Genomic DNA, 116,998 nt, shown 5'->3' with positions numbered 1-116,998 from the left:
CCATTTTGGCAAAATGGTAGAAAACCTATAATGGGCCAATAAAGAGAATATTATATTCAAATAAATGCCTAAAAGTTAAATAAACAAGTAAGGAGAAAAGAAGAAAATTAATTACTAAACCGACTTGATTCAGGAATTACATGCAAGTTATTGAACCTGGTGGTACCAGCATTTTGAGAAAAAGAATACTATTAATTTATTTTAATATTTCAATATTTTTTAACTTGTTTAACTTTTGACATCTGTCTACTGTTTGTTTGGCGCCACACCATTTTGCCAAAATTGTTCTGGGCCAATTGGTTTTATAGCGGTACACTATGGCAAAATGGTATAACCAGAAACCGGCATTTTGAGAAAAGGAAATTATTAATTTATCAATGTTGTGCTAAATGTGTTTTTTCATTCGTTTAACATAGCATTGGACACTATTGGTAAAACAAAGACTAGCCTTCACAGTTGGCGTATCTCAACATATGCATGCAATGACAAACCGGTGAACGTTTGAGCTCAATCGGTCATCGAACTTGCGAGATAATAATAACAGAAGAAAAAAAAACTTGTCACACGAAGTTGTGTGCGTTAGGATGGTTGATTTCGAGACCTCAAGTTCTAAAATTGATGTCTCGAAATCAAATTCGTGGAAAATTACTTCTTTCTCTAAAACTATGGCATTCCAGAGGTAGCCGTTTCTCAGAATGTTTTATGCCATCAACCTCTCCCTTTACTGATCCCAAAGAAAGGTTTTACGCTAATAATTATTATGAGTAACTACCAATAGTATCCACTGCCTTTAAAATGTTGTTTTATTTCATATATTCGTTACTTCTGTATTCTTAATATGGACACAGCTACACTTTATTGTAATGTACTTTTTTATTGCAAAGTAACATTTAAAAAATAAATGTATGATATATTATTTCCATTTTTATTGTGTTTATCGAAACTGACGAGTTAAAATGCTGGTTGAATTTTCGTCCGATAATGAAAGTTTTACTTTCTGACATCTGTCAATACAATGGTCGTCTCAATGGTCTCAGCCAGCAAACCAGACGAGTCGTAAGAGTGAGTTCGGAAGAGGCTTTTTGAAGTCTGGCAAATTGACGTCTGAAACGACATACTCGTGTTGAATTCCACCAGGATGCCATACCACTGGACCTTCTAATTTCAATCCAAGATGGCGCAGGTTAGAGCTTTAATAGTAGGCATATAGATGATACTGCGTTCTTGTACCGTTCTTCATCACACCTCTATGCATGCTATGATGCGTATCAAAGCGATCAGTATGTTTTCCTGCAAGGTGTGTGAAGCATACATATTCCTATGTATAGCACCATTAACCTTATAGGATGACCAGTGGCGCAATATTCTGCCGATTAGACCAAATCCTTCTAAATGTCCAAAAGTAAAGAATTCAGAGGAATTGAGCCACTAGGCAAATAAAACATCAATGGCCTGGGCTTAATAATTTCGAGCTGCTTACGCAAAAAAATACTGCTTCAAAAACCCATGCTTAGCAATAATGAGTATTTGTTTCCATATCAATATTTCCTTGAGTTCGTTCAATTCTATTCCCGATCCTGAGTTTTACATGTAAAGCACGCACGTCTCAACGTCAAAGACAACAACCCAATGACAGCTGAAATAACTCCCATCGTGCCGAAAACAACGCCATAATCAACAGTCATGTCATATATCCAACCTGTAGAAATATTTGAACAAATAAAAACCAAGAAATATTAGTAGTAACGGAAATCGGGGTTACTAATTATCACGGTGTGGGCATCTTGGTGTGGGCATATTTCTTTATTCTTGATTTCATATTTGACATGTCAACAAACAAAAAAATTTAAACCTGCCTCCCTCCCCCATCCGCAAAAAAGGACATCTTTCTAACCATAAGCATTTTATAACAAACGAATAATTATAATACTTTTTATAGACCAACACATCCGATCCAAGGCAACGTGTTCCGTTAATCTTTGGTTTTGAAGATGTACAACATGTATTGTAAATGTTCCTACACTTACCGAACAGGAAACCTCCTGCTGACAAACCGCAACCAGAGAATAAAAACATCCAGGCTATGGCAGACACTCTTCTCTTGTCGGGAAAATTAACTGACAAGACGATCATCAATGGAAAGAGTACTCCAAAGCCAAAGCCGCCAAGAGTAGCGAGGGTAGCAACAGCCTCATAGGATGATGCCGCGATAGGGTCAAGAAGAAACACCACGGCTAGCAGGAAAGCCGACCCAGCGAAGAGATCATGTGCTTGCACCAGTCCATAGTTGATTACAAAACCTGACGAGATGCGCCCAAACACCGCTCCAAAACCACCGAAAGTGGCTAGAAATGACGACCTCGTCTCATTAAATCCCTGAGCATTACCGTTTGGGATAAGATATATATGCCAACCAAAGTATATGACCCCCACTAGGACGTTCACAATCTGGATGGTGACGAATCCAGGTTCATCAACGAACATTTGTAGGTCAATTTTCTCACACATTGCTCCGAACCTTTGTCTCCAGTTGTCCAAAGGTGACTCGTTGGAAGTTGGATTCGCTGTAGAGTTCGGCTCTTCATCAGCTATCGGTGTGTAGGGGTTTCTGGTTCGCAGAGGTCTGACCAGAGCGGCTAAGACGCAATAATTTGCCGTCAGGGCACCGAGAAGAACCAGAGCACCTCGCCAACCATACAGCTGGATCAGTTGCTGTACAACGGGAGGGAGGATCATCATACCCAGGGGGCCTCCTGTCAAGCTGACCCCATTCGCCACAGCGAAATTATCTGGGAAATACTGCAGCAAAACTGCGACTGAAACTGTTTGCATCACGGAATATCCAAAACCTATACAAATTGAATCAAAAATTGATGTTAATTTTTGTTTAATGTAAACAAAGTTGTGAGCCCAGCCGATGATTTGGCAGTAAAGCATTTATTTGGGCTAAAAAGTGTATGAAAGTTTGATAGTTTTTCTTCAATTTATAAGTCATTGAATACAGTTGATGTTGTTGCCGAGGCATTCATTTTGAATGACGTGTGAATACATTGCCGTTGCTGTTGATGCTGCTGTTGCTGTTGATGTTGCTGTTGTTGTCATACAACGTGCTGCTTCCATTCGTATGAGGCATTATAAGGTTAATCCTTGAAACCCACTGCCGGTGTCAGATGCAATTGTGTCCGCCATGCAATACTGTCCGCTCGTGACATTTTTGCACATGCAATCGTGTCCGGGGCTATGCAAAAACTGTCCAGTGGACATGTACATGAATATTCACCTATTTTATGATTGCATCGAACGACCGAACGTTTCCCATGTCATCATGACATGCACTTCAAGGGCGGACACAAGTGAATATGCAAACCCGTCCGACGGACATTATTGCATATGCAATATTGTCTTCCGGATAGTATTGCATAGATGACATAATTACATGCGACAACGGCGGACAGAATAACTTAATAAGAGACAGTTTAATTTAGGAGATACTGTCTCGGGGGACACTGAACCCTAGCTCGGCAACGTTACCTGGGGACAGAACTATCCGTCCACACCGGGTTCATTTTGACGAGAAAATATTCATGTCGCTTCTTTGGCCTTATCGTACATTGTAGACTGAGAAGTTTTAAGCCCGTGCGGGGTTATTTTTCTCCAATTCAAGTATTCGTTCAAAAATTGAGCACGTAAACTACTCACGGTTTCAATTGTTTTGTTAATAAATACACATGTACAGTGAAATTCACTTTGGTTTGCGAGTCTAAAAATATTTAAAATAACAACCACAAAAAAACTTTAAACCACAAAGGCATACAATAACAAATAAATAAACAATATTATACGCACATTATGCAAAGAGACAACATGTAAAAATTGAAAACCCCCGAAAACAAATTTAAAGAAGTAACGTGGGATAAAAACTATAATAGCGAGTACGGTTGGAGTCGGCTCTGATCGCTCTTTCAGCATTTGAAGGCTGGGTCGGATTCCGATTATCCCTCTGTGGTATAATTGTAGCGGCGGTGCCGATCAACCGGTTGGGGGCGCCAGCACGACTCCCCTTCGGAGCACTGCTGTTGGCCCAAGCCGGTCGATTTGTGAGTCTGCTCGCCAGAGAGGGCGCTCTCTGGCTTAGGTTTCTGCTTCGTGTAATTTTATGACTTGTTGTGTTACTTGTGTGTGAATAAACCTCCAAAGAAACGGACAGAAAAGGCAGTTAATATTGTACCTTCAATTGTGTCATTCAACTGTGTACAGCGCAATCCACGGTCGACGCTATAATATCATTCTCCAGCGGTGCACGAATTTCCCATTGGAGATAACAAAGTGAATTGAATTGAATTAAATTGAATGGCAGTCGGGACACATCAGACCGCCACACACGATGGTCCCTTCTCGGTTTTATGCACTCACTGACTGAAAATTGAAATGCTTTTGACTATATGTGAACCTTGTTTACAATAAGTGTGACCTGTACATTCTTTGAGTATTCTGGCAGGCACCAGGTCACCATAGGAAAGTTGACATTGTGTGTCATAATTTCCGCTTATTAGATCCAAATGAAAGGAAAAGCTGGACAAGTTTTGAGATGTGCCCCCTCTTCATCATATCCAAAGTTGATAAGAATTAGACAGTGCAATCTCCATATAAGATTTTGCCAGTTAAAATCCTGCCTGCGAAGGAGGCTCGTACTGTGGCTCTTTTGTGAACATCTGACATCACAGGTCAGTAGGTCCATACTCTATGGTAGGTCACATCATCTATAAACGTACAATAGCAAGGCCCGAGCGCTGTCGTGCATCCATTGTAAACGCTGTACACAAGCAAATGAAAAAAAAAACTGCTTTTGTAATGAGGTTTTCAAGGCGACTGTAAACACCCCTATGTGGAAGGACACTTCACAACGTGGTTGTGATTGTGGATAACAAAATTATTGCATTTGTGAAAATTCATGGACGGAATTATTTAAGATTTAGCAAAAAACTAACGAAAACTTTTGTGGCCCAGTGTAGGGATGGGAACGGGACTCTAATGAAAAATGCCGTTATTAGCTGGAAAATTTGGAGTTAATACGAATGATTACTTACTGAATACGATAAAACAGAGAGCAATGTGAACCAGTGATGTTGATACCATGCCGGCTGTGATGAGAGATGCAGCCGTTACGGCACCACTTACGATCATCAGCGGTCTGGTTCCTAGAGCTCTCAGTAACACTCCAGTCAGGATCCCTTTAAAGGCAAAATCATTGTGTTAAGGGCACTGGATGGACACGTTTTGTAATTGTCATAAAGACCAGTTTTCACTTGGTGTATCCCAATTAATGCATGCAATAATTAAAGAAATACCTGGGAAAATTTGAGCTCATTAATTGATGAGCAAAGCGTCGCCACTCGTCAGGAGAGGTCCGTCGTACCAGCCTGTGAGCTAATTATTGGTCATCGAATTTGCAAGAGAAAAATGGAAAGAAAAAAGACACCCTTGTTGCATTGCTTTGTTGGCTTTCAGATGCACAACAAAAGGCTTCAGCTGATTAGTATTTTATTATTAAGTGAGAAATTACCTCCTTTTCAAAAACTTTACTTCAAAGAATGTTTCATGATTTTAAAAATGGTGGATTCTTCTTTTAAATTGTTTGAAACTTCCACAAGTTCACATGAATACGATGACATGGATGGAGATTTACCTGTTAGACTACCAACGGTGAATGGAAGGCTAACGACAATACCTGCTGCACGTGTGGTACATTCAAAGTACTCCACAAACTCATCTAATAACACCCCCATGGATTTGAAGATACCGTAGGCCAGGAAACATACACCAGCCCTTACGAGTAGAATCACCCAGCGCCAAGGACCTGGTGTGCCCATCGTGGTTATGTACCATGCCCCGGATGAGGAATAGGATGCTTCGTTCTACTCGATGTATATTAATGCTATGGTGTATATGTTTTGTCGTGTGTGTGGTAGAGGTCTGTCGTACCAGTGAGCAAACGTCGTGCGTGTGGAGATCGGCCTGTCGTGCCTGTGAGCAAAGCGTCGCCACTCGTCAGGAGAGGTCCGTCGTACCAGACTGTGAGACAATCGTCGCCATGCGTGTGGGGAGGTCCGTCGTAAGTGAATAAACGTCGTGCGTGTGGAGAGTTCCGTCGTGCTAGCCTAGCCTACCCGTGAGCAAAGCGTCGCCTCGCGTGTGAGAGATCCGTCGTGCCTAGCCTGTGAGCAAAGCTTCGACGTGCGTGTGGGGAGGTCCGTCGTACCTGTGAATTACTGTTGTGCGTGTGGGGAGGTCCGTCGTGCCTAGCCTGTGAGCAAAGCGTCGCCGTTCGTGTGGGGAGGCCCGTCGTACCTGTGAGTAAACGTCGTGCGTGTGGAGAGGTCCGTCGTGCCTAGCCTGTGATCAAAGTGTCGCCGCGCTTGAGGAGCATATTGGTCCAGAACTCGGTTAGGAAACGAAGAAACAGAGACTGCGCTGTGGTCCAGAACGTATGTAGAAAAACAAGAAAAAGAGACTTGAGTATACTCCTCTCAAGAAGTCACAACTCATGATAGGTACATACTGAATTGCATTTACCATAGAGAATGTTTAACAATAACATGGAAGTGACTGCATCCAGTTATGTTCAAACGCGTAGACTCATCTCAAGAAGTCACAACTCATGATAGGTACATACTGTATGGCATTTACCAAAGAGAATATTTAACAATAACATGGAAGCGACTGCATCCAGTTATATTCAAATGAAGAGAACGTGGCTAATTAATGAAGATTTTTAATTTTGTTTACATTTAGAGTAAAGCTTATGTTCTAAGCTTCAATTTGGTATATGATTTCACTCTTTTGAAGTTATGGTCTAGGAGATTAGGTTTAAAGAAAAAAACGTGTGCAATTGCTATGGGTTTTAGGCAGAAACAAAGAATAAGAAAAAAAAAAAAAAATCTCGACAGAAACAATACCTGTTCCGATAGTAGGCCGAAACAGCTAATAAATGCCTAAAAGTTAAATAAATAAGTAAGGAGAAAAGAAGAAAATTAATTACTAAACCGACTTGATTAAGGAATTACATGCAAGTTATTGAACCTGGTGGTACCAGCTTTTTGAGAAAAAGAATACTATTAATTTATTTTTATATTTCAATATTTTTTAACTTGTTTAACTTTCTGACATCTGTCTACTGTTTGTTTGGCGCCACACCATTTTGGCAAAATGGTGTAGAAAACTTGTTCTGGGCCAATTGGTTTTATAGCGGTACACTATGGCAAAATGGTATAACCAAAAACCGGCATTTTGAGAAAAGAAAATTATTAATTTATTAATGTTGTGCTAAATGTGTACCTACTCGTGTTTTTTCATTCGTTTTACATAACATTTAAAGGCAGTGGACACTATTGGTAACAAAGACTAGCCTTCACAGTTGGCGTATCTCAACATATGCATACAATGACAAACTGGTGAACGTTTGAGCTCAATCGGTCATCGAACTTGCGAGATAATAATAAAAGAAGAAAAAAACCTTGTCACACGAAGTTGTGTGCGTTAGGATGGTTGATTTCGAGACCTCAAGTTCTAAATCTGAGGTCTCGAAATCAATTCGTGGAAAATTACTCCTTTCTCGAAAACTATGGCACTCAGAGGGAGCCGTTTCTCATATTATGATTTATACCACCAACCTCTCCCATTACTGATCACCAAGAAAGATTTTACGCTAATAACTATTTTGAGTAACTACCAATAGTATCCCCTGCCTTTAAAATGTTTTATTTCATGTATTCGTTTTTTCTGTATTCTTAATATGGACACAGCTACACTTTATTGTAATGTACTTTTTTATTGCAAAGTAATTTCATTTAAAAAATAAGTTTATGATATATTATTTCCATTTTTTTGTGTGTTTATCGAAACTGACGAGTTAAAATCCCGGTTGAATTTTCGTCCGATAATGAAAGTTTTACTTTCTGACATCTTTCAATACAATGGTCGTCTCAATGGTCTCAGCAAGCAAACCAGACGAGTCGTAAGAGTGAGTTCGGAAGAGGCTTTTTTAAGTCTGGCAAATTGACGTCTGAGACGACATACTCGTGTTGAATTCCACCAGGATGCCATACCACTGGACCTTCTAATTTCAATCCAAGATGGCGCAGGTTAGAGCTTTAATAGTAGGCCTATATAGATGATACTGCGTTCTTGTACCGTTCTTCATCACACCTCTATGCATGCTATGATGCGTATCAAAGCGATCAGTATGTTTTCCTGCAAGGTGTGTGAAGCATAGTTTTGAAGTTTGAAACATATTCCTATGTAAATGTTGGTTGGAGAATTAGCCGACTTCAACTTCACAATAAAGTACAGACCAGGCAGGGAGAATGGTGATGCTGATGCTCTTTCACGCATGCCACTTGAGCCCAAAAGGTTTGAAGACCTTTGCACAGAAGAAATCTCCCCCACGATGATGGCAGCGACTGTACATGGCATTCAAATTCAACAGAGACCAGACTTTGCACTGCTAAATTCACTGGCTGTTAACTGCAATATAGTGGACAACCATGATGACCAACCTGAACGAATCAAGACTACTCAACCGTCCTCTAAGCTGGACATCAAAGTAGCCCAACAAGAGGATCCAGCAATTGCACGATTCCTACGGTATAAATCGAAAGGTCGATGGCCAACACGAGCTGAACGAAGAGGAGAAGTATCAGACACAACTTCGATGATGCACGAATGGAAGAAAATGGAGATTGATGCCGATGGAATTCTGCAACGGAAAACCAAGACGAAAACACAACTGGTTGTTCCTCAGAAATGGAGGTCAGTGTTTTGTAGAGAACTACATGACAACATGGGTCATCTAGCCACTGATAGGGTTCTTCATCTTGCACGTGAACGTTGCTATTGGCCACACATGGAAACCTTCATTGAAAACTATGTCACCAAGCAATGCCATTGTATCCGACAGAAGAAGCCCCCCAAACCAGTCCGAGCACCAATGATGAGTATCGTCACCACAGAGCCATTTGAACTCGTCAGTATTGACTTTCTACATCTAGAACGCAGTACTGGAGGCTTTGAGTATATTCTGGTGGTCATAGATCACTTCACACGTTTTGCTCAAGCCTACCCAACTACCAACAAATCAGGACGTACTGCAGCCGACAAGATCTATAATGACTTCATCCTTCGATTTGGGTACCCTAAACGTCTACATCATGATCAAGGGCGTGAATTTGAAAATCATTTGTTTCGGAGATTGGGAAAATTGTCAGCAGTTGATGGTTCACACACTACCCCATACCACCCGCAAGGAAATGGCCAAGTAGAAAGGTTCAACCGAACGCTTTTATCAATGCTGCGGACACTAACAGAAAACCAAAAACACGAGTGGAAACACCATCTGAACAAGGTAGTGCATGCCTACAACAACACCCAACATGAAACCACTGGATTCTCACCACACTATCTTCTCTTCGGACGATCACCACGTCTTCCTGTGGACTTAGCATTTGGACTGTCTCCCGGCCAATCGGACTCCACAAATAACCGAGACGATTATGTAGACAAGTGGAAGGATCGCATGAAAGAGGCCTACGAATTAGCTCGGAAGAGTGCGGAAAAATCAGCAACCAAAGGAAAGGTGTATTATGACAGAAAAGCGATGAATACATCACTGGTTCCAGGTGACCGAGTACTCCTGAAAAACTGTGTTCCACCAGGTGGCCCAGGGAAACTTCAGTCCTACTATGAGGATAAGATACATGTCGTAGTATCCAAGAAAGGTGACTTACCAGTGTACGAGCTTTCCCCAGAGGATGGAATCGGTAGGGTAAGAACACTGCACAGGAATCTCCTTCTCCCATGCGATTTCCTGTCAGTCCATGAACCTCCAGCTGAGGCTGACAAGAAGAGTACTACCAACAGAACTACACGGAGAAAGACAGCACATCCAAAGGACAAAGCGAGAAATCTTCGCCTGCCCCCAGATGTCTGTTCAGAAGATAGTTCTGATGAGGAGGATGATTATCTTCAGGAGTATTATAGAGTATTGGCATCGAAGGAACCCCAAGCGACCCAAGATCAACTGGATCACTCTTCGTCATCAGATGAAAATGAACTGCACCAAGATCATGCTGTGATCGAACCCTTCAGTGACCACTCTACTAAGGGCAATGACGATGATCCGACAGGTAGTCATACTAGTGATGATGGAAAAGTTCTCTCTTCACAACCGACAGCATCTGATGTACATCATGACCCAACCCCAGCAGTCTCTCCTTCACATCACGACTCTGATGCCACTGGTGTGGTGTCTGCTAACCCTTTTGTATACCCACAGATTGCTGAACAAGCAACAGCTGACATGGAGGATGGAAATCAGACTGAGCGACGCTCGATGAGGCAAAGACACCAACCCAACACTTTCACCTATCAACACCTGGGATCACCAGACGCCAGTTGTATGCCCGTGAGTACTGGACATTGGAATCAATCATCAATGGTACCGGTAAGTCAGTTTAACCCACAATCCTTACCACAGCCGAATCCAATGGGCTTTGGAGCTGTCCAGCCAATACCGCAGCAGATGGATGTTTCACAACTGCTTCGGTACCAACAACCACTCCACCATTTCTATCGATGGCCATGTGATGTATCGGGACAACCCCTCCCTACCACTCCAGGATATGCTGCGGATAATCGATTACCGGGACACAGATGGATGTAGAGTACTGAACATTTGAACTAAGATATTCGAGAGATACCAAGTTAAGGCATAATAAAATCGCAGTGATTTCGGACAGTGCTTTTCTTGCTATAACGATTTTTGATTGATAAAGTGCGAAATCAATGGAACAGCATAAAGGATGGACTGGATTGCTGCAGCGGGGACAATGACGAGACTGTGGAGTGTCCCTCCAGTTAAGAGTTAGAATTGCTGAGAACAATATGCACTATATGGAACTACTGTACCACTACACAGGAATGTGTAAGGTCTACCCATTGTTTTGATGTGTGTTGATTGACACAAAAGACTGAAATGATGCAGGTAACGCGCGCAACCTGTTAACCACTTCGGACTCTCTGTCATTGGGACTAGGAAACAGTTCGCAAATAATGGTTAGGGTAATCACTCTAGTAATGGGTTGAATAAAAGTTTCCAGTGGATGAACAGTTTTAATTGTGTTTTAATTGTCAGGGACAACATTTGTTTATGAGGGGGAGTGTGTTACCACCCTTCCAATGTATTGCTTTTGTGTATGTAAACAATAGCCCCAAACAAAACTTTTTAATCCTGTGGCCTGCAGAGAGTGGGCACTACGAGGGCGCTGTCTAAGGTCAATGTACTTTTACTAATAAATGCATTGTTTTAACAGAAAGACAGAAATTGACTCAACATATTGCCTTCATATTTCCTTGCCACAGGTATGTTGAAAACTTTTTATTATAATTACTATTATTGTTTAGGTATAAAGATTACTTATAAGGCTGAATTGAGGTATTTAGACTGAGGATGTTTAGGATGAAGATGGATTTTAAAGTGAACTTTCTCTTTTGTCCCAAGTTGTACAAATGGGTATAGGGAAAGTGTGCACAAGATTTACCTCATGTTAATGAAGAGTTGAGGTTTTGCAAAAGGATTATTATCACAAAGGTAAAAACTACCAATTGTGAAGATGCATGGATTCTATAGAGGAAAGTCCTCTCAGGATTTATGGCTATGAGTAGTGATTTGTTAGTATCATAAAAGAGATTTGAGAGATATTTCAAACTAGTTTTGACTTGAGCAAGGCTATGAGCTTACGGCAATCTGCAGTGAGGAGACAAAACTGAGGCTTGGTTGTTTTAGTATAACATGAGATTTGCAGACAAGTGCATGAGTCTTATAAATTCATAGTTCAGGAGTAATTACAATTGTATTCCTTTAAAACAATGGAAGGTTTAATTTCATAGATTGGATCATTGAATATCAAAGAGAGTTGATCAGTCATGTAACGTGAAAATAGAGAAGTACGTGAAAACAGTACCTGGTTCAAACTTCTGTCAAGTGCTAGAAATAGAACAGTTAGAATGCATTTTAGATGGTTGCAATTAGAGATTTGGATGTTCAAGACACTCAAATAAAACCCTTGTTGTTCATGCAGTAAACAATTTATAAAGAAAGATTTGTGTATGCCATACTGTAGTAGAAAGGCCACACAAGTTTAAAGTTATGTTTCTCATGTGCTGTTAGTAGTTAAATACATATTTTCCGAGTTTGATTGTTAATGTTAAGTAAAGGTTGAACACTAGTGAAATATTACTGTCTGCATAGTAATTTGAAGTATTCCTAAACTGTATACGTAGTTTCATTCATAAATATGATTATCAAAATGATAATTGACTGTGGATAGATGCGATAGCTCCATAGGTTAAGGAAAGCAGAATGTTCAACTTATATAAATAATGCTAGTTTTCTCTAATAGTTAAGCGTTTGTATTGATGTACTTTTACTAATAAATGCATTGTTTTAACAGAAAGACAGAAATTGACTCAACATATTGCCTTCATATTTCCTTGCCACAGGTTTACCTCGAGACCCTGGTTACATAAAGCACCATTAACCTTATAGGATGACCAGTGGCGCAATATTCTGCCGATTAGACCAAATCCTTCTAAATGTCCAAAAGTAAAGAATTCAGAGGACTTGAGCCACTAGGCAAATAAAACATCAGTGGCATGGGCATACTAATTTCGAGCTGCTTAAGCAAAAAAATACTGCTTCAAAAACCCATGCTTAGCATTAATGATTATTTGTGTCCATGTCAATATTTCCTTGAGTTCGTTCAACTCTAATCCCGATCCTGAGTTTTACATGTAAAGCCCGCACGTTTCAACGTCAAAGACAACAGCCCAATGACAGCTGAAATTACTCCCATCGTGCCGAAAACAACGCCATAATCAACAGTCATGTCATATATCCAACCTGTAGAAATATTTGAAGAAATAAAAACAAATTAAACCAAGATATATTAGTAGTAACGGAAATCGGGGTTACTAATTATCACGGTGTGGGCATCTTGGTGTGGGCATATTTCTTTATTCTTGATTTCATGTTTGGCATGTCAACAAAACTTTTTTTTTAAACCTGCCTCCCTCCCCATCCGCAAAAAAGGACATCTTTCTAACCATAAGCATTTTATAACAAACGAATAATTGTAATACTTTTTATAGACCAACACATCCGATCCAAGGCAAGGTGTTCCATTTTTCTTTGGTTTTGAAGATGTACAACATGTATTGTAAATGTTCTTACACTTACCGAACAGGAAACCTCCTGCTGACATACCGCAACCAGAGAATAAAAACATCCAGGCTATGGCAGACACTCTTCTCTTGTCGGGAAAATTAACTGACAAGACGATCATCATTGGAAAGAGTATTCCAAACCCAAAGCCGCCAAGAATAGCGAGGGTAGCAACAGCCTCATAGGATGATGCCGCAACAGGGTCAAGAAGAAGCACCACGGCTAGCAGGAAAGCCGACCCAGCGAAGAGATCATGTGCTTGCGCCAGTCCATAGTTGATTACAAAACCTGACGAGAGGCGCCCAAACACCGCTCCAAAACCACCGAAAGTGGCTAGAAATGACGACCTCGTCTCATTAAATCCCAGAGCATTACCGTTTGGGATAAGATATATATGCCAACCAAAGTATGTGACCCCCACTAGGACGTTCACAATCTGGGTGGTGACGAATCCAGGTTCATTAACGAACATTTGTAGGTCAATTTTCTCAAACATTGCTCCGAACCTTTGTCTCCAGTTGTCCAAAGGTGACTCGTTGGAAGTTGGATTCGCTGTAGAGTTCGGCTCTTCATCAGCTATCGGTGTGTAGGGGTTTCTGGTTCGAAGAGGTCTGATCAGAGCGGCTAAGACGCAATAATTCGCCGTCAGGGCACCGAGAAGAACCAGAGCACCTCGCAAACCATACAGCTGGATCAGTTGCTGCACCACGGGAGGGAGGATCATCATACCCAGGGGGCCTCCTGTCAAGCTGACCCCATTCGCCACAGCGAAATTATCTGGGAAATACTGCAGCAAAACTGCGACTGAAACTGTTTGCACCACGGAATATCCAAAACCTATACAAATTGAATCAAAAATTGATGTTAAGTTTTTTTTTTAATGTAAACAAAGTTGTGAGCCCAGCCGATGATTTGGCAGTAAAGCATTTATTTGGTCTAAAAAGTGTATGAAAGTTTGATAGTTTTTCTTCAATTCATAAGTCATTGAATACAGTTGATGTTGTTGCCGAGGCATTCATTTTGAATGACGTGTGAATACATTGCCGTTGCCGTTGATGTTGCTGTTGCTGTTGATGTTGCTGTTGTTGTCATACAACTGCTTCCATTCGTATGAGGCATTATAATCCTTGAAACCCACTGCCGGTGTCAGATGCAATTGTGTCCGCCATGCAATACTGTCCGCTCCGGACATTTTTGCATATGCAATCGTGTCCGGGGCTATGCAAAAACCGTCCAGTGGACATGTACATGAATATTCACCTATTTTATGATTGCATCGAACGACCGAACATTTCCCATTTCAAGGGCGTTTAATTTACTGCAAGGACGGTTTTGCACGGGGCGGACACAACTGCATATGCAAATGTGTCCGGGCGGACACAATAATGCATTATGCATCAGCGTCAGTAGGTCCATACTCTATGGTAGGTCACATCATCTATAAACGTACATAATAGCAAGGCCCGAGCGCTGTCGTGCATCCATTGTAAACGCTGTACACAAGCAAATGAAAAAAAAAACACTGCTTTTGTAATGAGGTTTTCAAGGCGACTGTAAACACCCCTATGTGGAAGGACACTTCGCAACGTGGGTGTGATTGTGGATAACAAAATTATTGAATTTGTGAAAATTCATGGACGGAATTATTTAAGATTTAGCAAACAACTAACGAAAACTTTTGTGGCCCAGTGTAGGGATGGGAACGTGTGATAACCTGTAGTTGATTATTGTGTTAGCGCCCTCTATTGACTGGTTGGAGAAAAGGTGTTTTGTAGTTGTGTTGGCATCCATCTTGGGGTCAAGTGTATTGGGGCAATAATAATTGTACGGAATTCGGGCTTTCCCTTTCCCTTTTGTTTAAATCCTCTAATAAGGTCAAATGTATGAGGGCAATATTAATTATTGTACGGAATTCGGGCTTTCTTTCCCTTTTTTAAATAATCCTCTATTGGGGTCAAGTGTATTAGGGCAATATTAATTATTGTACGGAATTCGGGCTTTCTTTGCCTTTTTTAAATAATCCTCTAATGGGGTCAAGTGTATTTGGGCATTATATTTATTATTGGATTATTATTGGAAATAATCCTCTTTTTGGGTAATATGTAGTACGGCAATATTAATAGTTATTAATTATTTGTACGGAGTTCCCATAATTATTGAAATAATCATCTAATGGTCTTGTGAGTTATCGTATAAAATAAATTGACAAAACAGCTGCGCATTAGCTGAGCGCAATTGTGTATTTTGGAGCCTAATGAGGGCGCTGTTGTGCATCTTTCAGAGTGCCCCCTAGGTTGCCAAATATTTATAGTTAAGCAACAGAGCACGACCTCAACTCCAGTGTACTGTGTACGTATGAACGTCACCGCGACTCCGTCTCCGCGGAGGCGCAGTGGAAGCTTCGAAGTGTACCTGCATTCTATAGTTGTGCCGATATAAGTTTAACACGCATTCAGCAACAAGGAGAGACAACTGCAGAATTTGTTGCTGAATTACGCCGTCTCGCACGACACTGTGAGTATGGGTCTACACTAGAGGATGTTGCGTGATCGCTTAGTATGTGGCTTAAAGGATGAGCGAGTGCAACGAAGGCTGTTATCAGAGCCCGCCCTTAAATTCAAGAAAGCGTTGGAAATTTCACAAGCCATGGAGCTAGCCATGAAGAATGCCAAAGACCTTCAAAGAAACCTCGAGTCTTTGCCCGTACCAGTGGCCGCTGGACCCCTGCAGCAAGCCAATAAAGTTGCTAGTAGTACCAGCGCCAGGGGGCCTAACCAAACAAGGCCATATCCACAACAAGCACAGCCCCACAAACAAGGTACACACTTCACTAAATATTATCGATATGGACGCACGGATCACTCTGCAAATGATTGCAGAGTACGTTCGTATATTTGTCATAACTGTGGAAAACAGGGACATCTAGCCAAAGTTTGTCGGGGTGGTAAATCGTCTTCCACCCCAGTAGAGTTAAAAGTCCACAAGGATAAAGCGTACTGCATGGAACCTGACTTCGAAAACCCTGTGAATGCAGAAGCTAACTATACAATGTATAAAACCTCGGCACAAAACAAAGAGCCACCGCTTATCGCAAATGTACTGATAAACAAAATGTAAGGTCTCAATGGAAATTGACACTGGTGCTTCTGTCTCCATCATGAGTGAGACCACTTAGGGACCATGGATAAACTAAGAACGCGGCCGCCCGCGGTCAGACTCGTTCTAGAACGAGTCCGTCCCAAAATTGTCACGCGCCCGTCCCAAGATGGATTAAGCGCTTCACTGATTTTTAAGGTCCCTCATTATCGAACTCTATTGTTGGTGCCTTTTGTTGTTCAGATTACATGGACAAGGCAGCTCACAAGTAAGCCACGAAAGGGTGAAGGATTAGTGTTTGCGGTCTAGCTCAGGTATACACCAGACAATGGATTGGAGATGTCCATGTACAGCCAACCCTCGAGTTTACCAAAGCCAATACAATAATATGCTACTGCCATAACAAGTTGAAGTGGTGACTATTATTCTTAAATTTGAAATCATCGCCAACTTATTTTGTATCTACATCTAATTATAACATTAGGACCCGTGTTTACAGAGATGATTACACTTACACGATTTGTTCATAAAGGTACCGCGAAATCATGCTGACCGGCTCGCAATCACACAAAACACAACGCAAAATTACATCGTAGTACTCAAACACACTATATCCAGCGACACACTCACACACACTGTTTTCAATATACCGGCCTAGTAGTCTTGTTACTTTGCGTGCAACGCACTATAATGCAAGAAACATTGAACGCTAGAGGGCTTTCCTTAACAATGTGATAGCGGGAGAGCCGCCCTCCGTTGGAAAAATGCGCAACAGTTTACGAAATTAGTTACAACCGCCTTGAGATTGAGACTTTCGGGAGAATCTGGTGTCCGAAAATTGCAATACTAACCAGCGTAGAACTTTGGCGCCGTTGCTGGTACCTTGGGCATGTCAACAACGTGGTGAATTTTCAGCAGTTCTTGAGAATATTTAGCGTGTTTAAGAAAAACTACATAACGTGTTGGCTTCATTGTTCAAAAATGAAACATTTTGGATACCTTGGATGTAAAAAAAAAAAGGTATAGTTTTACTGTTTAATGTAAGATGTTTTTCTTATTGATTTTGTTTTATTCTGTTGTATTTTGGGGGATTATTTTGCATGGCGGTCGTGCAAAGATGCAATATTATTAACTAAACTAGTCAAAATATAAACTAGACCGGAGACACAGTTATTATAATTAACATGGATCTTTGGTTGTTGTTTATTTATTGAAACGACAGTTTACGTAAATTGCAGTGGAAACAACTTGGGTTTATATCTACCCAGATAAGCCGATTATAACTACACAGTGGTTTTCGGCCTCACCATTGTTCCTTTGTTATACAGTGGGTCTTCCTCAAGACTCGGTGGTTGAGAAGAACGCGTTCCACTCCGTAGATTTTCTTTTGTTCAATTTGTCACGCGAAGGAACGCGTCGCGACGCGGTCGTTCCCGTGACATAGTTTATCCATGGTCCCTTATGATTCCATATTTAAGCACAAGAAACCTTCACTTCGTACCGGGGAACACGTCGAGTTACGAACTTATACAGGCCAGAAAATACCTGCGGTTGGTACGTGTTCAGTCACAGTAGAACACAACGATCAGAAGACTCAACTCTCACTTCTCATTGTGTCGGGTCAAGGACCAAATCTTCTCGGACGAGATTGGCTGTGCCATCTTAAGTTAGCGTGGCAAGAAATTCACCATGTCAGGCACACTGATTCCACTGCTGAGATTATGAATCATTATGAAGAGTTATTTCGGGATGACTTGGGTAAACTAAAAGGACAACTTGTAAAAATAAATATCAAAACAGATGCAAAGCCCAAGTTCTGTAAGGCGAGAACCGTGCCCTTCTCCATGAAAAAACAAGTGGAAGATGAACTCGATAGGCTCCAAAAGAGTGGTGTCATTGAACCAGTAACATTCTCGCGTTGGGCAGCACCCATTGTTCCAGTGATTAAAGAAAATGGGCAAATCAGAATCTGTGGAGATTACAAGGCCACAGTAAATCAGGCTGCTAATGTTGACTCATACCCCCTTCCTCGAGTGGAGGAATTGTTCGCTGCAATGTCTGGTGGTCAGACATTTAGCAAGCTCGATCTCAGTCATGCTTACTTGCAACTTGTGCTCGATGAACCATCGCGTGAACTTGCGACAATTAACACTCACCGTGGACTGTTCCAGTATACGAGAATGCCTTTTGGAATTTCAGCTGCACCCGCCATTTTCCAACGGACCATTGAAAGTTTGTTAGCTGACATTCCCCAAGCAGTGGCATTTCTCGATGATATCCTCGTTACAGGTAAATCTGAATCAGAGCACATTGCTAATCTTGATCGAGTACTTACCAGACTACAAAGTGCAGGCCTCCGACTGAAACAAGAGAAATGTAAGTTCTTCGCACCAGAGGTAGTTTACCTCGGACATCGCATAAATGCGACAGGCTTGCATCCCACAACGGAGAAGGTGCAAGCGATAAAGGATGCGCCAGTCCCCCGTAATGTAACTGAGTTAAAGTCCTACCTGGGTATTCTCAACTACTACGCAAAGTTTTTGCCCAACTTGTCGTCGCTCATAGCCCCTTTGCACTGTTTGTTGAGGAAGGACACTCGCTGGTCATGGGACACAGCCCAGGATAAAGCCTTCCGTGAATCTAAGGAATTGTTAGTTTCAGCTCAAGTTCTGGTGCATTACAACCCAGAGAAGGAGTTAGTGCTATCATGTGATGCCAGTCCATATGATGTGGGCGCAGTGCTGGCCAACCGAATGTCCGATGGAACAGAACATCCAATTGCGTACGCATCACGTTCCCTGTCTCCACCAGAGCGTAATTATTCGCAACTAGACAAGGAAGGATTAGCAATGGTCTTTGGAGTAAAAAAGTTCCATCAGTATGTGTACGGTAGGAAGTTTGAGATATCTACTGATCATAAGCCGTTGCTCGGTTTATTAGGTGAAGGGCGAATGATACCCCCCATGGCATCATCCATAATTCAGCGGTGGGCACTTACACTTTCCGCTTATGATTACCAGTTGGTCTACAAACCAGGGTCATTAAATGGTAATGCCGATGCACTGAGCAGATTACCATTACCCCATACACCTTCGCATGTACCAGTTCCAGCGGATTATGTCATGGTCATGGATCACATGGAGTCAACACCAGTCAGCCCAGAGAAAATTCACCTCTGGACAGGCCGAGACCCGGTACTGTCACAGGTGCGATCATTTGTCATGAATGGTTGGCCAGCAGAATGTGCAAATTCAGCATTGCAGCCATACATATGTCGTAAAACAGAATTAAGCATCCAAGACGGCTGCATAATGTGGGGGTCACGTGTTGTCATCCCCCACAGGGTCGCCAGCGTCTTGTGGAGGAGTTACATGAATCGCACCCTGGAGTGTCGCGCATGAAATCGTTGGGTCGCAGTTATGTATGGTGGCCCTGCATGGACAAAGACATTGAGAGTAAAGTCAAACAGTGTTCGCCATGCCAAACCTCACGTCAATCGCCACCAGTTGCACCACTGCACCCATGGGAGTGGCCCCAGCGTCCATGGTCACGCCTTCACGTGGATTATGCAGGTCCGTTTATGGGACGAATGTTTCTCATAATTGTTGATGCACATAGCAAATGGCTAGATATACATGCTATGCATAGTGCAACGTCACTGGCTACAGTAGAGAAGCTGCGTCAGACCTTCGAGACACATGGATTGCCAGATATTATTGTTTCCGATAATGGCAGTAATTTCACCAGTGCAGAGTTTCAGGAATTCTTGAGAAGGAATGGCAATAAACATGTCCGGTCCGCGCCATTCCACCCATCATCAAACAGGTTGGCTGAGCGTGCAGTTCAGTCTTTTAAGGCCGCGATGAGACGTATAAATGAGGGTACTGTTGAGACAAAGTTGTCACGATTCTTGTTCACATATCGCACCACGCCACATGCCACGACAGGAATTTCCCCAGCTCAGTTGTTGATGAATCGTCGACCGCAGACAAGACTTGATTTGGTCCGTCCGGATCTACGACGTCGAGTAACCAACAAGCAATGTGCACAGAAGGAACATCATGATAAACACGCAAAACCTCGCTCGTTTAATGTGAACGACACCGTTTATGTGCATAATTATGCGCCTGGCCCTAGATGGATGGCAGGGCGTGTAGTATTATTGTGTGGCCATCTTATGTACACAGTCCTACTTGAGGATGGTCGTGTGTGGAGACGCCATGTTGATCAAATGCGTTTCCGATATGTGTCAACCACACCCAGTTTGGAGCCAAATTGGCCCATTCCTTCATCGGAGAGGGAGGAAATGGTTGGTGAACAACCACTTGTACAGATTGACAGTACACCATCAGTGGAAGAGCCAAGTCCAATGCCAGCAGAGCAGACAGGCTCACAGAACACAGAACCAGACATTGAACTTCGCAGATCCACACGCGTTCGCACCATACCTGAACTCTATGGATTTCCAGATCTGTGACTCTAAAAAACACAGTTCTTCTTTTGTTATCATGGAAACAGTTGTTGATTAATAATAGTTCCTCATGTAACAATGGAACCAGCCAATAGGTTAATGTATGTTTTCCTACAGACCCGTGGAAGTTGGTTCTGAAACTAATTCTCTTGGATTTAATGTTCTAGTGTTCAAGTTGTTTCCTTAAAGTTGTTGTGTTAAGTATTATCTAAAGGAGGAGGAGTTGTGATAACCTGTAGTTGATTATTGTGTTAGCGCCCTCTATTGACTGGTTGGAGAAAAGGTGTTTTGTAGTTGTGTTGGCATCCATCTTGTTGTTTATTAAAGTCATGTACACATGGTTTCGTTAACCTAATCCAGTGAGTTAAGTCAGTAATTGAAGTTACTACAGAACGGGACTCAAAAGAAAAATGCCGTTAATAGCTGGAAATTTGTAGTTAATAAGAATGATTACTTACTGAATACGATGAAACAGACAGCAATGTGAACCAGTGATGTTGATACCATTGCGGCTGTGATGAGAGATGCAGCCATTACGGCACCACTTATGATCATCAGCGGTCTGGTTCCTAGAGCTCCCAGTAACACTCCAGTCAGGATCCCTTTTAAGTAAAATCATTGCGTTAAGGGCACTGGATGGACACGTTTTGTAATTGTCATAAAGACCAGTTTTCACTTGGTGTATCCCAATTAATGCATGCAATAATTAAACAAATACCTGGGAAAATTTGAGCTCATTAATTGATGAGCAAAGCGTCGCCACTCGTCAGGAGAGGTCCGTCGTACCAGCCTGTGAGCTAATTATTGGTCATCGAATTTGCAAGAGAAAAATGGAAAGAAAAAAAACACCCTTGTTGCATTGCTTTGTTGGCTTTCAGATGCACAATAAAAGGCTTCAGCTGATTAGTATTTAATTATTAAGAGTCAGTTCAGGTAAGTAATTGACATAGTTGCGCACGGTCAAAAAATGAATTTTTTTTATACTTTGTTGGTGGAAGGGCCTTGGGGTGCAAGTTAACAAAATTGCATTTTAAATTCTATATATAGCCCGTTGCCATGGTTACGGCTCATTTTGTTTTTTGGCCATTTTAGGCCGATTTGGGGGTTTGAAAAACTGGTTTTTAGCTCATATTTACAACTCCACCCCTCCAAAATGCAAATTTATTTCAAAAAACCTTTTATATTACTACAAAGTATCATCCCTGGCCTTCCTTGAGAAAAAATATTATGGCTTTAAATATCACCCTTGTTTTTTTTTAAAGTATGTTTTTAGAACTTGCAAAATCGACATTTTTACCCTATTTTTGGACCCCAAAAAGTCAATTTGCCAGGGGTCTCAGAAAATTTTCCTTTCGGCTGTGATTAGGGCCAACATTGGTCTTTTCATATCTGGTGTCAAAAAATTGGGCAATTGTATCCTGTTGTGACAGTACTGCCTCAAAACTAGACTTTTTCCCCAAAACGTGAAAAATGCCTTTTTAAGAGTCTTTTCACATAATATCGACATACGTGTCCACGGTAAAAAAAAAGGAATATTTTTCTTATACTTTGTGGATGGTAGGGACTTGGGGTCCAAATAAACAACATTTACATTTCAAATCATAATATAACACGTTGCCATGGTAACGGTTCATTTGTGTTTAGGCCACTTTAGGCCGATTTTGGGGGGCTGAAAAACTGTTTTTTGAGTTAATATTTACAACTCCACCCCACAGAAAAACAAAAATATTTCATAAAACCTTTTACATCACTACAAAGTATCATCCTTGGCTTTACTTGAGACAAAAAAATATTGCTTTTTAATGTTAGAAATTCAATATGAAGAAAAAACAATTCAAAATGCATTTTTCTGTATGGGGAAAAAAAGTCTATTTTTGAGACAGTACTGTTAACATCAGGATACACTTGCTGAAGTTTTTCTTACCAGAAATAAAAAGACTCATTTTGGCCCTGATCAAAACCGAAAGGAAAATATTCTGAGACCCCTGAAAAAATGAACGTTCTTAAAATAGCACAAGGGTGAAATTTATAGCAATATTTTTTTGTCTCAAGTAAAGCCAAGGATGATAATTTGTAGTGATGGAAAAGGTTTTATGAAATATTACTGTTTTTTCGTGGGGTGGAGTTGTAAATATTAACAAAAAAAAAGTTTTTTTCAGACCCCAAAATCGGCCTAAAGTGGCCTAAACACAAATGAACTGTTACCATGGCAACGTGTTATATTATTATTTGAAATGTAAATGTTGTTTATTTGGACCCAAAGTCCCTACCATTCACAAAGTATAAGAAAAATATTCCTTTTTTTTTTTTTACCGTGGACACGTATGTCGATATTATGTGAAAAGACCCTTAAAAAGGCATTTTCACGTTTTTGGGAAAAAGTCTAGTTTTGAGGCAGTACTGTCACAACAGGATACAATTGCCCAAGTTTTTGACACCAGATATGAAAAGACCAATGTTGGCCATAATCACAGCCGAAAGGAAAATTTCTGAGACCCCTGGCAAGTTGACATTTTGGGGTCCAAAAATAGGGTAAAAATGTCGATTTTGCAAGTTCTAAAAACATACTGTAATGCATGATGCAAAAATAGCACAAGAGTGATATTTAAAGCAATAAAATTTTTTCTCAAGGAAGGCCAAGGATGATGCTTTGTAGTGATATAAAAGGTTTTTTGAAATAATTTTGCATCTTGGTGGGGTGGAGTTGTAAATATGAGCTAAAAACCAGTTTTTCAAACCCCAATATCGGCCTAAAATGGCCAAAAAACAAAATGAGCCGTAACCATGGCAACGTGCTATATATAGAATTGAAAATGCAATTTTTTTAACTTGCACCCCAAGGCCCTTCCATCCACAAAGTATAAAAAAAAATCATTTTTTGACCGTGAGCAACTATGTCAATTATTTACCTGAACTGACTCTTAAGTGAGAAATTACCTCCTGTTCAAAAACTTTACTTCAAAGAATGTTTCATGATTTTAAAAATGGTGGATTCTTCTCTTAAATTGTTTGAAACTTCCACAAGTGACACATGAAAACAATGACATGGATGGAGATTTACCTGTTAGACTACCAACGGTGAATGGAAGGCTAACGACAATACCTGCTGCACGTGTGGTACATTCAAAGTACTCCACAAACTCATCTAAAAACACCCCCATGGATTTGAAGATACCGTAGGCCAGGAAACATACACCAGCCCTTACGAGTAGAATCACCCAGCGCCAAGGACCTGGTGTGCCCATCGTGGTTATGTACCATGCCCCGGATGAGGAATAGGATGCTTCGTTCTACTTGATGTATATTATGCTATGGTGTATATGTTTTGTCGTTTGGTGGTAGAGGTCTGTCGTACCTGTGAGCAAACGTCGTGCGTGTGGAGATCGGCCTGTCGTGCCTGTGAGCAAAGCGTCGCCACTCGTCAGGAGAGGTCCGTCGTACCAGCATGTGAGCAAAGCGTCGCCGTACGTGCGGGAAGGTCCGTTGTAAGTGAATAAACGTCGTGCGTGTGGAGAGGTCCGTCGTGCTAGCCTAGCCTGTGAGCAAAGCGTCGCCGTGCGTGAGGAGAAATACCAGCCTGCGAGCAAAGCGTTGCCGTGCATGTAGGGAGGTCTGTCGTACCAGTGATCATTCGTTTTACACGTTCAAAGCACCGTAGCACGTCCAGATCTTGCCAATTCCCAATTACAAGATGGATACTGAAGGCTCCACCCTACTCGGACCGTTGTCTTTGTTAAACGCTATATTTATTCATGTTAGTCAATAGAGCAGGAGAGCAGGAGGCCTTTGAAAGCCACAGGAAAATTCTCTTATTGTCTGCTCCTTGTAAAGCATGCAGGCAGCGGACAATCTCACAAGACAGTGTAGTGTTAGCATTCACTATAGAGGAAAGATTTACTGAGAATTGCTGTTGTCCAATAGTGCCCAGCCAAAATTTAACCAAAGGAAAAAGCGAAAAGGGGAACATTTTGTAATTATTTTTAAGTACCCTCTTACACTTTCTTTTGCAAAGAAATGTATAATAATAAGGGGCTTGGTGAAGCATGTTGGGTGTCGCTGTGGCCGAATAACATAAGGATTTATTTATAACTATTAAAGGAACACGTTGCCTTGGATCGGTCGAGTTGGTCTTTGAAAAGCGTTTATGACCGTTTTTTATAAAATGCATATGGGTAGAAAGATGTTGTAAAAGTAATATACAATGATCCACACAAACATGCCTCGAAATTGCGTGGTGTTCCTTTTACCTCGTCGACTAACACGTCCGCCATTTGAATGTGAACATCAGACCCGAATATCATCACAGATGAACGTAATCTTATTTGAATGTGAACAGCAGACTTTCTCTTCACAAGTTGAGCACACCTACATTGTTAGATTCCAACTGCACAACCAAAGGGACCTCCACATGTTGGATTGAGCTTACAAGTAGTGGTATTATACTGTAAACACCCTGCTTGCTTAGTAAATCTTTCCTCTGTAGTGAATGCTAACACTACACCGCATGTCTTGTGAGTGATTGTCCGCTACCTGCATGCTTTACAAGATGCAGACAATGAGAGAATATTCCTCGGGCTCTATTGAACATAACATGAATATGTATAGCATTTCGCAAAGACAACGGTCCGAGTAGGGTGGAGCCTTCAGTATCCAGTTTGTAATTGGGAATTGGCAAGATCTGGACGTGCTACGGTGCTCTTTGAACGTGTAAAACGAATGATCACTACCTCCCCAAAACGCACGACGTTTGCTCATTACCTGTGAGCAAACGTCGTGCGTGTGGGGGAGGTCCGTCGTTCGTCGTACCAGCCTGTGAGCAAAGCGTCGCCATACGTGAGGAGAGGTCGTACCAGCCTGTGAGGGTGTGAGCAAAGCGTCGCCGTGCGTGTGGGGAGGTCCGTCGTGTCGAGCCTGTGACCAAAGCGTCGCCGTGCGTGTGGGGAGATCCGTCGTACCTGTGAGTAAACGTCGTGCGTGAGGTCCGTCGTGCCTAGCCTGTGAGCAAAGCGTTGCCGTGCGTGATGAGAGGTCCGTCGTACCAGCCTGTGAGAGTGTGAGCAAGCGTCGCCGTGCGTTTGGAGAGGTTCGTCGTGCCTAGCCTGTGAGCAAAGCGTCGCCGTGTGTGTGGTGAGGTCCGTCGTAAGTGAATAAACGTCGTGCATGTGGGGACAGTCGTACCAGCCTGTGAGCAAAGTGTTGCCGTGCGTGTGGAGACGTCTGTCGTACCTGTGCATGTGGGGAGGTCCGTCGTACCTGTGAGCAAACCTCGTGCGTGTGGGGAGGTCCGTCGTCCGCCGAACCAGCCTGTGGGCAAGCGTCGCCGCGCGTGTGGAGACGTCTGTCGTACCTGTGAGAAGAGCGTCGCCGTGCATGTGGAGAGGTCCGTCGTACATGTGAGCAAACGTCGTGCGTGTGGAGACGTCCGTCATACCTAGCCTGTGAGCAAAGCGTTGCCGTGCGTGTGGAGACGTCTGTCGTACCTGTGCATGTGGGGAGGTCCGTCGTACCTGTGAGCAAACCTCGTGCGTGTGGGGAGGTCCGTCGTCCGCCGAACCAGCCTGTGGGCAAGCGTCGCCGCGCGTGTGGAGACGTCTGTCGTACCTGTGAGAAGAGCGTCGCCGTGCATGTGGAGAGGTCCGTCGTACATGTGAGCAAACGTCGTGCGTGTGGAGACGTCCGTCATACCTAGCCTGTGAGCAAAGCGTCGCCGCGCGTGTGGAGAGGTCCGTCGTACATGTGAGCAAACGTCGTGCGTGTGGAGACGTCCGTCGTATCTAGCCTGTGAGCAAAGCGTCGCCGCGCGTGTGGAGACGTCTGTCGTACCTCCTGTGGGCAAACGTCGCGCGCGTGGTAGAGGTCCGTCGTGCCCGTAGAGCCGTGCTCCTTTTTTGAAGGTTGTGGATTAAGTATGTGTTCCTAGAATGTGTGTAATGGTTTTAAAAATTGAGCAAATCTGTTGACTAGCTAGTCGGAAATTTACGTATTTGACCATTTCGCCCGGTACGATTCGAATTTGGATCATAACCCTCCGACTCCGCCGTAAGGACGAGGGTTACGTTATTGCAACTAGAGATGGGGGATCGTGTTCCTCAATAGGCATATCTCAGGGTGGGTTTTGATCTTTGACGTTTGTTGTTGCAGTTATCACCTGAAGTTGAGGAACAGAAAGATTTGGGTATCAAAGTTTGCAGTACCCTGTCCCCTACAAAGCACAACCAAGATATTGCGAAAAAGGATCGGCAGAGGATTGACATGTCCAGAAGATATGCTTTACCGGATTTGACGAGGAGAAATTCACCATCGTTTATAAGTCTTTCATCCAACCGGCTGGAGTCTGCTTCGCTTGCCTGGAGCCAAAATTATTATGAAATTGCAAGAGAAGGTGCAGAACAGTTGCCTACGCCTGTGCAACGATAAGACATTAAGCTTGAATCTTTGCAAGAAAGTCCAATTCCCTTTTGTTTGTTTGTGTACGTTTTCGTGTAAATAATGCCTTGTCTTTTGGGAAGAGGAAAACAAGTTTTTGCTTCTTTTTTCCCTACACATGTTAATGTCAAACTGTTGTCTATTCATTGTTCATTAACTGGATTGAGTTTTCCGTAAGTATACAAGTTGTTATAAGCTTTCTGAACGATGTTGCTACTTGATTGATGTTGACATGATATGAAATAAATGTATCTGAAATGTCAAATTTAATGAAAGTATTGTGTTTGTGAATGTTTCTAAGCTAATCATCGTAAAAACAATTAGGTTTCAATTGTGTGGAAATGATTCGAATATCCGATGTTGTATTTGTGCTTAGTTGTTTTGTTTGATTCTTATAGCTTTAGATAAGTAGAGGTACATTAGTTTTCAAGATTGTGCTGAAAGTGTTCAGGTGATGGACCAGTTAGCTCACCAGAACCAAAAGTACTGGTGATAGCGCCCTCTAGTGATATTGTTTACATTCACTGTATGTTGCCATCGTGCGCCTGTCACATTATTCGTGGTTTTTCAACATTCCTGGCTAAATGGCCTGCCGTGCATGCTGCTGTACTCTGCACTGAGTTGGTAAGAAATCTTATTATATAAAATAATGTTTACTATTCGAAGTACTCTGTCGTTGTTACATGTGCAAATTTGTGACTCTTGATTGACAACGTTTGGCCAGACCATGGCCAGACAGACACTTGCCTTTCATATTCTGCATGATGGGCAATGCAAATGCTGGGCGAGAGTGAGTTGTTATGTTTACGCCATCTCGGCATCTCGACACTTTCAAGTAAGTGCATGTGTGTTGGTCAACTCGACTGTTAATGTTAGTGTTACTCTAGTCTAATCTCATTGCATTTACGGTTTATATCAAGTAATGAAGGTACAAGTATTAACACCTACTCCCAAAACTATGAGGGTTTTTTGCCACTAATCTTCTCCTGAGAGTCTAGCCCCACTTGTGTTGTGTGGCCAAGGATAGCTGAATCCTTACGTTCACACGAGTTCACACAATTTCCTCCCCATGCAGCTAAGAAAAAATCAATTCTGGCGCCTTATCTATGAGCCACTTGGCAGTATAAACCGGCAGAATGTGTTCACCTTACTAACTCTTAGCTTGCTTTGTGTGTATTGAAAAGTGAAACAAATCAAATTTTAAAAAGAAATTTTTAACGATAACTTTGCTACCATTCGCCGACTCTAATTTTATCGTTTCGTACACGGCACAGCCATCTTGGAATATGCGAAACAATATGACGTCATCGGGCTGCCGAGTTGTGAGGGCGCGAATACAAATCAACGGTTGTTTTATGTGAATTAAGCTTGTGTACTTTTTACGCACACATCCTACGTAGTTCACGAACAAGTACACCCGTAAGCTTAATTGTTTACATAAAACAGCCGCTGATTTGTATTCGAGTCTTTGAAACGACACCAATCATTTTTTTTTCGTGGTGAAGGGCACCCTATCCTATGATGAAATTGCAAATTTGTACTGGAGCATTTCAAGGGCACCAAGGCAATGACTACGGGACACGGAGGCAATCGCCTTCTTGACTCTGTGAAGTATCAGGCCTTGTCTTGGCCTAAAGTTCCCATTGTCTAAGATTTTCCAATGGAAGTGCCCTTTGTAAAATGAAAGTGTCCTTGTCTTTTCAATATTTTAAAGATGAAACTCCAGCTGTCGATTTCATCAAACTCTTCCTAACTTATGATTAATCTTAGGACTTAGGACTAGTCCCAGCCCAGCCCTGCACTGTAGCATGTACACACTAAGATTAGTCCTAAGTTAGGAAGAGTTACTGGTCCCAACTCGAGACGGGATTAATCCTAAGCGCTTTGTGAAATCGACGGCAGGCCTGAGAATACATACATTACAGGATTAAAACAATCGAATGGTTCCAAAAACCAAGTGTAACCTTCCCTTCAACCCATCTTTTGCTCGTTTCTTTTTCCCTTATTGTTTTCCTTCCAGGTTGTTGATTCTTTAATACAGATGACCAACGTTTAGTTATAATGGAACAGTATACCATCTTGGGAAGGATTGGAGAGGGCGCTCATGGAATTGTCTTCAAAGCTAGGCACATTGAGGTACAAATGTGAACTGTTTATTTCCTTTTTTGTGAGGACTCATTCAACCACGTGTGAAACTTATTTGTGTTAGTTTCCTTTTAGAGTTGGGTTTGTCCTTGAATAATTTCTCATTGAGAAAGTTTACAATTTCCTAATAAGGTTGCCCTTTACCAAGGAGGAAATGCCTTGGTGCCCTTACCCTTTAAAAGCAGTTGTCTATAAAGATTTTGACATCTTCTGCCTGCTAAACTATTTATCCAATTTACCTGACATCATAATCACAATAATCTTGGATGTGCCATATTGGTGGACAAAGTCACTGCATTATTCAGTGAAGTGTGCTTTTAGGTGACACGGCCTTCACACGTAAACCTATAGACTGTGCAAGTCTCGCGCGGATTTGAACTTCCGGGACCATTGTGGTCCCAACCTAATGGAGATTTACGTTGGGGAGATTTTGTTTCGTCCATTACTTTAGTTTCATGTAGTTTATGACCATAAAAATGACATATGTTGTTAAAAATGTAATACTAATTAACATCATACATAAAAGTAAAAATAAAGTCAACATAATAACGATGAAAAACCGATATTTAAACTTGACCTCAGGTCAGGTTACTTGGTAAAAATTAAGAATTTGTGCCCATCTCCGATCACGAAACTTACGCAGACGCTTGTTTTGGCCGCGCCGGGTGGAAAGCCTTTTCATTGGTCGCTTAGGCGTCGGCTTCCTCTTTAAAATGCGTCGCGCGTTTATCTAACGCCATTGCGACCATCGTGCGTCCGCGTATAAACCAGCTTTGAGTAGTTTCACATTCGGGCGTAGATTTACAAAAGGGGTTTCAAAACATTTCAGATCAAACAAACATCCTTGTCCCAGAGTTTTACTTTTGTCTGTACATAGACTTTAACCGATAATTGTGTACTTGGTAAAAAAAGCTAAACTAATTTAAACAAGCTCTTATGAATATTTTTGTTGTTCAGATTCGGCATTAAGAAAAAATTAAAGCAAAGATTTGATTCATAAAAAAATTAAGTTCTTCAGTTGTCGTGTTTTCTCGCTCCGGTGCGCGCGAGACTTGCACAGTCTATTGACCACCAAAATGGTGAGCCTGCCACAGTCACCTTGTTAGGCGTAAGTGCATGGGGTCAATACCAAAACTGGTGAACCCACAAGCTGTATGACTAAGGCCTATTTTTGTGTAATCTTTGGAAACGAAACAAATTTTCATTGATATGATAGTTGTATGATAATTTTGCTTACCATTTCAGGGTTTGATATTCCGTATTAGATTTTTTTATTTATTTATTTTTTTTTTTGTTTTTGGCGATGACATAAACCCTTTATACTTGCTGTGAATGAAGATTTTTGTAGTATAATTTACCTGTTTAATTTTCATTTTCATTAGTCTTAAAGTTTTTAGACAAAAAGTGAGAGTAATTGAGCAAAGTTTCCAGAAAAGTCGCATTCATACGTTCATAATTATAGTTTCCTGAGGTGAAAATTATTTTTGTGACATTGTTTTACTGATCTTTTCTGGGGTACTTGCTATTCAAATCCACTCTACTATTTTGCTAACCCTGATTATATTATGTTTTTATCTCAGAGTGGTGAAATATGCGCACTGAAGAAAGTTCCCCTGCGCAGGTTGGATGATGGAATACCAAATACAGCTCTAAGGTAAATTTGCACATGTTTCATAGAGCAGTCATTAAAGACACTGGACGCTATTGGTTATTGTTGAAGACCAGCCTTCACAGTTGGTGTATCTCAACATAAAGCATTAAATAACAAACCTGTGAAATTTTGAGCTCAATCGGTCATCGAAGTTGCGAGAAAATAATGAAAGAAAAAAACACCCTTTCCACCGAATTTGAGTGCTTTCAGATGCTTGATTTTGAGAACTCAAATTCTAAATCTGAGGTTTTGAAATCAAATTCGTGGAAAATTACTTCTTTCTTGACAACTACATTACTTCAGAAGGATCCGTTTCTCACAATGTTGTATATACTATCAACCTCTCCCCATTTCTCGTTATCAAGACGCACATGACGCTCGCAGTTTGTACACTCATCAGCAGATTGTGCATTCACATTTGCTGCATTTTTTTGTTCGATGACACATAAAAAAGAACAAACGCAATGTCATGCAAATAGCCGTACAATTGCCGTACAAAATTTCAAGCTTTTGTATTGGTTTGTACATAAACATGGATGCGCCCACACGGCTTCAAAACCTTAGTGCGTGTATAACGGGGTGTTAGCGCTCTAGTCAATATATATAGCTCTATGGGTTAAACTCACTGTAGTCTGCCTATTATTCACAAAGAGTTGTACATGTGTCATAATAATGTGAACATTAATGTGTATGCGTTAACTTAAAGGAACATTACAGAATTGGTTTTGCTAACAAAAAAGTTACTGGCAGTGTATGCGCTTTATGTAATCCACCATATACATAAACAGACAAACCTGTAGAAGTTTGAGATCGATCAGCCATGTTGGTCATGAGAGAATAGTGATAGTGAAAAAAGAGAATTTTGCATTGCACAAATGCCAAAACAAATATAGAATGCTCACTGAGCGATAAACTCCAAGCATTAAAATTAGATTATTTATTTCTCATCAAAACTAATACAAAACTTCAGACAGAAAATTTTCAAGGGATATTTTCTACTGTCATCATCAATAGACCGTGTAAGTATTATGTAAATCTGTGATCTTCAGGATTGTTTTTCTCTTACCAATTCTGTTCCTTGAAAGAGTAGGCCTATACTAAAAAAATAACTTAAACTTTCAATGTTTTTGGCTACTAATTTATTGCTCTCAATAACAATAAGGCCTATGGCAGTGTTGCGGCAAGCTAAAAGAGATCTTGAAGACCTCTCATTACATATAGAGCTATCAGGAACATCAAGCTCAAAACAGTTTTGCTTCTTATACAAAAATATGGCAATTGGCCAATACACATAATGTATGTACAGCCTTTTTAGTTAGATTTTTTCTTAGTTTTACTTCAGATGAAAACTGTCCAGCCAACTTTATTTATTTCTCATCAAATATGACATTTCAGATAGAAATATTTAAAGTAGGGATGTTTTTTCTATCATCATCATCATAGTGTTATGTAAATCTGTGATCTTAGACGATTTGTGTGCTTATGAATTCTGTATTGTTCCTTTAAATATGACACTAAACTGCTTGGGCGTGACATGCCATATTAAAGTCAGTTTAAAATTAAGATGCACTTTTGAAATGTTGAGGTTTTTTTTTTATAGGAAGCTTAGCTGACTATATAATAGAGAGAGAATGCACTTTGAGGTATTCATTTTAGAAGGGCTCTACTTTTGCTGCTAAGCTCAACCTTTGCTGCTAAGCTCTATTGCCTTACAGATTGTATTGATTGTGTAATTGTGTTATTATTTTTATGTTAATTTGCAGGGAAATAAAAGCACTGCAGGAGATTGAGGACAATCAGTATGTAAGTATTTTTGAACATATTATTTAGCGGACCGACTCCACTAGGGTCAAAAACATCTTGCCCCAATTTCACGATAATGGTTCAACCTTTCTCCTGAATACGTGCAGAGGATACTGATCAAAATGTTGAGTCGTTAACCATCGGTTCTTTTCAGAGCCAACACAACTTGAAGGAGATTTTCACACGGTGCTACTGCAAACCTCTCTTAGGCCATTGTCACACGAGGCAACTTTTGCAGGCAACTTGGAGGCAACCAACTGCATTGCATTCTACGTAGCACATGATATTTTTTTCGAACAATGTTTTACGATCACCGAGAATAATATGTGAACATTCAAATGTGAATGGCTTTTTTTCTTTGAGATCGCATGGAACTGGTTGCCTGTAAATTGCCTTGGGTGACATGGCCCTTAGTTGACTGTCCTTTATGTATGACATTTCTTTCTTTGTACGACCATTGGCATAGTCGTGACTAATGAATCATTAGTTGATTTGAGACTACCATTTTTCAACTACTCTGTTAAACGTGCTGCCTCGACTACCACAAAAAATAATCGCAACTACTCCAAAAATAGTCGTGACTACCTGTTAGGTAAACCAATTGTTATAAACCAACTCTTATCATAGTTTACTTACAAAACACAATCAGACATCAGTGACACAATCCTTTCAGCTTGACTGTTACTAAATAGCGTTTGCGGCACACATTGCCACAGTGCATTTTGAGAATTTTAACATGAACCGCAAGCGCCGAAGTCACGACGTCACGTGGGAGTGTTTAAAAGGATTATATAACAACAGCCAGAAGTGTTTAAAATGATCAAGAACCAGGCCTCGGCGGGTTTAAACCACTAGCTTCAAACCTCTACACCACATATTGATTCCCTTAATCATACTAATCCTGCAGGTAGTGAAGCTGAGAGAGGTGTTCCCACACGGTACTGGGTTTGTCTTGGTGTTTGAGTTCATGTTGTCCGACCTGCTGGAGGTGGTCAGGAACTCTGAGGAGCCCCTGACTGAAGCCCAGATCAAGAGCTACATGATGATGCTGCTAAAGGGTATCGCTTACTGCCATGAGAACTCCATCATGCACAGGGTGGGTATGTCCACTAGTCCAGGGCCCAATTTCCTAAAGCTGTTTGGCAGAACATTCTGCTCAGCAAATTCCTTTGCTAAGCAAGAGATAAGTGGTATACAGCAATGGCAAATGTACAGTATTTTGTACGGTAGCTTGGAGTGGGGTAACTTGCAGCACCAGCTGTATACTCCCTAGGGGGCTGAGATGGTTTATATATTTAAGGAATGATTTAAGGCCCAGTGACCAAGGATAATAATGTTTGAAGCGCTTTGAGACGCCCTTCAGGCTGTGGTAAAGCGCTATATAAAATTGACAATTGTTGTTATTTTAGCTGGTAACCTATTTTGGCTAAGCGAGAGTTTTCTGGGCTTTGCATACTTTTGTGCATGCAAGCTTAATTTAGTGAAGTTGGACCCAGAGCACAACCTCTTTTTTTACGGAGGGATATTTCGCTGGGGTCATTCAAGTCTTAATTACAGACTCGGTTGTTATGGAAGGTATTCATATCTTGTATCACATTTTGCATTTGGTTACTTTTGTGTGCATGTAGCCAGCTTTTAATCGTACTGTGTTCTTGACAGTGTTCTGTTCCCCATTGATTGGGGTCAGGGTGTTGAGTTTTAAAAAAAATGTTGTGTAGTTTTCTGTGCATCAATATGTAGTTGGTACATTTTTGTATCTGTAGGCTTTGTTGACAAGTATGTATTTTGATGTAATTTTGTTATTTACGCCTTCAGACATCCTGGGAGGATGGAGGCGCACCAGAAATGTGTACAACAAAAATTATAATTTTTACTAAACCAGCTTTGGAGGACAGGACAGCGCGCAACACGCTCGGCAAACTTATAAAACTGGCCTTCAAGGTTCTGTACTTCGTGCAAGGTGACAGTGGTCATGTCAACGGGTAGTGAGACACACTAGTGGATTTAGCCCTCTATAGGACTCATCCTCTGTGCTGTAAACAGATACAGAGTCCTAAATATTAAGGCCCATTTCTGGGGCGAAAAATATTCAAAGCTTCATAACTCAAATCTTACCTGCAAGAAGCCACTAATTTTAGCAGATTCACGTTCCATGGCGGCATACATTTGTCTGCGGTGGGTTAATTGTCATAATGAAGCTCCGAAAAATAATAAATTCCCATTTTGATCATAATCTCACAGTTGTCTGCTGTGCGTTTGTGTACATTCAGGAATAGCTGTTAGAAATAGCTGCTAAGTTTGTCTCATTTCTGCTAAGTTTCATCAAAGTCAAAGTCAATATAAACCCAGTAATGACGGCATAATGATGGTCACTTTTCTGATTTGTCTATAGGACCTGAAGCCAGCCAATCTTCTGATCAGCGAGACGGGACATCTGAAGATTGCTGACTTCGGTTTGGCAAGAGTTTTCAGCAATGAAGAGGGGAGACAATACAGCCATCAGGTTGCAACAAGGTATGACAAGAGGATCAAATCAAAGAAGAAACAATGACCAGCCCATTTTTAAAAGTAATTTGTATTAATTACATTGTTATAATTGCTTAAAATTACTAGGACATATCAAAGGGGCACCAAGGCATTGACATGTAGGGGCATGGAGGTAATTACCTCTGTTGCCTTGAAAAATGCGAGATAATAAGGAAAGAAAAAAATACCCTTGTCTGAAAAAGTTGTCTGCTTTTAGATGGTTGATTTTGAGACCCCAAATTCTAAATCTGAGGTCTCGAAATCGAATTTGATGAAAATTACTTCTTTCTTGAAACTCTGTCACTTCAGAGGGAGTCGTTTCTCACAATGTTTTATATTATCAACCTCTCCCCAATACTCGTTACCAAATGAGGTTTTATGCTAATAATTATTTCTACGATTTACCAATAGTGTCCACTGCCTTTAATAGCAGCCTATTGAAACCTGCCTGCAGATGTCAATCAATCATTGCAGGATGTTGTGTGGCTGAGCCGATAAGAGCACCGAACTCAAGCTCTGGTGCTTCTGTTTAGCAGAGTGTGGGTTTGAGTCCCGGTCGTGACACTTGTGTCCGTGAGCAAGACCCTGAATTATAATTGCTTCTCTCCACCCAGGGTTAAATAGGTACCTGTGAGGGCAGAGATGGTTCATGTGATTGATTTAGTGGAGTAGAACAAATGTGTTGCACAGGCTGTACATGTATATACTCCCTTGTGAGCTGATCTGGTTTATAGAATGAATTAAGGCCAAGTGACCAGGGGTACTAATATAAGGCGCTTTGAGACACCCTTCGGGTGTGAAAAGCGTTATATAAAAACGGGTTATTATTATTTTATTATTCTGCAATTATTCTTGACTCTTGATAGGTGGTACCGAGCCCCAGAGCTTTTGTACGGAGCGAGGAAGTACGACGAGGGAGTCGATCTCTGGTGAGCTCCTTTCCCTTTTTGTAAGGGCGATGTAATTTCACTGTAAGGCTATCTGATGTCGCACAAACTGGCTCCAGTGAAGAGTACCTGGGTTCAGTTTCATAGAGCTGCTTAATCAGCACTTGTTAGCATGAATGCTTACCAATAAGCAGTGCGATTAAATTGGCCCAGAGCCTAGGGTTGATTTTGTGATTGATTGACTGTTGGTTTGATCCATCCCCTTTTGTGACTTTTTTGAAAACTGCCTACATGTACCTTTTGTTTCTAACAGAAAGCTCATACTGCTTTATTTTCTTAATGCCTGTAATCTCAGCCATTTTGTTGTTATTGAGTGTTGGCTCGATTCACGTTCATGCCTTTCGGGCTTCATGCCTTTCGGGCTACCATTGTGTCTAGCACAACGCTCACACTCCTTTACTTTCCTGTATGGCTGTCATTTCAGGGCGGTAGGTTGCATCTTCGGTGAACTCCTGAACAATTCTCCGCTGTTTCCTGGTGAGAATGACATCGAGCAGCTGTGCTGCGTACTAAGAGTCTTAGGTACCCCTACTGAGAAGACTTGGCCTGTAAGTATAGACCCAAGCAACCTCCAGGACTCAAATTTTACATTGAATCACTGGCCCGAGGCCAGTTAATTCCATGTGAGGCCAGTACATTCAATTAAATTCATTTATTCAATTAAAAAATGGTTTGTTAAAACATGTATCACAGATAAAAACTGAATTGCATATGCAAACATCTGGTAAACTTAAGACAGGACAAGTCTCAGACATGCCAACTAGTACGTTTTTCCCGTTTTTCGTACGGGTTTTTGTAAAAAATACGGGTGTACGGGTTTTGCAAAAAAAATACGGTTTGAGCAATTTTATCCCAGTTGGCCGTCGTGCCCTTTTTTAACTCAAGTTCAATATTTTTTTATTGACACAAATAAGTTTCGGCCGACTACTTACGGCCGATAAGGATTATCCAGTGAACTCTATTATTCCACGGGGGTATTCCTTATTCAACTTTCACCACACATCGAGCGAGCGCAACGGAGATTCCCTCGCATCCATCATTGCACGCACGCTAGTAGCACAAACCTGCATTGCATACTACACGCCAGTTTATCTGACGTCCCGATTTCACAGGGAACCAGTCTAACACAATTCATTGAACAACAGAGGGCGCTGTTGTCAAATACCCTTATATGGTATCGGTCGTTTTGTGAACAGACGAATCGAGTTTGTAAAAGAATTTGTTGCCAAAATAAAGACACAAAAGATATAGAGCGCCTGAAGCGAGATTTTTATAAGATAAATTTAAGAACTATGCCCCCAAATACAATAAACGAAACTTTTTGGGATGATTTGTTTTTTTTTGTCTTCTTCATTGAAATTAAATTGGTTTTGTTTTGTACTTGTCTTCTTTTGACAAGGAAAATTATATTAAATTAATTGACAAGGGTTTCTATATGAAATAGGATATGATTAATCAATGTCTTTAAGATATGATTTATCAATATCTTTTTTTTTTCATACAAAACCTGTTCCATTGGCTCAACCACCCGTAGGGAAACCTCTGCCCAATTTTTTAATTTTTTTTGTTATTATTATTATTATTTTTTTTTTTTTTTCTTTTTTTTTTTTCAAGTTTTAATTAACTGGTTTAATTAGGCTGTTTGATAACTTAATGGCCTTCACACCTTCTCTATTTTGCCTGTCTCGGGGCTTAAAACTACGTTTACGCATGTTTAAAAAAAAACATACAGGTTTTTGATGCAAAATACAGGTTTTGGGGTTTCAGAATACAGTTTTGTGATCCCAGAGGTTGGCATGTCTGAAGTCTGGTGATCTTGGTTTTTTCAATTCAGCATCTTTGTCTCAAAAATATTACATTCAAATGTTGAGTGTGAGACTCATAAATATCTTTCAATTCTGCAGAGTATCGTCCATTAAACAGAAGAGATCAATCTTCTTTTAGAAGTTTGTTCAAATGAACCAGTTGTAATTTCTTCGGGCAGTGTGTCCAGCCCGTCTCCATTTAGCTTGTTTTGTTGTCCTTATGATGTCTCTTTAATACGCCAGTTTTCTTTTGTATCTCTGTGCATTTAATCCTGTCTCCTGCTAGATTATAACCCCCCAGTATTGCTTTCAACATGTGGTACATTTTAATTTGGCCTGTGGTCAATCCAGTCTAGGTACACACTCATGGTTACCCGCAAAAAGATGCATCAAGTGAAAGAGCAACTTGACCACTCTTACATCCAGTTTGGACAGGTGCGCCAGAGTTGCACCGAACCAAATAGATTACGAACGACTCTAGGCAACCCAAATAAATTTTGGTTTCAGACAGGCAAACTTAACATAACATTTACATTGGCTCGGCTCATGACAAGTTCAACGTCTGAAACCAAGGCGATCCAGAGTCGTTCCGGACGACTGCAACAGTCGATCTTTCCACTTTTAGTGCGACCAGTCGCTCCTAACGGTTTCAGACGTCTAAATTTTAAAGTACTTAACTCATAATTTGGTTTGGCGCAACTCTAGAGCGCCTGTCTGAAACGGGTGTTATATTCCTCTTTGATCTTGTGACATGTCTGAATCTATCAGTCTAGTCTAGACTGTTTTTAGTTGTGTTAAAATTCCTGCATTGTCAGGGTAAAATTTTTTTAGCCAATGATGCTTCGTTTTGTGAATCGTGAATTTTATAATTTAACTGATTCGTAACCAATTTTATTGTGTATTTTATCGTTGTATATGGGATAATTATTTTGATTACAATGTTTTTAATGTGTTTTTAATGTAATTTAATATATCGTTGTATTAATTGATTACCAGTATCTGTAATAATTATGTAAAAATGCATTGAGATTAATTGTTGATGTAATGTGCTATAAAAGACTTAAATATTATTACTAGTATTATTATCATTATTTTTTTCTATTATAATATTTTATTATTATTAATTTTAGTAATGAATGTTACTTATTATAAAAAAGTGGCCAGACTGATATTGTGCTATACAAGCCAGGGTTGGTTGGGTATTAGACAAAATGAATGCCTTCTTTTAATGGTTTAAATCTGTATTCTGATGAAAAACTTCAGAGCTACAGTTTGTTGCTTTTCACCGTTCATCCTTTTCTTTTTAAATGTTCTATGGTTACTTGGTATTTTATGAGTTTTGTTTTTTTCGATGTGTCAGCTTCTGACTCATAAAATGCTTTTGTTCTTATCGTTACAGGGAATGGAGGAGTTACCAGACTACAACAAGATCACATTTCCAGAGAATCCTCCCATACCATTTGAAGAAGTGGTACCAGACGCATCACCAGAGGTAGAAAACCCTTTAAAGGGCTTGGTTACTTTTCGTACAATACAAAACACAAAGTCCACAGTTTTACATTAAACTTACAAGATTTGAGGATAATGATTATAGAAAGCCTCACTTAAAATATTACTTGATGAGGTGCTGTAGTTTAGAGAAGTGAGTAAAAAAATGTAATTTTTGAGAAAGAAGTAATTTTTCACAAACTTGATTTTGAGACCTCAAGTTTAGAATTTGAGGTCTCGAAATCAAGCATCTAAAAACACATAACTTCCTGTGATAGGGTGTTTTTTTCTTTAATAGTTATCTCGCAACTCCGACAACCTATCAAGCTCAAATTTTCACAGGTTTGTTATTTTATGCATATTGAGACACACCAAGTGAGAAGACTGGTCTTTGACAATTACCAATAGTGTCCAGAGTCTTTAAAGCTCACCTGTTCCAGCAGGCTTACTAACCTTTCAAGTGTTCCTCAGTGCCTTCGAACAAACTTTTGATTTTAGCTCTACAAATGACCTTTGATTGATTGATTGATTGATTGATTGATTGATTGATTGATTGATTGATTGATTGACATGCCACTGAACAATAGAAAATAACAGCATTGTTCTTTTGTTTTCCAGGCACTGGACCTCCTGAAGAAGTTTCTTGTTTACCCCTCAAAGCAGAGAATATCGGCAGCGGAGGTGAGTTGGAAAAATTATCACTTTGTGTAGTTGTTGTTTTCAATGTAAACTTCATAGAATTGTGGCTGGTAATCAGTTTCTGCTAAGCAATATTGTTCTGTGTGTAGCAAGTTGTTTTTGCTTACAAGCTATATGAAGTCGGGGCCTGGGTCCAATTTCATAGAGCTGCTTATTCACAAAATTTTGCTTAAGCGAAAAAATCCTTGCTTAGTAAAATCAGATTACCGGCCTAGACTCCACTCAACTGTAAATGCTAAGTAAACAACAGCTAAATACCAGTCACCAGCAATGTACATGGCATGAAAATTTGGCCAGTAACATGTGTAAAATAAGCAAGCTATTTTCATGCAGCTCTATGAAGATGGCCCCTGGGCTCAATGTTTTAAGGCTGTTTAGCAGAAATACTGCTTGACAAATTTCTCTGCTAAGCACAAAATAAGTGCTGCTGTGAACTTTTTAGAATTTTGGCTGGTAATCCAGTTTCTGCTAAGCATGTTGTTCTGAGTTTGTTGTGCTTACAGGCTTTATGAAATTGGGCACTGGTGGCAAAATTATTTTGTGTAGAGCTACTTTTCATGCTTAAAGGCAGTGGACACTATTGGTAACTGTCAAAGACTAGTCATCACAGTTTGTGTATCTCAACATATGCATAAACTAACAAACCTGTGACAATTTTAGCTCAATTGGTCATCGAACTTGCGAGATAATAATGAACGGAAATTAAAAAAAACCTTCTCACACGAAGTTGTGTGCGCTTAGATGGTTGATTGCGAGACCTCAAGTTCTAAATCTGAGGTCTTGAAATCAAATTCGTGGAAAATTACTTCTTTCTCGAAAACTATGGCACAAACAGAGGGAGTCATTTTTCACCATGTTTTATACCATCAACCTCTCTCCCCATTACTCTTCACCAAGAAAGGTTTCATGCTAATAATTATTTTGAGTAACTACCAATAGACTAGTGTCCACTGCCTTTAAAGCCACTAGACACGTTTGGTAATTGTCAAAGACCAGTCTTCTAACTTGGTGTATCTCAACATATGCATAAAATATAAACCTGTGAACATTTGGGCTCAATTTGTCATCGAAATTGCAAGAGAAAAAACACCCTAGTTACATACTATGTTTGATTTCTTCAGATGCATAATAAAAAGGCTTCAGCTGAAAATGTTTTATTATTTGAGTGAAAAATTACCTCTTTCTCAAAAACTATGTTACTTCAGAGGGAGCCGCTAAACTATCAACAGCACAATAATTTTGATTAATTACCGATAATGTCCAGTGCCTTATTCATTGATGCCTATATTTATGAATATTTTCCTTCATCCAGGTAACTATTACTAACTAATATTGAATTCCTTTTGTGCAATATAGGAATTTATTTATTGTAAACTTGTAACCAAAGCATCGGTTCAAACAGACAGCATTGTGTAGGTCTATTGTGCAATGTGTCTTGTTAGAATTATACAAATACTACATAATGTATCCATGAAGCAAACAATATGTATTGACAGTCTCACGTTTTCGACCCTAGCAGAAGAATAATGACAACTTAGATGAGTGTAGAAAATCATACAGGCCAAAATTAAAAAGTGTTTCTACATTTCGTATGCGCGAGTGATTTTAATAGAAACTTACCATTTTAAGTTTGTGCTAACAGTTTAATTATTTGTAGTATCACTGATAATGTCCAGTGCCTTTCAGTTAATTCATTGATGCATGTATATTTATGAATATTTTCCATCATCCAGGGAACTAGAATATTGAAATAGAAATATTATAATATACTAATTATAGGAATTTATTTAAATGAAACCTACAGCATCTGGTCAAACAGACAGCATTGTGTAGGCTTATTGTGCAATGTGTTCTGTTGTTGGAACCAAAACAAATACTATCATGTTTTGGTTTTGACACATGGTTCACTCAGCTTTTCTGATTCCTTTTTTTTCTTCTTCTTTTTGCCTTAGGCCCTCCTTCATCCGTATTTCTTCACAGAGCCACTGCTAGCTCATCACTCAGAATTGCCGATCCCCAAGCATGGCAAGAAAGTACGACACCGCGGTCAACACCCCAGGGAGTATGATATTGATGTTCCCCTGGAGCAGTCCTTGGTGGACCCAGACCTCATCGCTCCGTTTGTCTGAATCAATGCCCTCTTTTCCTGACTGTCTGTCCGTCTATAGGCTGGGGAACAAAAGCTGTTTTAGGACGTCTTGGCTGAGCGAATAAGAGCACCAAACTCTCCCAAAGGAGTATGATATTGATGGTCCCCTGGAGCAGTCCTTGGTGGACCCAGACCTCATCACTCCATTTGTCTGAATCAATGTCCTCTCTCTTGTCCTGTCTGTCTGTCCATCTATAGGCTGGGGAACAAAAGCTGTTGTTGGGTGTTGTGGCCGAGTGGATAAGAAGCATCGAACTCAAGCTCTGGTGCTTCTGTTCACCGGAGTGTGGGTTTGAATTCAGGTCGTGATACTTGGTCCCTGAGCAAGACACTTAACTATAATTGCTTCTCTCGAAGGGTAAATGGGTACCTGTGAGGGCAGAGATGGTTATTGTGAATGGTTTAGCCGGGTAGCGCATAAAAATGTTGCACAGGCTGTATACTCCCCAGGGAGCTGAGATGGTTTAGGGAATGATTTAAGGCCCAGTGACCAGGGTTAATGATGTTGGAAGTGCTTTGAGACAAAAGCGCGATATAAAAACTGGCTAATGTTATAATTATTCACACCCTGGACCGAGATGCTGCCATTTGTTTAAAGGAACACGTTGCCTTGGATCGAACGAGTTGGACTATAAAAAGCATTTGTAACCGTTTTTTACAAAATGCATATGGTTGGAAAGACGTTTTAAAAGTAGAATACAATGATCCACACACATTTGCCTCGAAATTGTGTGGTTTTCCTTTTACTGAGAGAACTAACACGATCTGGGGCCAATTTCATAGAGCTGCTTAAGCAAAATATTTGCTTAAGCACGAAAATAGCTCGCTTATTTTACACATGTTACTAGCCAAAATTTCCTGCCATGTACATTGCTTTTGACTAGTATTAAGCTGTTGTTTATTTAGAATTGCAATTGAGTGGAGTCTTGGCCGGTAATCTGACTTTACTAAGCAATGAATTTTTTGCTTAAGCAAAAATTTTTGCTTAAGCAGCTCTATGAAATTGGGCCCAGCCATTTAGGGGAGTCAAAAATCCATAAATGGCCGACTGTGTTAGTCAACGGAGTAAAAGGAAAACCATGCATTTTGTGTGGTCCATTGTATTCTACTTTTACAACACCTTTCTAACCAGATGCATTTAATTAAAAAAACCGTTACAATGCTTTTCAAAGACCAACTCGACTGATCCAAGGCAACATGTTCCTTAAAAGTTCTCTTTAAACGTAGGAATAATTTATTGGCAACTTCCCTTAAAACTGAAATGTAAACATGTTATTTCTGTCAATCAACTTGGTTCTTAAAGTCACTGGTTCCTGTAATCACTTAACTTTACTGATCGTGGATTGGCAGGAAGTTGTTCTAAAACTGACCGCAAATAAATCGTCGCCATATTTTCCCCAAAAGGTCCACAAATTGGTTAATACAGGAAGGGGCCTATACCGCAATTTTTGCATTTTGCTTTCACATAGAGCCATCAGCCCCCCCCCCCAAAGATAAATAAAATACATGTACAGAGAGGATTTTGTGAAATGTCTGGTGTTAGAATTGGGATCCACGTATTGCTTGATACTGGTTTCCTCTTTGTTCCAGCATAGAGCAAGGAACCCCCAGCTAGGTAGTTGCTATAGTCTGTTTTTACTCTGTTTATCAGTTGATGTAATCATAATCAACTCGCACATAGTGGCTGCTGCACTATTGGGGTTTTGATGGGCACAGGAACCATAGACAGATTGATACCTGCCAACACAATAAAGCGAGCGGTTATGTATAAATTACTGATCTCTACATTTGCGTCTGTTACTGGAGGAAGGAAAGGAAATCTGCTGTGATGTAACTGGCAACTGGACAAAGTGTACTTTGAGGCAGGAAATAGTATTTTAGACTTCTTATCACAGTCTTGAATGCAGGAAGTTATTTGATATAGACTGTATTGAATAACTCGCTATGAAATTCACCATCTTGTAGGTCCAACTGTATGTGGTTTACATGCCTACATCAAAGAAGCACGCAGCGTTCCAGGTTTGATTTCTATGGCAAAAGCATGCACACACACACATGCTTGCAGACGCAATGTATGGCAAATATTTGAACGGTGGCGTCATATTCAATACTGGTCTGTTGCATAAATTTGCTTGCCTGCTCCTGGATTACAAGAGTTCTCATTGATACGTGAAGAGTGCCTTACCATCATATGTGATTGTAATTATAAGTTCTCAAGACGGCCTTCTGTGTTGTAAATAAAATATTTTGCTCTGGATTTTCTTTAGAAGACAAAGAGAAGGTCCGACTTTCCCTAGGTTGTGGGGAGGGTGGGCAGGAAGGGGGGAAGGTTCTGAGGAGAGGTGGGGAGCTCTAGAGCCTGTTTATGTGTGTTGAGTTTCATTTAGACATTGAGAAAATCTGCTTGATGGGTTGAAATACCAGGCCATTTACTATTTTTTTATATGTGGATTTGTGGATTTGTCAACTGTATTTGTGTGATATTTGTTGAGTATCATGTACATTACATTTCTTGTTCTGTAAATAAACAAAACAAAGTATTTTTCTGTCCTTAGTCAGTGCCATCACCACCCCCCCCCCCCCCCCCCCTTTTAAAAATTTATTACTGACTTAATATATTGCTGTCAATTAATGTACTGAATGGGTATGTTAAAGGCAGTGGACACTATTGGTAATTACTCAAAATAATATTAAAAAACCTCGCTTGGTAACGAGTAATAGGAAGAGGTTGATGGTATAAAACATGTGAGAAACGGCTCCCTCTGAAGTGCCATAGTTTCCGAGAAAGAAATTTTTACCACAAACTTGATTTCAAGACCTCAGATTTAGAACTTGAGGTCTTGAAATCAACCATCTAAATCACACAACTTCGTGTTTAAAGGGTGTTTTTTCCTTTCATTGTTATCTCACAACTTCGATGACCGATTGAGCTCTAATTTTCACAGGTTTGTTACTGTATGCATATGTTGAGATACACCAACTGTGAAGGCTAGTCTTTGACAATTACCAATAGTGTCCACTGCCTTTAATTAAATTTGTGGATGAACAATGACAAGTGTGCAGCAACAGGATTCGAACCTGTTACCTCTGGATTAACATGCCGGTATCTACCAATTGAAATATTTAGCCCCATTGGGGGGGGGGGGTATGCAAACTGGGAGTGGCAGTAAGGGGGATACCAAGAATTGAATCTTTATTTCAGAAATCTGGTAACAGGCCACCACAGGGAAACTGACTGTGTTGCGATATTTTTCTAACCTTAAATGAAACCTTTTGACATGTGAACCCCGCAGGAAGTAGGGCAAGGGTCGTAATTTTCACTCGAGACAAAGGTGATCTCGAAAGAAAATTGAGTCGGTCTGCATGGGCACATCTAATACAGGATAAGTAGAGCAAACAAAACAGGAAGTTTTCATATCTTGTGTTATCAATCTCATAACAAACCTGTGACTAATTTGGGCTCAATCCGTTGGGCGAGTCGGGAGAAAATAATGAAACATAGATTATGCATTTGATTTTGGTTGTATTAATAGAAACCAACTGTTGCAGTTGGGTTTTTTTCTTTGGGGGGGGGGTTACATGATATTAAAGTGTTCTTGTTTATATGAATTCATTTCAAGGGGAAATATCAGTAAAGAATAGTTCTAATATGAACTTCATTATCAATAAACTTTCAGACTGATGTTTGTTATTCCAATTCTGTGTAAAGTTCTTGCACCTTGTCGAGGTTCGGATATTATTTTGCAACAATACATTAAAAGGTTGGGAAAATTGGGAAATGGTAGCTGGACACAATAAGTGTTCTGGGTTCTAGCATGTGCTACCAATTATAATAACAATACTAATAAAAGAAAACTACTACACACAACAATTTTTGCCTTTTTAAACAATTTATTAATTAGAAAGTGGAAAAATAAATAAGTCTTGACATTGCATGCAACTACTTTTATAAAATGCCACCCACTTACACACAACACATGCACTCTGTACTATGAACAGGGGTCGATTTCACAAAGAACTTGCTAGTCCTATGGGATATTAAAAACTTAAGGATAGTCCTAAGTTAGGATGAGTAACTCGTCCTAACTCCAGATAAGACTAGTCTTAACTCTTTGTGAAATCCACCCCAGTTGGAATATACATATAGCTTACACTGCACTTGAGTTAAACCTTATGCCAGCTTTAAACATGAAGTTACCAAAGTTTATCAAAAACCTGCAGTAAGATAAATCTTGAATAATTGACAGTATGCTCTATACTTGTGTTCCGGAGAGTAGTGTTAGGCTACTCTATTCCCATTACAGACCATGAACAAAATGTGATTAATCTTAGTGTGATATAAAATCAGACCCTGAGCCCAATAGACCGAACCATTAGGCTCTGCCCACGACGCACATGTGAGCATGAACAGTGGGCATCTCTAATGCCTTTCTGCACAACTCTACCGCGACGACAAGCATACGGCACGCATGTCGGACTTTATGTCGGAACTTCATTGCGTTGTGATTGGTCAATTTACGCAATGGGCGGAGCTTAATGGATCGGTCTATTTCACATCACTGCGCAGAAAACAGTGATGAACAATTTTCTGCTTATCACAAAAATGAGCAGGATACCGGTTACAGGTGGTACATGTACATGTTAATGGTATTTTGGCTGGTAACACATTATGGTAAGCATATTTCTGTTGTGCTTACAATGTAGCTCATTTTTGTGCTTAAAGCAGCTCTGTAAAATAGAGCCCAGATGTAAAAGACTCAAAAGTAGCGTGAAATTCAGTAACACTAACAATACTAATGTAAATGTATTTGGCAAACAAAATAATGGCTTCACTAAAGGTTGAACCCAGACTGGTTGACCATTGGTTGACTGACTTCTATGGGGTTTTCCCTGGTCCCAATAGCTGGGGAACCAGTGACAATATAGCTAAAGGCAGAAGGCAATGAAAGTGTTGAATACAGTACGTTGTAGCCGCGTCCTTCGCAATTCAGCTCTTAGCTGCGAGTAAGGACGATTAGCCTCCCAAATTATTATTATTATTATTATGGTTGACTAGAAGTTTCCCAACGAGTCGTTTGAGTGAGTACGTCACTGCGCATTCGTTGCTAGTCAGTGGTCAATCACAAGTTAACTTAAAAGTGCACACTAAAACCTGCTCAAATCATGCAAGGAATTAGATCAAACTCCCGTTTGATAATGCTCGTTGTGAGTGTGTTAAACTATCATTGCCTGAATACCATGGTTGACTTAACACCGTGGCGTCAAGTGGGAACTATCTACTCTAAATGCCAAGTTGCTGACCGGTACATGTTGTTTTCATTATTGGGTTTCTAACTGTTTCTCATGTTACGCACACAAAAATGCCACACTCACAAACTACATGTAATTAAGGCATTTACACAGTGTTTTCAAACATGTCCATTTTCCCCATCAAGTTGAAAGTACAAAAAAGTACCAAACTAAACCAACCAACCAAAAAGAGCTTCTTTAATGCAGGCCATCAAACATGACAATATAACTACAATATAGCCCTAACTACAATAAGCTTCTGACAAAGCGTTAAATGCATTTAACTATGTTTATATAATTTAATGTATACTTCAGTCCTTGGCGTACCAAAAAATAGAAATGTCACACCCAAATGGTGCAATTTTGTATTTACATGAAAGTTTTCACATTACCCTAAAATATTAAACATGTATTTCAAAAGGCAAAATTTGCCATGATGGTTAATAATTTCATTAACATGACTACGGACCTTGTTCAAAATCAAGAGCCTCATACAGTAGTCTCTGCAACATGGCTCTCTTACAGAAAACTTCTAGCCTACAAGATCAGGAGTTGTACTAGAGCCAACGGACAAAAAAAAACATTTTTTTGAGCAGCTGACGCAGAGAAAATCAAACCAAAAACTGACAATCTCAGGCTTGAAACAAAGTCTATCACGGTTCAAATGAAAAAGCAGTACATAGTGTCAAGTCCGTGCAAATGCTTTATTTTATCACCGGCATGACTGGACAACCCCAAAGTTTCCCTCCAAATGCAGAGCCTGGAATTTCTCGCAGGCCACGTAGACAATGGTCTCCATTGCCCTTGTCTTGGCCTTGGTGCCCTTTCAAAAATTCCCATAGACTTTAAGATTTGTCAATGGAAGTGCCCTTTTCAAAATGAAAATGGCCTTGCCCTCTCAAAGATGAAATTCCAGGCCTGCAAATGTATACATTAGCCGAGAGAGAACAAAACAAAAAACAAATTAACAACTATGACCGGTTTTAACTTGAAAATTGTGTTATAAGTTGAGACCATGTCCATGACCAACTACCCCGAGAGCCATGTACGTCAGTGCAACTGAAATGCTTTGAAAATCAATTCGAAAACATCAATGGACTAGTCTTCTTCTAGGCCCCCCCAAGGAGTGACCTGTTTTGGCCTTGCGGTTGCCAATTTCCCAAGTCGTATATTTTTTATTTATTTATAAACACTTTATGAACAGGCTTATAGGCACTGGACACGTTTTGTAGTTGTCAAAGACCAGTATTCTCACCCAACAAATGCATAAAACCTGTGAACATTAGTGTTTCTCAAATTTAAATTTTGAAAAAATCTAAAATGATATCCTGTACCATAACCACATCACTTGTGAAATAATTCTTCAATTACTTAAAATTAACGAAAGCTGACTTCTTCTAACAAAGTAAATTTGTATTGCCACTAAATTAAGGAGCGATAACCAAATGTTTACCTTCCCTTTAATCAAACGACTATCTCCTACGAATCATTATTTCATTTTACTTTGAGGTAACTCCATTGAGGGGCTGCTCAGCGATGGTCGGTTTTTCTTTTGGTTTCGGTCGTCCGTATATGAAGATGGCCAGTATGACTAAGCCAGCGCCAACACAGAATTGGATGTTGATTTTGAAGTGGAAAATGTACACGGCCGCAATAGTGGATATGATAATGCTAAATGATGTGGCAAACCCTTTGAGGATGTTGTCGGCATACTTGACCACTACCGCTACTAAGAGGCCGCCAAACGCTTGGAGACATATCACTCCCACAACGAACGGCGTGAATCCAAAGAACATTCCCTTGGCCGCAATGTCCTGTCCATCTTTCAGAGCCATGGTTATCAAGCCGATGACCGACCCGAACATTCCCAGCTGGATGTTGCGGAGCCATATCGACGTCTTGGATCCTTTTAAGATTTTTTCAAAGTAGACACCGGCGAAACCGGAGAAGCTGCATGCTATGATGACGGCGATCAGGCCGTGCATGGGATTCTGTTCTGTGTGGGTCACTTCGGCAGCTCTCTTGGTCGGATCTGTGGGCTGGATTTGCACAATGGCCACACCCACAAACAGGAGGAGGAGAGCCACCCACTGGAAGGAAGCGAGACTCCTGCGCAGCATGACGACAGTGAAGAGGGCCGTTGTGAGGATCTTTAGTTGGTATGTCACCTGAAACCACGGCAATGTAAACCAAACAAATTATCCATTAAGGCAAAATCAGCAAATTATACAATCAGGCCTTGAACTACGCTCTTTAAGGGTCACAGAAATTTCCCTTGTAAGCGGCACCGCTATGAGAACAATGTTAATTTGTATTGGAACTTTGCAAAGGGCACAATAGGCAAAATGGCACCACTGCCATTGCTATGGGTGTCATTGGTTATTTTCGAGGCATGTTATGCATCGCCATATTGTTTTTACTGATGATGAAACCACAGGAACCTCAAAAGTGCCTCGCACTTTAACCCATAAGTCTGAAGATACCTGTGAAGGTTGCTGAAGAAGATGCCCCCAAAAAGGTCAGTTCTAGGTTTGTGTGTGAAAAAAAAAACTACAGGAAAACCGTTTAACCATGTAGGGACGGAAAACCCAACCTACATGCACCCCTATATACATGTACAGCTCTGGGCCGATATGAGATCCAACCGTGCTCCAAAAGTGTAGCTGGGGAAAGAGAAATAAACCACCCTGATACATTATGAGAAATTTCATGTTAAGTGTAAGGCATTATGGTAAGGTAACATGCTTGTGAAAAAATATTACAAGCATGTTACATGTACTTGGTGGGATTCGAACCCTTGCAATTCTAGAGCAGTGCCTTACCAACTAGACTATATAAACAACAACCATTCAAAAACTAGACAGTTATCCCAGGCCCCCAAGTGTTTATACCTGAAATGTAGCAGCGCTCAAGTTGGAGACAGCAACAAAGAGTAAGTTGTTCTGTATGGTATAGATGAATGCTGGCACCGATACCTTCAACGTATCCCAGGGCTGGAGGACAATGTTCCCCCATAGGACCCTGCCCAACTCAACCACATTGCCACGGCTCTGGAACAGCAGAATGAACAGGCACGTGATGAGCTTCACCACCTCGGTAACGACCACTGCGACCGTGGAGAAGTACATGTTACCAGGGAGATTGCGCGTGTAGCGCATGGTGAGGATGAGCACGGCATTCTGAAGGACAAGGCACAGCAGACTGAAATACTTCAGGTTCAGATGCGTTGAAGAACCTGTTATATCACACAGACAGAAAGGCAATTTGTTATTTTGACATCCAACTTTTATTAATCAATCTACTAAACTTTGTTGACTTTGTTCAATTTGTAACCATTCAAATTACGATGGGTTTTCAATGTCTCAGTAGAGATTTGTATCACACTGTGACACCATTTTGCTTTAAAACAAGCAGCAATTTCATGCAAAGTTTTGTTGGTTTTACCTGATTCAGTCACGGTTTAGTTGTGGGAACGATTTACAAAATCAATGATTGGATCTATAGCAAATGCTACAATTATTGCGTTTTTCTTTAAGTTTTTTAATTCAAGCCGCCCCTGCTTGTGCCGACTAAAAAAAACAGTCAGCATTGCGCAATAGGAAACGTCTAGACCCTAAGTAGTAGAAATCAGTATAATAATACACAGTTCTTTTATCCTTTGAACTATAAGTTCTTATAGCCTTGAACACCAAGCAGGGTGGATATGTGCGCATTTACAAGTCTTTACTATTATTATAATTATGTAAGTATGTGTAGCGATTTATTTTTTATCACGCCCAAGGGCATCTTCTTTTAAGAAGATAAAGCTCTCATTACTTTTGTTCTACATGTACATGGTATGCTGTGATGTTCCAAACATAAGACCTACATGTAAGTGTAATATTTAAATAGTTAGCACTACATGTACATGTTAAAACAGTCTGCAAGGTGCTGGCTAGTCTTGAAATAATTATGAGCAGGGTACTGCAAAATGAATGATACAACAGATTGAAGCGTAACGTTTGCAAAGCTTGTGATTACTGTCATGTTCCTGCCCAAACTGTTCCGGTTCATCACCTGAATCTTTGCCCCCCCCCCCCCATTGAGCGTGTTGTTTTTAAACACAATATTGGAACTCACATACAAGCCTGGAAAATCATCTTTGAGTGAGAGGGCAAGGTCATCATTTTCAATTTGAAAAGTGCACTTCCACTTGACAATCTTAAGAGTCTAGGGAAACTTTTGAAGGCCAAGACCAAGGCAACGGAGGCCCTGGCAACGGAGACCATGGCAACAGAGACCATGGCAACAGAGACCATGGCAACAGAGACCATGGCAACAGAGACCATGGCAACAGAGACCAGGGCAACTGTGGCCTCTGTGAAATTCCAGGCCTGCACGTGAATGTTGAACATGAACATGGGATGAAAAGAAGACATTTTATTTTTTGTTCCAATTTGTGTTTGTGTTCATGTTTTAGAAGATAGTCCAAAGTTCACACAGCCTGTTGCCAACCAACTACCCTGAAAAACAAATGTGCCATACGAATGCCAGTGGTTCATAAAACACTACGAGATGCTGTTGAGGAAATTACTCTATTACTCTATATTGTCTAAAGTATGAATCACCAGGCCTTACTTGATTTCTTAAACACCATGACATTGCTTTGTTTACATGCGCTCCTTATCAAATAATCTGTCACAACTCACAGTCACAAATCCCCATAATAAGATTGTAGTTACATAGCTGTTTAAAACTTTTGCCCACCAGAAGTCTAATTCTGTGGTTCTTTCATTAAAACATGCGACTTGTTGAAATCTGGCTTTTTCATTTCACGCGGTTTAACTTTGTGAAACAGACTTTATTGTCCAGATTTCACCTCACTGGTTCTATCATGGAGCTATAATAGCTCCATGGTTCTATGTCTCTCCATAGCAATAACAACCTACAGAATTAGTCTCCAACACTAGTTCACTCATCTGTATCCGATATTCGTATCAACAACACATATTGAGTTCATATGGGACTCAAAAAAGTGAGTTGTATATTTTTCTGTTTTCCACAAATGTTTGCCCTTGTGGGTAAGACTAACATTTTAAAAACAATAAAGAAATGCATGAATGTTACCAATAGATTGTTCCAAATGTGACGTCATGATGGTGGCAACAAGTTATCTCCAGATCAGGAACGTCCTGAACAGTTGGTACACATACGTGGCCCCCGGATGAGTAATAAATAAGTCTAGAACTTGAGTAGCTTACAATGCACAACCATTAAGGTAGAAACAGATGGCACAACCTGTTGCAGATAATGTTGAACTACATGTACTACCATAGCTCTATGGTACTACACACTAAAATGCATAATAGAATGCTCACTGTGCATGTGTGATAGACCAAGAGGGAGATACAGCCCATACAGAGGACACTATTGGCCTATACATAACCAGTATGTATGTCACTTTCCTTCCTCCATGGTACAACTTTGCCAATATAAACTTTGCTCATTAGCCTACATACCGCATTACATTAACACAAGCAATGCACTGGACACCACAGCTTGTGGGAGAGCAAGGGAGGAAACAATCAACCATACAGCTCAGAGACACATGTCACATGTGTACACACAGTGTGTGTGTTTATTTTTAGTGTTGACTAATTGAGTAACTGTCTTATCTGCCTATTATTCCAGTGCACTACCCCCCCCCCCCCCCCCCCCCCCCCGTGAAGTTTGACCCTTTCACATAAAATCAATCTTTTCTACCTCCATGATATTGAGTAAGGAAAGAGCTACTCTATGAGGTTGCTAGCGTTACCAGTGGGTGCATCATGGAAGTATCCTTCATGGTGCATCTTAAGGAACCTTCGCTCTCCTTCTTCTTCATGAGTACCGCTGGCCTTTTCCCTATTTAAGATAATAATGTTCTGGGAAAACATTGATCTTGTCATATTGAGAATTAACGCCAAATTTGAATTTCCCATGATTGATCTCTTCCAAAGATGTAGAAAATACAGTTTCGACACATATTTTGTGACTATTGGAGCAACTTGCTAAATGAAAAACTGCCTTGCAGACTTTCATATTTGTCCATATAAATAAACAAGTTTCAGAAAAACCTAATGCAACAACCTGCAGCTATAGCTCCTGCAGCAGTTTATTTAATTGAAGACATTGTTAACCATGATGTAACGCAACAAGCTGTACTCCTATATTGCTCATATGCTCATCCTCATAGTATCTACCCCCTTTACATACAAAGCCCTTAAGCCAGGTAAGGGTGCTGTACAAAACAAACAATTACCCCCTACTGAGTCTCACCATGGTCTCACCATAGAGTGGTCTCACCATGGTCTCACTTGACATGTACCCAGCAAGAAGTACTACACCCATGCTGCACCAACACATTGACAACCCTTCCCCTAATGTACCTTGCCACCTGTGCCCCTCTCCCCCTTGCAGCAAGAGTTTTGCAATTGAAATCAACAAATAATAATAATATTGTAGTCTTATAGGCCTTATAGCGCACGTATCAACTAAACAAGGTACTCAAGGCGCTGAGTATATGATACAAACTTCAGAAAGATTATTGCAGTGATGAATTCTGAGACCCTATTATTTAGCACCTTGTATGTATTAAGGGTTTACAAGGTGCTACGGCGCATACAGCAGCCACAGCCAGGAACACCGGGGCGAACCCCTTCTCTTTTCAATAAGTGTACTGGGTTCTTTTACACGAGTTATACAACACATGGGACCAACGGCTTTACATCCCATCCGAAGGACTAAACAATGGCTGTGTCTTGCTCAAAGGAACCCACACTCTGCTGATCAGAAACACCAGTTTGAATTCAGTGTTCTTAACCGCTCGGCCACGACACTTCCACATGTTTACCCCTCCACTGATGTTCCATACCCACTGTGTCCCTGCTCCCTTTATCTAGAAACAACAAATTTGTTTATACTACAATTAGTATCATAAGCCTTTTTGAGGTATGGCGAACGTGATGAGCGCGTCACACACGGTGACTGATGCCACGCTCACCATGACGTTGGTGGTCAATAGGTTTACGTGTAAATGCAAAAAATGCGCACTTCACTGGATAACACACGTTCTATTTTTATGGTCAATACGCACAAATTTACCCAAACCTGATATGGTTTTGAATTCTAACCATCCCATGTTACAAAGTTTGCAAATATTAGACAGTAACAGAGGACAAATGGAGCTGTTTGAATGTTTGAATGTTGACATCCCACCTGACATTGTATTTTAAAGACACTGGACACTATTTTGTAATTGTCAAAGACCAGTCTTCTCATTTGGTGTATCACAACATATGCATGAAACATGCAAACCTTTGAAAACTTGAGCTCAGTCGGTCGTCGAAGTTGCGAGGTAATAATGAAAGAAAAAACACTCTTATCACACGAAGCTGTGTGCGTTCAGATGGTTGATTTCGAGACCTCAAATTCTAAATCTAAAGTCTCAAAATCAAATTCGTGGAAAAATACTTCTTTCTCGAAAAGTACGTTACTTCAGAGGGAGCCTTTTTATTACAATGTTTTACATACTATCAACCTCTCCCCATTACTCGTAATCAAGAAAGGTTTTGTGCTATAATTATTTTAAGTAATTACCAATAGTGTCCACTGCCTTTAATTAAAATTCCTTTATAGGCTTGAAATGACAAAAAATGGGTTACGTACACTTACAGTGTCCGTGATACTTAATTTAATAAGCGGATACGCATTGTGCTAAGGCAAGTCACTGAATATTATTCATTTTCTCATTTAAAGGCACTGGACACCCTTGGTAATTGTCAAAGACAATTATTCTCACTTGTTGTGAATAAAATAAAAAATCTGTGAAAATTTGGCCATCGAGGTTGCATGACAAATATTAAAGCAAAAAGCATTGTTGTTGCGCATTGCACAATGTGTGTGCTTCCAGATGCAAGGCTTCAGGCCTGAAGGAGAAATTACCTCTTTCTCATAAACTACGTTACTTCAGAGGGAGCCGTTTACCACAATGTTTTATTAGCCTACTATCAACATCTCTCTATTGCTCTTTACTAATAAATAATAATAATAATAATAAATAATATTTATAGAGCGCCTTTTACTAAGTAAGTTTTTATGACTTTCACAACGTAGACGACCAATCGAGCTCAAATTTTCACAGGTTTGTTATTTTATGCATATTAATGTTGAGACACCAAGTGAGAAGACTGGTCTTTTAATAAATAAATAAAAAATATCAGATCCAGATGGGTTTCTGTTCCATGCAAGGGAAAGACTCTGCTAGTATCGAAAACGTGAGACAATCAATAATTTGTGTTTGCTTTGTGTATGTACTATAGTATTTGTTTGGTTCCAACAACAAAACACATTGCACAATAGACCTACACAATGCTGTCTGTTTGACCAGATGCTGTGGCTACAAGTTTCTTATAAATAAATTCTTTTATTGATTATTGTATGCATCAAGGAATTATGATTTAAAGACACTGGACACTATTGGTAATTACTAAATAAAAATAATAATTCAATTGTTAGCATAAACTTACTTGGTAAGTTTCTATATAAATCACTCATGAATGCATATATGAAATGTAGAAACATTTTTAGTTTTGGCCTGTATAATTTTGTACACTTAAGTTGTCATTAATCTTTGAAGTTTTGATCAGAGATTAAAGAGTCATAAGCCTTTTATAATATCATGTCATTGTGCGGTTCACAATGATATTTAAAGTATTTATTTTACATCACTGATGCATGCAATTAAAAATAAAATTAAAATAAACATACAATAATAAGCTAACTCATTCACTTCCGACTTATTATTTATAGATGTCCAAATTTGTATTTAATTACATACGAGTACAGCTGTCTGCCCACAGCTGTGGGATGGGAAAAGGAAAACAGCGCCCCCAGTATTGTGCCAGTAAAAAACTGGGAAGAATTTGTTAAGCGTCGTTCGCGTAAATTAGCAGTCAGGTTTGTCAGTATAATTTACTTCTTCTTAATTCCTCATCACAGTCCCATGGCATGGTGCGTGCCAAATAAATGCTGATTTTAATTTTCTTTTTACCTAAAATTATACAAAGTAATTGTCATTGAAAATAATAACAACATACATTGACCATTTTGACACCGAGTGATAGTTTTTAAAGGATTATACACAATGTGTACACAATGTCCACAGATTTACATTAAATTTACTCTGTTTGAAGATATTGATAGTAGAAAGCGTACCTCAAAATACTAGTTGCTGAGGTGCTGTAGTTTTCAAGAAATGAGCACTATAACAATTAGTTGCGATAACGTAACCCTCCTGTCGACGGCGTAGCCTCCGGCAGGAGGGTTACGTTATCGCAACTATGTAACAATGTAATGAAAACACGTTTTTAGTTTACATGCTAAACAAATAATTTTCGTCTCATGATCTAGATCTCTGACCTCAGCTCAGCAAATTATTTTTTCAGGGAAGCTTTCTACCATCAATATCTTCAAACAAACTGTGTATAGTCATAGAGTATAGTTAAGCTTAGACCCAGTAACTGGGGCGCTGTACTCCTTTTCAACAATTTTTGACTTTATCTGTCGTACTAGTACGACAGATAAAGTCAAAAATTGTTGAAAAGGAGTACAGCGCCCCAGTTACTGGGTCTAAGTTAAGCTAATGTTAATTTGTGGACATGTGTTTTTTTTTTTTTTCCTACAAAAAGAACATAATATTAATTTACATTATAATAGAAATATATTTATAGAACCTTCAATTTAAAAAAACTTCTTACAAAAAAAGGAGGCATCGACTAAATTTATAAGAAATTGGAACCTGAGATATTATTTATAAAGAAGAAGTGGTTATAACATGGAGCAATAAACTAAATTGCTTCATGGTTCTAATAAGGAACAAGAAATTAAAAGAGCATCCGAGTGAGTGACATGATCTACACGTTAATGTTATAAAAATCTAAGAGTAAGGCAAACAATTCTACCTCCATGGGCAAACTAAGTGACGTGGCTCACTTTCTTCACCACTGAAATAAAATGTAAACAAAACTGACAACGTGTGTTTATCCTGCAAAGTTGGTAGATAACCAAGGATAATTCTTCTAAAATTAATTTACAGACTATTATATTCATACCAGTCATACTGCCAGGCTGTTGGTTGCTTCCAACTTCGTGCTCTTTTATATTCACGGCAAATCCCCTCACTTTCTCCTTTGCTCCTGCCATGTCTGTTTGGTTGGAACATGGAGCAATGACCTTGTGGAATTGAACTCTTGACCCCCACATCCTCGTTCAATAGTATTCCAAAATGCCTCCGTAACAAAAATAGTTAAATTTTCAGGACAAAATTATATACGTACTTTAATGTGTAACATTTTATTTTCACATTAAAATAAATGACAAATTTATATCAATTACGTTTTTATTTTCAATTAGAAGGAACCGTCCACCCACTTGGGAAAAAGGCAACTGTTCATAAACTTGACTAAGTCCTTTTGTTGTAATCAGAGTCGTGCGGTAAATCAACTTTATTTTTTGTATGACGGAGTGTGGTGACCCGAATGTCCAATGCTAACTCGGGCCGCAATTACATTTCTCTAGACACCCCATAATGAGAACCGAGGAGGGTTTTCTCAATTCCATTAGAGAGAACAGAGGGCGGCGTCGGTCTTTTAGACACAAAGAAAGAGGATACAGTGTAAAAAAAAAAAAGTTTCCAAAAATACGGTGACAGGGGGTGAGTTGGGGAGGGGGGGGGTGACTTCGTTTCCTGCGACATAGACTCATCTTTCGAAATGCAACAAACTCAGTGAATAAAGTTTCACTTGGATGAGAAGCCCTGCATGAATGGGCCCCTGTTTGCTGCTGAGGAGAGATGTGTGTAGTTTTTCAAGATTGATGCTAGCTCGACGTGAAATGTTTTTTCTTTGGAGGGAGAATAGAACGGCAACAGGTCCTAGCCCTACGGCACACACCGTCCCCCATAATCATGGAGCAAAGATAAAAGTTCACTAGTCAAATAAAATTTTAACAAAAGGAGTACTATGGTAACTATAGAATACAGGGCCACACTCGGTGACAGCCCTACCCTAACCTAACCCTGATGGGGTGGCCATGTATTCTATCTGTGAGACTTTTTAGTGTCGGATACATAAGAGTTTTCGCGAATAGTGCGCCATAGTGGTGCCGCTCTTATACCCGGAAGAGCATACGCCCGTGTGGGTACATGATGGACCAGTAACACGGGTAGCCGTATCACGTTAGAGGACTTCAAAGTAAAATAAAACACCGCCAAAAGAGGACGAACAAACACATTTTTTATCTGATGATTTTAGTTTTACTTTCTACCATGCCTCCAAGGAGGATTCGTTCATGCTTATACATATAGGCCTACCCCCATCTACTCACCCATTTCGATGAAAGATTTATAGTGTCCTTTACAGTCATAGCTGGGCTACATCTTCATGATCATCGCACACACTGAACTTGAAGGTATTTCCTTAAAGGCAGTGGACACTATTGATAATTGTCAAAAACAAGTCTTCTCACTTGGTGTATCTCAACATATGCATAAAGTAACAAACCTGTGAAAATTTGAGCTCAATCAGTCATTGAACTTGCGAGATATGAAAAAATGGAAGAGTGTTGACTGTTTATGGTTATACGCCACTAAGCGGTATGCCCTTTGAAGGTCAGTGGCATGGTACTTTATCCTCCACGTTCGCAGTTTCCTTGCTCTATGGTTGAATGCACATGCACATCTCTGTCAACAGGCTGCGGTCTCCCTCAGCTGGGACGGGACACTAATTTGTTGCCCGATAGTATAGTGATATACCATAGTACATAAGAGCACTTGGTTCCTTGCTCATGGAGGAAGAATTTAAAATTAGATTTCTTCTCAGTTTTCTTCCTCCATGTTCTCTATGGATATACAATAGATAACGCAGTCACCCTCTCACAAGTTTCTCTCTTGCTGATAATATTGGTAGTGTGCTGCGGGGCTATAGCTCATGATGAGAAATACGGATAACACAATCACAACATGATGTGTCAGACCATGGTCTGGCCTACACAATGATTGTTTGCATGTTTCATGCATGAATGAGACATTTTAGACCTCTAAATTCAGTCCTTTTGTTATGTCTACCAGCCTTGACTAAAATGCCTCCATTCCAACGAATTATGCAGTCAAAACTGCTCTGGGAACTCGTACAAAAAAGGAGCGCTACCGTCCTTAACCATCCTACACAACGCAAAAATAATTTTCAGCCAGGGACTTTCGCGAACAAAGAACATCCGACGGACTGTATGAAGTTTAATTTTGTACACACACGTGTGTATTACATGTAAGTACTACTTTTAGTGTTACATCACACACCACACAAAACCGCCGGCGAACGGAGAAAGATGGTGGCGGTTGTACACTAACTAATGGAACTAAGTACGGTACGATTGAAGTTTTAAAAAGATGTCATATTGTAAGGAGGAAGGTAAGAATGCATAGCTTGTGTCTATAATTACATGTAGAGGACAATTTTTGATTGTACATGAACTAAGTTTGAAGTTATGAAGAATGAAAAGAGCTTCGTCATTAATCAAGTTATATGTCTGGTGTTTATTTTGATTTTGAGTGTCAGACCATGGTCAGACCAACTCGTCCGTTCGGTCGAGTTGTCCGAACGGTCGAGTTGTCTGAACCGTCGAGCTGTCCGAACGGACAAGTTGTCCGACGGATGAGTTATCGGAAAAGTTTCCGTATGGCGCCACCACTTTTTCATTCGATATGAAATAATATAGGAACTTGTTTACCTGATTGATATCCCTTTTTGTAAAAATGAGTGAAAAAGTGGTGGCGCCGCTATGGATAACTTTCCGTATGGCGCCACCACTTTTTCACTAATTTTTACAAAAAGGGATATCTCATTGAGGTAAATTAGATGCTGTATTACTTCATATCGAATGAAAAAGTGGTGGCGCCATACGGAAATTTTTCCGAGTCCTTTTGCAATTTAATTCTTTCATTGTGAAAAGAGAAACAAGAAAAAAAACATCACTATTGACCCGTTGTCATTCAGAATAATCTTGTATGCGCCATACTGGTGGGCAATGTCACTGTGTGTTATTCAGTAAAGTGCGCAACATTTTAGGTGACGCAGCATTTACACGTAAACCTATTGACCACCAAAACATGCAAAATGGTGAGCGTGGCACAGTCGCCGCGTCTGACCTGTGTGCATGGGGTCAATATATTTCATAAATTAATAATTGTGGCTTCTTGCATAGCGCACATGTCCGTCACTCAGTGACGCTCCTGGCGCTGTAACATACAGTATTTCCTGCAAGATGTGGGACAACGTTTTTTAATTTGGTTTGCAGTAACTGACACAATGTGAACTTACTTGCAAGGTAGAGTTTGTTTCTTAGAGAACTGTCTTGCTATATTCATCTCCCTAGTCCCGGCACGAATCTGGAGTAACATTGGTGTGCTACATGTAACTCGACATCCAGCATCGATTGGTTAAGGACGTAATGACTTTCATTTATCAAGTTGTTGTTAATTTATCCAACAATTTTCAAAGCAATGGGACAGTTTACCTTAAACATCTTCACTCTATTTGTTTAACTAGTTGACTCTGAGTCTCATAAATATGTTTTTACTCATAAAACAAATGTTCTCTTTGTGAAATTTTACCAAACATTTTAGTCTTGCTAGATGTTGTTCGCCATATACATCTACCTGTATTCGCCTGTATGTATCCCAAACAAGCTTTTGATTTTGGACTCACTTAAGAAACATTTTTTTCTGAGTTTGTCATGTGTCGCAGCAAGTTATTTATGCTGGCACTTTTTGTTGGTTGATCTGATTACAATAAAATGCTGGTCACTCCGTTCTATCCAAGCATAGAGTAAGGATCCAAGTCATGGATGAAGTGTTTTATAGAGACCCAGACAAGCTACATGTATTATTAGTCTTGATTTTACCCTTTTACATCAATGTGTATTAGCGCTGCAGGCCTGTATGCTTCGTTTTTGAAAGGGCAAGGGCACCAAGGCATTTTCTCTGTGGCAAAGGGCACCCTATGATGAAATTGTAAATTTCTACTGGAGCATTTCAAGGGCACCAAGGCAATGGCAAGGGGCAACGGAGGCAATCGCCTCCGTTGCCTCCGTGAAGTATCAGGCCTGGCGCTGTACACTCAGTACTTTTTGAGTTTGGTATATTACTCGTGTGGGATTCAAACCCACAACCTTTGCAATTCTAGAGACTAGCTAACAGGCCTGATGCTTGGCTTTTGAAAGGTAAATAGTACACGACTCTGAGGAAATTTTAATTTTCTAATTGCAACATTTTAGGGGGAACTAAGGCAATCACTCACACGATCGCCCACAGGCGGGCACCAAGGCAAAGACCACAGAGGCAATGAAGGCAATGACATCCAGTGCTCTCTTTTAAGTATCAGGGGTGGATTTCACAAAGAGTTAGGACTAGTCTTATCTCGAGTTAGGACGAGTTACTCTCCATGCAATTTGAATATCTCCTAACTCTTTGTGAAATTGACCCCCTGCCTACTAGTCTAGAGACTTTTAAACTTTTACAAGGCTTTACCTTTCGATTGAAACATGTCAAGGGGCTCCAAAGCAATAAACAGGCCCATTGGCACTGTCACTGTGAACTGATTTTTTGTGTGTATGTTTTCTTGTACTGACCTGTATTTATTTTATTTTATTGTTGCTGAGTCTCTTTACTGTTCTGCATCTATAAATGATGGTTTTGTAAATAAAATATTGATTTTTGTTCACTCATGAAACAGTTTAGATTTGTGGTTTTTATACTCATTTTTCTGAAAGCATCTTTATGAAATACTCATGAACACTTCTTTTTTGTTCTCCCAATGCTATGGTTGGACGTGAGGATGTCCTTGCTCTGTCTGAACAACATTATGTCTTTCAATCCTGTTTTGGGTTTTTTGGCGTTTTGAACAAAAAGTTCCATGTTTGTTTTAGGTTTTCAAATTCTGTAAAAAAAAAAAAAGCCTTATTGCTGATTTGTATTGCCTTGGAACATCCCAAAGTCAATAGAATTTCTTGAGTGATTATGCCCTCTTGTGAAAATATGTAGCTCGTACATGTATGATTGGTGACCATTTTTGTACAATAAGAGCGATTTGGTAAAACATAATAAAATAGATCGTAGATTTATAATAACAACCTTGTTACTGAGACTGTACATTTATAATTACGACCTTGTTACTAAAGGAGTTAAGTCCTTGGTTTAACAGCTAGACACGCCTTACAAACACACAGTGGTGGAAACATCACTTTGCCTCTATTAAGGGTCAGAAGATGATCACCCAAGACTAATTATTTTCCTTTTTTTTCAATTGATATCAGGAAAGGACAGGATTATCTTTGTGACCAAAGAGGACCAGGACGAGCCCATCCTGACGAAAGATGTCAAGGAGCTAGGGACAGAAGACTCTCCAGAGGAGGGAGAAGGTATTTGTTGGCCTTTGGCCAGTGTTCAAATAATGTCATGGTTACAGCCCTTGAAATTTATAAGCAAAACATCCCTGAACCACAAGGGCTTGAATTATACACTGGACTGCATGGATCGCAATAATGGTGTTCTCTTGTGTGACTCGAAACCCCTCTCTGCTGATCAGAAACACCACAGCTTGAGGTCCATTGTGCTTGACTGCTGATTCACAACACACCAAAAAATAAGTTAGTTTTGACTAAGTTTTAACTTTGATTTCTCCCAACAGGTCTGATCCTTGAGAATGGTGAGATCAACTGGAACTGCCCCTGCCTTGGGGGAATGGCCAGCGGGCCGTGCGGAGTGGAGTTCCGGGATGCCTTCTCCTGTTTTCACTACAGTGAGGAAGACCCCAAAGGGTCGGACTGCATAGACAATTTCCGCACCATGCAAGAGTGTATGGTCAGTTATCCTGACCTGTACCCTGTTGGAGGAGAAGACAAGGCTGAAGATAAGAAGGAGAAGGATCAGGAGGAGCTGGCAAAAGGTGAAGCATCTTCATCAATACTGGATGAAGATTCTCAAGTTAAGAGTGCTCCTGCATCTGAGGAGGAGAAGGAGCTGGCAAATAAGGAGCCATCTTCATCACTGGATGCAGAATCTCAAGTGGAAACTGCTCCTCCATCATCTGATGATAAAGAAGTTACACCTCAAGATGTCACGGCATCATCTGTAGAACATGAAACTGATGAAATTGCCGAGGAGGCGAATGTATCAGACATGCCAGCGGAGAGTAGATCTTGATGTCTGTTCATCATCATGTTAATACAGAGACTCTTTATAGAAAGTACAGTTATTCAGTATTCACTAATAATGGTGATTATTTGATTTGTAAAGTGAATGATAAAATCAAGAAATTTGCAGTTGGATATCTTTTGAAAAGTCAAGAATTTTTAGAAGCCAGGTTTACAATTTTGTTTCTACCATGTACATACTTTTATCAATTCCACCTGATAGTGAGTGCGTTTTTTTATCTTGAGAATGTATCAAACACCCTGTTCATAATTTGGACAGTTTTGGACCACTCAGTGTGTGTATTATCAGAACCAGTTATTAAAATAACTAAGAACCTTTTGTTGAGCAAGTATTTGGAATAGCCTGTTATTAAATTCACATGAGGTTTAGAAATTCTGGTTAAGACCATCTGGATGAGTTTTTATCTAGTTTCTTTCTGTCTCAATATCCCTTTAACGCTTGCATAGTTCTCAGCACCCCGATGCTATAAACGATGTGTTAAAACGGATTGTAGCGAATGCGATGTCTTGTGACGCTTGAGGAGATGGCAGCAGAAATGCCAGGTCCAAATAACATAAAGCTGTTGAAAACACTCGACACCGTTTGTAATTGTCATAGACCAGTCTTTTCACTTGGTGTATCTCAATATTTGCACATAATAACAAACCTGTGAAAGTTTGAACTCGATTGGTCGTTGAGGTTGTAAGGTAATATAGGGTAGAAAAAACTACTGTTACATGAAGTTTTGTGCTTTCTTGCTTGATAAATCAATTCAAATATTTTACGTAGAAATAAAAAAATTAAAAAAAAGTGTTACCTCAGAGGGAGCAGTTTCTCGCATCAAAAGTTCTCCACTGCTTACCAAGCCAGTTTTTATGCGAACAATTATTTTTGAGTAGTTACCAATGGTGTCCAGTGCCTTAAAGCAGAAATTACTGCTTGGCAATTTTCTTTGCTTTAAGCAAAAAAAATGAGTGGCCACCAGTTGCAACAATGTACATGTACAATCTTCATGGAATTGTTGGCTGGTAACTAGGTTCTATTAAGGAAGATTTTTCTGTGGTTAGCAGGTTTTTATGCTTACAGGCTTTATGAAATTTGGCCCAGGTAATTCACCATTATTTTTATAGTTCTGAGCGTGGTTACTTTCCTTCCTCAATGTTTAGAGGTTGTACCGTAGCTGCGACTCGGTCATGTGGACATGACTTTGATACTTCTAGGATGCAGCCCGTTAAAATGATGTTATGAACAATACAGCATTGGTTTTTGGTAATAAAACAGTTGCTGGCAGTGTAAGCACCATCTGGTTCACGAGAAAACAATGAAAAAGGGTTGCACATTTTGCATGACATCGATTAAAGGCAGTGGACACTATTGGTAATTACTCAAAATAATTATTGGCATAAAACCTTTCTTGGGCACGAGTAATGGGGAGAGGTTGATGGTATAAAACATTGTGAGAAACGGCTCCCTCTGAAGTGGCATAGTTTTCGAGAAAAGTAATTTTCCACGAATTTGATTTCGAGACGACAAGTTTAGAACTTGATGTCTCGAAATCTACCATCTAAACGCACACAATGTCGTGTGACAAGGGTTATTTTTCTTTCATTATTATCTCGCAACTTCGATGACCGATTGAGCTCAAATTTTCACAGGTTTGTTATTTTATGCATATGTTGAGATACACCAAGTGTGAAGGCTAGTCTTTGACAATTACTAATAGTGTCCACTGTCTTTAAAACAAATATGAATAAAACTAGCGGAAATTTTGTTTTATTTATTTCTCATCAAATATGACATTTCAGACATTCCAAGGCAACATGTTCCTTTAAACATTTTGTGAGGACGTTCTGACTTTTTATATAGAAAAAGCAAAGGATCAACACTGTTATTGTTTTCAAATTGCAATAAAATAGAGCTATACAATCATACACATTTATTGATAGTTAAATCTTTCGTACAAAGGAACATTATTTTGATGTCGGGGGATGGACACCCATCCCAGTTGAGACGCTGAGTGCGCCATGCCAGAGACTCGAAACGAACCCTTTAGCTGTGATGACCTCTCTAGCTCTATGGGTGACCTCAACGAACTTATCAGGAATTTCGTGAGAACTAAACAGTGACACGTGTCTCGATGTAATGTCAACTCAAGTTCCGTTGAAGGTCAAAGCCAAGACTTTTTAGCACATGGAGAGAACTGCTGATCACATTGTGGTATAATGTAAATGGCATTAAAACAAGAGATCGCAACAGGTTCATCGTATATAATAAAATCACTTGTGGATGTTTTTCACTCGAGTCGCCTGCTATAAATTTAAAATATATACCATAGCAACAGAATAAGTGATATATGACTATTTGTATGGTTACGTATTGTTGTATGAAAGAGCTCTATGGAATGAGACAGACAATTATATAGATGTTTACATACCAACGTCAATCCCTTGACATCGAAGGTAAGCATCATGCACGTCATCTTCAGCGGGAGCCTCATCAGTTGGTGGTGGTGGGCTTGTTTTCCCCTCCGTCAACCCCTTCTCCTCCTCGGACTTTGCAGACTTTTTGACTGCACGACGCCTTGCCATGATTTGTCTGTGGTATTTTCGATACACAATATACACAGCAGAGAGACGGACACAATCTGTGTACGTTTCAAAATCAACACGTCCGTCCCGCCGACACGGGTCACACTCAAAATCTAATATTAATTTTATGAGCACAGCAGGGCTAGGTTGCGCTTTTGAGCATAGGGGTTCTAGTATAGATTTCTCTATGCACCAACTATATACCAGCATGATTGCTGAATATGGACATTACAAGTCGGTCTGCATATTTTGAAGGATATATGTTTTCACTTTCTGCTGGTAGAGGTTATAACACATTTTTAAACAAATCGCTATAAAAGATCAGGGATGGATTTCACAAAGGTAGTCCTAACTTAGGACTAGTCATAGATTTCACAAAGGTAGTCCTAACTTAGGACTAGTCCTAGGCAATAGGACTACCTTTGTGAACTCCACCCCTGCTAACTAACTGCCGCCATTCTGCGCCTTGAAAGCAAGCAAGTGAATGTTTAACCTCGTTGTGGCACATTTCAATCACTGTGAGAGGTTATATTGTAATCAAACAGCTATAAAAAGCATAGGTCTTATTAAAGATCTGGCCTAACTAATATTATAATAATATTGCCTCAGTGTGCCGCCATTTTGCGATTTGAAAGCAGAAGTGAATGTTGAACCTCTTTGTGGCACAGTTGCAATGTTTTACATTTCAATTACTGTGAAGACCAGTTAATTAATAAGTGTGACAATCTCATTAGGATTATAATAGTTGTAATCCCCAATTCTACCATGTGCCTGGTCTTCGTGCAAGCATCTGTTCCTTCCTCCATGGTGCAACTGGTGCAATAAGGCAAGGATATAGAATGTCTCATAAAGGGTACACTTTCAAAACTGTCACCTCGGCTGTTACTTTTAACTCGTTTGTGGTTTTATATGAATGTAAACTTTTCCGTTCTCAGTCTAGGCTCAAAAAGCACATGTAAGGTTGCTCTTTTGAAAACAAATGACTCTCACGTGGTCTCAACAAAACGCCAATATAAGTGCATGTCGTCCCCCCCCCCCCCTCCCCTATCACTCACTCTCAAAAAAAATAGGTTGTTATGATGGAACAACACCTGATTTTTAGGGATTTATATTGTATATGAATCATTGTATTCTAAATTGTTCAACTTTATAAATTTATGTCCCGTGCCCCCCCCCCCCTCCCCCGGGATTTAATTTCCATTTACATGCACACAATGTTTGTTTGTTTGTTTGATTGTGGGTTTGTTTTCTTCGAGCCAAAAGACTAGAGTCCTACCTCCATGCTGTGAGCCAAAAATAAAACCTTGCCCCTAGCTGAAAAAGAAATGTGCAGCCCCCCCCCCCCCCCCCCCCCGCCATACACTGGCAGAATACGGCAGCCTAGCTAGGTAGGATGTAGGGGGGAGCGAGAACCGGTGGCCGGTTCGAGAAAGAGGTTGACTGCACAGCGCGAAAGTTTGAGGGGAAGAGTCCAAATTACTTAGGAAAATGACAACCAGGAGGAGCGAACTAAAAAGACCAAGTTAGACAAAATAAAAGTAAGTTTGTTAATTCTATAATTAAATTTATGTTTGAAGATTGACAAGTAACAAATTAAAGAGTATTTAAACGGTAGGCTGGGGACTGAAGTGTAAAATTACGTGTGCGAGGTGTTCGGGTTCGGCAGTGCCATTTGCAAACGCATTTTATCTAATTCGTGAAAAATACCGTAGCCCACATAAAAAAAGGACTTGTTTTATAAACTATAAAGCACAAACCACAATCAATGGAAACGGGCAATTATTGCTGTCAGTGACAGTATAATTGTTAAAAAATAGACAGGTGAAGTAGAAAACTTTCGAAAAACTTGAACCCAAAACAAAAGTGTAACACTGTAACTGTAATTTTTGTAAGTAATAAAAAATTAACACTAAGTGTTACCATGGAATTCGGGTCATCTCGTACCCAAGTCAACTCGTACCCGAGTCAACTCGTACCCGAGTCATCTCGTACCCGAGTCATCTCGTACCCGAGTCAACTCGTACCCGAGTCAACTCGTACCCGAGTCAACTCGTACCCAATTCAACTCGTACCCAAATATTTTTTTTTACAAAATTTTGGCGTTACAACTCGTACTGATTAATATTGTGGTTTATTTAATTTTCGTTATGTAAATCATACATTTTTTTATTCATTGTTGTAATGATTTCTTTTTTTTCAAGTTGCAGATACATGTAAAAAGATAATCAGAACATACGCAGATGAATGAATTGAATGAATTTTTATCATAATTTTTTTTTATGGGAACCCTTTAACAAGAAAAACACGTAACGTTTGCATACTATACATTGTATGTTTTTATATTGAATGAGTTTGTTTTTAAGCAAAAAAGAGAAGAACTTTAAAAAAAGGTAACCCTTTTTATGTCTCATATGTCTTTACATAGTGTAAGAACATGGTCTTTATAAGCACCAAACATTAAACGAAATTACAGCCTGGACTGTTTAAAACATTGGAGGAATACTACCGTAAAACATCTTAAAGAAATCCCCCCCCCCCCCCCGAAAAAAGGAAAAAAGAAAAAAAACGGGAGAAGAGAGATGAACATCTACCATTATTTAAAATGAAATTCGTGAGATGGTATTATTTTTAAAAAAAGTGAGTAGAATATCAATTTTATTTCCCGTCGCTTATAAAATCACGCTGCACGGATTCTCCGTATCGGCATACAACATACGTTATACGGTACGAGTTGACTTGGGTACGAGTTGACCTGGGTACGAGTTGACTTGGGTACGAGTCGGTTTGGGTATAATATTTTGGGTACGAGTTTACTTGGGTACGAGTTGACTTGGGTACGGGTTGACCTGTTTCGTTACCATGGAGGCTAATTTATTCCTCCATGGTGTTACTGTTAAGTGTTACTATTGTTGTTAGGGCTTTTTTTAGGCCTTAAACTTAAATTTTTTTTGTTTTCTTAAATTATCCAATTATAATATGAATATGATAACTATAAATTATAATGTATATGTCACGTTATAAAGTCATTAGGGATAACTTTACGTATGGCGCCACCACTTTTTCACTCATATTTACAAAAAAACAAAAGTGATATGTCATAAATTAGATTAGATTATAATCTAATTACTATTATTATTTCATATCGTTTGTGGTTTGTGGCGTGGGTGAAGATGTGACAGGGTGGTAAGGAGTTAAATAAACAGTTCTAGACCTTGTTTGTTTTACAGTTTTAGAGCCATTCCTGAGTTCACGATGCTTTGTTTTAAGACAGTGAGTGATCACTAACAAGAGCGCCCTGTCCTCACCATCACAAAATGGCAGTAAACCCTGGACAAGGAAAGGAACTATTGTCAGCTCAAAAACATCTTCACAATCAGTGTGAGAGAATATGGACGGAAATCAATCAGGTACGAGAAAATTTTTTTTTTAATTATTAAAAGAGAGAGAGAAAATTAAATTACCCGGCGACTAGGCCTAGGCCTTAATTCTCAAGACGCATTGTGGCAATGTGTGCAGCAGGCTGAAAGGATTGAAGAATCTTGTCACTGATGTCTGATTGTGTTTTGTAAGTATGTTGTTGTGAATAGTCATGAGCGACACAATTTGTTCATCAAACAGGTAGTGACAACTATTTTTGAAGTTGGCTTGACCATTGTTGTAGTAGTCGCAACTATTTTTGTAGTAGTCTAGTCGTGGTAGCCTGGTTAACAGAGTAGTAGAAAAATGGTAGTCGCGACTACAACACTGGTCTGGATCTGGATCTGGATATGGATCAATACTGCAATGTAGGGATGTATAGGTTGCAGGTGTGTGGTGCTGGGGACTCTTATTATTATAATGCGCTCTACTTTTGATATTTAAGCCCAGGCATACCCAGGGACCTCATCTAGATCAACTACCATGGCCATGTCTGTGCTGTTTCATTGTAATTCCTTCTTATGAAGCATATTTTACAAAGCGTATCAAAGTACTTTCACAAGAATGTCATATCAATCCATCTCTAGTGAGGTGATAGTAGGTACTTACATGCAGCATCTCTACCCACAGCATTCGGGATGAGCAGAGCCATCAACTCTCCCTCATTCTGCAGAGAGTTCCCTGAATTTGCCTGAAAATAAACCAATCTGTAAATCTTCCATGTTCTGATAAACTAATCTGAAGAAAAAAAACTCCCTGAACATGGAAAATTTGTCCCGACTTACTAGATTGAATGTAATTCTCAGATTGTGCAAATTGTGCAAAATTTCCCTGATTGCAAGATGCAAATTGCTGGCAGCTCTGGTCTGGATTAAACACCTCCCCACAGAAATCTGAGAAACTATTCATGCATGAAGTGTGTCTCAGATTCAAGTTTTGAGGGTTGAAAAACTATCCAAGCCATGTACTTCAAATGGAATCCTTATGGTTCAATACAGTTTCAGCTGTATGCTTCTCACCAATTAAGTTTTTAAATTCTTGGAGTATTTACCAATCTATGACCCTACTTTAAAATTCACAGTTAACTTGTCTGTCAATATTATGTAAAAATCAAAGTGTGTGGTGATTGTCAAGTGACAACAATTTTGTTAGATATTTTTTAAACATTTATTATTAAGAATGGTCTCTAAAAACCGAGTGACCTGGAGGCCCTCACTCGTCAGACTTTTGGGCTTGTGGTTTCACAGACATTTTTTCATGTTGATGTTTTGTATTTCATTACAGATTCACGTTGACCTCTCAAAAGAAAAACCGTTGGGAAGTCTAGGTGCTGCAGAAAATCAAGTAAGTCAGGCCAGGAATTTCATCTTTAAGTTAAAGGGCAAGGCCATTTTTTACTTTTTAAATGGAAAATCTTAAGGTCCATTGGACACTTTTGAAGAGGCTCCAAGGGCCCTATTGGGCAACAAAGGCTATGGCCTTCAGGTAACCCAGGCCTGATAAGTGCATCCAAGTAGTAGTTGTGTGGTTGAGTGGTCTGAAAAAAAAATCTCCAGGTAAGACTCTGGGTTTGATTTCACAAAGCAATAAGATCCATCATAGTACAAATTGTCAGCATCACCATCAGGATTTACATTGTGACATCACACTTTACTAAGCAACTACGATTGATTTGCAGCTGCGATCAATCTTAGCTCTTTGTGAAATCGGCCCCTGGTCCTGCAGCCGATTTCACGAAACGCTAGGATAAATCTGATCTCGAGCTAGGACGAGTAACTCGTCCTAATTTGGGATGGGTTCAATGCGTCCCAACGTCTTCGGATACGGAACTGAACTCGTCCTACATGTAAGTCCTAAGTTTAATCCTAAATAAATAGGAAGAGTTTGGTGAAATCAACGGCTGGAATTGAGCCAGGGTCCACAGAGATGAGTGGTATGGACCAAAACCACTGAGCAAACCTGTATGGTTTACTAGCACATAGCAGTTTTGACTGAACGTTGTACGAAGGGTTAGTGTTAAGGTGAGCTCTATCTTGGTAAATCTACTGCCACCTACATGTTGCTAAGTGTCTCTATTTAAAGGCAGTGGACACTATTGGTAATAACTATTAGCATAAAACCTTACTTGGTGTTGAGTAATGGGGACAGGTTGGTAGTAATGGGAAGAGGTTGGTAGTATAATTTCAAAACATTGTGAGAAATGGCTCCCTCTGAGGCAATGTTGTTTGAGACCTCAGATTTAGAATTTGATGTCTCGAAATCAAGCATCTGAAAGCACACAGCGTCGTGTAACAAGCGTGTTCTTTTCTTTCATTACTATCTTGCGTGTGATAAAGGCCCTCGACTTCGGCTCGGGCTTGTATATCACACGGCTATTTGACCATGCCTGTTTTAAACGACCGTGGAAGAACTAGTAGCTACCCTATTATTCCCTTATTGTTGCGTGTATTATCAGTAATGGAAATGCATCAATGCATGTTTGTGTCTATCCAATGAAGTCATGGGATTTCTGGTACTGTTTACAACAACAACATTATTCAGCTTAAAGGGGCACACCGGCCGAATTGGGCTATTTGGGCTACAAAATAGACTAAGATATGACTTCAACGGTCTTCCAGGAATGAAGAACAGTCCTTAAAAAAATCATCAAATTTAGCCGTTTTTGAGCATTTTAAGACAAAAACAAAGGTCGCGTGATTGTTCTAACCAAAAAGTGGTACAAACAATCACGTGACCTTCCGGGCTAGTTTTACTTTCAGCCGTCTAAAAGTAACTTACTTAACCAAATTTAAATATTTTTTTTACAAAACTATTTACGAATAATTGACGAAAAAGATCATGTATTCAAATTATCACTACAAAATTTAAATAATGGTGAAAAATCTAACGTAAGATTCACATTCAAAGAGTCCGTGTAACGGAAGCTTGTTTTATGGCGTTTTTTTTTTTTTTTTTCATTTTTTGCTAAACACGTGACATTTTGATGATTTTTATTTACAGCAACCATCTATAAAAACATTATTTATGATTCTACACTCCTAAATTGCGTAAACGGTGAGCCGGTGTGTCCCTTTAAGCACCAGCATGGCTTTGTGTAAAGGTTGACAAACTTACTTTCCATTTCTTTCTTGACTTCCTCTTTCAGATGCTGGAAGTAAGCAAAGCAAAGGAGAAACAACTGACAGGGGAGATTCACGCTTTGCAAAATGCACCAATAGAAGGTACATAAATAACCAGTGTCTCATCTCCATTTATGTTACATGTTGGGTCAAATTAAAGTGGGCCACAGAATGCTCTGAAATATATTACATTTTCCTAGTAGATGGAGTCCATAGAAAACAAGAACAAAATATAACGAGTCTCTTACCTCATGTTAAAACAGGGTAAAAATGTTTTTCTCTGAAACACTCAAGACCCAAATTCTGATAACCGTGAGGTCAATTAAACCTGCGATTATCCTGTAGCCCCTGTTTAAAGTCAGCTACTGCCAGTAGTTAAAGATAAGTTATAATAGCTTTGTTTCCCAATTTTTTAATCATGTTTTAAAACTTGTTTTACGTGTGAGTTTGCAACTTACTTTGTGTGTGTATTGATGTATGCCTTTGCCTGTTTATTGATAATCTCTGTTCCTCTAAATATCATGACTATGCTTTTGTGTGTTTGTATTTGATCCACAATTTATATTTTCTTTAAAATGGTTTTTTGTTTTTTTTATTTTATTTAACCGGTTTATTGTTAATTTCAATTATCTTAACTTTGTAAAAACTTTGTGAGTTTGAGTGGTGTGAGCCTTTTGGTTGTTTTTTTTATTCAAATGAAATAAACCATAAATAACAAAGTTCAAAAATTGTACATTAGGAAATGTTGTAAACGTCGAGTTTAAACCAAGGGTTCTTTTTCAGAACCCCCCCCCAACTCATTTAGAGGTAGTCATTACATGGTGTTTTCGCAAACCTTTCCATATAATATTTCCACCATGCAAAGTTCGAATCCTACTTAAATTGTACATTATTTGTACTTGTGTGTCATTCCACTCCAGCCTATCCAAATGACCCCACGACTCTCAGGGCTATTCTACAGCGAGAGTTGGAGACTTCAGTAGTTCAGCTGGAACAGACGCTTGGTGTCGTACAAACACAGAGGAAAGAGCTGGAGGAAGAATTGAACAGGGAGAAACTGTTGCTGGAACAACACAAGGAGGTTCAGCAAAGTCTTCAAGAGAAACTTGAAGAAGCCAAGGGCATGGCCTTACAACAACATAACAGGTAAATTAGGGGTTTCCCTTATAGTGAACCAAAATTTTGGATCACTCACACGTTTTTTCATATGCCCGCATGTGTTGATACACAAACAAATTCAAATGGTACAAACAAACCAAAAAAAACACGGGAAGTGAAGTTCGCAAAATTGGTTGACTTGCCCGGCTGGCTAGTGAAGGATTGTTTGGGTTTTGACCCCCCCTTGCGCTATTTTCACTTGCATTCGGCAACCAGGCAACCGCTTATTTCGAACCATGTAAATGTGCATTATTTTTTGTCCTTGGAGCTTTAATTTCTTGAATATTAGGATTTAGACTAATTATACAGCAATTTGAACCAACTGAGCTATTTATTTAGTAGCCTTAGGTCACCCTGATTTGTCAATATCTTTGTTCAGTGAGAACTCTGTCCTGACTATGTATGAGGTATAATATAACTGGGTTATAGTGAAGTCTCTTTTCTGTTCTCTAGTGATAAAGGTCTGAAGGAGTTATCAAAGAAGAGACTCCGTGCGTTGGAGCTGCAGCAAGACTTGATGCGCAGACTCGCACACTTTGCCACTAAGCACTTTCCGCTACCCTCACTGGCAGATGTCAACAAAACAAGTAAAAGGGTATGTGAATGGGTACCCGATCATAGTGTGCATTTTATAACAAACGTTTATAAATGCTTTGCAAAGACCATCGTGACTGATCCAAGGCAACGTGTTCCTTTAAGTCTGATTTCCAATTTCTTTTGCCCTTGGAAAAAGGGATTCAGTAGCCTGAAACTCAATTACAGCCTGTGTAACCCGGAAAAAGGCAATTTCCTAGAACCTAGAACTAACTAACTTGAATAATAACACAATGAATTTTCTACCCTTATACTACACCTGCATAGAATGGGCAGCCACTGTTTGACAGAGCCTGAATCAAGCAATTTTGGCCATGAATGTGGCACATTGCGAGAGGTTTAGAGCCTCAGATTCAAGATATTGCTGTGGGAAATCCCTACCATGACACTTATCTTGTTGAGCAAGTGACTTAACTATAGTTGCTTCTCTTCATTCATAAGTAAATGGGTACCTGTGGGAGCAGAGGTAGTTCTTGGGATTTCTGTTAGCTTGGTAGGCTACACATTTTACAGCACAAGCTGTACAATCCCAAGGGAGCTGAGATGGTTTTGGGAATGACATAAATGGCCCATTGACCAGGGGTATAAATGTCTGAGGCCCATGAGCATCACTGTGTGAGGGATTTGAGCGCTATCTAAGAAGCCACTTTTATTATTACAATCAAATTATCAGTGAAATTGGACCCAGATGCGAACATTTGATGTCATGAGTCACATCGTCTACACCACTAGAAATAATTGATTAAAACTCTCTGCTTTACTTGTAACTCTATTTTCATTTATTTATATGTTGTACAGAGACGAAGCTCTACAGAGTCAGATGACGAGCAGCATCGCTACATATCACTCCTCGAAATATTAGAGGTCAGAGTTCAATTACCATTTAAAAAATTTTCTCTCCCTTTATCATCGCGACAGCCGACTCTACTCCCACCATCTGTAAGAAAGTGGTTGGTCAGGGTGCCTTTGGTTAAAGTGGCCCAAACCTACCTATGGAACAAACTCCCTCCAGAAATCCACCAGTCTGACTTAATCTAGTGCCTAGAATATAAGCGCTAACGCTTTATAAGAACTTTGTATTATTATCATTATTATTAAGTGTTAGCCTATTTCCTCTTTACAAGTCTCATGTTTTTTCTGTTGAACATTTCTTTAAAAGTGACAAAATATTCACAGACAGTGTTTATGTTTTGTGTGATTTTAGAACCATATACATGAAATAACAAATCTGTGAAAGTTTGGGCTTTATTTATTGTACAGGTCAGGAGAAGTGAGTGGAAAACTTGCACAATTTTCTTCATACAACTTAATTGTCCTTAAATTACAACCGAAATCAGTTGTTGCATGTAGGTTTTTAGATACAGTTTTCTCGACTATGACTTCATTTCAGAGGGTAACATTTCACAGAATAAACTGGTTCTAGTATGAATTTCGTTATCAGTTAATCAGTAACTAAGCTTTCAGACTAAAGTTAAACAATGATGTACCCATTCTGTAAAATATCTTTTGAATTTGTTGATATCATGGGACTATTCATTTGTTTTGTACTGTCGACATTTCAGGTTCTGATGAATAAGTGCACAGATGATGAGCCGGATCCCTACATCACACTGGATGAGTCTTTCTGGCCGCCGTACATCGAGCTTCTGCTGAGATGTGGCATTGCATTACGCCACCCGCAGGCCTGCCAACGCATCCGATTGGTCCCATTTCACCTCTGACCTCTATGAATAAACATCGGAGTTGTGACTGGTCAGAGATTTGCAAGTTGTTAGGCTGAGGGCTCTGGGATGCAAGCTTCTCTTCTCAGATTCGCTCATCATAAAGACATCATCGATGCATTCGATTGGTCCCGTTTCACCTCTGACCTCTATGAATAAACATTACAGATTATGATGGGACTGGTCAGAGAATTATAAGTTGTTATGATCAGTGCTATGGAATGCACTCTGCTCTTCTCAGATATTATCATCATCAAGGCATTCTATTGGGCATCTGTCACCTCTGACCTCTATGAATAACATTGCAGATGTGACTGGTCAGAGAATTTTTAAGTTACGCGTCTGAGCCGAGTGGTCTTCGAGGTTAAGAAATGGCATCCAACACATTTTCACCTGTTCTCTGTAGATAGCTTAAGCACTCTGAACTTAGTGAATAGTAATTAGCTGAGTGATCTTGGAATGGAGGAAGGTCGCTCTTCTCTGATGTCGATCATCGTTCATCAATGCAATTGATTGGTTGTCTGTGATCTCTGACCTCTATGAATAAACAATACTGCTGTGACTGACTGATCAGTAAAGCAAGATGCTATTTGATTGCCAATTTGAACTGAGACCTCCATGAGTGTAAATTAGCCGAGTGATCTTGAAAACAATCTGCTCAGCTCTGACGAAGAAATGGCATTCAATTGGTAAACTTTCACCCCTGACCTCTTTGAATAATCATTAGTGATGTGACTGATCAAGGAGGCAAGATGCTATTTTTGCTTGGATTGCCAATGAACTCTGAACTCTATGAATTCAAGCTAGCCGAGTGATCTGGAAATCAATCTGCTCAAAATGTATTAATGTCATCCATTTTCACCTCTGACCTGTGTGAATAACCATATAGTCATTGAATGTATAAAGGAAGAACTTTGGTCCTTCCTGTAGATCATTTTTTATGCATCTGGTTGGACACATTTTTACTAAGAAGGGATGGTTAGTGATCCATGTTACATGCACATTGCAGAAATCAGTTCCATGCAGCCATGTAAAACTTGCAGAGTGTTAAAACTTGCATGAATTTTATGTGAATTAATTTTCACAGGGTCTTTCAGCCCCTATGTATATTGTTTTTGTTTGAAAGTGATCTGTGTACAAATGTGAATTATACAAAATTAAAAAAAATAGTGGTTAGACCATGCAGGTTTTTATTCTCTTTATTGTGAATTATATAATAAAACCGGTTGGACAGAACTTCTCCACCTAAAGATTTTTTAAAAGGTCTTTACTTGATTATATCAATTGAGGAAATACAATTAGCTATTGCAAACAGTTTACCATCCGAAAGGACCAGTCAACATTTTTTTTATTTTTATTTTATATCGGATCATTCTTGGTAAATTGAGGGTGCTTTGCCCCAAAGGCATTTGTGTGTATGTCCAACATACAGGGCCCAATTTCATAAAGCCTGTAAGCACAAAAATTTGCTGAGCATGAAATTTCTTTCTTGATAAAAATAAGATTACCAACAAAATTTTACTTTGTTGCATATTGCTTGTTACTGGCATTCAGCTGTTTAATGATTCTGAAAATCACTTGGAAATTTGGTTGGTAATCCTGTTTTGGAAGAAATTTCATGCTAAGCAAATTTTTTTGCTTACTGACTATGAAATTGAAAGCAATGAAGGCGATTGCCTCAATGCCCCCTGCTCATTGCCTTGGTGCCTTAAAACGGATCTTACAGTAGAAATTTACAGTAAAAACTTGGTGCCATTGCCCTTTCAAAAATGAAGCAAACAGGCCTGACCATAGACAAAATATCAACTTTTTAAATGTATTTTCTAAGAAACACATATTTTACCAGCCTGATGAACTTCTTTCATGATATTAGACAAAATGTGTTTAGGGGCAAGGGGGAGCAAGGTAATACATCTTTTTCCGAAGGGGCACTCGCCACCACATCAATATTCTTAGCACTCCCATTTCTTTATTTACGCAATGAATGCTAAGCATTTGTTTTTTTGTTGACATTCAGAAAGTGAGTTGACAACTAAAATTTTAATTCAATGTTAATTTATTTACCACAGCATTAAACATTCAATAATGACAACAACAGAGAATATAAAATACAAGAAGACAATTTTATTTAACAGATTTTAAGAATTTTTGATGCAAAACAGATGTGACACTGCAGAGGGATTCATTATTAAAAAGCAAACCTTGCAGGCAATTGTGGCGGTCCATGGCGGTGTCAAACAATTATCTACAAACTCCAGTAAAACTATCCATTCCTACTACTTCTTTGTAGTAGCATGTAAACAATAGGAAGTTATATTGTTTTCTTGTATTCATGAATGGATGGCCTGCTCTAAACCAACCCATTGGGGTAGACCTATTCATAATGCCTCTCTTAAAGGCAGTGGACACTAGTGGTAATCACTCAAAATAATTATTTATTAGCATATAAATCCTTACTTTGTAATGAGTAATGGGGAGAGGTTGATAGTATAAAAAATTGTGAGAAACGGCTCCCTCTGAAGTAAAGTACATAGTTATAGAGAAAAAGTAATTTTCCACGCATTTGATTTCGAGACCTCGGCTATAGAGTTTGACTTTGAGACCTCGGCTATAGAATTTGAGGTCTCGAAATCAAGCATCTGAAAGCACACAACTTTGTGTGACAAGGGTGTTTTTTTCTTTCATTATCTCGCAACCTCGACGATCGATTGAGCTCAATTTTCACAGCCTGTGAAAATAACAAACCTGTGACAGGTTTGTTATTTTATGCATGTTGAGATACATCAACTGTGAAGGCTAGTCTTTGACAGTTACCTATAGTGTCCACTGCCTTAAAGAGAGGTTTACTAACCACTATACACATAGAGTCTGTCTACGCACAATCCTGCACACGTGACACACGGACCATTGATTCCACACATAAGTGTTTATCATCCAATCAGAATTCTTCCCCATGCAAAAGCTAGCATTTTGTGCAAATTTCAGCCATTATACACAAAAAGAAAAACTTGTTCTCTCTGTTTTCACAAAATACTAGGAAATATTGATTGTATGCTCCAGACTGCACAGTAGGACTTTAAAAACCAAATAGAAACATTCAGATGACCTTGTTCCAATTCTCAGTGTGCTTTGGGCCAATAATCCAAACATTGGAGTCCAGAATGCCCCACAGCTTTGAAAAAATCCTGATTGAGAACCTTGATACAGACTGTGTTTGTGTATCATAATATGTTAATGTAGGGTCATTTGGCAGAGTCCATGCAGTGTATTTATTGTACTTCCGACTCGCGATAACAACCTTGTAATCGCGGCTAAAGCCAGGCAGCTTCCCTTTACATAATTGTCCTATACCATCCCTTGATAGCATTAATAATACATCAACAGTTCTCCATAGTTTCAAGATTTGATGCTAGCTCTCTTCATTTGTCTTGATTTTGTCCTCTGCTGCTTTTCTTGCCTCATCTCGTGATCTTCCCAGCTCGCCTCTCTCAGGAGGAATCTCTGGTATCGTCTGCAAGAAAGAAAAACAATGTAAGAACCGAGAAAACGCTGCAGAGTAGGTGCAACTTTAACCGTGGAAATTTACTATGGCTGAATGAATTTTTTAGCTAAAATCCCGATAACAACTTGAATTTGATCATTCAAACTGAAACACATGGATATTGGGGAGCGATTCAAAATCCAAACAGTAGAATGTTCTAAAGGGATCATTTTAGAAACAGAACATTCCTACTGTTCTGCCCGCTGGAATACTTGAAACCGGGCAGACGTCTGTTGGAACATTCCATAGTTCGGCACAATGTCATGTTCCAGCAAAACATCCTTTTTGCCCGGAACTTGCCTGACTTTTTAGATTGTCCCTTCAGATAAGAGTCTTAATTTTTCTAAGAATTTTATATGAAGTACATGTATACTTCTTAGGCCTCCCCTTGAATGTAACTGATACAACTTCTATTTGGAAATTTACACTTATTTCTTTTTTTTTTTTCTTCTTTTTTATGTGGTGGTGATTGTGGTGTTTTTGTTTGATGGAATTGGAAAACAAGTGGACATAACTTAAATGTTAACCTTTTTTTTATTTTATTGTTTGTTCTGTCTTTCGAATGTTAAAGCCATTATACACTTTCGGAACAGAAAAAAAGTTCACAGATTTACAAATAACTTACTGGGTTTACAGAAGGTAATGGTGAAAGACTTCTCTTGAAATATTATTCCATGAAATGCTTTACTTTTTGAGAAAACATTAAAACAATTATCAATTCTCGATAGCGAGAATTACAGATTTATTTACGGACACAAGGGTGGGTTTTCCCGTTATTTTCTCCCGACTCCAATGACCGATTGATATATATTTTCACAGGTTTGTTATTTTATAGAAGTTGTGATACACGAAGTGTGGGCCTTTGAACAATACTGTTTACCGAAAGTGTCCAATGGCTTCAACCGTGTTGGTTTATCTGTTGTTTTTATATTTGTATCTCTTGCCAGTTGTACATTTTCTTGGTACTGTGTGAATGTTTTTATCTGTGAAATTAATAATAAATGAAATGAACATGAAAACTGTGCCAGCATCCTAGACATTACCATATCAGGCTTGTAGTAGGCGTGTACAACTTGCGCTCCTGCCATCATGGACAACATGCTGGCCGTCAAGAATTTCAAATACGGAAACAAGTCTATCCCAGCTGGCATTTTCAACTCTTGATCTTTGTATTACCACAATTTGTCAGAAATGGACACAAATCAATTCTCTTTTCACTTCTGATGAATGAATTTCTTCCCAAAAAGCGATGTTTCCAAGCAGACAACTCTTTAAATTCTTGTCAAATGAGATACATGTATGACGCACACTGCATCTCTAGTTTAAGAAGATGCATCATCAACGTTCAGAATCAGGTTTTGAGTTATTCAAACAAACAGCTCAACATTGTACACTTGAGTCGCTCTTAGCTTGACACACTTGACGTCTTCTCGTGCTTCTCTGCTAGCGCTAGTTTGGTCGCATGGTTACGCTCGGATTCCTTCCTACGATATACATCATCTGGAAATAAGAAACAAGGAAAATAATATACTTTTTTAAAAGGAAAAACTTTATAAAAAAGTGTTGGCACTCATTTTTGTTTAAAGGGTTATTTATGGAGGTAGGATTTAACAAGAATCATTTTTAATAAAAAGAAATATACACAAACTAGCATGGGATGGATGGAGTTTTAACGTCTTTTCATACCCAAACCAAAATTTTTATGGGAAAATGTTACCACAACCCACTGCCGAAAAGTAAATTTGATTAAATCGTTATTTTAAAAATTAAATCAAGACTGTTGAGTGAGTGTATGTGACTGTTGCATGCTGCTGTTGCCAACGTCAACATTTATGAACAAGTGTATTGTTTGTATTGTATTAAATGTAAGCTATTCTAGGCAAAAAATAAACCGGTTTAGTTATGCCAGTGCAATAACAGGAAAAGTTTCCGTATGGCACCATGGCGCCACCACTTTTTCATTCGATATGAATCTGAATCTGAATCTGAACTATATAGTCGGCAAAGCATCCTTTCAGTTTCAGGAAACGTCACACCAATTATAATATTAATAATACTAAAAATAGTATCAGATTTACCTTAATGAGATATCCTTTTTTGTAAAATTTAGTGAAAAAGTGATGGCGCCATCCGGAAAGTTATCCCAATCAATAACAAAATCAAAATTTACATTAAATAATAAAATATTACTTCACTTTGACTCCCCTTTCATTTTTCCATAAACCACGCCCATATTATCATAACCCTTCAGCAGTATGGTACCCGTTTTCGCTGGGCACAAAAACAACATACTACACACGGCGTAGCCAGACTGACATTGGCCAGAAACGAAACTTACAAAATGTTTCTCTGCCGGGTGCAATTCGGGCGTTGATCATCACCCATTCCAGCGAAGCCCCGAAGCCGAAAAACAGAGGCAGGAACCTGTACAACCCTAGCCTCTTCCCGGGCCACAGATTGAGGATTTGGCGAAGAGTTTTACTGTAAAACATTGATATATTGGTGAGTTATTTATAAGGTTTGTTGTATTGCATTTGCAAACACACACGAGTGATTTTCACAAAAAGTTATGAAATGGTATGCGCCCTCTACTGTTGTTACAATGTAAGGTTTTGTGCATGTGTCAGAATGTGGTGCAACATAAAACAAAAACAACACAATAGTTATCTTTTGCCAACATAAGATCTTACTGATTGTTTGGTGCACTTGGTATTTTCAACAAAGGAGGCATAAAATAAAGTGTTTTAATTTACAATTGAGTGAGTACACTAACTAAACCTCAATAATTAAATTGACTAAATAAATAAAATCATGAAAATTTCTAATTTTGTTTTTAGTTTTAAATTTATCCAGCCAGGCGCGCATGCCTTGTTACTATGTTAATGCATGTTTGTTTGTTTGTTTGTTTAGATGATTTTCCCATCAAGGGAACTCGGTAAACTCCAACAAGGGAAGGGGAAATAACGAGGCTGGCAACAACCAATCTCTCTGATCTCATACAAACATTGCCGGTTTAATGTCTATGACGATACAATACGAATTGCACATCAAGAAATTGGAATACAACAACTTAACAAGTGACAATTATTTTACCAAATGTGTCAAGCGCCTTTAAAGGCAGTGATGGACACTATTGGTAATTACTCAAAATAATTTTCCGCATTACCCCACTTGAGTAACTAATGGGGAGAGGTTAATAGAATAAAACATTGCTGGAAACGGCTCTCTCTGAAATGACATAGTTTTCGAGATTTTAAAAAGTAGTTTTCCACGAATTTGATTTCCCGATAGTCCTAGAATTTTTTTGAACTATGACTTTTGTTGTATGGGTTTTGTTCCAATTGACCGCCGAGCGTCTATCAAGAAGGAGAGGGTAGCCGAACGAATCTCAAGCCTAGTTGTGTATTCTTCTTCCTTCCTAGGTTCGTCAACCAGAAACATACAATTCACCAAAATTCAATCGGGTCTTTTTCAAATCTATTGTTTATAAATTGATACAGCCTTTGTTTAACTTTGTTTAAACATGGAGGAAGGAATGGTTTAAAGGAGAGTTAAGTTTAAAATGGGGCCTACCCCTACATGTTTACATTTATTAAGCTTGAACTTGAGGTCTGAAGAGACCCACTCCAAAATTCTTTAAAAAGTCATCACTTACAAATGTAGCTACGTGGAATAGCCCAATAAGTGGATTGGCATTCTATTTATATACAATTTATTAAAATAGGCTATTTAAAGCTAGGCCTAGATTAGTTTCGATAACGTGCGTAACCCTCCTCTACACTATCGCAACTACTAACTAGGCCTATATTTGACTACATTCTTTTGTATGGGGGAAAAGTATAAATCAATACCCTGCAACTTGGTTATAGCAAATAAGCATGACATGGACGCTCATCAATACACCCACGGGTAATCACACCCACTGATATGGCTACCAGACAGAGACTAGAGTTGCAGCGTCCACTGACATCAAGTCATTGACATACATGTATTTCGTATTTCCCACTGTTGTGCAATACTGAGACTGTTGTGTAAGTTCTCAGCTCCAGGTGAAGTACATTACATTATTACTTGATCTTAAAGTGACGTTGTGGTCGATAACATTTTCAGAATAACAAACTTTGAAGGAGCTGAGGAACAGTCAAGAGTGACGTGATAACAGGATAAGATGGCAGGCGTACGGACGTACACCCAGGAGTTGGAGTATCTTCATCAGCTTTCCCCAAATATATGGCAGATCAAGAAAGGATTTGTTCCAAACATGAAGGTTAGTTTAATTACTAAACTGCGAATTGTTCTACTGGAAAATAATCAAAGAAATTTGTTAATATTGTGAGTACTGTTTATGAAGATTCTGAAAAGGTGTTCAAAATTAAAACCCTCGTACCATATACCGTGTTTCTCAAGACAATCCATCTATAGAGTGGAGCCATACCCAGAAGGCTTCGATGAGACTGAACTGGACCAATTTAAGTGGTGGACAAATTTGTACTATTTTCAAAAGCATAAATAGAAATGAAATGATCAGACAAATCAGCTTTAATAATAAATGAAGCTGGGCTTAAATCGACTCTATTGGTAATAATGTTGTCAATCAAAGAATAATGATCACGGTTTGAATCTACCCTAGTCGGCCTCAATATCATAGGCACAAAATTTTCAGCAAAAAGGCTGTCAATAAATTCACTAACAAAGTTACCATAGGAAGTCTGCGAGCCGTACTTAAGCAAGTTGATATTTAAATCGCCCAAGATATAACAAGCCTTCGCTTTGGAGAGTTTGACTTTAGCAATTAAAGAAATAATAAAATCTCTAAATAACTCAATTCAGATAAGGCCACACCTGGTGGTCTGTAGAGAGAGCATAAAATGAAACTGTTCTTACTATCTGGGTTAATTTCAGCTGTGATTAGCTCAATGTTACTAGAAAAAAAAGACAAGTCTTCTCTAACAACAAAATTATAATGACTATCAATTAAAATTGCCACGCCACCGCCCTTCCTATCTTTGCGATGCTGTTCACACATGCTTAAAGGATGGTAGCCAGGAAGATTATCAAAATCACTACAATTAATATCAGTTAAATAAGTTTCAGAGAGTGCAATAAAATTAACTTTTTTATTTTTACTTAATAAATGTAAATGCATCTTAAAGTCATCCCATTTACTAGGGAGACTAAATATATTGAGCTGCATAAAAATAATAGGATCAAGATAACGATCAATTTTATTATTGAACTCTAGGTAATTGACGTAAAGACTAGTGATCGTTTGGTAATCAAGCTGATAAGGAGATGGAACAGAAAAGGAGCTGTCTGAATCAGTTTCATTTTCAAAAAAATTAGCAAGACACACATTAGAATCTAAGGTGGTTTCCTGTGTACACATCTGATATAGGAATACACTTTCAATGCGCATAAACAAAATGATACATACATGTAAGGGTACACATTTTTAATTACTAAGTTATTTGTTAACCAGTGCAGACTATTAAGCGTACAAATTGTGTCAAAAAACAAAATTAATAGCAGTTGTTTCTTCAAATGCAAAAAACACATGAGTTAGTGTGTGAGTTCCAGATGCATAAAAATGTTGAGGTACATGTATAGTTCTTGATTCTTGAACTTCCAGGTAGAGGGAAGATTTTATGTCAACAGTAACTTGGAGAAGCTGATGTTTGAAGAGCTGAGGAACTCTTGTGGTAACAAAGGTACATTATTTAATAATACTCAGTTCTTTATAGCGCTTTATAACACCCCTATAAGGGGCCTATCAAAGCGCACAGTATTTTTACCTGCAAGGTATGTGGAGCTCAGGGTTCTCCACAGGGTTAAATTTTGTCCGGGCGCTAAACCAATGCTGCACTTTCGTCAAATTGCGCAAACCATTCCTGCATTGTTTTCAAATTGCGCAAATAATTCATGCACGATCTTCATAATGCGCAAATTATTCCAAATCTATCGGCTTATTGCGCACACTACTCCTATACTATCGGCAAATTGCGCAAACTATTCATGCACAAACCACAAACCATTCCTGCACGATCGGCAATCTCCATGGAGGAAGATTTCTTCCTCCATGGTTGCACGTTGCACAAACTATTCCTGCAAGATCGACTGATTGTGCAAACAGTTTTGCACGAAATGGCGCATTTGGTATTTTGGGAATATTGTCCAGGCGCAGCGCCCGGACAAAACCGCATGTGGAGAACCCTGGAGCTACGATTTGAATTATTAGACCTATTCCTTTAAAGCACTCATTGGTTTACAAGCTTGGGCTGTGGCCCAATCTGCAGCCAATTAAATCAGGAACACCAGGGTGAACCCCCTTCTCTTTTTTGTAAGTGCACTTGGTTCTTTTACATGCATTACACAACACACAAGATCCCAACGGCTTTATGTCCCATCCAAAGGACGAAGCAGTAGTTAAGTGTCTTGCTTAAGAACACAAGTGTCACAACTGGGACTCGAACCCACACTCTGCTCTGAACAGAAACACCAGAGTTTGAATTCGGTGCTCTTCACCGCTCGGCAACAACACTTCCATTTGAAAACACATTTTTAAAAAATGTGATGTAATCAAACTAAATGACTTATATAATATAAGAAAGGCTTGCGAAACACCATGTGATTATTTCTTCTTTTTTCCCCCCATTTTTCCTTGTAGCCATGGGTGGTTTTTTACCAGGAGTAAAGCAGATTGCCAACGTTGCAGCCCTACCAGGTATAGTTGGCTACTCAGTGGGCCTACCGGACCTCCATTCTGGCTATGGATTTGCAATAGGTAAGTGAATGTACACCTCCAAATAATCCATTGCACCCACAGCTGTTGTCGTGGTGCCCTGTGCTTTTGCTGTGGTGCCCTGTGCACGTTTCCAATACAAACTTACTGTGTCCCTACAAGGAAATTGCTGATCAAGGGGGAAGTTCAAGGCCTGTGACTGCATGAAAACCTTGCAGTGGTTGGGACTTATTTGGTTGCAATGCTATGTTCCTCCAGAAGGAGCCCATTCTCACAATGTTTTATACTCCTTTGCTCGCTAACAAGTAGGTTTTTATGCTATTAATTCTTTTTTTAAGTAATTACCAATAGGTCCAGTGCCTTTAGTTAGTTCTTCAAGTTTGTCTTGCTTATTCGTTTTTCCCTAACGCGCAGGTAACATGGCTGCATTCGACATGTCAGATCCAAATGCTGTTGTCTCGCCAGGGGGTGTAGGCTTTGATATCAACTGCGGCGTAAGACTCTTAAGAACAAATCTAGAAGAGAAAGATGTTCAACCGGTAAAAGAACAGCTAGCTCAAGCGATGTTTGATCACATACCAGTTGGGGTAGGGTCAAAAGGTGTAATACCGATGGGAGCCAGGTATGTTGGACAAAGTTAAAAACAATAACAACTGTAATGAGTGTGCACAACATTTGAAAATATTCAAAGATTTGAATATAACTTAAATGCAGGCCTGGAATTTCATCTTTGACAGGGCAAGGCCATTTTTGAAAAGGGCTATTGGAAAAACTCAAAGTCCATTGGAAACTTTTAAAAGGGGCACCAAGGCCAAGACCAGTACAACGGAGGCCAATGGCCATGGCCTCTGTGAAATTCCAGGTCTTTAATTTAGAAAAGGGCACTTCCATTAGGAAAATTTATAGTCTGTGGGTAACCTTTGGAAGGGGCACCAAGGCCAAGACCAGGGCCAAGACCAGGGCAATGGAGGCCATTCCATGTCTGTAAATTGTGCTTCAACTTTTGCAAAATTATGCGTTGGGTCAAAAACTGCGGGTTCAGGGGTTGATTTCACAAAGAGTTAGGACTAGTCCTAAGAGATATAAAAAATGCATGGCTAGTCCTAAGTTAGGACTAGTAACTCTTCCTAACTGGAGATAAGACTAGTCCTAACTCTGTGTGAAATCCAACCCAGATTCTGGCTGCATGCTTTAAAGCGACCAAATTGGTTTTTCCTTGTGCTCATCATGATGCTCAGATTTTTTAGTCTCAATCTTGAAGTTGTCTGTTAGCAGCACTGTTTCAATTATGACTTATGTTTGTATGATTTAATGCCAATATTCAGTATTGATGTGTTCCAAAAAACTTATTGAGTGTGAATGCTTCCTGTATGAAAATTTTTGACATGAATTAAGATGATAATGTATTTAGCAATTTCCGTTCTTGATCCTGGCAGAGATCTTGAAGAAGCCTTGGAGATGGGAATGGATTGGTCTCTAAGAGAAGGTAAGTGTGGAAGACAACTACAAGGGTACATGAATTACTAAAGAAAAGCGTGCTGTGGAGATAATGAACTTCAATCCTGGTTTATTTCTGCGACAGACATTTAAAGACTTGTCAACAAGTCTACCGTCTTTGAAGCTACCCTTTTATATCACCTGGCACACTTATGTCAGTGAGATTAATTTTTTTAAATTATTATTCATAAATACCTAAGACAGTTTATCCATTCTGATTGGTCGAGAGGGCATCACGAGGGGTTGTTTGAACGGATGATATACCATTTCATAGCTGGAGGGGTGTTGTGTTTAAAGAAATCATTGAAGAATTATAATTTTTGCATTTATTTTACCGTTTGACCAAGAAGCGTTTTTTGACCAAAAAGGTATTTATGAATGGGACTCAAAATGTGTTGAATCGGTTTTCAACTAGTGGTTTAAACCCGCCGATGCCTCGTTCTTGATAATTTACCTCGACTTCCTCTCGGTAAAATTATTAAGAACCAGGCCTCGGCCCAGGTTTAAACCACTAGTTGAAAACCTGTTGACCACACATTGATTAGTGGGTTAAACCCGCCGAGGCCTGGTTCTTGATTATTTACCACGACTTCGTCTCGGTAAAATTATTAAGAACCAGGCCTTGGCGCGGGTTTACACCACTAGTTGAAAACCTCTTGACCACACATTGATTCCCTTATCATCGTAAAGCATCTTTTTTTTCTCTCTCTTAACTGTTCAGGTTATGCTTGGGCCGAGGACAAGGAACATTGTGAGGAGTACGGGAGAATGCTCCAAGCTGACCCCTCTAAGGTCAGCGCCCGTGCAAAGAAAAGAGGGCTCCCTCAGCTGGGGACTCTCGGTGCGGGCAACCATTATGCGGAAATCCAGGTTGTGGATGAGATATACAACGAGCATGCCTCCAAGAAGATGGGAATCGATCACGTAGGACAGGTCAGTCAGGGCTAAAATTTTACACTGGACCACAGGCCCAAGGCCAGTTGTTTTAGTGTTGAGTGTTTTGTGAGGTTTTTTTTAAAGTTGAATATTAAAGAGTTATACCTCACTGTTTAACATCTCAAACAAAAAATAATATGTTTAAATGTTGATTTTGAGTGTGATAGAATACCTTTCAATTCTACTGAGTAATGACATGAAGTATGAAGTACGTGTATACTCTCTAAGCATTTGTAAAAAAAAAAGTAGCTTAAATACTTGTTGATAAACTGGTTCAGGTTTTTTTTTTCTTTCTTATTTTGATTCTGGTCCTTTAGAAAGAATTCTGGTCCTGCAATCATTTTGAGCCACAAGCTCTGTGTCGTGTGGATTTTCCCCACTAATTCGAGCCCTGTCAGAGATTTTGTAGTTAGTCAGAAAAGAAACAAGAAGCCCAATATAAAAGTGGTGTGTTGTGACAGAGCGGTCAAGTTTACCAAACCCAAGCAGCAGAGTCTGGGTTCGAATCCCGGTCATAACCTTTGTGCTCTTGAGCAATGCGTTTAAAGGCAGTGGACACTATTGGTAATGGTCAAAGACTAGCCTTCACAGTTGGTGTATCTCAACATATGCATAAAGTAACTAACCTGTGAAAATTTGAGCTCAATCGGTCATCGGAGTTCAAGATAATAATGAAGAGAAAAAAAACACCCTTGTCACACAAAGTTGTGTGCGTTTAGATGGTTGAATTTGAAACCTGAAGTTCTAAATCTGAGGTCTCGAAATCAAATTCGTGGAAGATTACTTCTTTCTGGAAAACTATGGCACTTCAGAGGGAGCCGTTTCTCACAATGTTTTATACCATCAACCTCTCCCCATTACTCGCCCCCAAGAAAGGTTTTATGCTAATAATTATTTTTAGTAGTTACCAATAGTGTCCACTGCCTTTAATCACAATTACTTTTTAAATTCTGCTCTACCAACCAGGCTTATAATTGCAGGGATATGATTCCTCCGTTTTAAACAGAATTCAATTTTGTTTTGCCCTAAAAAACAAATTGAAACAAATTATTTAATTTTATTTTTTTTATTTTTTTTTTTTTTTTGGGGGGGGGGACAAACTCTAAAAGAAATGGAGATATAACCATATAATAATTCCCCAGATTGCAGAAAAGGGATTTTAAAACCAAGATAATTGTTTATAATGTGGCTTCATGCTCGCACGTTTTCGAGCTTGCATACTTTCGCAATTCATTTTTTTTTCACTCAACAGCCTATCACATCCCTGTAATTGGTTTCCTTCCCCCCTCCCTTCAAATAGGTGTGTGTGATGATACACAGTGGCAGCCGAGGATTAGGTCACCAGGTCGCGACCGATGCTCTCGTTGCCATGGAGAAAGCCATGAAGAGAGACAAGATTGACGTCAATGACCGTCAGCTAGCATGTGCTAGAATTCATTCACCTGAGGGTCAAGACTACCTGAAGGGAATGGCGGCAGCGGCAAACTATGCTTGGGTCAACAGAACGAGCATGACGTTCCTCACTAGACAGGTTAGTTCATAAGACCACTGGGCTTGCAGTCACTGGACTAAACAATACTTACCAGGTCCTTCGTAATTGTTATAGCCTGAATTACATGTTGTATAATATAAATATAATAATAAGACTTGTAATGTGGTCGTATCCATCCTGCTGGTTGTTCAAGGCACAGAAAAAGGAAAAACAAAGAAGAAACAGGCACAACAAAATTAGTCCTTGAAAACCTTTGACATAAAATACGTAAAGACAAGATCTGAGATTAAGTGGTAGAGAGTTCCAGATGCGTAGCGGCTGAAGAAAAAGACCTGTCACGCCATGAGTGTCGAGACTTGGGTTCAATGAGAAGAAGCATGGAACTTGATCGAAAATTTCTTGATGGAGTTTAAACTTTAAGTATATCAGAAATATAGTGGAGAGCCTTGCCATTAAGTGCTTTGTGGACAATGAGCATCAGCTTGAAGATGATTTGTTGAGAAATAGGGAGCTGTAGTTGTTTCAGAATGGGGGTGATAGAACAGGTTTCCTTGACAGTGTCTCAATGCGTGTAGCGGTATTTCGGAGGCGTTGAAGTACAATTATGTGTTTGTACATTGGTAGGGAAAACAACACTACCCAACTTGAATTGTGTGGTTGTTTCAGTGACTGGCCCTGTGCTACAGCAAAATACTTGAGGAGTTACTGAAAATCTCTGAATGAATGGTCTCTAATCCTGTTATACGATCAAGAAAACAATGCAATTATTAAGTTTGATATGATTGTGTTTTGTTTTCTTTTTAGGCATTTGCCAAGCAGTTTAAAGAAACACCGGACGAACTGGACATGCATGTCATTTATGACGTATCACACAACATCGCTAAGGTGGAAGAGCACATATCCTTTGTCATTATTTATGTTTTCAACTTTATAATATTTCACAAGAAAAATTTATCTTGCAGTTAAAGTCACTGGAAATTGGCAAAGACAAGTCTTCTCACTTAGTGTATCTCAACATATGCATAAAATAACAAACCTGTGAAAATTTGAGCTTAATTAGTCATTGAAGTTGCGAGATAATAATGAAAGAAAAAATACCCTTGTAACACGAAGTTGTGTGCTTTCAGTACTTGATTTTGAGACCTCAAAATCTAATTCTGAGGTCTCGAAATCAAATTAATGGAAAATTACTTCTTTCTTGAAAAATACGTCACTTCAAAGGGAGCCGTTTCTCACAGTGTTTTATACTATCAACCAACTATTCCCCATTACTTTTTACCAAGTAAGGTTTTATGCCAGTTGTCTTCAGGTTGACCCTGCAATGAGACAGAGCAGTCAGGGACTGACATTTCAGGATGATCAGGCAGGCCCAGAATTTCAATCTGGAAAGGGCACAACACAAAAGCACTTCTACAAAAGTACATGGCACCACGGCACTTGCTGTGTGTGCTGTGGGTTATTTCGGGGCCTGAATGATGCTGCGCCTGAGTTTATTCTGTTGCAAAAAAAAAAAAAAACATGTTGGAAACCAGAGTTGCCACATCCTTTGATGTGTAAACTGGTAAAGGGAACAAAGGGAAGTGTCGTGGCCGAGCGTTTGAGAGCACTGAATTCAAACTCTGGTGTTTCTGAGCAGCAGAGTGTGTCCCCAGCGGTCATACTTGTGTCCTTAAGCAAGACCTTTGCTTCGGATGGGACGTAAAGCTGGTGGTCCCATGTCTTGTGTAACGCATGTAAAAGAACCCAGTGCACTTATTGGAAAGAGAAGGGTTCGCCCCGGTGTTCCTGGCTGTGGCTGCTGTATGCGCCGTAGCACCTTGTAAACCCTTATAAGGTGCTAAATAATTGGGTCTCAGAATTCATCACTGCAATAACCTATCTTTCTGAAAGTTTGTATAATATACTCAGCGCCTTGAGTACCTTGTTTGGTAGATACGTGCGCTATATAAGACTCTGATATTATTATTATTATTATTAACAAAGTTCCACAATTTAATGGTTCATAATAATCAAATACACACCACAAGACCCTAAGTTCTTTCCGAAATAATTCCTTGACTGATTCTCACATCTTAGACGGGAAGCAGAAGACGCTTCTTGTCCATCGTAAGGGATCAACGAGAGCCTTCCCTCCACATCACCCTCTCATCCCTGTGGATTATCAGGTCAGTAGTTTGAGCTCATCCCTAAACTGCAAAATTTACAAAGTCTAAGTAAACAAAATTTTGAACTTGGTATTTGTATCAGTGTAAAAGTGCAAAAAAATGCTGCGTCTTGATTTTGCATTAAAAATGTGTATCACCCATTAGTGTAAAAAAAAAAAATAGACAAAATTAATGAATGAATGAATAAATAGATTGTTTTGTTGAAGAAAGGTTTTTTCTCTCCCTCAGATGACTGGCCAACCTGTTCTGATCGGTGGTACCATGGGAACCTGTAGCTATGTGCTGACTGGAACGGAAAACGGAATGAAAGAGACATTCGGAACAACATGCCATGGAGCTGTGAGTATTAAATAGATAACGAGCTGGTACTCTACCAACAGAAACGTCTAGCACAATGTTGGCATTCCACATATTGGTATCTGAAAGCACACAATACTATGCAACTAGGGAATAGGTTTTTTCCCATTATTTTCTTGCAATTTCGATGACCAATTGAGCCCAAAATGATGTAATGTATTGGGGTGCACCAAGTGAGGATACTGGTCTTTGACCATTAACAAAAGTATAACCTGCCATTAAGAAAGTATTTATATCTCTGTCCATTGGCAATACGACCCAAACCAACCGCGGTCACATTTATATTACATTATTGTCCTTTCTGCAACAAACAGAAACCAAATTTTAGAAACGGAGAAAAATAAAAAATAAGCAAGATGTAAACAAACAAGCAAGTTGAACCAGGGAAACAAAAACCAATAGCTATAATTCGAATAAATCAATAAAGGTATATACAACGAAAGAAAATTCCAAGCATAACAAAATACCCCCAAAAATTATATGGGGGGGGGGGTCGGAGAGGTTCAGCACATACACTCTCAGCCAAAACTGGTCTAGTACAAAATTATCTGTTTAAATTATAACTGTGAGAAAACAGAATTAGCTGTTTCAAACTGCTTACCAACCTATGGTACAACTTTTTTTAAATGGGTAATAGCTTGATGTGCTAACCCTATCTACTAGCAGTAGAGTCTTCCTTGAAGGCTAAATGACTACACAACAAACATGAATTGGTAACTAAGTTACAGGACATAACAAAGTTAACTACAAGGTTAAATGACAACACAACAAACATGAATTGGTAACTAAGTTACAGGACATAACAAAGTTAACTACAAGGTTAAATGACAACACAACAAACATGAATTGGTAACTAAGTTACAGGACATAACAAAGTTAACTACAAGGCTAAATGACAACACAACAAACATACAAACATGAATTGGTAACTAAGTTACAAGACATAACAAATTTAACTACAAGGCTAAATCACAACACAACAAACATGAATTGGTAACTAAGTTACAGGACATAACAAAGTTAACTACAAGGCTAAATGACAACACAACAAACATGAATTGGTAACTAAGTTACAGGACATAACAAAGTTAACTACTCTTCAAGAAAGACTCTGCTAGGGCCATGAACTGTTTTTTACATATTGATAATTAATCTACATTTTGTCTGCTTTTTATACCAAGGGACGTGCCTGGTCTCGGTCTAAATCACGACGTAATCTTGACTACCATCAAGTTTTGAGCAAACTTCAGTCTCAAGGAATCTCTATCAGGGTGGCATCACCAAAGCTCGTCATGGAAGAGGTAATAATAATAACAATTTATTGACTTATATTTTGTCTATTCTGTAAAATGTACACAAGTGCATAACAAAATAAATAGACAATGATTTAAAAGCTAACAACTGGTAAAAAGCAAGGAAATACCACAATCCAAAAATATTGGAAAAAACAAGACTCCCCAACCGTTTTGGCTGAGGTTGAATATGCTAAACCTCTCCCCCAAAATTGTTTCTTTTGTTATAGTTGTATTTTTTTTCTTTTGAGTTTTATCCCAATGATGATGGATTCCACGGCCGAGTTTGAGGGGTTTATTTTTAGATAGTCAAAAAGAAGTACGATCGCTAAATATTGTTTCAACTTTTGCATGGTGTAGGATCTTGCTGTTCTTGTTTCATCCGCTCAACAATGATGAGATATAGCGCACGAAAAGTGACTGGTACTGGTCAAATGTTACTACGTGGTGGGTCAGTCAAATAGGCTGATAGGTAGAAACTGTCAAACTTTTTGGGGGATGTCTGGTGTGACTGTGTATTTTTGCTTAGCAGACAAAAATTGCTAAGCACAATTCTCTGCTTAAGCATCTCTGTGAAATCTACATTTATATCTGATTAAACCAATAAAACGGTTCCATTAATGGCATGTTAATGGAATGTTGATAGTAACCTGTTATCCTTTGGATTAAAAAATGTATTTATTTATATCCTCATAATTGTTTGTTTTGCCTCCCTCTCTTTCTCAGGCACCTGAGTCCTACAAAAATGTCACTGATGTCGTTGACACGTGTCACGCAGCGAACATAAGCAAGAGGGCAATCAAGCTCAGACCCATCGCTGTTATCAAAGGATAGACATTGGCTGATGGGGACTTTTGTAATGATGCGTCCATATTGGTCTTGTTCCCTGTGTGCAACAATGACATATCAATGCTTATCATCTACAAACTTGGGGGCAGACTATTTCCATTTTGAAGGAAGAGGAACGCTGAGCATGATTTGCAGTATGTGCCCTGCTGTGGACGCGGTGTATCGATTAACTATCAATACCACAAGACACATGTATGGCAGATTGATCGCAGTTCAAATTGTCCAGGTTTATTTTTTTTACTTGTTGTGTACGTGACAGTATGGCAACACTAGTTTTGGCAACACTTGCCACAACAACTTGTCACGTGATACTGGTTTACTAAACATGCCTAGGTGTTTATGAAGACACGCATGATATAATATTCCAACGGATGTCAATTTTTCCCAGTTTTTTGGCCCCCACAAAAATCAGCAAAATTGGTATCGGAAAAGCACAAACTCTTCTGAAATATCAGTAGCACCCCAGTTCATTTCTGGGTATTTGGCCATTGTTTGATTGGGTGTTACCATGGAAAATACACATAAAAATTGTAAAGAAGTACAATATCACAAAATTCTATGATAGCAGTGAAATTAGTACAGTAAACTCTACAATGTTGGCAATGTTTCAATCCTAAGAGTCAACTAAATGTCCAGTTCGTGTGTACAGTTCAGTTGGTACGAATCAACAAAAGTTCTGGAATGCAGACAATCAGGATACTACAATGAATCAAGGTCACTGTTCAATGGCATAAAATTCCAGTCTCCGGTGTTGGTGATCTGTGATACGCCCACTCCGCCGTCGGTAGATCCTAGTGTGGATGGGTAGTTGCGTCGGTTGTAGCTGTCCGGGTATTGGGCTACAAGTCACGTAAATACAGTTGCTCACTCTTCCCATTCATAAAAACGGTGCTGAATAGTTCCGGCTGCAACATAGGAGCGGAGTACTATATCCTGATGTTATTTGGCTAGACCAAACAATTCATTAGTCCAATGATGCGGATGAATACGGTCAAAGGTCAATCAATCTTGTAGACTCGGTAGGGGTTGCCTTCGTGGAGCATGTATTTGCGTTGTCGGAACTAGTTTACTCTCATGTACACTGAATCGATATGATGGTGCGTGTGCCTGTGCTATTGATATTGCACGACTACACTAAACAAAGTAGTTCGTTAGTTTTACACCAAGTGTACAAAGAATCCAATATGTAAAGGCAAATTCACAATCCTACCGTGGTGGATAGTCCCTGATGCATCCAGAGGACGGGTCTTGGCAACGTTGGTATGGGTTTCGGTATGTTTTATGTCCGACAGGCGACGAGAAATACCGCCGGTGACTGTCACGTTCCACTGTACTGTACACAAGCGTTTGTGGTACATATGCAGCATGCAACGATGCTGGCTGATTTACGTACGTGCAGCAACAAGTCTCTCAGTCGGACCGCCGTGGTCAGTGTTCCTCTCGGAAATTTCAATGCTTGAAATATCTGTCGTAACGGTGAGTAACGAGGCCAATGCTAAAGCAAGTGATGCTATAGATCTTTTCACCGCTGCCACCATGAAGTGATATGAGTCTAGGAAGTAATTGAGGCGATATACGATGGTTGCTTTCCTAGCTCCTGACCAAGGTCTTTATTCTTTCATACCACTTTATAAGAAGAATGATAACACAGTTGGGCACAATATACATGGGCAGAATAAAGTAGTCCCATATCACAACATTACTCACACACTCACTCAGTCAACCCAAGTTGTCCATTGCCGCATGTTCAGTCAACCCAAGTTATCCATTGCCGCATGTTAGAGTCGGGTATTAAATACCCCGTAAAGTCTGTGAAAGGCAATGGACACTATTGGTAATTACTCAAAATAGTTGTTAGCAAAAAAACCTACTTGGTACCAAGCAATGGAGAGCTGCTGATAATATAAAACATTGTGAGAAACAGTTTCCTCTGAAGTAATGGATTTTTTTACATATTTTTACTTTTTTCCAAGTGGTCTCACAACTGATGTCTCATGACTCACTCAGTGTTGTCAAGGTTCATTGGGTTACATCATAGGGCAAAAATAGTATGTCTGTGTTATGTTTTACTCTAAGGCAAGAGAATTCCTCGTAATTACAAGATAATTCCTCATACTTTCTTTGTAAATTATTGTACAGATGTTAAGGCCTGAGAAGTTCAAGTGCTGGAATTAACTCAGGAAAAGCGAAAGAAGGAATCTGTTTTGTTTTCGGATTTTTATGTTATTGGGGGTTGAACAAGAAAAATTAACTAGAGTGGGACTCGAACCAAAAGACCTTAGGAGTACCGAGTCGGCATTCTACCAACTGAGCTATCTTGTTTTTGTTTTGTAACTTTGTTTTTTTTCGGGGACTATTGAGTGCTGTTTTTGCTTGATGGTCTTCGTTGGTTGGCATCATTTCAAACTTGTTCTCGTTATATTTTGTTAACATTATTTGTTCTCGTCAGATTTTGAACAACCAATTATGATTGTTTTTTCCAATTTAAAATTTTTCTTACACTCCTTGCGCCTTTAAAAAAATTTTGAACAGAAAAGAAAAGCAGTCACCTTATTCCTAAACCTCATATTTCTTTGGTGTTTAGATGTCGCCACCACTTGGCAGAAACCATTAGACACACATGTTAGATTGTGCCACAATTATTATAAAAAAAAATTACCACGTTTTCAGCCTGAATGCTAATTTTATTTACTTCTAAAGTTTAAAAATACTGTCCGCACAATATTATAATATTGCTTGCTACTGAGTCACAGTGTAACTTTATAGAGTGAAGATGAAAGTGTTTTTCTTTAACGTATTTCTTTAAAAATTAATAATAAATGCTGAATAATGTTCAGTTCTATTGACCAAATAGTTTGTTCTTTGTTTATTTTGTAAAGATGTAAACAACAAAATTATGACAACTGAGAAGTTTGCTCTAAAATAAAATAATTGTATTCAACAAATAAATCATTATATAGCGCCCTCAGTTGATGAGTAAAAACCATAAACATGACAAAAAGTCGTCTGCATCATTTGCACGCAGCAGGTTGAGTGAGGTCCGTAAATTTGATCCTTTCTAACTTCTAAACGTTCCCATTGTTTGCATTAAAATGAGTGGAGGACTTGCACCTAGTAAGACGACGTGTTATGTCTCAAATCTACCATTTTCACTGACGAACAACGATCTGCATAAAGTGAGTGAAAATAAAAAAATTGCTTTCATTTTGTGCTTTACTTTTCCCATTAACCAGTAACGATATGGTTCTGAATACATATGCAATGTGGTGGCCATAGAACTTGTGTGTTTCGCAAGATAACGAATACACCACTATCAATCATGCTATAGTCTACTTATAGTACTACTAGTACTAGGTATGTGTAGAGGGCAATGTTGAAATTATGTTATGAAGTTCAGTTGTACGTTTATGAATATAAATATGATGGTTACATTTAATTTAAAACTTAACTAAATTTCTATCATTTATGATTTAGTCTTAATATTTTTAGACTAGAATTAGTTTAGACTTAGTTACTAATATACTAGGTTAGTTAGACTAGAGTAGTTGCGATAATAGTCGCAAGCCAATAATGGGGCAATGGCAAGAGGTCGTTTAGCCCACCTTGTTGAGCTGTTAATGGCTCCGCTTTTAACATCGGTCTCATCACTGTCACGACAGTGATGAGACCGATGTTAAAAGCGGAGCCATTAACAGCTCAACAAGGTGGGCTAGAGGTTGTTTTGCACGTTTACTGAATTTTGGAGGAAAACAATCTCAAAAGACCCGTAGTGACTTTTACTGTTTTAGGGGTGTCCGAACATATGAGTGTCGGAATATATGTTCAGTTGTCGGCACATAGGAGTGTCGGAATATAGGGGTTTGGGAACATAGGAGTGTCGGAATATGTTCAGTTGTCGGAACATAGGAGTGTCGGAATATAGGGAACAGAGGAGTGTCGGAATATATGTTCAGTTGTTGGAACATAGGAGTGTTGGAATATAGAGGTATCGGAACATAGGGGTGTCGGAATATATGTTCACAGTTGTCGGAATATAGGGGTGACGGAACATAGGGGTGTCGTAATATAGGGGTGTCAGAATATAGGGGTGTCGGAATATAGGTCGAGTTGTCGGAACATAGAGGTATCCGAACATCTAGGGTGTGGGAATATAGGTGTAACCAAAGTGATCAGCATAAAAACTGAAACTAGTAAACGTCTCTGTTTTGTTGTCTTTGATGTTATCGCTATTAAGGTTTTTTGCCAATAGCAAAATATCAAGAGAGGGCGCTGTTGAACCTACACAAAGGTGTAGGCATTGCGTGTGCGAGTCGTAGAAACTGCATAGAAACTGCCCCATATTCCTTTCCACAAAGCATTGCAGTGCTGAATCGCGATCAACATTATTAGGGGTTATTTGGGGTAGAGTATTTTATTACATTAGTCACTTTTTTGCACTTTGGTTGTTGGTAAACATATATTCTTTCTTTGGTTCTTTTGTATTTCAGATCTTTGAAAAATATGGCAAAGTTGTGAAGTAAGTAAAGTACCTAATGACAATTTACACTGTGCAGTGAATCAGTAACATTACATAGTGTCTTACTATAATGTACTGTACTCCACTTATTGTATTACCAAGTTATCAGGTTGGATCGGAACCTGAGCACAATTTGGGTCATCGTGTTGGCGTAGTGGTGTCTTCCCAGTCCCTTGCTTCCACCTCTGGAACCCTGGTTCGCATTCAGCGAGGGCACTTATAATGAGGATTGGGTTTCCCTGCCCTTCCTTCCTCGTCTTCTCTTCATTGTGTTCTTGGCTAGTACTCAACAGTGAAAAGGTCCCCTTTCTGAGAGTCCTAGGCTTCCCAACCATATTCATATACATTTAAATTAATCAATTTACTTGTTTTTGAACTGAGTTATGATCACTAATCCCTCCATTTAAACAGTGGTCTTTTGTAGGTTCCTTCGTAATACCATGAATACAAAATAAAACCCAGACAAAAATGTAAGTTCAACTTACTTGAATATTTTAAAAGTTTTTCTTGTTGGATGAAAACTGATAACAAACTAAAGTGTAGTCATTGCAAACTGGCTATTTTCAGAAGTAAAGAACAAACACACATTCTGTCTTATGTATGTCAGCATTCAACTTACAATGTACAAGCTATTGATATGATTTGCTCCCACCTGTTGCAGGGTGACCATTTCAAAGGACAAGGAGACAAGGAGAAGTACAGGTGTGGCGTTTGTTTTATTCCTTCAAAAAGATTCCTGTTTCAAGGCAATAAAGGGTCTTAATGGTAGAGAGGTCAGTATACTATAATATGGACTGGCATTGCTAATCGGTCAGACAGCTGCAGCCGATTTCACAAAACCTTTACGCAACTGCGTAAGTCCAACGTGGATTTACGTAGTTTGGTAAAGTTTCGTGAAATCAGCTGGAGGAGGCCTAAAAAGTTATTTGAAAGTTCACTTAATAATCAAAGTACCCATCAGTCACAGAAATAAGTTTATGCTTTTGGGTTTTATTAGTCAACAAGTTTTGATTCAGTAACTCTCTTAGAATCCAAAATATTATTGGGACCCAATTTCATGGCTCTGCTTACCATAAGCACAGAATCGGCGCTTACAGAAGCATGGAATTCTGTGATTACAGCAAGCCTATTTCACGGGTTAGCGGCGAAATCATGATCGTAACGCAGAATTCGGCAGTAAGCAGAGCCATGAAATTGGGTCCTGTTATTCACTATGAGGCGTTAAATTTTGAGATATTTTAATTTATATTTGTTGTAGCTGTTTGGAAGAAAGTGGAAGGTATCCATAGCAGCAGACAATGGACGAGCGGCAGAATTCATCAAAAAGAAGAATTATCCAGACAAAACGAGATGCTATGAATGTGGTGTGAGTAAAAGCATTATATTATTACGATGCTCCATATGTGGTTCAGCCTCCGGTGTCTCATTTGGAAACACTGCTACAATACAAATACAGCCCGTATCATTTAGATCAGATCATTTTAGGGGGTGTTCAAATGGACGGCTTGTGCAGTGGATGTTGATAGATCACTGCGTCACGCAAGTGCCTATCTGCTGCATGCCCAAGGTTTTCACTACTCCTGGCTTCAAAGCTGGCATACAAGGTGGCAGAACCAGACATTTTCATTCAGGGGGGAGGGGCGAAAGCAAATACTTAATTTAGGGTGCTGTTAAAATTATCAAAAAAATATATAAAATAGTTCATAATGTCAGACTGTTAAAAGGTATTTATTTCACTTGTAAAAACAAAATATGCAGGAGTTTGGTCACCTGAGTTACAACTGCCCTAAGAACTCCCTCGGTGACAGGGAACCCCCCAAGAAGAAAGAGAAGAAAAAGAGGAAACAGGAGGATGAGATAGAGGAGGAGTACAAAGATTCAGAGTAAGATTTTCTCTCCTCCCCCTTTATTCCCTACCTTCTATCTTTTCTTTGTCTATAAATCCTTCTCATCTATCTCCTTCCCCTTCTTGGTCTACATTCTTCTCCATCTTCTTTGTCTACAGCTAGGCCTTCTTCCCTTCTTTTCGCTAAACGTTCTCCTTCATCTCCTGGTCTACTCGTTCATCCCCTCCCCTGCCTAGCCTTCTCCTCCGTCTATCCTCCCCTTCTTGGTCTGTAGCTATAAAGAAAGGGCTTTAGACGAAGAAAGAGGAGATGTGAGAAAGATGTAGACAAAGAAAGAAAGGAGATTAAGGAAAATGCTAGGAGACGGAGGAGAGAAGGCTATAGCGAAGAAGGAAAAAAGAGGGGAAGGGGCTCCCCTTCTACGTCTTTACCCTTCTCTCTCTCCCCTTCCCTTCCTCGTCTATTACCTTTTTCTCCCATACAGGCCCTACTCTGTTTGAAATGCGCCTTCTTTCCTTACATCAGGTTTCCAATTTGTCCCTATTTGAGAATCAAGTCATTATTTATTTAACTTTAAAGAGGTTCTTGTCTATGGTTATTGATTTTGTCCATTTTGGCCAGTACTTCCAATTTCTTACATTGTATTTCTTTATACAGGTGTATATATAATAATTATTGGTTTTTATCCTCAAATGGCATCTTATGTCCAAGTACTTCCAATGTCTTACATTGTGTTTCTTTGTTTGCGTTTGTTCTGCTCAATGACTTTTTTAACACATTTTAAAATGTCTGCTATTGTTGTTTAAGTGTTGTTGTTTTATTATTGTTGTTGTGGCTGTTCAATATTCTCAGTCAAAATAGTTGTCATAAAGTAGTTTCTGATACTAACATCAATTTCTATAAAAAGCATAGATAATGGTTTATACATTATTAATGTATAAACCATTATTTATCATCTTCTTTTCAATTGTTTTAAAGATGTATTGTAATCACTTGTTTACTTTCAGACTTGCCATACCAGGACACCAATCTGCCAATGTCAGCTACTCTTTTGCAGGCTTATCTTGTCCTCTGTATTTCTCCTTTAATGAAATTCATATCCGTATATCTTTTTCAGAATGTATACCAGACTTATCTGTAATTCCTCTAGGTACTCTTGATGTTACCCATTGTAAAATAAGTTACACTGGTTACCGTCTCGATAAAGAACAAGAGCTTTAAAAAGCTCTTTTATTATTTTATTAAGTTAAGAAGCCATTCATGGTTTAGCAACAAGATCTCATAACCACCAAATCACTCAAACAACTTACCATCTCAGGAGTTTGCAATACCACACATTGTTGTCTTACCCAATCAGAAAAAAAATCAAGCATGTTGTGTTAGCTGCTCCAAAACTATGGCATAATCTACCTCCTTGTGTTTAGCACTCATATTCACTTGAATGAAGTTCTGTTTGTGTATTTGTATTTCTTTCTCTGCATTTATTTAGTTCTTGAAATGCACAATAGAGTGTTACTGAATATAAATGTATGTTGTTATTATTTCTTCTGATGATATACCCAAAGTCAGAAAAACACTATATAAAGGTCGAGTAGTGAAATTGCTGTATTTTGTAGATACGCATGACACATTTCTTTAGAGAAGCATTTTTTACTTAGATGTTATTTTCAATTATCTTGTGTTGCCCCCGACTGTTTTACAGCATATTTATGGTTTTTATCGGATGGTTCTAATGGTTTTGGTATTTTGTGCACTCATTAATTTTATTGTTTGTTACTTAATTTTCTGTTGTGAATCTTAGGGTAACTTTTTCAGGATCTTTATATTGTATCAGGTTTTTACTGTTGTGTTTGATTGCTTTGATATCTGTCTACTTTTACCTTTATTGTTTTTATGATCAGATTTTGTGGATCTTACTTTTGCCCTTTTAATGATTTTACTTTTGTGGTTTTACAGTGTATGTTATAGTTTTTTTTTTATTTTTATGAAAAGTGCCTGGTAGCATTTTAAAATTTAGATTATATAAATGTGTTTTATAATTTAAATTCCTCTTTTATATTGGCTAGATCGTTATAATTGCTTGGAATACAAACAAAGTTGAGTAATATGAAATGTTATGAATGATGCATTTGTGCACAAATGCAATCATGACTAGTATTTTATTATCATCATCATTTTGGGCAATACTCGTCCTAAATATTTATTTGTTGACTTTTGTTTTTTCCAGGGAGGAGGAATCTGAGGGAGAGGATCCAGCACTAGAGAGCCTTGGAGCAGCCATCAGCTTCCAGGTCAGACCCTTTTACCTTGAAGAAACACTGTACATGATTAATAATAATAGTCTTGCAAGACTGGGCCCCTGTCTTTATCCGCAAGGATAAAGACAGGTACCTGCTTCTTTTATAAGGGAATGCTGTACGCGTCGCGCACATAGCGTGATGTGGCACACATCGTGTGATGTGGCACAACTGTCCCGGCCATTGCTCTCGACCAATAGGAATATGGAAACTGATAAGCACAGGTGCAAGCTCGCGTGTCACGCCCATGTTTCAACACTTGTTACTGGTCATTAACAAAGGTTTATACACACCCACGGAATAGCGAAACTGTCTGAGGTATTTATGTATAAGAAACAATTTTCAGTACCCTATTCAAATCATCTATTCTACCCGTCAGAGGCATTATCTTATGGCAGACTCTTTTTTTCTGAGAAGACCTTTGAAATTTGCCTTCTGCAGATTTCATCTTTTTTTCTTTTCCTTTTTTTATGTCATCATCTTCATCTTTTGTGATTAAAATTTCAGTGCAGTTTTTTATTTTGTATTTATCGTTTGATGTTTCTTAGGCGTTAGACAGGAACAACAAAATTGTCACGACTGTATTAATAAAGAATTAGACAATCAATGTCTTTTGTTTTATTTCAAAATCAAACCAATGGGCATTTGCTGTGGGTGTAAAAAAGAACTTCCTTTGCAAACTTAAGAAATATAAAAATACAAACAATTTTATATTTCGCTGTTTGCTCTTCTGAAGCACTTGGTACGATTTTAGCTTTAGATCATCAGTTTGAAATATTCGTAAGAAAAAGACATGCAGTAACAACTATTTAATACAACTCTATTTGGAGAAGTTTTGGTTCTGAGAACTCCCAGTGTGGTCTCGTCGGGTTGAAAAGTAAACTCGTTACTTGCCGACCAAATTAACTCATTGAAACCATGTTCCCGCTACTACCGTGCACATATAATTCATACTTAAATGCATTGAAACACACACGGGGCAGTTCGGGACCCGAACCAATATGCTAGCTCATAATAATTGGAGTCAACTGTACAAGGAGAAAGACAAATATAGGATTTGAGGCATTGAGAAAGACAAACTTGCTGTAACAGGATGGTGTGGCATACTTTCTACACAGAATCATTTCACACACTATAACACAGTGGCTTTTGAAAATAAGTTCATTTTCTCCATGGAAACATGATACGAAATAAGTTTCTAACTTGTATATTTCTTATCTCCGCTTCTTAATAGAGGGCGAAAGAAGAGGAAGATGTCTACAGAGACACTGTGGCACGAGGAGCCTACAATGAGTTCGCCTCATCCTCCTCTTCATCAGTCCAAGGACCTCCCTCAAAGAAGCTCAAATTGAAGCAGAGCTCCTACTTCAGTGATGAGGAGGAAATCGACGGGGACTGAGTCGACTTTGAGGGGATACTTCTCTCCTAAGTTGCCATACATTGACGTTGATATCGATATCGAAGTCAACAGCTTTTAGACCCTGATGGATAAACCGCAAGAACTTGAAATCGATGCTCTAAAGTGCTCCGCCATGACACTCCAATTGTATCCTCAGTTGGTCATATCCAAAGTGATATGAAAGTGGTACACCCTCGGAGGGTCAACCTGTCGCAGTCAGGCTAGTCGCAGTGAGTCTTCAGTAGTACAAGGCTCAAGTTCTGGAGGTTCCTGATGCTTGGTCAGGAGATCATATGTCCTGGTAGAGCAACTCGTACTGTGTGATGTTTTTTGGATCGATGGGGGAGGTGACCATGACCTTTCCCTTCATAGCTCCACGGTAGATGATTTCGACGAGATCGATGAAGTCCTGCTTCGTCTTAAAGCTCCCGATAAACTTTGTGTGATCAGGAGTCCTGAAATTAGAATTTTAAACAGTTTTTGTTTGGGGTTTTTTAGTATAAAAAATACAGTCAATTCTTAACTTTTCAAGTTTACTTGCTTGAATCCAGGCCTTGGCTCCAAGAGCGAAGTTGATTTTAGACAGGCTTGTGACTTTATGTAAACCAAATTGCTTAGATAAGGGTTGTGTCACAGTTTGGTTGGACAAAACCTCCAAGACAAGCCTGTGAACAACAAATTTTAGGATCACACATACAAAATAAACTGCAATTTGTACAATTGGTTCAATGTTTTATGTCTTCTTTATCTTGTTATTTTTTAGTGTGTACAGCCAAGGCAAAATTTCATAGAGCTGCTTAAGTTGCTTAAAAATTTTCTGCTTAGCACAAATAAGCAAGAAACCAGTCACAAATTGTATATGTGGCATGGTATTTGGGTTGGTAACCCTGCTCTGGTAAGCATTCTGCTAAGCTTCTTGTTGTGTTTAAACAGCTCTATGACATTGGGCCCTGGGGTGGATTTCACAAAAAGGTAATGACTAGTCTTATCTCAAGTTGGGGCGAGTTAGTGTTACTCGTCCTAACTTAGGACTAACCTTAAAGTTTTACTAGGACTCTAGTCCCAATTTAGGAATTGAACCCCAGTTCACTTTGAAAGTTGATTTAAACTTTATGCATACCCATAGTCCACCTTCATGTGTTGTCCATTGAAGAAAAAAACAGTTGCTGGTATGAGTGTGATGTCAAAGTATTGCAAATAGACTGGCACACTGTCTGCGTCAACGCAGTAGATGGCAGCCATCTTGGACAGATCATGGGCAGTCTTGGCAAGCTGTTGGTGAAAAAAATTATTTGAATTGATCAAATTTATGTTTGTCTATTAATACCATTATTATGTTGCATAAGTTTTGATTGACAAAGTTATCCCGGGTCAAGTTGATTGACAAAGTAATCTTAGGTCAAGTTAACAAGACAAGCCCAGTGGTATTGGGTTTTTTTTTCTTTCTTAATTAAACATCTTGGTCTCAAAAGAATGATGATCAAATGTTGAGTCTCACAAATACCGCCCATTAAACAGACAGAAGAGATCAATCTTCTCTTACATGTCTTAGGGTTTTGTTTAAAGGCAGTGGACACTATTGGTAAGTACTCAAAATAATTATTAGCATAAAACCGTACATGGTAACGAGTAATGGGGAGAGGTTGATAGTATAAAACATTGTGAGAAATGGCTCCCTCTGTAGTGATGTAGTTTTCGAGAAGGAAGTAATTTCCACGAATTTGATTTTGAGACCTCAGATTTAGAATTTGAGGTCTCGAAATCAAGCATCTGAAAGCACACAACTTCGTGTGACAAGGGTGTTTTTTCTTCATAGTTATCTCGCAACTTAGACGACCAATTGACACTAGCCTCCACAGTTGGTGTATCTCAACATATGCATAAAATAACAAACCTGTGAAAATTTGAGCTCAATCGGTCATCGAACTTGCGAGATAATAATGAAAGAAAAAACACCCTTGTCACCTGAAGTTGTGTGTGTTTAGATGGTTGATTTCGAGACCTTAAGTTCTAAACCTGAGGTCTCGAAATCAAATTCGTGGAAAACTACTTCTTTCTCGAAAACTATCACACTTCAACCTCTCCCCATTACTTGTCACCAAGAAAGGTTTTATGGTAATAATTATTTCGAGTAAATACCAATAGTGTCCACTGCCTTTAAAGGAAAAGGGTTATAAAAATGTGTTCTCATTTTGATTCTAGTCTCTTCTCATTTTGATTTTGGTCTTGTAAATGAAATCCAGGTCCAGGAAAGATTCTTAGTTACAAGTCTTGCGGTCTTGTGGATTCTCCCAATAAACATTGGACCTCTGTGCGCTAAAACGTGCATGTGACCTCAGCGTACCTGTAGCAGTTATGCAAGGGGGAGCTATTGACTTCTTACACAATACAGAACATGCCTCCAAACTGCGCGTAATTTTTGGTGTCAACTTGCTTTTGTGCATGTTTGTATACGATTTTGAAACCAAAAATTACACCCAGGATTGGCACATACGCTGTGCGTATTGCAAGGGGTCTTTATAACCACAAGGCTGTTTACTTACAATTTCATCGAGCTGAAGGCATGTTAGATCGGTATTGCGTCCAAACCGAAGGACAAGGACCAAGTCTTGTGTCGTCTTAATTACTTGGTCTATCTCCTTCTTACTTGCCAGCTTGGGAAGGAGGAAACTCATCCTGACTTTCTCATCCTTATCAAATAATGTCTTCAAACTGTCATGACTGTAAAACAAAGAAAATGCTGAATTTAGTTTGTCATAATACCCCTAAAACTAATAGTACTCTCTAGTCCAAGAGATTATGAAGTTTGTTTCGCTATCGTCTCAAATAGGGGAACAACCCTCGTGGTTGTAATCATTATTATGGAACAAACCTCGAAGTTGTTGACCATAAAGCGGAACAAACCTTGTGTCGTAGTTGTAAAATATAGCGGAACAAACCTTGTATTGTAGTTGTTGACAATCATTATTATTGAACTAACTTTGCAGTTGTAGATGATATTTAGCAGAACAAACCTCGTAGTTGTAAACCATAAAGCGAAACAAACTTCGTAGTTTTGTAGATGATATAGCAGAAAACCTTGTACTTTGTAGTTGTAGACAAAATTTTATAATTATGGATGGAACAAACTTCGCAGTTGTGGATTATGTAGATGATAGCGGAACAAACCTCATCAATATTGTCATCATGCACACAATATAGCGGAACGACCTTCAGTTCCACCCACCCCCCCCCCCCCCTTATCTAGAAACCAATACCTAAATGAAGAGATATTCACAATTCAATGGCTGAATCACACCTCCATGATCACAGTGGGGGAACTTTTTCTCTACCGTACCTGTTGAGGTTGAAATAGACTCCATGCTCTACCTGCCCCCCACTCTGTCTAAAAAACTCTACCTGCCCCCACCCGCCCCCACTCTGTCTAAAAAACTCTATCTATGGTTTAAAAATTATTTTTTGCACTAATTTTAACATCTTTATTTTTTAGTATAAAATACGAATTTATTTCATGTTGAATTAAAAAGTGGACTACCCGAGGTCACCCTATTTATAAAACATGTGGTTTGTCTTATATTGCCTACTTTACTTACTGTGTATCGTATAAAAACGTTCTTAATCTTACCAAGCACAGCTGCGATCGGCCGGTTCAAAGCAGCATAGGTTTTTTTGTAAACAATGCGTAAACAAAAGTTAAACGGGGTCCTACTACGCCCTCTGTTGTTGCTCGTTGTTGCCGGTGTGGTGGCGACGACACTGGTCCCCTGTCTTTATTTGGTACCCTGTGTTCTGCCTCACTGGTACCCGGTGTGCATTCATGCAGCGCAGCTAGCTAGCCGGCCGGTTGTGGAAAGGTTTTGGAAGGGTAATTTCCGTGCCGTCTACCTCACTTTTGTGATCGGTAATATCTTTAAAATGGTGAGTAAAATTGTTAATTGATATAGATTTGAAACTAAGATCCTCCATGGATTGAATGAGTATCATAATTAGCATGATAAGTCTACTAACTATCATTATTCAATCATCATGGTAAAAATAATTTATATTTATTAGAATTAGATAACATTGCCCCATGACAATGATGTTGATTGTTTAAATGAATGCTGGTCATCTCGCCACCTGACAAGCTCGCCCTCAATAAAGTGGCCCCCTGCAAAGTCGCCCCCTACCCGGCTCGCCCCGGGTTGAAATAAAGTCGCCCCCTGGCAATGTCGCCCCCAAACAATGTCGCCCCCTAGCAAAGTCGCCCCCTGACAATGTCGGCCCCTGCCAATGTCGCCCCCTAGCAAAGTCGCCCCCAGATGTTGTTCGGAAAATAATTAAGGCTACAATAATTATGGTAAAAAAATATAGTTAAAACAATTTCAGAAAGTAATTAATGTGCTTGTGGAAGGTCTAACCCTAACCCTAACCCTAAGACTAACCCTAACCCTAACCCTACCCCTAACCCTAACCCTTAACTATTTTCTGGGGGCGACTTTGCTAGGGGGCGACATTGGCTGGGGGCGACATTGTCAGGGGGCGACTCTGCTAGGGGGCGACATTGTTTGGGGGCGACATTGTCAGGGGGCGACTTTGTAACAACTCGGGGCGAGCCGGTTAGGGGGCGACTTTGCAGGGGCCGACTTTGTTGTTTGGTGGCGAGCTTGCTAGGTGGCGAGATGACCAGCCCCCGTTTAGATAGCCCTAGTATAGTAGTAGTAGTAATTGTCCTCAACAGTGAATACACTGGACTCCTTGCACTGTTTAATCAGATTATGCCTTTTTTATGGGGTTATTGTATTAAATGTATTTACTTGTCTTTTTAGTAGTTACATGGGGTTGTTTTATTGATTGAATGTTTGTCTTGCTTGTGTCAGACTCAGTGTGTGTATGCATTCAGCATGGAATGAAAATAAAGTGAATTGAATTGAAACTTAAAAATGAAAGTGCAACATTATTCATTAACCTTTGCTTGGGTGGGTCGGCGGTTTAAACCAAATGAATGTGTTCACATGACTTACCTTTTAGTCTTAGCTTGATCTGGTAATGGCTCCCCCGTAGTTCCTTGTAGTTGGAACCGAAACTGGTCAACTCGTACCCAAGTCAACTCGTACTCAAAATATTGTACCCTGAAGTGAACATCGTACCCAGGTCAACTCGTACCCAAGTCAACTCATACCGTACAATGTACATTGTATGCCGAAACGGAGAATTTCCGTGTGGCGTGATTTTGTAAGCGATAGGAAATAAAAATGATGTTCTACCATCATATGGAGCTCACTTTTATTAATAATAATCTCACGAATTTCGTTTTTAATAATGTTTGTTCATTAGGTCTGGGCGAATTATTCGAATATCCGGTTAATGGCGAATAGGTTTTCCTATCCGTAACCGCGAATGCCTTTTTTTTCTTAACCGGATATCCGCATAGGGCGCGAATACCTATTGACAAACCGGATATTTCTGTAATTACAACCGAGTAACCAGATATTCTTTAATATCCGAATATCCGCGGACGTCGGGCGACAACTGACATGAATGTTTTCTCTGAATCCTTATGAAACTTCTATTAAAACAGCATATATTAAGTATTTAACTATGCTCACCTCCGGAAGATTTAAAACAATGACATTTCTGACGTAATTTGTTCAAAGATTACAAAAGTTTTCCTTCACGTAGAGTCAATCACATTCAAAAGAAAAAGCAAATCGCCATCTTTAAATTAGATCAGGTCATTTTTATGAATGAACCGAGTGACACTGTCTAAAACTTATATCAATCCGCCCATATGATCTCATTCACAAACGAACAGCGCCCTCTAGCAGCAAAAAAAAATTATTTTTTATTTTTTATTTTTTATTAAATAGCGCCCTCTAGCGGCGAAAAAATTATTCGAATATCCGGTTAATTTCGGATAGTTGGCCAGCGGTATCCGAATAACAAAATTTCACTATTCGCCCAGCACTATTGTTCATCTCATTTCTGCTTTTTTTTTCGCGAGGATATTCATTCAGATCCATTTTGGTGTCTTTGGCACCCCCAAGTGATGCCCTCTCGACCAATCAGAGTGGATAAACTGTCGTTGGTATTCATGAATGGTTGATTGATGTACCCTCTCTGCTCACAGTCCGTCCAATTATTTCACATGAATTAACATAAAGTTTCCAACGTTGCCTATGATTGGTATATTTTTATTTTTCATTTATTTAGGAAAGGTTGCCACTCGGGTCGAACTAACTCGTCATGATAAGCTTTCAGCATTTGAGAACGCCCATGCAAGCCATTCGGAGGGGTCAGGCAAAAATCATCATTCGTAGCCGTCGAAATGTAAAGCCATCATCAGAATTTTTCCAAATACTCCCAGATTTCATCGAGATCTATGAAGATTCTCACCAAGAAAGGCCCAGTCAGAGGCAAAGACAACAACTGCTTCTGGGGCACTTGTTTCAAGGTTTAAACTTCGACAAGCAAATCAGAAGTTGTCAACTTTCTCCACTGAGCAAATGTTTCAGTACACATGCACATCAGTTTGCAGAGATCCAACTACAGAATACAGAGTGCCAAGAACCAATTTGGGAGTCCACAGAGGTTTCAAGAAACTCTCCTGGACTATTTGCAGGCTTCCTTTCTCTGGAGCAAGAGATTCTAAGGAGGTTAAAAAACGATGAGGACTCATCGGAAACTCATATGCAAAATAATATCAAGAATGTAGCCTGTGCGATCCAGCTGAGACAGCAGTATAAGAAACCAGTTCCTGAAAGAATTCATCCCATGGATCTGGATTATCTTCTGAGCCTCAAAACGAAATCAAGCAGAAATAAACAGTTGAGTTTCTTGGCGAGAAAGGAACATTTAAAACACAAACAGGCTGAAGAGAAACTTATAAAACACAATCTCAAAACACTTGAGAAAAATTCCTCTGTTGAGACAAGGTTGATGACTGTGAGGAATTGTTTCCTCCGACATGGGGTATCTGTCTCGGAGGCAACTGCTCATCAGTGGAACTTGGTCAGGGGTTTGATGTTTGGTCAGCCCATCATGTTTGATCTGAGCTACGAGGGCTTCATGGACCGCCGCGAGGTTGTCAACACTGTCATGCAGCTCGGCCTCATTGTCAAAATCAACAAAACACTGCGAGATCCTTTTCACATCCACTTCGCAAACATACCGCAGAATGGCTTGATTGAGAAGGAGTTTAAGCGAGTCTACGGTGACCAGGTCAACAGTTTGATGGTCAGCATTTCAAATAAAAGTCCTCAACGTTTATACAGGGATGAAGATCTCGTCTATCTCTCAGCCAACTCGCCAAATATACTCACAGAGTATGACTCCAGCAAAGTGTACATCATTGGTGGGTTTGTCGACAGGAGAGTGAAAAGTAATATTTCTCTCGGCAAAGCTGAAGAGAGTGGCATCCCTCATGCTAGACTTCCTTTGGACGAGCACCTTATATGGCACAAGAGCACAAAGAACTTAACATTGGACCAGATGATGTGTATCTTGAGTGAGTTAAAATTGTCTGGTAACTGGCACAGTGCCTTAAAGCATGTACCTCAGAGGAAGCATCTTGGCAGTAGAGTCTAGAAAAAAAAAACTTCTTTTTCAAACTTATTCATTTTTTGGACATACTTAAAATATTGATTTCTAAGTATTTTTGCTGGATTTCAAATATGCAGGATGCTTAGCACTATTTACATTTCTTAAAGGCAGTGGACACTTGGTAATTACTCAAAATAATTATTAGCATAAAACCTTACTTGGTTACGAGTAATGGGGAGAGGTTGATGGTATAAAACACTGTGAGAAAAGTCTCCCTCTGAAGTGGGATAGTTTTCGAGAAAGAAGTAATTTTCCATGAATTTGATTTCAAGACCTCAAGTTTAGAATTTGAGGTCTCGAAATCAAGCATATGGAAGCACACAACTTCGTGTGACAAAGGTGTTTTTTTCTTTCATTATTATCTCGCAACTTATGATGACGACCGATGAGTTCAAATTTTCACAGGTTTGTTATTTTATGAATATATTTAGGTACACCAAGTGAGAAGACTGGTCTTTGACAATTATCAATAGTGTCGACTGTCTTTAAAGGAGGAGGCTTTTAGATGGAATAGTTACGCAAAGTGATACATGTAAACTACATAATAATTATAGTACTTGTTGGTGTTTAAAGGCAGAATATATCTTTGGTTCATTTTTACTTTGGGAAGGTTTTAATTCTTTAAAATTAAAATAATCTGTGCAAATTTCATTTCAAAAGATGGTTAGGTTTTGAAATAATCACCAAATAATATACAGGGCAAATATGTCCTTGTGGGAAGTATTATCCTTAATAGGAATATTACACAATCTGATACAAACTTTGAGGGATAAAACTGACATCTTTTTACAAACCAAAGTGAAGAAATGTTCCTCAAAATGCAATTCCGTTTATACTTGTACATTAATTTTTAGAGTGGTTACCAAAGTTTACCTCCCTTTTGAGTTAATGAGTTTGTTTTGTATAATTAAATAGTAATTATAATGCAATGATGTCATGAATTTAATTTACTTGGCATTTATGTTTAAATAGCTGGTTTGGTTGGTTATTGTCAAAGACAAGTACATGTATTCTCACTTAGTGTATCCCAACATAAAATAACAAATCTGTGACAATTTGGACTCGATTGGACATTTGATAACGAATGAAAATATTCCCTTGTTGCACAAGTTTGTGTGCTTTGATATGCCTATAAAAGACCTCAGGCCTGAAGTGATTTAACATTTTTGAGTGAGAAATTACCTCTTTCTCAAAAACTACATGTACATTACTTCAGAGTGAATGTTTTTTACAAACAACAGCTTTCATAGCTTATTATTACCAAATAGGTTCTTTTTCTTCTAATAATTATTTTGAGGGAATTACCAATAGTGATTTCACAAAGAGTTAGGACTAGTCCTAACTTAGGACCAGTCTTTTAGAGATATTACAAACTTAAGGCCAGTCCTAAGTCAGGACGAGTAACCTGTCTTAACTCGAGATAAGACTGGTCCCAACTTCTTGTGAAGTCCACCCCAGTGCCCTTAAATACTGCTTTCAAATCTCAAAAAAAAAAGGGGGGCTTTTCAAGAAGTTGGAACCAGTCTTATCTCTGTGTTGTTATTTGTGAGTAGTGGTTTAAAAATTAAAAACTTGCCTCTTGAAATACAACCATGAGAACATTGTCTGCTATTTTGTGGAGTTTAAAGTTTTGTTCTACAAAACAGTAGACCTTGTTCCGTGTGAATTGTGATATATTCTACATTTAAATAGTGTTCTAACCATATACATGTACTTCTTATAACCAATGCTCTTTAATAGCTCAAAGCGCCCAATCCAAAAACAATGTAAAGCATTCAATCTAAAGGCAACTATTTTTTGTTGATTGTATTTACAGATTTTCTTTGAGGTTTCATTTCTTTGAATTGAAAAAAAAAACTATTGAGGTGTGTCACCTGATGTCCTTGGAAGCATTCAATGTTGGAAGTATGCCGACTAGAAGCTTTCATAACAGCTATGTGAAAGGCTTATCAAGTTTTAAAAATATTGTGTGACTCTACGGTCCAGGGCCGATCTTTGACGCTTTCAATAGGGCCCCTATAAGCCTTTGTGAGATATTTTTGGTGACACTTTACCGTGACACTTTCAGGTGTGGTCAAATTTGACTTTTAAATGTATACATCCAAACTAAACGGTGTTCTCCTATGGTGTTTACCATATCTTAAAAAAGGCTAAGGCTGTGTCTAAATTGGCAGCTATGGCTAGGCTAGATTTCTATGCATCATGCGTTAAAGGAACATTTGAAACGCAATTGTAACCGTTTGTTACAAAATGCATATGGGTAGAAAGATGTTCTAAAAGTAGAATACAATGATCCACATAAACATGCCTCAAAATTGCACAGTTTTCCTTTTGCTTCGTCGACTAACACGGTTGGCCATTTATGGGAGTCAAATTGTTGACTCCCATAAATGGCTGACCGTGTTAGTTCGCAAAGTAAAAGGAACACCACGCAATTTCAAGGCACATTTGTGTGGATAATTGTATTCTACTTTTAAAACATCTTTCCAACCATATGCATTACATAAAAAAACACTTTATAGACCAACTCGTCCGATCCAAGGCATAGTGTTCCTTTAAGGTGTAGGACGCCCTTAGCAACGCCCTTAGCAACACCCTTAGCAGTAGCTGTACTTTAGGTACCTATTCGAATGGTAACTATATTGTAGTTGGGTGTGACCTGTAAGTACATACGGTTTCCCAGTGGTTCCATACATCATACACGGTTTAATTGTCCGCAGTGACATGTGAGGCTACGCATCAACAGTCGTCTTTGTATATTATTACAAAATAAATAACTATATTTTTATACTTATATTTTTATCTTATCATAATGGTGGTATGAAATTAATGTCAATTGAAACAACAACTATTTGTGTAATATTTCCTTGCTTTCAACTCTCAGCCATTTTTTTGTTTTTTTATGTGTACTTATGTTTCTAATTTGAATAAACATAAAACAAAAGGTCATAACGAATACATTTCAATTTAATAGCCTCGAAACGTCAGGAAATAAAACTATTTTTCATTTCGTACAACGGTCCATTTGGTTGACAAGTTGTTTGCAACAACTAATTCTAATTTCTCACATTTGTAATTTTATTTCATTCTCAACACTCAAATCATGGAGCTTTACGTGTACATGGAATCACCGGCTCTGAAAATCAAGTGCCTGTCTTTATCGCTAATACGCCTTTTCATGGGACGAATGGCAGAGGGCGCACTAACAAAAGACGCTCCATGCCATAGACCTTATCGCAAATACCAATGCGCAAGCGCAGACTGTTGAATGAGGTGCATTGTGGGATATATATGGATCAAATTTGGATACCAGCAAGACCACAATGCACCTAATTCCAAGCTTTACGCGGGCGCCCCGGTATTTGCGAAAAGGTCTATAGTCACCTGGAATTGGTATTTTGTCAAAATAAAGCTTTTGTCACTAAGATATGTGTTTTGATGAGTGGAATATGAATAAATAAATAACTAAGGTTAAAACAAAATTAGTTTCCATTTTATTTATAAATTTGAAAATAAGCCCGACCCGAGAGGGCGCTGTTCGTGACGTCAATCGAGGTGCGATGAATCGCATGCAGTGCCAACGCAAGATAGTGACGCTTAGCGCAATCTAAAAACATGCCCTCAAAGTTGAAACAATATCTGATTTTTTTTTTTTCACGTTAGGCAAATGCTCCTTTATGTTCGTTACGTCTTTCAGGTACCTTCATCGACTTCCCCACTAGCTGGAAAAAGTGTTGGGATGGCGTCATGTTTAGAAAAGAACTTTTCTCTTCATGTCAAAATGTGTAGTGCTCGTCGAAGTGTTAGCTGCACAGCGCTGGAAAAGACGTTGGACCGGACCACTTTGCAAACTGA

At 39.2% G+C, this 116,998-nt stretch overlaps 10 protein-coding genes and 1 long non-coding RNA gene across 18 annotated transcripts; 6 read left to right on the top strand and 5 right to left on the bottom strand.

Moving 5' to 3' along the window:
• Positions 1 to 1,551: 1,551 nt before the first annotated feature.
• On the bottom strand, positions 1,552 to 5,801 carry LOC139933833 (monocarboxylate transporter 1-like). Its single transcript, XM_071928052.1, has 4 exons — positions 5,687 to 5,801; positions 5,088 to 5,231; positions 2,028 to 2,849; positions 1,552 to 1,699 (listed from the first exon to the last, which is right to left on the bottom strand). The coding sequence occupies exons 1-4, from the start codon at positions 5,784 to 5,786 to the stop codon at positions 1,566 to 1,568; spliced, it is 1,200 nt and encodes a 399-aa protein (XP_071784153.1). The 5' UTR covers positions 5,787 to 5,801; the 3' UTR covers positions 1,552 to 1,565.
• A 5,469-nt stretch (positions 5,802 to 11,270) lies between these two features.
• LOC139949733 (cyclin-dependent kinase 20-like) lies at positions 11,271 to 43,973 on the top strand. 2 transcript variants are annotated; one of them, XM_071948260.1, is made up of 11 exons: positions 11,271 to 12,555; positions 29,290 to 29,405; positions 30,995 to 31,068; positions 32,829 to 32,868; positions 33,776 to 33,964; positions 35,261 to 35,382; positions 36,261 to 36,323; positions 36,766 to 36,889; positions 39,546 to 39,638; positions 40,253 to 40,315; positions 42,286 to 43,973. In XM_071948260.1, the coding sequence occupies exons 2-11, from the start codon at positions 29,331 to 29,333 to the stop codon at positions 42,460 to 42,462; spliced, it is 1,020 nt and encodes a 339-aa protein (XP_071804361.1). In that variant the 5' UTR covers positions 11,271 to 12,555; positions 29,290 to 29,330; the 3' UTR covers positions 42,463 to 43,973. The 2 variants fall into 2 exon arrangements, with proteins under 2 accessions (XP_071804361.1, XP_071804352.1); XM_071948251.1 differs by lacking the exon at positions 11,271 to 12,555 and adding an exon at positions 27,782 to 27,893.
• LOC139949702 (monocarboxylate transporter 2-like) lies at positions 11,391 to 24,626 on the bottom strand. 3 transcript variants are annotated; one of them, XM_071948191.1, is made up of 4 exons: positions 24,199 to 24,626; positions 21,302 to 21,445; positions 13,292 to 14,113; positions 11,391 to 12,955 (listed from the first exon to the last, which is right to left on the bottom strand). In XM_071948191.1, exons 1-4 carry the CDS (start codon positions 24,443 to 24,445, stop codon positions 12,822 to 12,824), a joined length of 1,347 nt encoding a protein of 448 aa, XP_071804292.1. In that variant the 5' UTR covers positions 24,446 to 24,626; the 3' UTR covers positions 11,391 to 12,821. The 3 variants fall into 3 exon arrangements, with proteins under 3 accessions (XP_071804292.1, XP_071804301.1, XP_071804310.1); XM_071948200.1 differs by having other exon boundaries at positions 23,905 to 24,327; XM_071948209.1 differs by lacking the exon at positions 24,199 to 24,626 and adding an exon at positions 21,562 to 21,623.
• A 131-nt stretch (positions 43,974 to 44,104) lies between the features above and the next one.
• LOC139949717 (UDP-galactose translocator-like) lies at positions 44,105 to 66,720 on the bottom strand. Of its 3 annotated transcripts, none has more exons than XM_071948221.1 (3): positions 66,473 to 66,720; positions 50,663 to 51,006; positions 44,105 to 49,939 (listed from the first exon to the last, which is right to left on the bottom strand). In XM_071948221.1, exons 1-3 carry the CDS (start codon positions 66,624 to 66,626, stop codon positions 49,271 to 49,273), a joined length of 1,167 nt encoding a protein of 388 aa, XP_071804322.1. In that variant the 5' UTR covers positions 66,627 to 66,720; the 3' UTR covers positions 44,105 to 49,270. The 3 variants fall into 3 exon arrangements, with proteins under 3 accessions (XP_071804322.1, XP_071804338.1, XP_071804330.1); XM_071948237.1 differs by lacking the exon at positions 66,473 to 66,720 and adding an exon at positions 59,175 to 59,427; XM_071948229.1 differs by lacking the exon at positions 66,473 to 66,720 and adding an exon at positions 57,902 to 58,010.
• LOC139954168 (mitochondrial intermembrane space import and assembly protein 40-B-like) lies at positions 60,118 to 64,635 on the top strand. The gene is made up of 3 exons (XM_071953866.1): positions 60,118 to 60,256; positions 63,159 to 63,263; positions 63,533 to 64,635. Exons 1-3 carry the CDS (start codon positions 60,235 to 60,237, stop codon positions 64,045 to 64,047), a joined length of 642 nt encoding a protein of 213 aa, XP_071809967.1. The 5' UTR covers positions 60,118 to 60,234; the 3' UTR covers positions 64,048 to 64,635.
• A 1,334-nt stretch (positions 66,721 to 68,054) lies between the features above and the next one.
• Positions 68,055 to 78,529, top strand: LOC139951743 (centromere protein K-like). The gene is made up of 8 exons (XM_071950812.1): positions 68,055 to 68,164; positions 69,854 to 70,033; positions 71,328 to 71,387; positions 73,189 to 73,264; positions 74,083 to 74,308; positions 74,774 to 74,915; positions 75,713 to 75,778; positions 76,477 to 78,529. The coding sequence occupies exons 2-8, from the start codon at positions 69,941 to 69,943 to the stop codon at positions 76,633 to 76,635; spliced, it is 822 nt and encodes a 273-aa protein (XP_071806913.1). The 5' UTR covers positions 68,055 to 68,164; positions 69,854 to 69,940; the 3' UTR covers positions 76,636 to 78,529.
• A 144-nt stretch (positions 78,530 to 78,673) lies between these two features.
• On the bottom strand, positions 78,674 to 81,583 carry LOC139951753 (uncharacterized). Its single transcript, XR_011787838.1, has 2 exons — positions 81,220 to 81,583; positions 78,674 to 80,146 (listed from the first exon to the last, which is right to left on the bottom strand). It is a non-coding gene; the product is annotated as an uncharacterized lncRNA (long non-coding RNA).
• A 956-nt stretch (positions 81,584 to 82,539) lies between these two features.
• On the top strand, positions 82,540 to 98,346 carry LOC139951733 (RNA-splicing ligase RtcB homolog). 2 transcript variants are annotated; one of them, XM_071950791.1, is made up of 13 exons: positions 82,540 to 82,678; positions 84,287 to 84,443; positions 85,806 to 85,884; positions 86,841 to 86,957; positions 87,330 to 87,537; positions 88,352 to 88,401; positions 89,134 to 89,345; positions 90,649 to 90,879; positions 91,645 to 91,739; positions 92,912 to 93,005; positions 93,234 to 93,344; positions 94,544 to 94,663; positions 95,381 to 98,346. In XM_071950791.1, exons 2-13 carry the CDS (start codon positions 84,345 to 84,347, stop codon positions 95,486 to 95,488), a joined length of 1,524 nt encoding a protein of 507 aa, XP_071806892.1. In that variant the 5' UTR covers positions 82,540 to 82,678; positions 84,287 to 84,344; the 3' UTR covers positions 95,489 to 98,346. The 2 variants fall into 2 exon arrangements, with proteins under 2 accessions (XP_071806892.1, XP_071806902.1); XM_071950801.1 differs by lacking the exon at positions 82,540 to 82,678 and adding an exon at positions 82,799 to 82,935.
• Positions 98,347 to 98,468: 122 nt separating this feature from the next.
• Positions 98,469 to 105,562, top strand: LOC139954566 (zinc finger CCHC-type and RNA-binding motif-containing protein 1-like). The gene is made up of 7 exons (XM_071954429.1): positions 98,469 to 98,679; positions 99,991 to 100,019; positions 100,681 to 100,792; positions 101,278 to 101,385; positions 101,778 to 101,902; positions 104,094 to 104,157; positions 105,398 to 105,562. The coding sequence occupies exons 1-7, from the start codon at positions 98,596 to 98,598 to the stop codon at positions 105,560 to 105,562; spliced, it is 687 nt and encodes a 228-aa protein (XP_071810530.1). The 5' UTR covers positions 98,469 to 98,595.
• A 289-nt stretch (positions 105,563 to 105,851) lies between these two features.
• LOC139954567 (thioredoxin-like protein 4B) lies at positions 105,852 to 109,301 on the bottom strand. Of its 2 annotated transcripts, none has more exons than XM_071954430.1 (4): positions 109,188 to 109,301; positions 108,106 to 108,283; positions 106,683 to 106,834; positions 105,852 to 106,017 (listed from the first exon to the last, which is right to left on the bottom strand). In XM_071954430.1, the coding sequence occupies exons 2-4, from the start codon at positions 108,235 to 108,237 to the stop codon at positions 105,852 to 105,854; spliced, it is 450 nt and encodes a 149-aa protein (XP_071810531.1). In that variant the 5' UTR covers positions 108,238 to 108,283; positions 109,188 to 109,301. The 2 variants fall into 2 exon arrangements, with proteins under 2 accessions (XP_071810531.1, XP_071810532.1); XM_071954431.1 differs by having other exon boundaries at positions 109,156 to 109,204.
• Positions 109,302 to 109,390: 89 nt separating this feature from the next.
• Positions 109,391 to 116,600, top strand: LOC139933778 (tRNA methyltransferase 10 homolog C-like). Its single transcript, XM_071927982.1, has 2 exons — positions 109,391 to 109,480; positions 111,755 to 116,600. Exon 2 carries the CDS (start codon positions 111,788 to 111,790, stop codon positions 113,126 to 113,128), a length of 1,341 nt encoding a protein of 446 aa, XP_071784083.1. The 5' UTR covers positions 109,391 to 109,480; positions 111,755 to 111,787; the 3' UTR covers positions 113,129 to 116,600.
• The last annotated feature ends 398 nt before the right edge of the window (positions 116,601 to 116,998 follow it).

This window comes from Asterias amurensis, chromosome 2, assembly GCF_032118995.1.
Source record: "Asterias amurensis chromosome 2, ASM3211899v1".
NCBI classification, from domain to species: Eukaryota; Metazoa; Echinodermata; class Asteroidea; order Forcipulatida; family Asteriidae; genus Asterias; species Asterias amurensis.
The sequence above is the reverse complement of the archived record's forward strand: the minus strand, read 5'-3'. Positions and strand labels throughout refer to the sequence as shown.

Bases quoted from the DNA above. Each gene is read 5' to 3' on its own strand.
- LOC139933833 (XM_071928052.1), bottom strand. From the start codon at position 5,786: ATGGGGGTGTTATTAGATGAGTTTGTGGAGTACTTTGAATGTACCACA. The intron at 5,232-5,686 runs GTAAATCTCCAT...TTGCCTTTAAAG, and splicing joins CACCGTTGGTAGTCTAACAG to GGATCCTGACTGGAGTGTTA. The intron at 2,850-5,087 runs GTAAGTAATCAT...CAATTTGTATAG, and splicing joins TCTCTGTTTTATCGTATTCA to GTTTTGGATATTCCGTGATG.
- LOC139949702 (XM_071948191.1), bottom strand. From the start codon at position 24,445: ATGCACGGCAACGCTTTGCTCGCAGGCTGGTATTTCTCCTCACGCACG. The intron at 14,114-21,301 runs GTAAGTAATCAT...CAATTTGTATAG, and splicing joins TGTCTGTTTCATCGTATTCA to GTTTTGGATATTCCGTGGTG. The intron at 12,956-13,291 runs GTAAGTGTAAGA...ATATTTCTACAG, and splicing joins AGCAGGAGGTTTCCTGTTCG to GTTGGATATATGACATGACT.
- LOC139949733 (XM_071948260.1), top strand. From the start codon at position 29,331: ATGGAACAGTATACCATCTTGGGAAGGATTGGAGAGGGCGCTCATGGA. The intron at 32,869-33,775 runs GTAAGTATTTTT...CTAATCCTGCAG, and splicing joins AGATTGAGGACAATCAGTAT to GTAGTGAAGCTGAGAGAGGT. The intron at 36,324-36,765 runs GTGAGCTCCTTT...CTGTCATTTCAG, and splicing joins GACGAGGGAGTCGATCTCTG to GGCGGTAGGTTGCATCTTCG.
- LOC139954168 (XM_071953866.1), top strand. From the start codon at position 60,235: ATGTCATATTGTAAGGAGGAAG. The intron at 60,257-63,158 runs GTAAGAATGCAT...AATTGATATCAG, and splicing joins GTCATATTGTAAGGAGGAAG to GAAAGGACAGGATTATCTTT. The intron at 63,264-63,532 runs GTATTTGTTGGC...TTCTCCCAACAG, and splicing joins CTCTCCAGAGGAGGGAGAAG to GTCTGATCCTTGAGAATGGT.
- LOC139949717 (XM_071948221.1), bottom strand. From the start codon at position 66,626: ATGGCAAGGCGTCGTGCAGTCAAAAAGTCTGCAAAGTCCGAGGAGGAG. The intron at 51,007-66,472 runs GTATGTAAACAT...GTGATATAACAG, and splicing joins ATGTCAAGGGATTGACGTTG to GTTCTTCAACGCATCTGAAC. The intron at 49,940-50,662 runs GTATAAACACTT...CCGTGGTTTCAG, and splicing joins TGAGCGCTGCTACATTTCAG to GTGACATACCAACTAAAGAT.
- LOC139951743 (XM_071950812.1), top strand. From the start codon at position 69,941: ATGGCAGTAAACCCTGGACAAGGAAAGGAACTATTGTCAGCTCAAAAA. The intron at 71,388-73,188 runs GTAAGTCAGGCC...TTCCTCTTTCAG, and splicing joins TAGGTGCTGCAGAAAATCAA to ATGCTGGAAGTAAGCAAAGC. The intron at 73,265-74,082 runs GTACATAAATAA...ATTCCACTCCAG, and splicing joins GCAAAATGCACCAATAGAAG to CCTATCCAAATGACCCCACG.
- LOC139951733 (XM_071950791.1), top strand. From the start codon at position 84,345: ATGGCAGGCGTACGGACGTACACCCAGGAGTTGGAGTATCTTCATCAG. The intron at 89,346-90,648 runs GTCAGTCAGGGC...CCCTTCAAATAG, and splicing joins GAATCGATCACGTAGGACAG to GTGTGTGTGATGATACACAG. The intron at 91,740-92,911 runs ATCCTTTGTCAT...TGATTCTCACAT, and splicing joins GCTAAGGTGGAAGAGCACAT to CTTAGACGGGAAGCAGAAGA.
- LOC139954566 (XM_071954429.1), top strand. From the start codon at position 98,596: ATGAGTGGAGGACTTGCACCTAGTAAGACGACGTGTTATGTCTCAAAT. The intron at 101,903-104,093 runs GTAAGATTTTCT...TGTTTTTTCCAG, and splicing joins GAGGAGTACAAAGATTCAGA to GGAGGAGGAATCTGAGGGAG. The intron at 104,158-105,397 runs GTCAGACCCTTT...GCTTCTTAATAG, and splicing joins GAGCAGCCATCAGCTTCCAG to AGGGCGAAAGAAGAGGAAGA.
- LOC139954567 (XM_071954430.1), bottom strand. From the start codon at position 108,237: ATGAGTTTCCTCCTTCCCAAGCTGGCAAGTAAGAAGGAGATAGACCAA. The intron at 106,835-108,105 runs GTAAGTAAACAG...TTTCACCAACAG, and splicing joins GCCTTCAGCTCGATGAAATT to CTTGCCAAGACTGCCCATGA. The intron at 106,018-106,682 runs GTATGCATAAAG...TTCTAATTTCAG, and splicing joins CACATGAAGGTGGACTATGG to GACTCCTGATCACACAAAGT.
- LOC139933778 (XM_071927982.1), top strand. From the start codon at position 111,788: ATGATAAGCTTTCAGCATTTGAGAACGCCCATGCAAGCCATTCGGAGG.